Here is a 121,896-nt window from a genome sequence, read left to right as displayed (position 1 = left end):
GACAAAATAATACTCTATTTAGTTCCAAATTAACATGTCTCAGTGGTCAAGTTTGCACCATTGTTCAGGAAATATATGAAATTAGTGATTGGGGCGAGCAATCCTATGGCTGCTAGTCAGCAGCTAGACGGCCATAGGATATGTGGTTTTCTGGGAACCGACCTCGGAGCCCACGTTCTGAGAAGAACACCTTCCCCCCTCCTTCCGCGCTACCTTGCAGGCAGTCTAGAAAAGCCCTGTCCCCCCCGTGCTTCCAAGAGGAGTGGCCGAAATGGGACATTCTGGGGGGTGTTCCGGGGCAGGGAGGGTGGAAATGACACATCCTATGTGTCGTACAGCAGCCTTCTCCCCCACTCCGCCTTCCCGTAGCTACATAGCTGAAATTGGCTATCTAGCTGCAAATGCAGGGCAGAAGCGCAGAGAGAACGATTCCTTCCGTGCTTCTCCTGCCCTGCATTGGATAGGTGGCCGCCTCTGAGTTCTGAGGCAACCACCTATCCCCATAGGATTGCACCCTAAATCTACCTTTTTTTTTGGCTGATTTGAATCATGATTTAAACCATTTATTTAAATTACCTTGATTTAGATCAATCCACTCTTGCTTGTGGCCCAGCTCAAACTTAGATTGTTTTGTTGTTCTTGTTTTTTGTAGCATGATTTAAAGTTTAAGGCTGCGATTCTGAAATCAGATTATTCAGAGTCCTGTCGACCTGCACGATCATACTTTTTTCAGTGTTCATGTGGACAGACAACCACAAATGTGGGATTCAAATGGTAACATTGTTTCATAGCCTCATTTTAATTAGGAAGCACCTTTGGAGCAAATAGCTTCAGATTCAAACCAGTTTGAATGTTATTTGCATGCCATAGTATCTAAATAGGTTCAGCAAGTATCTAGCATAATGTTGTAACACATACCTTGCTACCTCCACTCCCCCCAAATCAAGCCTTGCCAGACCCCTGGTGGTGGTGTTACAGATAAGTTCACGTTGAAAGCAATTCAATGTGGAATTCCAGCATAAGTTACCTGCTCAAAGATTAACTCATGGTAAATGAAGGTTTGGGGAGTAGCAGACATGTTGCATGAGTTTGTATTGCATCTTATACATATAAGGCAGCACCATTAGCACCTTTGGAAAATCAGTGGTTGCATCATCAGATTAGTGTAACTGTCAGCATGACAGAGCACCAATGAAAGTTCAGTCTCTTTGTAAATTTGGGGGTTCACAAATAAATATCCAAAGGTAAAGTATGGAATTCAAGAAGATATGGAATACACATCTGGTATTGCCAGTTAACAGTCATTTGGTTACAATGTTAACTCACTGTTTCTAACAAGCAAGATTTGCAGTGCTGTATTATGGGAAATTTAATTTCAAAGGTATGGGAAAGACTTTGGGAAAAGTCACTCCCTAAAATGAGATGGAATGAAATGGTGAGAAAAGGACATGTTACAGATGCTGAACTACCAAGAGGTAACAAAAATGTTCTTTCAGTAAAAGCAAGTTTCTAGTATTTATGCCCATGAATACAGGCTTCAAAGTGTATAGGCAATGGCTACAGAAATGACCCAATGGGCTAGTTAACATGATCAAAACAAGTCGCCATGGCTTAAATAAGCCATGGTGGCTTGTTGTGAGCTGTGCACAATTTGCATATTCACCACCTGGCCACAGCTTTATTGTGTTGTCTGAACACAGGCAGTATGGCTTGTAGGACTGTTAAACAGTAGCCCATGGCTTATTTAAAGCCACAGTGGCTTGTTTTGATCGTGGAAAGTGGGTCAATGAGAGGGCTATCCCCATATTACAAATAGAGGACTCCCAGTAAGGGAATACATGCCTTGCCAAAAGGCCACCTAGTCAATTTGTGAGCGAAGCAAGATTGAAGCAGGGAAGTTCCCACTCTAGAACAAAAATGTTTCACCACTTTCTTGTGTCTTGAAACAACAACAACTGCTCTCCCTTCAAAGTGGCAGCAGGAGGGGAGAAGCCGTGAGCAGCAGAGTGCTTAACTTTTCCCTACTCTCAGGGAAACTTTTAACTACTTTTAACTTTTCCTCCCAGCTGGGGAGTGTATAATTCTGCCCATGACCACTTCACCAGTTCCTTCTGTCCACATCACAATGGACAGGAACTTATCTCAAACAACCTTTGCCTACTGATATGGTCCACCTGCCATTATATGAATAAAGACCATGTAAACCAACCCCGCCCCCAAACATAGGATACCTGAAAGCTTGGCATCGAAAATTCTGGCATTCTAAATCAATTTAACCCAAACTAAATGGCTTTTATGGAAGATTTCCCTCCACCCTTCCTACCACTATACTTGATAAATAGCAGTAAGATGAGCAAATGGAGGTAAAGAAAACAAACCTACATCTGCAGAACATTTAGAGATGCTACCAAAGCACACAGGATGGATAATTTAAATCTGTATGCAAAAGGTAATTGTGCCACTTTCTTCTTGACATAACCATCTTCATAAAACATAATCGATTTCTAATTATCCCTTGGAATAAAAAGGCAAGATTAGCTTAAGGGAAAAAAGAATGGTCCACACAAGGAAAAAATAATCTAATCACAAGAATCAATGTAAGGAGGGCAGTGGCATGATTCCAGAGATGCCTGTTTATAGCTTCTAATTGGGAGTGCAAACTATTTGCTGTCCACCAATAATTAGACCAAGATCATTTCTTAAAATTGTGTTTACTCAATAGGATCTAAACTAGTGGGACCAAATCATGCCAGCCATTACTATTGATCTAGCTTACAAGGCAGTTGAAAGAATTAAAATATGAAGCACTTTGAACACTTCAAATGCTAAGTAGAGTCCTTCCGTCACCTTTATCCACTGACCTGCCACAAATAAATGTCAGAAAAAGCTGTGCTCCAGCCAAAACCTAATGTGCCTCTGCACAAAATATTTTCTCTGGTGCAAATTATGACTAGTTTCAGGGATCAGATATGATGTCAGTTCGTCTGATATGCTGGTTGTTTGAATTCATAAGGGTCCCTGTTGGCCCAAATAGCTTGCAATTATATTGGTACACCCGGATCCTCTGAGAGGAGTGCAGTGGTTTCCAGAAGCTTAAAAAGAAACCTGCTGTTCTTCAGGACCTTTATGAGCACTCTCTGCAACTGTCAAATTGGAAGGAGGGGTGGTGGGCAGAAGATAGATCTCCCAAAGTTTTGTACTTCAAAAGTTTTGTACTCCTAGAAGTACCTGCCAGCAAGGCCAATGGTTAAGAATACTGGGAGTTGAAGATCAAAACACCCGGAGATCTACTTTCTGCCCATGCTTGCCTTGGAGGATATGTAAGAAGAAGAAGTGAAATTAGTTGCCCGTAGCTCACGGTACCTCTGAATTTCCTTGTAGCTATTGCATAGTGTCACCTGAATGAAACTCGGTTGTATTGGGTCCTACAGAAGCATGGGGTTGGGCTGCCCTGCTTTCAGCAAGTTAGGCTCCATGGGAAAAATGGTCACCATCCCTATCTATCCTTATTGTTTTGCTATTTACTATAAGATATAACAACCACGTGATGAATTATTACAGAAAATCATGATTACATACTGACCTGGTTTGCATTATCACAACAACCCACCATGGGTTGTTTAAGCCCTGGTGGGCTGCAGAGCATGCCGGGTGGGATTTGCATATTCAATGCCTGGCCACGGCTTGTCCTGTTGTTTAACCTCAGGTAACTCGTGGTCCCCAGGTTCATACAACAAGCTACAGATGGGTGTCAAAATAGCTGTCTACATGTGCTGGAACCATGGCTTATTTAAGCCATGGTGGGCTGTCTGATCAAGCAAACTGGCCCACTGTTTGAATTCACTGTGGGGATATTCAGATGATCAGTAGGGAAAACAACAAAGCATTGGCTGTTTCCCTTGTATGTGCTGGTCACATGACCAGGACGGCCTCAATTACCCACACCATGCCACAGGTTGCCATGTTGGCCAAACCTAGCACATGGTTGTGGTGACTTTTCACCCACCCTACAACCTCTACCACAAGCCATGTGAAGAGTGACCACAGCCGCACCACAAGCTGGATTCAGACGACATAGCAACCTATGATGCAGGTAATTAGGGTAGTCCCGATTGCACAACCGGCGTGTGTGGGGCTGGGGGAAACAACCAACACTGTGTTGTTTCCCCCACAGATTTGTCCAAACCCGGTGTAAGTTCTTTTATAGCTAACAATATTACTGCTCTAGCCTCAGAAGGCTTTTGACATTAATGTAAGCTTTTCGCAGACCCCTCCCCCAATAATAATTGTTAGTGCTAGTAATTAAGGTAATCACAGTAGATTAACTGTAAGTTAATTGAATAAATCTGCATATGAATAATTCTGAAGAAAAAAGCATTCTTTGGCTTTAGTTAATGCCTGCCTTAACACCTGTAAGTGCATTATCTTAGAAGATGCCCCTTTTAAGATGTTACCTACTACTCATGATTTTTTTTTAACTAGATTTTTTTTTAAAATTGCTGTCTGACTAATTGGGGCACCTTTTTAGTTGATTAAAAGGTATGTCAATTGATTTACTCTAACCAGTGAACTAATTCTTGCAGCCCTAATGTTCAAAAATTTTAAAAACTAAATTTAATAAATTAAAATAACCCTCTTTAAATCCAGTTTGGCAGCAATGCCAAAAAATAATTATCTGTAAAACAGATAATTATCTGTTATCTCTTAACAATAACTGAGCCTACAATTTAAATGGTTTCAAAGCATACGTATTTTAAAGGTTTGATGCAATTCTACATCAATTCAAAATATCCTTGATTCCTATGAGAAACCTATTTAATTTTATTAGACTGTGAACAGCCCCACCTCGTGGTGCAAAGGTGGTACTAAAAAGCAGCAATAATACTCCTTTTAAAAAAATAATGTAAAAGTTCAAAAATATCTCTGTGTGTGGATTAAAATCTAAAAAGGTATACTTTTGGACCGTTTAAGGAAGTCATTTTATTACATAAGATACAAAGACATACTATGGTTCTCCATTTTCACTGAGAACAGTACAAATTTACCCTTCCCTATCCCGAGGGGCAGGGTGCCACAACTTAAAAGATATGGCACCTGCATGCGATATAACATTATTCATTATTTAAAAAGAGGTTGCATATCCCGTTCCTATCTAGGAATAGGTTATTTTTTCCAAGGCCTTACTCAGTGTCCTTCTCTTTCATATAGAATGCTCAACAACTTCATAGCTTCTGCAAAACTAGCGTATAACTCACATAGCTTCCCCATTAGCCCTTGCCCATCTCTAGATCTGCTGGCTTGTTTCTTAACTCCTTCCATGTCCAATTGTCTCTCTGTTCTGTCTTGAATTTATTGGGGTAAGCTTTCCCTGGTCATTTGGTAGAAAAAACCTTAGGGACCAATCCTATGCGGATAGGCGGCCGCCTCCAAACTCGGAGGTGACTGCCTATCCAATGCGGGGTGGGCGGAACGGATCTTCTCCTCCACACTCCGGCTGCCCTGCATTTGTGGAAACCTTGGAAAGTGGCTTCTGCCATCCTCGCCCCAGGAATGCCCCCTTTTGCCCAGCTCCACAGTGCTCTTCAGAGTGTGGAGCCCAGGGACGATCCATGCCACCTACGAGGCAGCGGGTGAAAGGGCAAGGAGGAGGTTGTCTGGGAACTGACCTCAGAGTTCCCAGAAACCGACCAATCCTATAGCCGTCTAGTAGCCATAAGATTGCACCCTTAGCTCATGACTTTCCACTGATTAGTAGACCTAGTGCTTTTTGGTTGCTCCACAGGTTGAGAATTCAACACTTCTTAAAATAAAGAAAAATAGGGATGGAAGGAAAGGGGAAATACAGTTTTGTTGCAAATATATACACAAAATATAAAGAGCTGCAATTCAGTGTTTGATTTTCAGATTTAGCGCTTCTTCCAGGTGAATTTCCTGCGGGCTCCCTCTTGACCAGGTTTCTTTCGTTCTCTCACACGCGGATCTTGTGTCAGGAGACCAGCTGTAGGGGTAAGAGGAAAAGTTTAATATAATTCAGTTACAGTGATTCAATACTACACTAAAAGCAACACTCAAGCTTGGGGCAGAAAAGGGGCAATTGTGCAAGCCCATAGAAGCTAGGGGAGCTAAGCAAGAGAAACATCAGGAACACTGACATTTCTCCAATGTTTGAACTTTGGTATATAACATCTGAGAGGTCCCAGAGTTGGGCTCTATTTGAAGTAGTTCATTAGCATATTGACTAGCGGAGGCCATAGCTTCTCGAGGCAGGCAGCTGCCTCATAAGCAGATAATCTCAGTATCTTCCTCAACTCTATGAGTAATGCTCAGGAATTTAGCTAAGGGCTAGTTGGCTGACATACCTTAAACAAATATAAACAGGGACTTTTGTTTTTTCTCTCTCAAAGTCCATAAAGTAGCTTTTTATTTGGACAACACAAATCAGAGCTTACAATTTCCCAGTACTGAACTAGCAGAATATCTGTCTCACATTCCATATGTATTTTACACAACAAGTAGTTCTACATTTTCATAATATGGAACAAGTTCATTTTCCATGACATCCCCTTTAATGAAAAATATATTGAACTTTATTATTTAGGTAAAGCACATAACTACAATCAGGTCAACTGTCCTCTTTATGCTTGTACCTTGTCTCATGAACTCCACGTCGCTTTCAGTTATAAAGCTACATAATGCCCTGGCAGAAGCTAAGCGTATTGCTCCGGCCTGTGCTGCTCTTCCTCCTCCAGAAACAGAGCAGACCATGTCGTGCTTCTCCAGTCGATCAAGAAATTGGAACGGGAACATCAGCTGTTCTCTGAAAATACATGCATAAAAATACAAAAGACAGTTAAATGATCTAGTAAACCATTAAAACTGTGCTGTCCATGGATCAGATGAATCCAAGCTATTATGAAATTACCTGCTTGACATACAAATGTATTCCTTTATAAGCCACCCCACCTTCATGGAATAAAATCAATCCACATTTCTATTTGTTATAAAGCAAAAGAAACAGAGTAAAATGAGCTAGATCAGGCAATAATTCATGCAACACAAATGCTTTGCCCAGGTAGCCATTCACCCTCTCAATTATACAAAGTGTATTCGAGTGTGAGCAAAAAACTAAAAACATTCTACAAGTAAGATGTCAAGTAAGATTGGCTTAAAAACTGGTTTGCTTCATTTAGAATAGATAAGGGTTAGTGTCAGTGAGAAAAATTTGATAGAGATAAAGCACCAATTCAAATGCTACTTGGTCATTCCAACCTTTTCCCTTACTCAAATGTAACAACCTGGATACAAAAAATACATGGCATGCAATCTGCTTTTAATACCAGCAGTAGTGTGATAGCAAGGGAGATTATGTTAACAACAATCACTATTGATGTCAAAAGACTACTCCTAAAGCAATGCCTAAGCCAGACACGTTTGCAAGGAGAGATGACCAACATGACTGAAATGAAAAATAAGATTCTGAAGGCAGGCCTGTATAACTTGTTTTTCACCAAGCCAAATGCAACCTACTGGCCTTGTATTGTGGTCTGTGAGGTGCTTGATCATCACTAGTTTTTGCAGTCCCACAGGCAGAAAACACAGGAGATATATTTGACTTGGCATAACTTATGCAGGCCAGCTATAAGCAGTGGTAGGCAGCACATCTCTGAATATGAGATGCTGGGGACAAAACAACACGTAACCTGCTGCCTTCTGAGAGGCATCTGTCTAGCCACAGTTGGAAATGGGATGGCTGTGGTCCAATTCAGTAGGGCTCTTGCATAAATGGTACCTACCAGATCTCTCAATTCCTCCTGTAAATCTGTGCCCACGATTAATTAGACTAGGGTCTATTATATATCCACTTCTGAAACATTTGCTCCATGAATGGATTTGCACAGATTACTCTCTCCCATTTCATGGTTGTTTTTACAGACACTTTGTGGAACTATCCACTCTGTCAAAGGATGAACAGATGTTTTGCTTGCAAGTGGGTTCTGAAGAGGGCACAAGAGTCTGACCTGTTTCGCTCTTTGACATGTTATGAGATTCATGTGGACTTCTTATCCAGATTGAGTCCAAACAAAAAAGAGATGGAAGAAAAGTGGTTTACTCTCAAAGGTTATTTCAACAATAATCTAGTTCATCCTTCTCCAAACTGGTACCCTCCAGACACCAAGGTGGGGAAGGCTGGTCTAGTTTACAGACGTTTTGGTTCATACTTCAGTCCGTTTTTGGCTCTAGTAACACAACAGTAAGGCATGGGATCGTACACATTTTTCTGAACTGTGTATGAAAAATAAATTGTTTTGATAATGAGATACTAACAGTTCAGGGATGTAGACATGTTATACAACCCCAAGGTTTTTTAAGAAAAAGAACTGAAAAGACTAAGAAAATGGCTATAGTCCTGGTTTTGAAAAATAAAGTAAACTGTCACTTTGTGTACGCACCTGTCCTGTAATACTGGAAAATAAAGTACATAATCTTCTCCATTTACAGTAATTTTCCCACTTCCATTGTCATAAACAGTTGCAGTTGCAGTTGCTGTCTTTCTTTGGCCTTCAAAAGCAAATCACATTGTATATTAATTTATCTTTAGCATTTCAAAGATCATATGCAACAAGCTGATGACAGGAAAGTCCTAGCAAAATTGAAGTGGAGATTCTCTCAATATGAGAATAAATAATCTTGATATCATGCAGCATCCTTTCCTGGTCAACTGCAGTATTACCAAGGAACAAAGATCAAACGGCTTCTCTTTCCTAAGATGCCATTTTTTCCCATTTGTAAAGCGGCAAAAGCTACTATAACCATCACAGAGGTCATAGGCAAGATCACTTCAATCTTTCAGGTAAGAGAAACAAGAGACAGCAGATCACCACAGCTTAAAAAAGCCACTGGTGCTTGCTTAAGCCATGGCACAGCTTGTATAAGCTCAGGTACATGCTGGGCACAATTTGCCTGATTACCTGCCTGGGCGTGGCTTGCTGTGTCATCCAACCCCAGGCAGCATGGCTTGTTGGAAGGGGAAACAACCCTCAAATAACCCATGGGCTACTGTTGTGTTATTTGAGGGTTGTTTCCCCCTCCAACAAGCCATGCCATCTGGGTTCGGATTACACGACAAGCTGCACTTGGGTGGGTAATTAGGCTAATAGTGCCTCGCATGTGCTGAGGCTTAAACAAGCTACGATGGGTTGTTTAAGCCACAGCGATCGTGCAAACCATGCCACTTATCAGTTCCAGGTATTGGCCACTGAGCTGCTAAAATGTTGCCAAGGAAATCTCTAGCATCTCAAAAACCTAACTGGCATGGCTGAGCCCTGATATTAGCATTATTATCTTATAGCAAAACAGAGACAGTAACATATTCCTGTAACATTTAGACATAATCTCTCCCTGTCCCTTCAAGCAGTAGTTATAAAAATACTGAACAAAGGTGAATAAATTACCAAACAATAACAACAATGGCTTATTCAAGTTGAGAAACATGGTACATGATGGATAACACATTTTTCATATCGCTGCCATTGCTATGAACGTTTCCTTTTTTCCCCCCAGTAGAGGGTAGCATACTCTGAGAATTCAAAATGGCAGCCAGCATGTTAAACAGAGAAACATTAGACTTCTATATTATTAGGTTTTCTCTGCTTAGGTTCAGAGGTATATGACTACCATACACAGGGAATTCTTCACTAATAGCGATCCACATATCTGTTTAAGTAGGAATACTTCAATTTAAGCATCCTTTGTCTCATTAACATAAAATGAAGTAACATATGTTTAAATCCCAAGTACTTAAGGTAAAGTAGTTTGCATGGTGGATTCAATATACAAAGTGTAAGACTCTAGGGCAATATTTCTCTATTATTTTTTTTAATATGGATTTTTGTTGGATTGTATTCTTGTTTAAAATGTTGTAAGCTACTTTGAGTGTTGCAAATACACTGTAATGGTGGGATGCAAGTACTGCAAAATAAGTATATATGATGTACTGAATTCACATTTTGGTTGTGAATTGGGAGGAACAATTATTAAAGAAGAAAATGCACATTAGCACTAACATTGTAGCAACCAACACAGACGTACACAGCAGTATATGTATTTAAGGCTGCAATCCTATACACACTTTCCTGGGAGTAAACCCAACTCAGTGGGGCATCCATCTGAGTAAAAATGCATAGCACTGCACTGTAAGATGACTAATTTTTATCTGTGCTGCAGAATATGACAGTCAAGTCATTTGAAAAAACAAGCTTTGTGCCACATTGAATTGCACTATGTATATCACACTGTTTATTTCTCAAGGAAGAAAGACTAAAGTTCTAAGCATTCGATATAATAACCTATTGAGAAGCTTGTATTAAAAGATAATTTGATCACTAGACACAGAACAAATTTAGTGAAGTGAGAATATGAAATTATGCAATTTTATGTTTGTATTAACTACTACTCTTAATACAAAAGTGTCTTAAAATACAAAGAATGCCTTCAAAACCAAACTACTTCCTATTTGGTAGAAGCTTTTGATAATCTTTAAATAGCACTAAATAGAAGAATTGGGGGAAAATAGCCCAGAAGGAAGAAGTTTATATTCATCTGAGCCACTGTAGTATTGAAAACTGGGCAACTTGGTAGGTAAATTTGAACACTTTGGCTCATTATGAAAACCAAAGTTATTGAATTTTGGTTTTAATCGGATTTTCTTTTAAACTTTCCTGAACTTTCTACATTATGCTTTATTATGTTTTTATATTGCATAATTTTAAGCTTAATTTTGCGAACTGCTCAGAAACCTTCAGCTACTGAAGCTACAAAGATGTAGTAGTTAATAAACAAACAATAGCCTAACTTGGGGGGGGGGGCAACTTCAGAGGATCTGGGGGCCAATTCCACCCCTACCCCCCAGAACCCACCATAAGCTATACCCCCTGCCATTGCATTTGGTGATTCATTATATTTCTATACTGCCCCATAGCCAAAGCTCTCTGGGCAGTTCACAAAAACTAATTGCGATGGCAATAAAGTTACTTTTTCACTTTAAAACAAGGCACAAATGTGCATTAAAATAAGGTGTGTGCACTCCCTGAGCACCTTGTTTTAAAGTGAAAAAGTGCCTTTTTGCTGCTGTACCAGCACAATTCAGCAGCAACCACTTGGGGTGGGGGGACAGGAGCCACAAAAAAGATCAGGAGTACTACATTTAGCCCCTGACCTAAATGAAGTGTTGTGCCTGATTTAAAAAATATGGATGAGAAACACTGTGTAGTAGATGTAGTCATAGCATTTAAGTGCTTCCTTTTACGTGCTATTTTTTATACAGATGTATAATCATTTGAAAGAACTCTTTCGCCCACAATGGAGAAGCAGGTAAAGGATCCTTATGCCCCTGTCATCTATTTTTAATTTCATGAAACATGGAATAGAATGCTCTACCAGAGCAGGAATTGGAGCAGCATTTTTTCCAGTATTAATAGATAGCAGGCCAACATTGGAACATCTTTTGATTTCTCAGGTATCCAAATACTTCCATGCCTAAACTGAGGGGAAAACACCAAAAGTTACCTTCTGCAGTGCTGAAGGCCACTCCTTGCTCATCATACCTCAGGGGTTCAGTTGACTGCTTTTTGGATAGTACGGGTAATTGTTCACGAAATTTTAGCACAAACTCTTCTTCGATGCCACAGCATGGCAATGCTACTAATCTTTCTAGCAGTTGAATACACCGTGAATACTGTAGACAATAAAAATTCATTAAGGGGTGGGGGTGCAAGTGTAATTGCATTTGCCAACAACTTCTATTTTTACATGCTTGATCTTTTTGATTCTGCTCTTATTGATAACTTTGACAGGATGACACTTCTGCATTTGCATGCTGCTTTCAAAACAACATGCAGATGTATCATTTTCCATGCAAATAAAGATACCTAATCCTTTTTCCCCCTTAGCAACAAATGAATCCATAATTCAAAAATATAATCAAACTTTTTGTAAGACAGGATTACCACATTAGGATGAAGTTCATCTTAATTTTCAAAGAAATATTTAGTGGGCCTCGAAACATTATTCAATTCTTTGATGAAAAGTGGCAAGAGGTAAGCTTACCAACTCATTTCCAAAGAAGTTGATGCATTACATTTAAATGGGAATAATTTTATTTTCCTAAACTCCACTTGTTAGGTGATTATATTTCATAATACATACAGGAAATGTGTATCTATGCCATTGGCTGTTCATGTGAGAGTTACTTTAATGTTTATGATTTTCTTTAAAAACCAAACAATCAAGCTTTTTAAAAATTCAAGAGATACTTGACTTAAAGGGCAACCTCTTGAAATAAATTATCCTTTGCTACTGTATACTTCTCTTCCTACATCTTGAACATGTGATTAGAAAGTAAAATGCCTCACTGATAATACATGGTCTTATTACCAAGGCTTATTTGAAGGCCTTGTGGGCCCCCTGGCAACAAGGAATTAAAGTGGTTGTAGGTATAAAATATTTTCACACAACGGCAAACATTTCTGTGTCAATGGAAATTCACACTGCAAGTTGGGGAAATGGAGAGAGAACAGACCTTAAACATTTATTTAGCGCCCAAAACAACATAAGAGTTTGTATGCACGCACACACATGCAGGCATCAATAAAGAATAGAATAAATAGGATGGGAGAGAATCAGTTGGCAGGAGAGATGAGGCAATGACAATTCAGGGAAAGCTTTGGGAAAGCTACTTGCACTCTACTTGTTGTTGTAAATAATCGCAGATATATCATCACTATCTAGAGTGCTGCACGTTTCTTTAGTGCCTTATAGATGGGCAGCATTTGGGAGCATTTATTATTTTGTTTCTGCAGTGGATCCTGGCTATTCTGTTTTTCTTAACAGACAAACTTTTGTTTAAGAGAAAGGGTTTTGTTATGGAATTTATTTTGTTCTTCCAGAGACTAAACTACTAAATTACTAAATTGCTACTGGCTACTACAGACCCGGCTTCTCAGACTAAGTGGCCTATCAAGTCTCATCCTCAAGGTGGGTGTTTCCATGGAGTTGCCTCCCTTACCGCAAATCTCTTGGGAGTGCCTCATGACTGTGTGTTGCCCCTCCCTTTTCATCTGATGTCTAACTCTTGGGTCTCTTATTCCTACCACCTCCACCTCCTCCTCCTCCTCAGGAGCCTGCAATCCCACAGCTTCAGGGAAAGGCCTGGCCTGACTCTCATCCAACCGATTAGACTGTAGCTGGGCCCTCTCTATCACTGTTATTCTCACCAGGTCCTCACTCCTGCAACCTTGATGCCTCGACAACTCCTTCCACCTCCCCTCCTTATCTGACTCAAAATCAGTTTCCATGTCTTCTTGGGGCATGTCTGCAAAGCTGCTGGGCCCAATCCCTAAAGCCTGTATGCTAAAGCGGAAGAGGGAGGCACACTACAGGCAACGCATCCACACGTGCACAACAACCCATCGGGCCACTGTGTGAAGGGAGGTTTTCTGTGATGGGGGTGTTAGTGTTCATTCAAACATACAATTTTATACTCCATTGCCTCAAGTGATATAGCCCGAGAACAGCTTTACCACTGGATTCAGCTGAATGTACGAAGTATTCCACAATTTTGGTGAACAAGTTGTCCAACCGTTACTGAACTCATTTGTACAGGAATCAATAAAGTTATTCCATAATATGTGTGTGTGTGTGTGCGCATCTGATAAATTTGAGAACATGAATAATCCCTGTCTCCAAGGAGAACTTTTTTCAGAATCCTTAAAAAAAACAACCAGTAACTGTTCCGTTAGGATACAGGGTTCATTAAATAAAGGAGATTAATTACTCACATCTTGATCTGACAGTTTTTCCACTAACATTTCTTCCAATTCCTCTTTAATCAGCCATCTGCTGCCAATCAGGTTGCTGTTTAAAATATCACATATATTCTCTTTTTAACTAATCATGCAATTAGAGTTAGATTGCAAAGGACCACACATACAGTCATACTTCATTTGGAAATATACTTTTCTTTTTGCTTTGAAAAAGTGCAAGTTAGAGTTTCAAACTTAAGTATTCTAAAAAGTAAAGAGCAGTAGTTCCAACTGGATAGTTTACTACATTAACTAATAACTCTAAAACTGTTATAGTTAAAAGGCCAGGCATCAATTTATTTTAAAGGCTAATTTTCTGCAGGATTTTCACATATATGTAAAACATTTGTACCACAGTGAAATTTGATACACAAGGTTCAAAGACAACAGCACACAAAACAAATGGCTGCAAACACAGAAAGAAATATTCACACTTTATCTTCCCTTAAAACTTCCCCTCAATCTAGTGGTAAATTCAGTGTTTGAAGCACTAAAGTAGAAATGGCATATCAAATCCTACTGGGTTCTAACACCTTATCTAAATCTACTCTGACCCAAGACAGACCAGCCACCAGCCTAGGTGCATCAAATTTAGCAGTGGTAAGACACAGTAGGGTGTAGCATAGAATTGGATTCGACACATTTTTAAAACAAAGACAAAAATATTTTAATGACTTGTCACATACTACAGGAAAAAGTAACTAGTCATTCTCTGTGCCTGTTTCACAGGTCTTGTATATCACTGAACACAGCGCAGTGGAATGATGAGAGTCCCCTGGATTTGGCGCTGTTCCTTCATTCATCATCTTGTTTCTCTGTACTTTGTTTTGCCTCGCCACAATTTAGGCCAAGGGAGGTCAACTTCAAGCCCATGAGCTTAATCTGACCTACGCTGGGGCCCAATCCAGTCCACCAAGGGTTGAGCATCTGCTGCGGGCTCCACCTCCTGCTCTCCAAGCCCCGCCCCCTGAGGGCAAGCAGCACAAAGGGGAATCTCTTTGTTATTCCCAATCAGAGATAAGCTAAGGATTCCCCTGCACCACTTCCCCACACCCCAACCAGGGTACAAGCAGTACAGGAAGGAGCAGCCCAACTTCAGGACATTTACTTTCATTCTGTTCCTTCACATGCATCCTCTGCCTCAATGACTTTCTTTGCTTTCTACTCATCCTTTTGTCCTCAACCCACTTCCAAATCTTTTTTTAAAAAAATGTCCCTCCCTTCATGCTAGTCTCCTCTCTCTCTCCCCAATTCATACCTATCAGAAACTCTCATTCTGACTTGGTTTATACTTCATGCCAGGTCCTACAATATTCTGTTCAAAATCTTAACTTTATTCTCAGGGACAAGAACACTGGTCACTTACCGTGAAAAGTCTTCCTAGTTTGCTGTGATGGAGACATCCAGGAATGGCTTAAGTCTCCCCCACCACCCTAGAAAGCCAGGGGTCACATGACCAAGATCTTTCTCTTTGTACCAATGAACTCGACCTTCTCCAATTCCATCCATGACTGAGCTTGAGGGAAACAAAGAAGCCCGGCCCTAAAACTATGATAGGTTGAGACGGAAAGATGGTACCTTTGAACCTTGATAGGGCATGGTACAGCGGATAGTATCAATTGTTATGCAACAAGTACTTATGCACTGTCCTATGTTTTTATTTAGCCACAGGAGAAGGGGAGGATTCAGACAAAGATTCCCTTCTATTTCTCCTGTGAGTCTATCTTTATCCTCTTGCTATTGCATTATCTGGTCAGAGCTCCAAAATGACTGTATGGTTGAATCTGCTAAGAAGCCTGTCCACTAGATCAGACAAGGATAATGCCAGGGGCTGCAGTGACTGGTTGAAGCAGCTAGAAGCCACTGGATTAGGTTGGGCAGTCACAATAGAAGGTACTGGTGCAGTCACAATAGAGACCAGAACGCTGTGCAGGGCAGAAAATGCCTCTTTTTGGAAAAAAATCAGAGAAGGAATCAATATTGTCTTCCCTGCCAAGCATGCAATGTTTCCACTCCTCCTCCTCCTCTTTTGTTACCCCCAAATGCTCCTTATATGACCTGGTGTGAAGAGCTTTGTTGAGGCAGTCCATTAACTGTCCTGAGGGTCCCTTCAGGGTCCAAAGAATGAGTCTACAGGTGTGTCAAAGTTCCAATGGACCCAAGGGCCAGCATATGTAAACTTGCAAGATGACTCCTCCCTGGCTAATGTGTTGGGCATGGCGGCAGCAGAGCCAGAAGAGCTCTAGGTTTACATTGGCTGCTTAGTATTCTTTGTGATTGAGATATAAGAATATAAGAACCATGCTGCATCAGACCAAGGGTCCATCTAGTCCAGCATTCTGTTCACACAGTGGCCAACCAGCTGTCAACCAGGAACCCGCAAGCAGGGCATGAGCGCAAGACCACCTTCCCCTTTGATCCCTTTGTCTTTACTTTGCAGGGTTAGAGGCAATCTTTTTCCTGTTGGTGCCATGGATTGAGCAGCAGAGAGGAAGGGAAGACTGGAAAATGTGAGGAGAATGAAGCAGGAGAGGATCTGAAAAGTGTACGGTGTTTTTTGTGTGTTTGTTTTAACAGAAAGGAAAAATCGCACGTAGGAAGCACAAGAGGCTATAGGAAAAGTACAAACAGTAGCTTAGAATAAATGTAAAGAGAAAAGAGGTAACAAGGAACTAGCTGTGTCCTGGATGAAAGGTAGGGACAAACTGGGTGAGGAGCCCAAGTTCACTAGTATTGAGGCAGAGACTTGGTCATGTGATCCCTGCCTTTCCTGGGTGGTGGGGAGACTTCACTTGCTGGATGCCTCCTCAAACCAAACTGGTAATTTTCACATTGCTTCTCTAGTCCTCAGCTTCAAATCTTCCTCTGATTTCAATTTCTCCCTCCCTTCCCAGTCCATTGTGAATCTGACTTATCCATCTCTTAATGATGACTTTGCCTCAACCGGTCTTCCTTACACCTCCACTCTAAGTAATGGCCCATCCTTTGGTACCAATTCAGACTGCTAGTTCTCCTGAAGATGCCCCAGTTCCAATTCTGTTTATTTAGCTCTTCTTGGCTCTAACAAAGACATTGTTTGGAAGATTCTCAATCCAAGCCAAAGAGGCTGGCATACAGCAATGGTGTAATGGCTGTCCTCCATGAGGAAATATCTTCTAAATGTAATAGCAGAGGGGGATCCGTGGAGAATGTCCCATAGAGATGCCATTTTCATTTTCATATCCCTGTGGTGAATGTAACATGTGCTTCAGCTCTTGAAAGGAGGTTAAGGGCCAATCACACTTTCAACACTGCTCTAAATTCCATTCTTTTCCAAGCAAAGCAATTATACTCTTTCCTCTCTAACTGTTACTCACCATCTGTGCTGTCTCTGCTTTACCTTTGACTCACTCCTAAAATCCTTCACTCTGTCGCTCTCTTTCATATCATTGAAGGGCTATCTTCAAAGAGAAGATAAACACAGTCCACCATCTCCCCACTACTCAATATTTTCCTTTCCCCATCTTCCTCCCCAAACTGTTGCTCTTTCAATAACATTTTGCAGTGACCCCATCTCCTCCCATGTCTTTCAGTTCCTTTCTTCCTGTCTTGGCTCATCCCTCCAGCTCATTACTACCTACTCTTAAAACATACTGAAATCTATTTAAACTCTTTCCTGCCTTATCTCCCCCCCTGCCCCACAAGTCATATGATCTATACCCATTGCCTTTATTTTTTGACATCTTCCTCTTCTTCCTACTTCCAAATGTGGAGTCTACCGCCAAACGTCCATATATTTAACTGCTTAGTATAATGTTATCTAGTAACCTTCTCCTACCTCTTTCACTCTTGCTACTCCTTTATCAAATACTGTTATCTTACTTGTTTGCAAGACGATATCTGAATGTTCTTTTGATTGTTTATAAAGATCTTTTTAAAAAGTCAAGTCAGACAGTGCAGCTACTCTAATAATCTCTCATACGAACATCAGTTGCTTTTTTTACCCCAGTAACTGCCTGGCTGAAAATTTGCATACAGCCATTAAAAATGTTATGATTCAAAAACAACTACACTATAGGTTGGATCCAGATGAAACTAGTCACACTTGGTTCTCATTGAAACCAGTGGGATTTAAGTAGTCATGACTTCACTTTCACATTGATTTCAATGGACCTAACTGCAACTAAGTTTGGATCCAACCCACTGTTTTTAACACAAAATAAATGAAATCTTCTAATGAGCCTGCAGGGAAATGGCATCACAAAAGGACAATGTATCTTGAAAATCTTGGATGAAAAATGCATCTGCATCCCTCACCCTCAAACTTGCATTATAATCTCAGAGAGACCACTTACAATTGAGTTTTATTCTCAGGAACTAATCCTTGAGCATACATTTGATCTTGGTGTTCCTGAATGTGCAGCAGCTTACCATACATTTCCTAGAACACAGCGGAAGAGGACATCAGTGAGTTCCAGTTATGAGCTTCTACAGAAAGTTTAATTTGTATTAAAGTGTCTGTTGGAGGATCAAGTGCAGGAGTATGGTACACCAACTCCCAGATCTCTTTTTTCTGATCTGAGATGCAAAGGGGCATAACACATACATAAATCAATTTCAGTTATAGGAAGGAAAATCTTATCAGTTTATCTGTAGTAATAACCAAAACAGAAATGTCTTACTTCAGATAATCTAGGGTCTTTAGCAGTAGCTAAGTACCAACTTTACTCTGTGGTAAACACAACTATTTCATTAAACACAAGAAACCAACATTCATCTTGATATATACAGCCCTAAGCTTTGGCACCATCTTCAGTACATAACTATGATTACAACAGACTATGGCTTGGATCCAAAGTTGGATGAACAGAAGGCTACTCACACAAATGACATTTCCTGTTTCCTCCTCTTGCTATACCGCCTAAAATGGCTCATTGGAGGACTGGGGGACCATCCTGAACAATACAGACTATGATGCAGGGGGGCTGAAGTGGGAAAGGGGGTGTTGCAGTGGGAAAGGGGGGGTTGCAGTGGCACCTGGCCCAAGCAGAGCTCTGTTTGCACAAGGTGCTACTGCCCAATTTTTCCCCATTAGCCTTTTCCAGTGCAGCCCCTTGGAACACATCTTAGGCTTTTGCTGAATTTCCCTACCCTCCAGGAAAGGCATTCTGAGGGACACAGGGAGCTGAACTGAGGAGGAGATGGGGAAGTTGCATTATGTGAGTGGCTACAGTTCACAAAAACTCTGGATCCAAGCCATTTTAGCCAAAATATAAACAACAAGATTGTTTATCCCAGTGCAACCGGCTCCTAAAAGGCAGCTCCAAAGTGAATCTGAAATCTAAATTTGAGGGTGGGTACAATAGTTGCAATGCATAGCCACTTTGTGGGCATTGGCTGAAAGGTAATATGCAGATGTGCGGTAAATCATACTACATTTATTACTCTCAGTAGAAATACCAATATTTATTTTCCTTTGCTGTGGAGTAGAGCTAAAACTTCAAAACTCCTCGATGTGTCTCCTGCATAAGAAGTTATTACTATTAATACTTGATGCTTTATTTATTAAAGTTTTATTGTGAAGGTTTGAGGATCTGCAAGATTTCCTTCCCTTGTTAACATTTATGCTGTAGCTGCAGACTTCTGACATTGGTAGGGGTTTGGACTAGATGACCTTTGAGATCCCTTCCATCTCTGTTTCTATAGTCAGTAAATCTCTGATTCACTCTGCCCCTACCTCCATGTATTAGGAGGGCTGTCCACTTCTTTAATTTTTTTTTTAAGTATAGCATGTACATTCATTCAATACTCCCCCCCCCCAATTTAAACCCCCCATTATCAGTATAAAAAATGAAGAACTACTCCAAATAGGGAGTGGAAAGCAGCTCCATTATGTTACAGGAACCCAGCCAATCAGTGCCATGTGCAGCTGGCTTTGACTGCAAACAGGAAGCTGGGTCCCCCTTGAGCTCAAGCATTAAAACAAAAATGTACATCTGAACAAGAGGTGGCATACTTGCAAGGTATACTTTCACAGGGGGCTTATTGCTCAAATTATGTATATACCTTATATCTCCCAGGCACTAGAATCTCACCCCTCACCCAGCAACAACAACAACAACAATTATTTCAGCACTGGGCCAAAAGGTGGCCAATCAATGTTTTATAACAGGGCAAGAGACTGAACTGGTGAATAGCCAATCAGGAAGGTTTATGCTAATAAAAGACTTTCATTCATGATGATAACAGGGGCATATTTTTCTTGGCTAGTAAGAAATGTATTTACTACTTCAGAGATTCCAGAAAAGATTGAATTTCTCTTAGAATCTTTTCTGGGGACCAGAAATCTAGGCAGTTCAGGACTACGCAGGGGCTGGGCGGGCTGGGCTGGGGTGTGACAGAAGTGAGAGGTCTTGCTGTTTCCATAGCAAAGATATCCACATAGCATTGCTAACACAATGGAGCATTACCCTTTTTAAAATGAAAGCTAGTCAAACTGTAGCAATTATGGCAAATGTAGTCACATTCAACTCTATTTCTCTCTGTTCTCTTCTATTTAAAAAACTAATAACAAGCTATGAAAACTTCATTCAAGTTTCAGAGGAAAGATTACAGCTTGCTGTGTTCTATTATTCTTGCAAGATCCTTCTTTCTTGAGACTGGCCATGATGTAAGATAGCACTAGAAGAAAAGGAAGATGTTGCTTCACTTGTGCTAGCTGGATTTATAGTAGGTTCAAAAAGCTACAGAGGACAGGACTGCAAGGCCATTTACTCCTTGATGGTTCTAAATGGAGAATTATTTGTTCCCCACTTGCAACCGTGCAGCGAGCCAAATGTTATCTGCACTTGGGATCTATTTTGTAGTTTTCTTATAGCTTTTTGTTGTTGTTGAGGTCAAAGCCTTTCGATTCTGTGCAACTTTCAAATGTGTTTTGGAGGTTCTTTATTTTATTTATGAAATTTATATCCCAGTAAACTGGCAAATGCCCTTGGAGTGGTTTATAATTATAAAGATTCCTTTTCTTGCCAAAGATTCCTTTTCTTTTCAGACTTACCATGCCTGAACATTTTAAAGTTTCTCTCTGCACACAAGAGCAGGAAACTTAAAAAAAAAATTAAAAGCCCAATTCTGTACCAGGCGTTACATCCTATGAATTGTCTACATTGAACGCTATTGATCACATGCAAGTCAGTCTGAACAATGGTGGTAATCCATTCTCCTGGCCTTATTTTAATGCTGTGTGCATTTGACTATATAATAATAACCCACAAAACTATAGTATATAGTGCTTCATAGGAGGGAACTTTTCATTTCACTTTCATTTCACTTTTGCTAAACATCTATCTTACTGTTCTCAAATAAATTCTATGTAAACAAAATACAAACCACAGGTAATTTGAAGAGTTTTTAATCTACTGAGAGGGTACATTGTCATATGGGGAATTTTTACTTACTTCTTCCTTTCAGATCTTATTTCCTCCATTTCTCAAAAACATTTTGACTGTTCTTAAATTGTATTAATGTGTATAGCTATAAAGGAAGGCATGTGCAAAATTATTTGCAGGACAGCAGATCAACTGACAGGATAATGATACATGCTATCTTGCAAAGGTATAACAAAGGTATAAGAATCTGAAAAGCATGTCACCTGGCAAATGTTCACATCTGAAATATTTCAGAAAGAAATTCTTCCTTCTTGAAAATGAATAGATGAACATTTTACTAACTGATTCCAAAGGCAACAGCTAAAGTCATAAATATACATACCTATATCCCTTACAAACATAGCTATTATGCAGTAGATTTTATAAGATACTTGGAGCCATATATATATTGTCATAAAACAGGAGAACTGCATCCTTGATCTTGTCAATTAACAAGACAGACAGTTTTAAACAATGCTGTACTGTTGCTGAATAATAAGTGAAGAGCACAATCTTTAAAACACTCAAGAAAACCAGAGTAGGGTATCAACCTCAGTACATTTTTGATATAGTTTTCACGCCACTAGGCTCAAGTGCTGGGAAGGGGCGTGGGGGAAGGCAAAATAGGTGAAAGATTCTATACACAACCATTATCTAAGTTTGTCAGACATCAGATTCTATGCTTTACTTTTTTTTCTCTTTTTTTTACTTGGAAAGAACATGTTTGTATTTTGTTTAAGGGCGTAAGCTAAGTAAATTAGTGTATAATGTCTCTTTTCAAAAGTGTGAAAAGATCTAATATGGATCCACTAATATGATGTAAGCGATAAAAACTTCTAAGTTTGCAGTTGCATCACAAATTAAAGCCTTCTGGCTGAAACTGCTTATGTCCCAAACCAAACTGTTTTCAACAAACAGAGAACAAAGATGAAAACAGAAATTTAAAGAAAGCTGAAGTTGTAATAAGCCTCAGCATGAAAGCCACATATGAAATGAATTATGGATGGTGGAGGCCCTAAAAGAAGCCTGGAATTATAGATTAGAGTTACCTATAAAAATGGCACAGAATAACTGCCTCAATTGGAAAAAATAACTGAGATATGCTGGTAAAGAGAATGCTGATAAGACACATATATGCAACATTTCTTTTATCTACATTTCTGATATTTTGTTACAAGTTATAAAAGACTGCAAGATGCAGTCAATTAATGTGCAATTATTTTATGTTTACCTTTTTAAGTGACAGTTTTGTACTTAACAAGTATATATCTGATTTCTGTTAGCCTAAGAATTTTATCTTAAAACACTGTAGACATGGTCACATACCTTTAGTGAAAGATATGAGAAATCCTGTGTAATGAAAAGATTTCTCATTCTTTTTAAATGAAGGTATTTCTAAATGCCCTGACACTACTTAAGTAAACTTACAAATATTCTGTAACTACATTTCTGTTTGTCAAAAGGATTTTATGTCAAGGAAGGTTTAATCAAGTGGTGAGGGAAGACTACTCTTTGAAAAGGCTGTGTCTCAAGAAGATCTTACATACCTTTTTCCAAAGACAAGCAATACCTAAAAAACTAAAGTTGTGCTCCTTGTAATTTTTAATTTCTTCATTATGATGGAATGCAACAAAACATCTTGCCCTTGGGTTGCTCTGTTTCAGCCAAAACAAATGCAAATGGCCTGTCAGATGACAGCTGCTTGATAAGGCTCCTCTACAAGACCTGCATGCTTTACTTTTTGCCGTGAAACTTGGGATGAAAGGCAGAAGGCAGGAAGAGAATTAATGTAGCATACAGTCTAAAGGCAATGCTACAACCGTGATTAAGTAGAAAAGCTAAAAGGCACAGATTTTCCACAGCCTCTCTGCGTGCAACCCATCCGTGTAACAAGTTGACAGGCCTAGCGCGTCAGCTCCATCATCCTCTCCGACAGCTAAAACGCAGCACTGCATCCCTTTTCAGAGAAAATTTGCGTCTGCACCATGAAGCGTTGTACATTATTTCTTAGCACTGCAGGGGGCTCAAGTCCATATGGAACCTTCACAAATATTACCACAGATCAAACCAGCGGCGTTTCGAGGCAGATTTGACATACCTATTTAAATGAACAGTAGGGGTCCTCAGGCTGCCTCAGGCTGTGCAGGAGAGAAAACCTCTCTGCAAAGCCTACACTGCAGCTCCATTACTCAGCAAAGACACACTCTACATTTATCATTCATTTCATTTCTGCCAGGGCAAGAAGCTCATTTGCCCAAGGTCAAGAAAAAGAAAAAATAATTCCTCTCTTCTCCCTCTAAAGAAATAAATGTACCTGACAAGTGGGGATTTTGTCCTTTGGGTGTGTAAAGTACAAACACACACAAGATAATTCTAAAAAGCACAGTAAAGCCATACTTTTTTTTAATAGAGGAAGTCATCTAAATGCTACAACCTTTTCTCAGTAGTAGATAACAAGGGAAACAGAAATTGACAGCATCATCATACTGAAAAGTTATCTCTACCAAAAAAAAGGCATTTTGTTTTCCATAACTGAACATCAGTACATATTCAGTCTACCAAAAAGTAAATGAATCAAGGTCTACAAATGATGCATTTTGTTCAAATACTATGAATACATTGCTTCTGCAGTAAGTTCAATGATTCTTTAGTAGTTTTTAAGTATAGTTACCAGAAAGTACAGTATAGGCTCCCCTAAGAATTGCCTTGCTGGATTAACTGAAGTTTCAGCCAATCCAGAAATACATCACCAACAGTGGCCATCCAAAAAGTATACTGCTTCTGAATATGGACGTGTGATGCTTAGCTATTATAGGTAGCAGGCATGGAGAGATCTTTCCTTCAAAAATCCCTGCACCTCACTCCACAGTGTTGGACAGTACTTGCAGACTTTTTCTGACCACCTATTTCTTTAATTGCTACCATTTTTTGCACAAGCCATGAACATTAGACATTAGTGCATTACTTACATCTTCGCACTTAGCGTCATTTTCTTGCCCACTGGGGAAGGGTGGTGGTGCTTGCACTTGTCTGCTAACCTCACAAATGGCTATTCTTTTTTAAAACTCCCAGAAAAAATAGACAATTGCAGATCCTTCTCACCATACTGAAGCAGTAGAATTGCACAAAAGTAAAGCTACATTTTACAGCTTGGCAGAAGAAAGAAAAAAGATGGAACGTACGCTCACCTGTGATGTGATCACCAAATGTCTTACTTAAGTGAAAACAGCAAAGGCAGCAGAGGAAAAGCAAGGGAGGACAAGCTAGGGACTAACACAGTGACCAAGCATGGGGTTAATGGAGACTTCTACCACACAAATGTTTAAGTCATATTACAGTTGAGTGGACAGAGGCCTGGTAGTAGCTCTCATGCTCTTTCCTGATTGGTAATGCCACTGAGTCAGTGTCAGAGTGGATTCAGACAACTGAAAGCTACACAATTCCTCTGCAGCATGGAGAGGCTGTTATCTGTAGTCTCTGAGTAAAGCTAGTGTGACCATTCCTCTGCAGCCAATCCAAAATCTGGAGATGGAAATGTATGGCTCAACTCCATTATCACAGTGGCTACAAAAGCCACAAAGTAAGCTTCCAAAGCAAGCTGTTCATGGCTATCTGTCAAACTGGATCCTTTTTTCCCTCTAAGAAAAGGGTAAAAAGAAGCACACCACACTTTTCCTGCTCCTCACTCTGTTTAGAATTCTCATCCAGCAAAAGAATATCTGTGGTTGACTTTTAAAAAAGAAAGAATAGGGGACTCTTATCCTCAGCTCCACATTCTGCTTTAATTATCCTTTCTGTGTGTGCGCGTGCATCCGCACGTGCTTTAATCTCCCCCCTCCTCCAGTTTCTGCATGCTCTCTGAATTTTTCCTTTCGTTTTACAAATTCTTAGTGTTCTCCTTGTGGAGTCCATTGCATAAGTCCCATATTTTAAACAAAACGATCCAAACTCTGGAGAAACCTATGCCAATACTCAGACTGATAAAGGGTAGGTTAGCTGTCAGCCAGACATAGCACCAGGTGTGGCAAACAGGGCAGAACCCTTCAAACCCAACCCTTCCTCTGCCTTCCCTGATGAGCAGAAATGAATAAAAGGAAACACTGTATAATAAAAGAAATAGAACAAGTTGCTTTTGCTTCCTGACTGCACTCCAAATTTCAAGTCTTTGCTTTGCTTTTTTTTTTTTTTAATATAGGAGTACTGCGCATGTGCTTTGAGTGCATACGCACAGAAGATTCTCAACCGTTCTAGGAAGAAGAACATCAAGAGGAAACGCTCTGCCTGATGGCCATAAGTGGCAACAAAGCACCCCCCCCCCCCCGAGCACTGAAAGTACAAAAAATGAGGCATCAGGAAATGTACTCAGTAGTCCTGTGTAGGCCTGGCTGGCTTTGGAATGTGCCTGCACAGATCACAACAGCTGCTGGAAGCTTCCTTTTCCAGTAGTGTCTTTGAATTTCCACCACACTGGAGAGAGCACAGAGCAGCAGCAGAGGAGTGGATTTCAGATGCTCAGAACCTAGAGCCCATGCTTACTCCTGAGTAATCCAGTCCTTGTTACTTCTGAGAAGAAATTTGTAAGACAGATTTTTGTACTGTGCTGCTTCTTACGGTTACTTCTGAGGAGGTATGGACGGGGTGGCTGTGGGGATACACAAAACTTGCTGGCCATGCTTAATCCTAAATAATCAAGACCTTCTTACTTGTGGGTGAACATGTATCGGCTGGACTTTTTTGTATTGTGCTGTTTCTGTCTTCTCAGGAGGTATGGAGAGAGGTGGCTGTGGGAAAGAGGTGGATTTTGGATGCTGTTCTCTGCAGCTCTGAGAACGTTTTTATTATTATTATTATCATCATCTCAGTGTCCCCTTTTGGATCCCACTGGATCGAAAGACTGCTTTTTGTATTGTTGTTCTGAGATTATTAATATTATTATTAATAATATTAACAACACGCAAAGGGGTGAATTGTATGGATAGTTCCAGAAATTTCTATGGGCTCCAAAGACTGCTTTTCTCTGTGGCTCTGAGGATGATATCATCATCGGTTGTGTAGCCCCCCCTCCCCCACTTTGCATTCATGACCTTAAAAGCTCATGTGCCTCAGATCCCACTTTCTGTGGTATGGCTGGCTGCTGCTTTTGTTGACCCTGCCCTACACCCCACCAGCAACAGTGCACAGCACTGACCAGCAAACTTGCTGTATGCCTGAACTTCAAACTATTAAATTTATATGTTTTAAAGTTTTAAATCTGCTTCATACATTATAAATATAGGGTCTTCCATAACAAGTCTCAAGAAGCACCTTCTGCAACTTTTCTTTCCTTGAAGAATGCTGTACATTTTAAATGGAATTATGAAGGGGGTTCTGCTGAAATTTATCATAGCCTGAAATTCTTTAATAGCCAGTTCTGTTTAATAATTATGGAGACAAATCCAAACTTAAATGGAAAATAAGGTATTCATTTCTTAATTTGGTTAATAATTTTCTCTAAGGAATATTATGACTTAAGTATACATATTATACCATGAGTGATTTTATTTTGCTCCGTTAGAAAAAAAATTACTAGATCACTTACATGCATTAAAGAATAATATGACTGTTTGCCAGTGTAAAAAAGAAAGTGAAATGGGCGGCCATCTTCACTCCACTGGATTGCTAAAGGAAACAAACAAAAGGTAATTACAGAAGTCTAAAAAAACCCTATAGCTCACACCACCTGCCTTAAATAGGACTAATTACCCCAGGGTATTCTCTGAAGGCTTTTTAAAAAAAACTTTAACAAAACATTCAGAAACTGGAACCACAATCTCAACTGGTAATTTATCCCACTGTTTAACCATCCCACGGTTATGATCCTGTCTGATATATGACTTGAGTTTCTTGTTCCTCACTTTAAGCTTATTATCTCTCACCCTGGTTTTAGCGGGCACAGAAACTAAGTAGTAATCACTTACATAAATATTTAGCATATTAAAAAAACATCTACTACCTCAGTTTTATCATCTGCTTTCAGCTAAAGATGCTTATTTCTATAACACATCCCAATACTAACCATATTTAGTCAGAAGCCAGTCCCAGTGATTTAAATGGGGCTTGCTGCCAAGTATATATTACAACCTTAAACTGGCACAATGCATATATACACACAGAATTATAGTAGCGAACATAAAAGAAAAACCAAGAAGATTGTACTGGTATGAGAAATGGAGATCCAGAGAAGTTCTAGATCAGCAGTCCTCAACCTTTTTGACGCCAGGGACTGGTCCAATTTTTCCATGGACTGGGTTTCTTTCCCCCCTGCTGGTGGACTTCCGGCCGCTGGGTCAGTAATCAGCTACGTAAAGATTTACGTAGCCTATTACTTGTAGAACAGGGATGCAAATGGCGTCCGCATAGCAAACGCCATTTGCATCCCAACAGCTGGAAGTCCGCCAGCGGCCGGAGCTGGCCAGCAGCTCCGTGGACTTGCTGTGGAGTGGAGCCAGCTGGCGAGGATTCCGGGGGGACGGATCGCCTCCCCCCCGCCCCCCGTGGACCCAAGGTGAGGGGGTTTCGCACACCCCTGCGGCCCAGTTGCTGACAGTCCACGGACCGGGACCGGTCTGCGGCCTGGGGGTTGGGGACCCCTGTTCTAGATAAACCAGCAGTATAGGGCTCTATGCCAATGTTTTGTAGCTAACTTTTTAAAAAAACATATAGACTCAGTTTGCACAACATGCTGGGCTCTTAGGGAGTTGTTTAATCCACGATGAGCCATGGTGCATGCCAGGTGACATTTTGAATATGCAACCCCAATTGGGGTGATTGGGAGATTACTGTGTCATGTGAACCCAGCCACCATAGATTATTTGAGGGTTAAACAACCTTTGTGGAAACACTTGGTTTGTAATAAGGTTATACAAGGGTTAACCCTCAAATAACCCACACTGGCGGGGTTCACATGACAGCAACCCCCCCATCTGGGGTTGTATATTCAAAATGTTGCCTGGCACATGCCATGGCTCATCATAGGTTAAACAACCCCCGATGAGCCCAGTATGTTGTGAGAATTGGGCCACAGTGCTGGATCGGGATTAAGGGCAAAACCCACTGTTGCATGAGTGGCTTTCCACTTGCACAATGGGACTTTTCCTATCTTTCCTCCCTCCTGCAGCCCCCCCCCCCCGCACCTACTCAAAATTTGCTCTGGAGGGTTCCCCAACCCATGCTGATGGTATCCAATTAACCCAGTGGGACAAGTTAATTGGATACCATCCAATGTCATTTGAACTTACTTCTCATGAACTCAATGGGACAAGCTAGGCATGACTTAAAATCCATTGAGATTAACCTAACCCCTCAAACTAAGTTTGTAGAATTTTTTTTTAAATGAGATGGCAGTAGGTTTTAATAACCATTTGAAAAGTGGTAATGCCAATGTTTCAATATTATTTTTTTTATTTTGACCAGTAATCTTTATAGTATTTGGTCCATGCTAAGTAAAAAGCACAGGAAGATAAACGGAACAGCAAAATAAAAATAAAAGGAGTGACAAACATACTGGCTGGGATCCAAAGAACCACACAATTGTATCACATACCCATGGGAGCCTTTGGCTTATGTTTCTTGGAATGTATCCCCAATCCCAATGACACACAGCAAGCCACTTTTGAAACTGAGATTTTCCAAAGCAATCTGTGATATGGCATGGACAAGTGGAAAAAAAAAATCCCAGTGGGCATGTCCAAAACTTTGGGGGCACATATATAGCTGTTTGGATCCCAGCCTTTGTGTAGATAAACACAAACAAATCACTTTAATGTATTACATATCTGCACTTACCTCTTTGCTTTGGAAATATTTCATAAGGATGCTGTTTAAAAATAGAGCAAAAAAAGTTAGCTTTATAGATGCAAAGTCTATCTTTATATCTACAGCAGTGAATTACTTTCTTACCTTCATTATAGGTCTGGCCCTTTTGTCAAACAGACCAGAGGGAAAGAGATATGCAATAGCTTTCTGAAAAGAGAAAAAGCAGACTTTGTTAAAAGAAGTAATAATAATGATCACATCATATATTAAAACCCTAATCCCAGGAAATCTATGATCGGAAACTAGCCAAACTAGTGTTTCTAGAATGGGACAGATCAGCAAAGTTCCCTTCCACAAACTCCTCTGACTTGTTCTGTTCCAGATATGCTAGTTTGGGCTAATTCCAGTTGCTATAGCAAGTGCTAATTCTCCTGTTGCACTAGTGTTTATTCCCACTAGCACAATGACACCATTGGATACTGCCCATGAGATCTCACAAGCCTGAGGTCTACTAACAGAAGCTAGGTGCAAAGTAATGACCGGGGCGGGAGGGCTGACATACACTTAGGAGCAGGGCCTCTGAGCACATGCTCAGTCGAGGAATTTGTATTCACTTACAGAACGAAGCTCATAGTCCTTTAACAGAAAAAAATAACTCCTAATTCCACCACCCCAAAGCTCTCTTTGTTTCAAGAGCATAATTAAAGAGGGGCTAAATCCATTTTTGCTCTTGTTACTGTTCAACAAGTGGGAGTAAGAAATCCTGTCAATCTGCTGCAAACCATCCAGAGAGCTACCAGTAGATCACAATCTGTCTTCTGTTAGCTACATAATTCTGTTATAATTCTGGTAACATTGGAAGTCAAAGCTAGTTCACACATTACCCTCCTAATGAGAGAACATATTTACCTGAATCCCCTTTCTGATTTGGAATGCTGCAGAAGGGAACAGATTCCCTTTCACCAAGAGTAGGGAGTGAACAGAGAAGGAGGAGCCCAGAGGACTGGCTTATCTTGCCTTGATCTATATTTCCAGAGAAATCACCATATTTGACATGAACAATTTTCTCTAAAGCTTGATCATGTGATTTCTAACCAGTGAATATAACTGCCACTGAAATGCCCTTACTGGATGCTGTCATCTTCTAGTCCTGAGTTACCACCACCCTGGAAAGCATCAATTTAAGCTCCACTTTTATTCACTGCCAGAACAATGGCATTATCAATAAAGCCTGCTTCCAAGACCATATTAACCCAACAATGAAAGGTAAGCAGGAAGGTTGAACCAGAAAAGAAATACAAAGAATAATTTCAAACAGTGGGTATAAAGCATCTTTCATAGAAAATATAACCCTGATGTGTTTTGAGCTAAGTTACTTATTAAGGAAAAGAAAATTGGCAGTGTTCTCCCCACCAAGTGGAAGTGCATTCCAGGTGTCCATGGAGCTCTTCAGGTTTCAGCCAATGTTTTCTATTACAATTGAACAAAAACTCATCATTTACAAAAAAACCCACCATAGCTCTATTGTGTAGTATAATAGTTTGGACACCATCTGTGGAAACTGAGACAGTGTTCTGTATGGCAACAGGCAAGGATGCCTTCAAATGAGCAGCTTCTCTTAAATTGATGAAAAACATCACAAAAGGATCATTAGGCAGTTTTCCCCACAAATGTATGCAAGGTTTCAAGAAGTAACAGTGTTAGATTATTCTAGTTGTTTAGGGGAGCAAGGGACAGATTGAAGCTTATTGAGACACACAAACTGAGACACACAAGTCCAACTGATTTCTGTGGGATGGACACTCTAAATAAATAGCCCCAACTCAAGTATGCGGAACCTCTGATGTACAAATATTTTTCCACTCAGTTCAAGGCTGTGGATACTGTCACATATACATTTCAGCTACTCCAATGCTGTAGTGAAGACAGTCATGATAGCTCTAAGTTCCATGTGAGCAAGTACATGGAGAGCTCTGGTTGGTCTGAATGTCTTTAGGATTGCAGTATTAGGAAGGTACCCAGCATGACATGTTTAAATTATCATTTGCTACATCTCTTGTTAGTTATTTTAAAATGATCTAATACAGCATCTCTGTGATACAGCATAGTACAGATATTATGTAAAATTATGTAAAATTCATTAAGATCCTGAACCTTGAACTGTTGTCAAGAAATAACTAGCATAAGCAAAATTTTGTCCACAATGACAAAGTCTCAAGTCTGCAGTTAATATTTCTCTTTCTGAAGAATTGTGTTGCATTGCTGGTTTCATTAACACAAGACTATTACGCACTGATATTATTTTCTGTGGATACAGATTGGTTTGTCAATGCTGTCAACCCACTTAATATGCATGGAGTGTATAAAGATCTCACCTATTACTTTATTAATACCCTATTGGCATTCCAAACAGAAATTCTGAGAATTCAGCAGCAAACAAAAAGGATTAACATGATTTTATGGAATGGTATTTTGATTCTCTTAGTGACTTGATGAATTCCCATTTGTTAGTCAATGGGGATATTGTACATACACAGAGTAGGTGAACATCCATTTGTGAACAAATGGGGATTAATTATAATGACAATAGAAAAACCCACTGCGAGCCAACGGATATTAAACACTATATAAAATAACACATCAAAAGAATATATTATGGAATACTGGGACCAACTGTGTACACTTATTAAGTAGTCTTTCTATACTAGCTTCTGCTTGGTGATTCAAACAATAATCTCAGCTGTGAAAGCAAAAAGTCTGACTGCAACATATCCATAATTAAAGCAATAGACTATTGTCTGAGTACATGCTAAAGAGGTAGAATACAAGACTAAGGCAGCAATAGAAACAACTACAAGTATTCAGCCTAAATTAAGACTTTGCCAGACCTTGTTTCCTTTTTGGTGGATAGTTAAGGGATCCATTTGGTGACTCCCAGAAAATCTGAACTGTAATTAAACGGATAAAATGGACTCACTTAAGCATGCACTTTGAACAAGAAACTTCCAAAGGAATTTCTATAAAAAGACTGACAATAGCAAAGCTTTTTATTGCTAGATGGAGGCTTCAAATCATACTCTGAGATGTGGCATAATAAACAATGTGAACACAAAAGAATGTGTTCAGACCAGGTACCAGGTTCATGTAGACTGGTAACAAGGAAAGATCCATGGCTGTTGGTGCTGCTTATCCCCCCTCTCACAGGGGCTGTTTGCACACAAACATTTGGTTCTCCTGTGGACAACTAACTAGAGATGAGATTACCGTGCAATGCCAGCATAAGAAACGTTGCTGTAGCCCAGGAGCGCAGAACCTCTTTCAGCCCAAGGGCCAAATTCCATTTCGGATTAAGTTCACGGGGCCGTGGCCAAAAATACAAGCATATTTTAACTTGAAGCTCTTATTGTAAGGAACTAAGCTTTAGGAGAGGCATTTCAATCTTTTATAATGAGGAAAAAACTGTACTCCACATAATGGAGTTTCACTGACCTGCCCCGTTCCAGAAATTAGCGTTTCTGCTGGTTACAGGGCTTGCCCCCAGAAGTACTAGATATCCATTATGCAAGTGGTGTGTGTTGGTTGGTCAACAGAATCGGTGGGACTGGCCCTGCACAGAATGAAAGCAGCGGTGGGCCCTGTGCACAGATGGGCAACATTAGATACTGCCCCTGCAAGAACAGGATTGAAGCTAGCAGCCAGGCAGGTGCATGACAACAAAAACGCTAACCATAGAGAACAGTGGCTAGAGCAGGACAGCATCCTTCAGAAAGATGCTCTAGCTGCTACACCGTATGGTCAGCCTTCTGAGCTTGTGCATCTGCCTGCCTGCCACTCTGTCTTGTTGTTCTTGCAAAAGCAGCAGCAGCTGGATCACAGCGGGCCAGAGGTGCTCAAGGCAGAAGTGAAGTCAGGGGGAGGGGAGGGAAAAAAAGGAGAGAGAGAATATGGAATGGATGGGTAGATGTGAGTATATAGATAGGTGTCTGTGTGTGCGTGAGACACACACACACACACGACAGGAGGGAAAGAGACTGGAGAGAGAGAGAGAGAGAGAGAGTGTGTGTGTGTGTGTGTGTGTGATCACCACCCCACACTGTTTCTCTCCTGAGAGTGTTTGGGGTGGCTCTGGCCCCACCTAGTGCCAACATGTGGGCTCCAAGAAAATGCAGCCCTCAACAGAAAAAAGGTTGCCAACTCCGGACCTATATATACGGTTAGGGAGGCTCAATGTATATCCAAAGTTGATCATTCACGTTTGATTCATATGCTACCATCACAACATTGTGGCTCTGTTTTGATCAATCCAAGTATTCTTGATTTGCCTGTTTCTTCTTTGGATAAAGGTGCAAGCAAAAGCAGTTTCTCTCTGGTCTGAAGGGGAAGGTAGATTATAGAATTCAATGCAAATATATCACAGCTGTTAACATGACAATTATTCTTTAGTTAATATGTACTTGTCTAATTTGTAGATATGATTTGTTTTATTAAAAATCTGATCTTTCATAATTATTCTTTATATACCAACTTAACACTGGGGAGGACAGCTGCTTATGCTAAACTGAATACTCAATAGAAATTTATCCTCAAAAATAGACCCCTTGCATGACAAATCAAAAATAAGAGCTTAAAAGGCAGTCTCACAGATGGACTGAAGCTCCTGCAAGGGAGGGAGGAGGGAGTGCAAGATACGTTGTCATATATTTAGGACCCAAAGTACACTGGACTTTATACATCAACAGTGAAATATTCATTCTGATCCATCCATTAAGAATAACCTTAATGAGGACTTCGGCACACTTTTAAAAACCCATGTGGACTTATAATCACAGATTTAAATGGCCCATGAAGCAATCTAATATAAGCAAGAACTGCAAACTAACACTTCACATGAAAAGAAAATACTTTGGCTTCAAGGTGTTTCAAGATTAATACATATAACTCCTATTCAAACACAAACTAGTATGATGTTCTTCTTCTAGATGATATCACATAACTGAATCTCAGATTCTTGTGTATTCTTAATATATCGTTTCACTGACTTTTATAAACTGCCTCGGTAGTATAATTTGTCCTGAAAGATGGTTTAAAAATCCATTAAATAATAATAACAATAAATATATAAAAGTTTTGTTCTCTTCTAAAATTCAGGTTTAGAAGTTAGGCTTCATGACAACAACTCCAACTCCCTTCAAAATCAACCTATTTTATATTTTGGCAATAAAAACTGTAATAAACACTCAGCATTGCAACAAACAAAATGACATGCTCTTTATGAGTGGGAGTTATTTCCCTACTTTTTACTCTTTTTAATAAATATGCTTTAGGCCACAACATTCTATGTAGGAGAACCATGTTTCCACTACTTCTTGTCAATGGAGCTAGTTTCTAAAAACATTTGTTTTAAATTTAAGCATTAGACAAGTAGTCTGCATGTCAATATCAATCAAGACCTTTGGCCTATCCCCTCCCACAAAGATCTTTAGCATTCACATATTAATTCAATATAGTAACAGCTCTCACTTTCTTTTATCAAGCTTTGAATAATAAGGAAGCTGTCTTAAATTGGGTTCAGAGATAAGTAACAGGATGTTGTGACTTCATTTAATGGATAATAAAATATCATTTTGAGTAGGCTATGGTGCTGTTTGGGCTACCTTTTTGAATGCTTAGATGTTAAGTGATATAACTGTTCAAAACTAAGACATATTGTTAACTCCTTACGTTAAAAGTGAAATCACTTTTCACTTTTGAAATAAAAGGATTACATTCTCAACCCAGGGAAAAGCACTAGGTCAGGACTGCAATCTCTATTAATTAGGTATCCCAGCTGGGCAGTGGGTATGCAGCTGTTAACTTGATCAATGACTTACCTAAATGTCATCTCTACTGATTCGCTTATAAATTACCAGCAAGTGAGACTAATGTACAGGTGCTAATTTATTTAAACTGTTCTCTACAGTTCTACATAGCTTTATAAACTGCATCTGGCACCTAATGTTAGCTGTCAGTTGTACTTAGACATGCCTGTCCTAACGACTCTGTTCATTAGAAATGAGCACAAATTATGAAATATTGTGAAAAATGATACATCAAATGGAATGGGCAAAGCGAATCAATTAGAGAAACTTCATACTGCATATTCACACATAGGAGAATAAAACATCCTGATTTCAGAGCACGGTCTATAATACCAATTAAAAAGCAATTGGTAGACTTCTGCAGAGTTATATATCAATTTGCTGGGCTCCCCCCCCCCCCCCCCGACACACAGTTGTAATTTATAGCTTAACTTTTTTATTTCTAAAAAATAAAACCACTAGTAAAGCACTACAATGTGTAAATATATCCTGTGAAAGCTATGACAACACTGTTAACATATTTCTTTGTATGACTTGTTTCAAAACACACACATCCAAAATGCCAGTAAGAAAATAACCCTAGGATGTCTACTTTGGAAATGCACTGCACGCGCTGATTAACAGTAGACGACAGGAGATGCATAAGCACTCATCAGAAGGAATTATTACCATTCCAAGTGTAAAGCCTGATAATTCTGCTGCCAGTGCTAAGCGGCTTTTATATTTTTATAACAGAAATTTAATTATGCATAGCAGACACTGTTATACACCCCAAGTATTTACAACATCTGATGTTATGTGAACAAATTGAACAAGCATTATAAGTACTATGCCTTGCTAAGTAAAATGTTGCTCTTTGTTGTCTTCATCGTTTTTGTTTTTTAAAGATAAAGCATTGAACTGGTCTTATATTTTACATCTGCAGTAAGGAGACAATGAGATCGTCAGGATGTACCTAATTTTCTTGAGGACAGGGTGCCAATATACCAGGAAGAATGGGATAAAGTAGGCTTCGGCCTAACTGGTAGTCCATAAGATTATATACGTAACTTAATTGATTGTTTCTGTGGCCACTGGCATTGGACCTTGAATTACTCCATATAGCTTCTCAGGATACATTATGTTGGAGGCTCTGTTCTGGTTTTCAAAAGATTAAAGTTTGTTTGTCTTTTAAAAAGCATGTAATAGTACCAGGGGTTGCTGCTGAACTGCTCCGGAAGGATTAATGTAATGTACGAGTTTACCAGTTTAGCTTAACTGTTTGGCAGCAAATTGTGTTCTAAAACATGGGTTCTGCTAAACAGAAGTAGTGATGGGATGGGAAGGCCAATTCTTGCAGAGGAAAGGTGAGCAAGCAAGTAGCACTGAACCCTTCCCCTGCCTGTGCTTGCCCCAGCCAGGCTCCAATAACAGAACTTCGCATTTACAGGAAAAAAACAGCTGGAGGAAACACATGCAAGAGATAAGTTCAGCAGCTCTATCCTGCCCACTGCATCTTTGTTTTAAAATCCTCCCTGCACTACTTTAAAGTTGTTTGGTACAATCCGTGTTCTTATGCACACAGCTTACTACTATGCAATTCAAAACTGCACACTTTCTTTCAGCATGTCCAGTTATGTGTTAAGTAAAAGGCAAAGACTTTCAAAAGTTTTTAAGAAAAAAAGACCTGCATGACAGAAAACCAGAAGAGTGTATAGAAGAAAAGGGGAAGGATAAGTGGAGGAAGTAACAGAGTGGACACTTGGATTCCAATGAAAGTAGATTATAAGTAAACTATTCAGATAAAGAGTTTTTATTTTCAGTTGTTCAACATTTTGATTTTATACTAGATCAAATAACATTATTGAGTTATAATATGTCCTGCTTTGATTAGACTAGTGCCAGCATTCAAATAGGTTGCTAGCAATCACTGGATCTAGGCCAATGGAATCGCTACAGTGCTCTGCACATATACCACATGGGCTTGCATCTGCCTGTCTCTCTGACTCCTCACACTCTTATCATGAATCAGAGTAACTGTCCCTGCCTGTTAAAAGTCAAGACTTTCTCATTCCACCCATGAGTTATCACAGGTCAGTATTCCTTTCTGCAGAACTGTGGAGCTGGCTCACTATTAGACACCTCCTGCCTGCTGTGGCACATACCAACTAGGACCAGTCAGGAGAGGATGGAAGTGCACCTAGAACATATCTTGAAGTGGAAGTCAACAAGCATAAGCTTGGTCTGTTAGCCCTAATAAAGTTAATAAACTTGAATAACTTACATGGTATTCAAGCCTAAATAACTGACTGCTTATCATAATGGTTTGAATGCTGACTTCGACTCTGCAGTGTGTGCCTACAACAGAGTCGCCCTGAGAACAATGCAACTCCATATAAACATGGCTTCATGCTGAGGAACAGAGTACCAAGGTCAAAACTTGAACTAGATTAATACATAAATTGTAAAATGATTCCCACTACAAAATCTTTCCTTTTGTCCCAGTGCCATGACAGCTTTAGTTGCATGCTACAGAAACAAACACCTGCTAGCAAACAAGATGCATGCCCCTTTCTGGAAAGAATCAGAAGAGAGGAAGAAAGTACTAAGAGGAAAAATAAAGAGCAATATTAACACACAGGAAAAATAAGAATCACGTTGCTAAATAAGAATGCTAGTCCAGTATTCGTTTTCAGCTGTGGCCAGTTAGATGCTTCCAAGCATTCAGAACCGGGTTATAAAGGTAACGAATTTTTCCTCGTGTTTGTCCCACTACCTAGTATTCAGAGACATTCTGCTTCCGTATATGGAAGTTATATTAAACAGTCATAGCTAACAACCACTGACAACATACTGTGCCATATCATCAATGGTAACACAAAGGAGAAGGAGAGAAAAATAGATTGGAGAGCGGGGAGGAGGAAATGCTAGTCCCAATAGTTTTTATTTAAGAAATCCATAGAGCAAAGCATCTAACACAAATAAAATGTTTTTAGAAAGAAATGTATGAACGTACAGCTCAATACCAAAAATGTATTGAAGTCACAAACCAAAACTAGAACAAAAGCCCAATCCATGTTTACTCAGAAGTAAGTTCACTTGAGTCTTAAAATAAATGTGCACAAAGTTGCAGCCAAGTGTTGGTCCTAGAGTGCAGGAAAAGGTCACTAGCTGTTATAGTATCATACATGAAACCCCAGCATAAGTATACCCAGCAGGTCAAATTACGGGTAAATGCTTCCAAATGCTATATAAACCTTGATAGTGGTTCTTACGACCTCAGATCAGGGGGATTATCCATTAGTAGTTTTAAAAAGAACCTGCTGTGCTTTAGCAAGGTATAGTATAGAGTTCTACCCTGTGATGCCTGACCTCGCACAGTAGTAGGGGTAGAATCTCTATTCAGAGCCACAGTTGCAATGTTTTCTATGTATAGTAGTATTCTCTCGTATGCTGACAGTTCGATTAAAATTCACAGAGAGCTGAGGGGCTCATGCTGAAGCAAAGAGCTTTCAATTCTGAAGCCCTGCAGTAAATTACTTCTCCAACTGAGCAACCATACTTACATCAATATCCTCTTGGGTAAAAGTTTCTGGATCTTCTCCCATCATGTTGGCTAAATGTCTCTTTCCTATGCTGAACTCTTCAATCTGTTTCCTGATAAAAACTTCTGTGTACTTTTCAGGTCCTGAAGCAGCAACATTTTTCTTCTGCACTGCTGTAGTAGTGCAGATTAGTCTTAATGTCTAAGGAGGAAAAACATAGAGTAGCTTTTAAACAAAGTGTGATATAAAAATGAAATTATGCATACCATTTGAAGGCACATGATACAGCAACCTTGGTGCAGCTAAGCAGGTCCAGGCTTTTTCAACGCCTGGATGGGACATGACCTGGAAACTGTACGTATGCTATCTTGACTTCCACGGCGGAAGAAAGGCAGAATATAAATATAGTAAACACCACACATACAGACATACAGAGCAAGGCCTTCCAGTTAACAGTAACAGAAATGTACTTGGCACCATGGCTATCCTAATGGTTTAAGAGAGCCAGTGTGGCACAGTATCTCAAGTGTAGGGCTTAGACGAGGGGAACTCAGCTTCAAATGCCAAAATTCACAGTTGCACAATACTGTTATTAAGGTCAACAGAAATGTCACAAAATAGTGACCAAGTTTTCAAGTTCTCCAGAACTCTTTATCAGCCCAGATGTTACACAAAGCAGGGGGAAGCAGAAACAAAAGTAGAACACAACATTGGTTTAATGGTGTAGCCATACGGTCTGTATCTAGACTAATCCTCGAGGTGAAGATTGCAGACTGGATTAGATTAGTCTCCGCTCGGTGAACCTAGGATTCTAGGACAAAGAAAGAACAGCTGACCCACATTTTGGGAAACGAAGTCCAGCAGTTGCTCAGATCTGTCTCCAGCCTTAAATGAAACACACAGGTTCCTTGTTAGACAGACAGCAGTAGTAAATAGATACAAGGCAGTCTCTATATTACTGGTATTGGGGGATTCCTGTTCTACCCCATGGCCATTAAGCTGTGGGGTGCCCCAGAGATCTATTCTATCCCCCATGCTGTTCAACACCTATATGACACCACTGGGTGAGGTCATTAAGAGTTTTGGGGCGGGGTGTCACCAGTACATTGATTATGCTCAGGTCTACTTCTCCTTGTCGTCAGAGTCAGCTGAGACGGTGAAGGTGTCGGACCAGTGCCTGGAGGCTGTAATGGGCTGGATGAAGGACGATAAACTGAAACTAAATCCTGACAAGACGGATGCTCTGTGGATTGGTGGTTCCAGAGTCCAGGACTTGGGTAAGTCACCTGTCCTGGATGAGGTTGCACTCCCCATGAAGGAGCAGGTGCTTGGGAGTACTCCTAGATCCACCCCTGTCACTGCAGCCCCATGTAGACTCAGTGGCCCAGAGTACTTGGGACCAGATTCTGCTGATCCACTAACTATGGCCTTTCCTGGACAGGGATAACCTAGCCACAGTGGCGCATGCACTGGTAACTTCTTGATTAGACTTTGTTCAGTCGTTCAGTCGTGTCCGACTCTTCGTGACCCCATGGACCATAGCACGCCAGGCCTTCCTGTCCTCCGCTCTCTCCTGGAGTGTGCTCAAGTTCATATTCATTGCATCGGTGATGCTATCTAGACATCTCATCCTCTGCCGTCCCCTTCTCCTTTTGCCTTCAGTCTTTCCCAGCATCAGGGTCTTTTCCAGAGAGTTTTCTCTTCGCATTAGGTGGCCAAAATACTTGAGCTTCAGCTTCAGTATCTGTCCTTCCAATGAGCACTCAGGGTTGATTTCCTTTAGGATGAACTGATTTGACCTCCTTGCAGTCCAGGGGACTCGTAAGAGTCTTCTCCAGCACCACAGTTCGAAAGCATCAATTCTTCGGTGCTCAGCCTTTCCTTATAGTCCAGCTCTCACAGCCATACATTACTACTGGGAAAACCATAGCTTTGATTAAACGGACCTTTGTCGGCAAGCTGATGTCTCTGCATCTGACTATGCTGTCTAGGTTTGCCATAACTTTCCTCCCAAGGAGCAAGCGTCTTTTAATTTCATGGCTACAGTCACCGTCTGCGGTGATCTTGGAGCCCAAGAAAGTAAAATCTGTCACTGCTTCCATTTCTTCCCCTTCTATATGCCAGGAAGTGATGGGGCCGGATGCCATGATCTTAGTTTTTTTAATGTTGAGTTTCAAACCAGCTTTTGCACTCTCCTCTTTCACCCTCAACAAGAGGCTCTTTAGATCCTCTTCGCTTTCTGCCATTAGGGTGGTATCGTCTGCATATCGGAGGTTGTTGATAATTCTCCCAGCAATCTTAATTCCGACCTATGATTCATCCAACCTGGCATTTCTCATGATGTACTTTGCATATAAGTTAAATAAGCAGGGTGACAATATGCAGCCTTGTCGTACTCCTTTCCCAATTTTGAACCACTCAGTTGTTCCATGTCTGGTTCTTACTGTTGCTTCTTGACCCTCGTACAGGTTTCTCAGGAGACAGGTAAAGTGGTCTGGTACTCCCATCACTTTAAGAATTTGCCACAGTTTGTTGTGATCCACACAATCAAAGGCTTTAGCGTAGTCAATGAAGCAGAAATAGATGTTTTTCTGGAATTCTTTTGCTTTCTCCATGATCCAGCAAATGTTGGCGATTTGATCTCTAGTTCCTCTTTCTCTTCGAAACCCAGCTTGATTAGACTACTGCAGTGCAATTTATGTGGGTCTGCCCTTGAAGATGACTTGGAAGGTGCAGCTAGGGCAAAATGAAGCAAATAGACTGTTGACTAGAACATCTCATAAAGATCATATAACACCAGTTTTAAAGGAATTGCATTGGCTGCCAATACACTTCTGGTTGGAATTCAAGGCGCTGGTAACAACATTTAAAGCCCTAAGAGGCTTGGGACCCTGATATTTGAGGGAGCACCTCTCTCAAGTATGCCTGCCCGAGGACTGAGATCTGTTGGAGCAGCCCTCTTCTGCATCCCACCAGTGCAAGACACACTCTGGTGGCACGTGGGAGAGGGCCATCTCTGCTGTGGAACCCCAGTTGTGGAATGTCCACCCCTTGGAGGCCTGACTGGCACAGATGCTGATTCTGTTTTGGCACCAAGTTAAAATATGGCTTTTCACCAAAGCGTTTGAGGGCTAATTCAATTCGCTAAAGTTCCACGCTGTTTTTACTGTTTTAGATTTTTAATTGGTATTAACTTGCTTAATGGCTTAATATGCTTCTAGCTGCTTAAATTTATTGTTTTATACTGTTTAAATTGATTTTATCTGTATGCCGCCCTGAGGTCTTAATGATATAGGGCAGGATACAAATGTTTTAAACAAATAAAATATATTAGCAAACTAGGAAATTAATTTTAGCTGGTGTTCTAAGTAAAAAAAGTCAACTGCAGCCAAATTGGGTAGCATGACCTACTAGCTGGAGAGCACATAACCCTCAAAAAGAAAGTCCTCTTTTAGTTAGTAGAAAATAATCGTCTTTTGGTTGTAGTTCCTGCTCCCGAATGGCTAAATTTAATATTTCTGAAGACACAGAAAAAGCAAAGGGAGCCATGTTGCTCCATATCAAAAACTTGGTCCGTAAGAGACATTCCAAATGTTTCTTATTGAACAATGTGGCTTCCTTCCTATCAGCTTCAAATGGCCACTCATGGAGTTGTTGGGTGGCTCAGGCAAATTATAATCTCTCAACCTAATAACCCACTTCAAAGGGGTGCTGCAAAGCTAAAATACATCTTAAGCTCCAGGACAACGGTCAATAATTTTTTATGTAAGATAACCCACTCAGAACTCCTCTTATCCAAACACAGTCATCGATGTTAAATACTACTATACCAACATCTGGGCCTTCCGATTATATGAACTGAATGGAACTTTATTGCTTCTTTCCTAAGCAAAGCTCTAGAACCAAGTGCAAAACAAATAAATGCTGTAGCAAGATTAATGATTGTTCAGTAAATACCTGGCATATGCCCTGTAAATGAATTCTCATTAGGGGCTATTCTTTCCTAATAAACTTGGTGTTTGGAAACAGATGTCACAATGAAGTAAGTTATTATTTTCTTTTATAAGCATCCTGCCTTTAAACACTATGGCACAACTAATTTACAATGCAGCACCAAAAAACCCCAATTATCAGGCAAAATGTACCTATGAGACTGTGGCAAGGGCAGGGCAGAACAGAACGGTAGATACGTAGTAGCCCAGCTTGGATAGTGCTGACATAACAGCCAACTGAGGAGAGGGGTCGGGGGAAGAGGAAAGGAGATGTAACGACGGCCCACTGGAATTCTACTCAATTAAACCATTAAATTTTTTAACACTACTGTGTTGTTGTTTTTTTTTTCAGAAGAAAATAACGCCCAAGATATCCAGGACAAATTTAACAGCAACAGCCCAATATGTATCTAGTACATATTTACTTCTGCACAGTGTTTAATAGTTGTAAAAAAAATGGTACATAGATATTTCTTGCATGCATCCAGAGTATGGAATTAAGACTGCATTTCTTATGCATGTTCACTTGGAATAAGTCTTACTGAACTCATTTACAAAAATGAAACCTTAGTCACATATTCTGGATGCGAGAACTATCTACTACTGTTGACAAACATTAACCACTTCTTGAAGCTTCAGATGAGGATTCAAAACTTGTTAGCATCATGTTCTATTGCCTAACATATTGACTAAGACAGCCCATTTGAAAATCCTGGTTCAGAGGCCGACAGTTTTGGCTGAACAATTTATTCCCTCCCTCTTAAAACCCTAGCACGAGTGCCATCAATGCCTACTAGCAAACACAATTCCTGCTCAAAACAATGGTCCAAAAGACAGTCATCTTCTGGCTTTTGTGGAAGACTATAAGATATGGCTAGACAGATTTGTTTTTCTTTTACCAAGATAATCAGTGGGTAAGACAACTGTAATTTCAATCAAGCACTCTGCCAAAGGAATAGAAGAATCACTGGCAAAGCAGTAATGGCTCAAGCTTGGCAAAGAGCCATCTTTATGCACTACTTTATTTGTCCTGTGTTCATATTAACAAAGCTTCTCAGCAGTCTAATTATTCCATAAACAGATTACTGGAGTTGTCTCCCTGGAAAGAAAAAAGCCACAAAGAAAAGCCCCAGAAGTTGGAGGGAGCAATCTCGTAGGTATACTCAGCATGTTTTTTTAGACCAGAATTTAAGGACATAGCCATCTACCAGCCAGGTATTTCAGGCTGCATTTTGACACCCATCCTTATTCCAATTTAGTTCGGTGCCTCACAGTGCAATCTTATACATGTCTACTCAAGAAAGTAAGTCCCACTGATTTCAATGGTGTGCTCTCCCAGGTAAGTGAATATAGGGTTGCAATATTAGTTATTTTACAAATAAAATGTATTTAGGAACATGGACAAGACACAAACTTGGTTTCTGGCAAAAATTAGAGGGATGCCATTTTTACTGGCAAATATCTGAGGCGTTGAACTCAGGACATGAAAAATAATTCATTTCAATAATAACACAAGCCTTATACAAAAGAAATTAAGGGATCTTCCTATAATCCCCTATATAACTACTACAACATCCAGGAATGGGCTAAGGGAGCCCTTTACCAATGGTACTGTCAAAAGCTAAAGCCAGACCCAGTTCTGGAACCCAATGCTCTCTATTTTTCCTGATGCAACACAGGAGTGTGTCCATGATGTTATAGGCAGAAGGACTTTTATTAAGTCAATATAAGGCTTTAGGGCCGTGGTGGCTTAGTGGTTAAGATGCTGAACTGCAGACCGGAAGGTCGGCAGGACAGCAGTTCGAGACCCGAGTGCCGCATGACGGAGTGAGCTCCTGTCTTCATTCCCAGCTCCTGCCAACCTAGCAGTTCAAAAGCAAGAAATTGCAAGTAGATAAATAGGTACCGCCTCGGCGGGAAAGGTAACAGCGTTCCGTGCACCTCGGTGTTCAGTCATGCCGGCCACATGACCACGGAAGTGTCTTCGGACAGCGCTGGCTCTTCGGCTTAGAAACGGGGATGAGCACCGCACCCTAGAGTCGGACACGACTGGTTGGGGACACCTTTACCTTTTTAAGCTTTAAGTAGAAGCACAAGTCCATTGTCTGTTTGCTCTGTGTATGGAACCTTTAGCTATTTCTATTAGAGAGCAAGACTCTGTCCAAAGGGTAAAATATCTAAGGATTTGTTATATGATGATGATATGGCAATTTCTCATTTAAATCAGGGAAGGGTTTTGTCTCATTTAGTTCATCTTATAAATGCTTTTTCAGAGATTTCAGGCTAAAAATATTTTTTTCAAAATCAGTTTCGAAGAGTTTTAATTGATCAGAAGAAAATAAAGTAAATCTATCTAACCGTTTTAATATACAACAAAAATCCACAGGAATTAAATATCTGGAAATTTGGGTAGTAGAGGACATGGAGGAAATCCCAGAATGGAATCATAAGAAGTTATTTCAGCAAGTACAGGCAGATATGAAAAGATGGTCAGGCCTGAGGTTATCATAGATGGGGAAGGTTTCTTCAACCAAAATGAATGTTCTACCAAAACTTCTTTTTCTATTAGCTAACATTCCACTGAAGGTTAAAAGGTCTAGACTGAAGGAATGACAAGACATGTACAATAGGCTTATCTAGTCAAGCAATTGTCTTAAGATTGCACTACTCACTTTGAGCCATCCCAGGAGAGGGGAGGAATTTACCTTTATTTTTAAGTATTACAATGCATGTGGATTGGCAATTTTTTCAGACTGGATAAATAAAAGGCACTGAAATGTATGAACAAATCAGAATATATCCATGTTTAGGACAGGCAGTATATCGGAGAAAAATAGGTATGAATAGATCATTAAAGAATCCACATGTCAGGACTATGATGGAGAGAGAGATGTGATTCCTTCTATGATGGGGAAAGTATAGATCTTGGATAGCACCTGGAATATCACTGTCAATTAAACAAATATTTTGGATGTGTTCAATGGGAGGGGAAAAGGTTAAACAATGGTTAAAGGTGCAATCCGATGCATGTTTAGGCAGAAAAAGTCTTACAACTTCCAGCTATGCTGACTGGGGAATGCTGAGAGTTGTAGGACTTTTTCCTGTCTAAACATGCATTGGATCGCACTCTAAATATCTTTTTGAGGAAGGTACTGTTTATATGTTTCAATGACTTGCTCTTCTGAGGGTGCCACATGCTCCTGAGGTTCACCTCAGGAGCACTTGTAGTAGAGCATTTAATGTTGCAGCACCCACCCTCTGGAACACTTTACTAACTGACATTAGACAGGCCCCCAGAACTCTGATGTTCAGACATCTTTTTAAAACTGATCTTTTACAGAGGCTTTCCCTGAAGTGTGACTCAACCAGGTATGGTTTGTAGTACAATGCAGAGAGTGCAGTTTTATTGCTAATTGCATTGCGTTGTTTTTATTTTTTATTGCTGTTTTTCTGCAATCAATTTTTTTGTTCACCACTTTGATACCTTTGTGGAAAACGGTAAATAAATTTGAATAATAAAATAAAAATACATAAAATAATAAATGCCTTGAAGGAAAGTTTAAGGTGCAGATTTTGTAGCTTAATCATGTGATCAGCATCCTTGTGAGAAACTATGGCAGAGCAACCCTATGGCTTCTCAGGAGCCTATAGGATGGTGTGGATTCACAGCTAGATGCGGCTCAGACCTCAGAGGTAGGAATCTGCATATGAATTTTTCTGCCTCTCATCTGCCATTGCAACCCCTGCAGAAGCCTCTCTTACAAGGACACTACAGCATCTTTGGAAGAGGTTTGGGAGAGTGAAATGGGGGGCACTGCAGTGGGCAGGGAGGGAACTGGTGAGACCTGGATCTGCTTGATTCTAGGGTCTCTCTGTCACCATCCCCACTCACTACCTGGAAGGTCAGCTAGATGGGCTGAGGCCCGACAAGCTGAAATCTTTTTAAATGGAACAACGGGAGGCTATAAAAGCCTCCATCCTCCTCCTGCCCTGCCTGGCTCTTGCTGGCAGGGCTTTGGATAGGCAGAGAGTCCAGAGAATGGAGTCCTCTGTCTATTGAGCATCAATCCCTTAGGATTGTGGTCTGATGGATTTAACATGTACTGGAAATTGTTATTGCAGTTCCTCTAGCAAAGGATTGATAGGAAAAAATATTTGATCATAAAGGGGCTGCAGAAGGACCAATAATTAAGCTTTTAAAATATATGGAGAAAGGATTTAGGATTGGCATTACCATTCAATCTAACCTGCAAACAACCCCGGCTGCCTGGGTTCACAAGACATGACAAGCTGGGCACCCACAGACATCATAAAAAATGGTGCCCGCAGGCACCCAGCACAATGTGACCGTGGGTAAATTAAGCCATGGCAGGCTGCTATGTTGTGTGAACCAGGTCATAGTAAGAAGTTTAACTGCAATGCATCTGAAAAAATATGTATTTTAAAACATTACATCAATTATATCTAACACCATATAAAATTAAATGTAGTTCTCAAAGTACAGATTATATGCATATATTTTGGCATTCTGTAAAAATCAAATCTTATAGGAATCTGGTCTTGTTTTATATTGAACAGATAATGGGATATAAGCTCTCAAGACACTTCATAATGGGAAGAGTTTAGGTGGGAGGGAGATTTTCATAGACAAGAAGTCAGAGTTCAGTACACTGTTGCTATACATACTTGTCTATTCTGTGATCTGAGTATAACAACATAGAAAACACACACCAGTAGAGATGCAGAGAAAAAACGCGAGAAAAACCTCAGAAAAAAACCATTTTTCCCCCCGAGGACTGCCCCCTCCCCAACTGGGAAAATTGAACAGCTTTGGATTATGAAATATTTTCTTTTATAATTTAAGACAAGGTGTTTATATATTGTTTACCCAGCCTTTACTCACCTAAAATTATTTCTAAAAACTATATATTAAGACTTTTATAGAAAGACTATAGAGATGTAAAAGTCTGGAAATAATGAAGCCATGGAGGAAAATGTTTTTTTAATCCTCTCTGTAAGATTCTCAGCATAGTTATTTCTTCCATTCCTTATTAAAATAATTGATCTAATGTATCTTTTACTGATAGACACTAAGAAAACAATCCTATAGTCCCTGGGTGAGCATTCCAGGGACCACAGAATTGTTCAGATTCCTCCTTCCCTCGGAAGGGGGAGTCAGAGATCTGACCATCTTCCCCTGACCCCTCGCAGCCAGCATGGAAAGAACCACACTGGCTTCCCTCCAAGATCAGAAAAGCAACCTTGGAGGAGGAGGAAAGGAAGGAGGTTCCGGTGGGTGGGGGGGAGACCAGGGAGGCCAGGATACAAATTATTCTGAACCTCTTCCAGCCTACTTCCCTCCTGCTCCAATGTACGTTTGCTAGGCAGGCTAAAAATCCCATCTAGTGTCCTCTCGCCTTGCCGGGCAGGGGGACAGTGAGGGAAAGATAGCTTCCACTGCTCCTCCTGCCCTGGATGATCTGACACTTTCAAGTCCAGGGACTTCTGATCACCAAGAGCACAATCAATAGGACTGCATCCTTAGGGATGTTCCAAGTCATGCTCAGTTTCCCAACATGTGAGTAGAGTCACCATATCAGAAATTTCCATTCTTGACACTTCAGGTTTTGTTTCTGGGTTTGTTCTGGTTAGATGGTGTGGGAGTCAATTAATGTAGTTCTAACCTAAAACGCATATGTGAAGAAAACATTGTAGGTTATCCCACCACTGCCACCAGATGAAATGGAATAGCATGTGGGTTATGTTCCTTTTTAAAAAATTAACTTTGAAGCTTGGGTCTATAGAACGCACAGTCACAGTTTTTATTAAAGTTCTCAATTAGACTTTACCACTACAGAATGCTGCCTCAGTTATAAAAGCTTTTAAATGGTGTACTAGAATAAAGCCCCTCTACCTAAAGGAAATTCAACATCCCCGTTCCTATGGCGAAGGCATGGGATTGACACCACCACCAGAGACAACTTTCAAAATGAATAAAAAAGATGTTCATTAACGGAAATTTACAAAAGTGAATAAAATGTCCCTCTTCAAATAATAGGTTGAGATTGCTTACAGGTTCTTAAATTAAATATGGTTGCATACCATTCTGAAGCAGAGTCTTTCCCAACTAAATAAAATCTCAATAGCTTTTCCTTCCGATCAGATTTCCCTAAGCTTCACCCCACAACCAGGAACAGGTTTAGGAACTTTCCTAAACTTCCTTAGAAACAGTATCAGATGCTGTACACCAGTCTGCAGTTCCTCTGCCTCCAGGTCTTTCTACTTCTTCTGGCTTCTAGGATGATACAGATGTTTCACAGGCTACTTGCTGAAGTTCATTCTGGACAGACATAAAATTGCAACCTAAAATATGTTATGTATAACTTGGTTTGCTCATAAAATTTTTATGTTTGGTATATTAAATTTAAAAGTATAGTTCATTCAGACAATAATTACAAATTTACTGAGTTTCCTTTTAAAAGTTTTTAAATATTCTGATAATTTTATGAGCAACCTAAATTATACATAATATAAGTTTAGGAACATAAAGGATGCTTTATGTTCCTAAAGCAGCCTTCTAGATGTTTTGGACTACAATGCCCAGCATTCCTGATCATTAGCCATCCTGCCTGAAGTTGATGGGAGCTGAAGTCCAAAGTATCTGGAGGGCACAATATTGGGGAAGGCTGTCCTAAAGCAACAAAGTGACTTTAGATCTGTAAAGAGTGCTTAAAAAAAGGTTACTGCTTATTTTTCCATGTCCCCCAAAACTGCCATTACCTCCCAGAAAAATCCCCCCCCGCATGGGTTCAACATTTCTGGAAATGTTACATCTCTCCAAACCAATGGCAAAAGATGTTTTGTCTTCTTGCTACTTAAAAGCTTTGGGGCCGTAAAGCTGCAAGGGAAGAAGGGACTCACCCATCCTCAGTATCCATGACATATGGAGCGAGGGGTGCTGTTGGTTTCCTTGCTAGTATCAGAATGGTCTCTGAGTCTGGAAAAAGTTATGTTTCGTTCATAGCTTCACAGTGCAGCCCTAGAGGGCTCCACTACTCAGACTGTACCTCTGGCTTTCTCTGCATCCCTAACTTTAAACAGCAAGGAAGCATTTAAAGTAGAAAGAAGAATGAGAAGCCAAGCAGTTATTCTCACAGTACTCTTGCCTGAGAAAGTTTTCACTTGAAGCAAGTAGCTAACTCACACAGTCACACAAAAAAACCACTTGCCAACAGAGAATTAATCGTGGCCCTTTGATGAGAAAGATGCCTAGCAGAACATATCCTTTCCTAAGTTTCCACTTGTATTGACATTTAGAGAAGAAATAGCGGTCTCCACACCTACACCTCAGCAAAAGGTACAAAGAAGTCTGCCTCTCCTCCAAGCCCTCCTCAGATACTGCGGCCAGCTAATGATCAAAACTAGTATCCGCAGATCTCTGCTCATGCATATGTTTATAAGGTGGCACATAGGTTCCTGCATTTGTTTTTCCAAATTCCAAAGGGGTAGCCATGCTGGCCCCTTCATGGATCACTGCCTTGTTGTGGCGAAGGGGCTTGCGTAACTCAGTGAAGCCATAAGCTATGCCGTGCAGGGCCACCCAAGACGGACAGGTCATGGCAGAGAGTTCTGACAAAATGTGGTCCACTGGAGAAGGAAATGGCAACCCACTCCAGTATTCTTGCCAAGAAAACCCCATGGAACGTATCACAAGGCTAAAAGATATCACGCCGGAAGATGAGCCCCTCAGGTCAGAAGGTGTCCAATATGCTACTGGGGAAGAGCAGAGGGTATTTCCAAGTAGCGCCAGAAAGAGTGAAGCGGCTGGGCCAAAGCTGAAAGGACACTCAGCTGTGGATGTGTCTGGCGGTGAAAAGAAAATCCGATGCTGTAAAGAACAATATTGTTTAGGAACCTGGAATGTCAGATCAATGAATCAAGGTAAGCTGGAGGTGGTCAAACATGAGATGGCAAGATTGAACATCGACATCTTGGGAATCAGCGAACTAAAATGGACAGGCATGGGCGAATTTAATTCAGGTGACCATCATATCTACTATTGTGGGCAAGAATCCCTTAGAAGAAATGGAGTAGCACTCATAGTCAACAAAAGGGTGGGAAAAGCAGTACTGGGGTACAATTTTAAAAATGATAGAATGATCTCAGTACGAATCCAAGGCAAACCATTCAACATCACAGTAATTCAAGTCTATGCCCCAACCACTGATGCCGAAGAAGCTGAGGTTGATCGGTTCTATGAAGACCTACAACACCTTCTAGAACTAACACCCAAAAAAGACGTCCTCTTCATCATAGGGGATTGGAATGCTAAAGTAGGAAGTCAAGAAATCACCGGGATAACAGGCAGGCATGGCCTTGGTGTACAAAATGAAGCAGGACAAAAGCTAATAGAGTTTTGCCAAGAGAACATGCTGATCATAGCAAACACTCTTTTCCAACAGCACAAGAGGCGACTCTACACATGGACGTCGCCAGATGGTCAATATCGAAATCAGATTGATTATGTCCTTTGCAGCCAAAGATGGAGAAGCTCCATACAGTCAGTAAAAACAAGACCTGGAGCTGACTGTGGCTCAGATCATGAGCTGCTTCTTGCAAAATTTCGGCTTAAATTGAAGAACGTCGGGAAAACCACTAAACCGTTCAGGTATGACCTAAATCATATCCCTGATGAATATACAGTGGAGGTGAGGAATAGATTTCAGGGATTAGACCTGATAGACAGAGTGCCTGAGGAACTATGGACGGAGGTCCGTAACATTGTTCAGGAGGCAGCAACGAAATCCGTCCCAAAGAAAAAGAAATGCAAGAAAGCCAAGTGGCTGTCTGATGAGGCTTTACAAGTAGCTCACGAAAGAAGGGAAGCGAAAAGCAAAGGAGAAAGGGGAAGATATACCCAACTGCATGCAGAGTTCCAGAGAATAGCAAGGAGAGACAAGAAGGCCTTCTTAAATGAACAATGCAAAGAAATCGAGGAAAACAACAGAATGGGAAAGACTAGAGATCTCTTCAAGAAAATTGGAGATCTCAAGGGAACGTTTTGTGCAAAGACGGGCATGATAAAGGACAAAGAAGGCAGGGACCTAACAGAAGCAGATGAGATTAAGAAGAGGTGGAAAGAATACACAGAAGAACTATACAGGAAAGATCTTAATGTCCCTGATAGCCATGATAGTGCGGTCACTGAACTTGAGCCGGACATCCTCGAGAGTGAAGTCAAGTGGGCCTTAGGAAGCATTAGTAACAACAAAGCTAGCGGAGATGACAGTATTCCAGCCGAGCTATTTAAAATCCTAAAAGATGATGCTGTTAAAGTGCTGCATTCAATATGCCAACAAATTTGGAACACTCAACAGTGGCCACAAGACTGGAAAAGGTCAGTTTACATTCCAATTCCAAAGAAGGGCAACGCCAAAGAGTGTTCAAACTACCGCACCATTGCGCTCATTTCACATGCCAGCAAGGTGATGCTCAAAATCCTACAAGCTAGGCTTCAGCAGTATGCGAACCGAGAACTACCGGAAGTACAAGCTGGGTTTCGAAGAGGCAGAGGAACTAGAGATCAAATCGCCAACATTCGCTGGATCATGGAGAAAGCAAGAGAATTCCAGAAAAACGTCTATTTCTGCTTCATTGACTACGCTAAAGCCTTTGATTGTGTGGATCACAACAAACTGTGGCAAATTCTTAAAGTGATGGGAGTACCAGACCACCTTACCTGTCTCCTGAGAAACCTGTACGAGGGTCAAGAAGCAACAGTAAGAACCAGACATGGAACAACCGATTGGTTCAAAATTGGGAAAGGAGTACGACAAGGCTGCATATTGTCACCCTGCTTATTTAACTTATATGCAGAGTACATCATGAGAAATGCCGGGTTGGATGAATCAGAGGTCGGAATTAAGATTGCCGGGAGAATTATCAACAACCTCCGATATGCAGACGATACCACCCTAATGGCAGAAAGCGAAGAGGATCTCAAGAGCCTCTTGTTGAGGGTGAAAGAGGAGAGTGCAAAAGCTGGTTTGAAACTCAACATTAAAAAAACTAAGATCATGTCATCTGGCCCTATCACTTCCTGGCATATAGAAGGGGAAGAAATAGAAGCAGTGACAGATTTTACTTTCTTGGGCTCCAAGATCACCGCAGACGGTGACTGTAGCCATGAAATTAAAAGACGCTTGCTCCTTGGGAGGAAAGCTATGGCAAACCTAGACAGCATAGTCAGAAGCAGAGACATCACCTTGCCGACAAAGGTCCGTCTAATCAAAGCTATGGTTTTCCCAGTAGTAATGTATGGCTGTGAGAGCTGGACTATAAGGAAGGCTGAGCGCCGAAGAATTGATGCTTTCGAACTGTGGTGCTGGAGAAGACTCTTACGAGTCCCCTGGACTGCAAGGAGGTCAAATCAGTCCATCCTAAAGGAAATCAACCCTGAGTGCTCATTGGAAGGACAGATAATGAAGCTGAAGCTCCAATATTTTGGCCACCTAATGCGAAGAGAAAACTCCCTGGAAAAGACCCTGATGCTGGGAAAGACTGAAGGCAAAAGGAGAAGGGGACGGCAGAGGATGAGATGGCTAGATAGCATCACGGATGCAATGAATATGAACTTGAGCACGCTCCGGGAGAGAGCGCAGGACAGGAAGGCCTGGCGTGCTATGGTCCATGGGGTCACGAAGAGTTGGACACGACTGAACAACTGAACAAGCCATGCTGGTCTTGTAGCACCTTCGAGACTAACAAATTTGGTGCCACAGGATTGTTTTTCTCCCAGATACATTCATTATTTTCAACCATTATTCTTTGTTATCCATTTTTGAACGCTTCATTTCACTGAATTCAATGGAAGCAACATCAAACTGATACATTTAGGATAAGGATACTTTCCCATCACTAGAAAGGAGTTAATGGATGAATAACAGCCTGATCTATAAACAAGGTAGCCAGAATACGCTGTTTCAAAGTAGATTAGCTCCACTAAAATCTATCAGATTAACACCCCAGTCTTATGGGTGGATGCCATGTTAATATGGGTAGATGGCACTTACTTCCAAGGTATTCAAAGAAGAAGTGGGAGAGTGAAAGTAATTCTAATACAGTCCTATCTATGCAGGTCTCAGCCTGGCCAGGATTGGAAAGGAATATCCTCGCAAGCCTCATTATGCTAATGTGAACTTCAGAGAAGAAATACGGGCTACAAACAAACATGTCTATAGTTAGAAAAAAATTGCAATGACCTGAATGGGATTATTTTCACAAGTAGGATAGCCATATTTATTATGATTTCGCCTTTCTCTTCTTTCAAGGAGATCAGAGCTGAATACACCTCTCTCTCTCTCTCTCACTCACACACATACACACAGCTTTGTCTTTTATCTTAATAGGATGAGTTAAGGTGGCTCATACGAGATAGTGAGATAAGGAACTCAGGGCTGGGCAATGATTTCATCCTGGGTCTCTTGAAACAGAGTACAACATTCTGTGCACTATGTCACCTTGGTTCTCTTAATTTAGGATTGAGAAGATAGCTTTCCTAAGAGTTGCAAATGAAGTTATTTATTACTTAAGGCTCCAAATCCAGTTTCTTCAATTGTATTCCAAGGCAGTTGTTTGACAGCATTTCTGTACAGCATAAGAATGTATTTTATCAATAAATATACCCTTTTTACAATATACAAACACAAGCCTCATGTAAAGAGTACATAAGTTTGTTCAGAATGCTGTCTAAAGATACCTTCTTGGTATCTTCAGAACATTGTCTTTACCTAACAATGCTTAGTATGTCCTTCAGAGCTACAATACAGGAAAGTATTTAGCAGGTGAAGCACCAGAGGATAGAGCTGCTGTGAGAAAAAAAAAGAAAAGAAACTTGACCTGTGATGTTTCTGTCCATCATGCATCTTTTGGGGTCACAGAAGCCAGGTAAGAAAAGCTGACTTTAAATCCTAAGTGTGACTGTGCCCTTTTTTTTCTTTTTGGTGGCAACTGGTTAGTAGGCAGTCGCATTACCCTAGGCTTACCACACGAAGGTATCAAAGGCACAGGAGGGAGGGAGAGTCATTTTGAGTTGAGGCACCTTTCATCTTATTTAACTTATATGCAGAGTACATAATGAGAAACGCCGGGTTGGATGAATCACAGGTCAGAATTAAGATTGCTGGGAGAATTATCAGCACCCTCAGATACGCAGACGATACCACCCTAATGGCAGAAAGCAAAGAGAAGCTAAAGAGCCTCTTGCTGAGGGTGAAAGTGGAGAGTGCAAAAGCTGGTTTGAAACTCAACAGTAAAAAAACTAAGATCATGGCACCTGGCCCCATCACTTCCTGGCATATAGGAGGGGAAGAAATGGAAGCAGTGACAGATTTTACTTTCTTGGGCTCCAAGATCACCGCAGACGGTGACTGTAGCCATGAAATTAAAAGACGCTTGCTCCTTGTTGGGAGGAAAGCTATGGCAAACCTAGACAGCATAGTCAGAAGCAGAGACATCACCTTGCCGACAAAGGTCCGTCTAATCAAAGCTATGGTTTTCCCAGTTGCAAATTATGGCTGTGAGAGCTGGACTATACGGAAGGCTGAGCGCCGAAGAATTGATGCTTTCGAACTGTGCTGCTGGAGAAGACTCTTACGAGTCCCCTGGACTGCAAGGAGGTCAAATCAGTCCATCCTAAAGGAAATCATCCCTGAGTGCTCATTGGAACGACAGATACTGAAGCTGAAGCTCAAATATTTCGGCCACCGAATGCGAAGAGAAAACTCCCTGGAAAAGACCCTGATGCTGGGAAAGACTGAAGGCAAAAGGAGAAGGGGACGGCAGAGGATGAGGTGGCGAGATAGCATCACGGATGCAATGAATATGGACTGAGCACGCTCCGGGAGAGAGCGCAGGACAGGAAGGCCTGGCGTGCTATGGTCCATGGGGTCACGAAGAGTCGGACACGACTGAACGACTGAACAACAACCTTTCATCTTGGACTATGAATCCCCATCTTGAACACGAGCGGGGAGAAATTAAGTTGCCCCAAACCTCACACGGGAAGGAGCGCGGATACAGCGCGCAGGCGCCGCCGACTACTCCGAAAGCGGCACCGCAGCCGCCTCAGCTCGACGTAAGCCGTTCCTCAGCCCCGCCCTTCGCCGAGCCCTTCTCTTACCTTCGCTCCCACTCGCTGCTTTCCCGTCCCCGCCGCTGCGCTCCAGGCGCGGCTTCCCGCCACCAGCACGCGCCCAGCCGCCGCCGCCGCCGCCATGCTAAGGGAGCGGGCGGGGGCAAGGTGGAGGTGAAAAGCGGCCCCTTTTTGCCGTATTCCGCCACTGAGGGACGCACGCACGCGCGAGCGAGCACGACGAAGACGTCGCGCCTGATTTGCGGCAGGACGGCGGCGCGCGGGGCGGCGCGCGGGGCGGGGGACGCACCGCCCTTGGGGAAGACCACGTGATTAACGGCAAGGGCCCGCGCGCTCGCACGCCGTGCGTAGCTGTGTTTGGGCGCGCTTTGAAGCAATGGTGGGGAGGGTCTCTTCCATCTTACTTATTCTTTCTTTCTGTTAAACAGGATGTCCGCACACGCCCCTCGTTTCTGCCCTTCCGTCTTTCTGCCTAGGAGCGGTTAGCCGTAGGTTGTTTCAGGGACGTTGGGCTTCTTTCAGAGCTATCTACGTTCAGTTACCAGGTTCAGGATACTGTAATTTCTGGATCGAAGGATACTCGACGTTATTTCTTGGGGGAAATCTCTACGGAGGAAACACACAGGACTGACTAGCTCCTTCGTAGCTCTGCACTATCTGCCCTAGAAACGTTGATAAGGAAACTGGTGGTGCTTCGTGGAAATTACGTCTAAGGCTGCAAATCTTAGACACACCTGGGAGCGAATAGTTTGACGTCTGAGTAAACGTGCACTGGATTGCACTATAAAAGTGTTTGTAGTGGGCCATCTTTTTATACCCATTACAAATCCACAGTTTACTAGCCTTCCCATTTTCTAGTTTCAGTGCTGGAAAAAATGCTGTCTGTGGCTGTAATCCTATGCACACTTGCCTGGGAGCATTACCTGAAAATATGCAGGAACGAAGGAGTGCAGAGTTTATGGTTGGGGAATGTGATGTAGTCGAACCTTGGGAGTCTCTCAGGGCAAAGATTTCATACGAATACAAACTTTTTCAAACATACATCTTGTAGGAATTCTTTTTTGCACAATCCAAAAGTGGGGGTAGAATTGCCACAAGTATTCACTGAAGGTAGTACAATGTGCTCCCACAGCCTTTCCTGACCTGGCTGATTATAAATGGCCATCAGGAGAGATGATAAACTGAAAACCAAGGCCTCGTGTAGATCACAGATTGGTTTGGTGAAGTTCATTTTGGTTTTCCAATTTAAGGATGCACATTTGCTATTGATGCAGTTGCATTGACTGTCCCAACGTGTGGTGCCAGGTATCAAGTGGCTATGCTGCAAGTCCCAAAACACACAAATCATAGTTGGGGAAGATATGGCCAGGCACAGAAGGAATTGTACTAGAAGCCTTTTAAAAACAACAAAAAGGAAACCAAAAGGGGGAAATGGCCCTCTATTTGCTGCATGCATACATGCATTTCTTGCAAGACTTTAATTTTAAAAAATGCAGCAGGGGCAAACATGAAACATAACCTGAAATCAAGCACCAAAAATGGGTGCAAGACAAGATGTAAAATAAGCTAGACCCTAACATCATAACCACAACCACCAGCCATTACCTTTTTCAGGCATCCACAAGAACCTCCCAAAGGGGACACCTAAGCAAAAGTATACCTTACTGTTGCAGAGAGATTTGATCTGTCTTCCCATCCCCCCAGCAAATAACATCTGAATTTTCTGCTAGTGCTCTCAATAAGATCAGAGGTTATCAGTCACAAACCAACAGAGTACATGCACAAGGTACTGCCCTCCTGCCTCTTCTAAGTACTAGAGCACTGCTCAGAGGAAGAGACAAGAACCCAGTTCTGCCTCATCCTTGTAGGCGTGAGCTCTGTCTCAGCTGGGCCAGCTTCTCCTTATTCCCCAGGCCTTGAAAAGGTGAGACTGCCTTGCTGAAGGGAAGAGAAAAGAGAAGAAACATGGACCTGGTCCTGCTTGATGTACCATTGGCAGGTGTATGCTATGCTTTACCGGTGCCCACCCCACTCCCCATCCGCCAGGGGAACTTCAGGGAAAGGTACCCGTGATAGGAAGGAAAACAAGGGTAAGAAAAAATACCCACTTCAGCTTCAGTCCTCCAAAGCTGCTAACATATAAAATAAAGCACAGTTTTTCAAAAGTCTAAATGAAAACACAAAATGATCAAAACAAACAACTTACCATTTATGGTATGCCACACAGACCTCTGTTCATCTCTCTTTGTAAGGGAAATATCAACAACAAACTTGTTGGAATTAATGCTTTGAAATGCTCTTACTATTGCTCCTGGAACTCATTGTTGTGGAACTTAGACAACACCTTGTGGAGACTTTGGTTGACCAAAGACCTCATTTTTAAAGTCTTGTTTTAATTTTGATTACATTTTATTGTGCTTTAATATTTATTAGCCACTTCGAGAACTGGCACAGGAGAGCGTGTGCCTTCTTCTGACTTATAAAGAGGTGGGAAAGCAGTGGCATAAAATGTTACAAACTAACCAGCTGCTATCCAATGCACAGCCAACCACCGGGTCACTGTTTCGAAGGTTCTCGCTTCCTCTCTTCCAGTGGATCTTGGCATTTTAATTGAACAACTGCAGCTAAAAGATAGTGAACAATCCCTTTCTATCTGGGTATCCTTAGTGCAAACGCTGGAAATCCCTTTTCCGTTAGAAAGAGCAGCCAGTGCATACCATTTGGATGTGCCTCCAGAATTCCAATTACTGTATAACCTGCCCTTCAGATATACATGTGTGCATGCAAAACAAGTTGCAAAACAAGTTGGACATATGCAGTAATATACAGTTTATATTTATTTATTTTGCATATTCATATAGAGCTAATAAATCAGCTAAAATTGCAGGCCTCAAGAAAATCAAAGATCAAGGATCAAATATCTAGATCAGAGCAAGTTATGGCAAGTTCTTGCATGTATAACAGCTGGTAAATGTACAGATGAAAATACAATGATTTAAAAAGTTAATGGATTTTCTTTTTAAATTCCTGCTTTAAGCATACTTTACAGCACTTACAATAAAAAGCTAATCTCTCAGGAACTCTGTGCATGTCACAGAGAAATAAAAAAGAGTTTATTATTTTATATGGATTTAACACTATAGGCTTGTGACCCTAAAGAAGCCCCTGTACCTTGAAACAGGGATGAGTGACCTCAACTTTGTGTTGAAGGTCATCAAGTTTCATCTCGGGAACTAATCAGTAAGTGACCTCTTCTATAATGCTGAAGCTGTCACCACTGATTTCAGAGGTCAAGTGCCATATAGAAAAAAAAGGCACAGAGAGGCCCAAAACGATATAGGCCAGGTTTTACTCTTTGTCTTCCCCAATAGGTGTTAGACAGACTTCCCAGTGTGTTTAATTAAATCTGTTTGCCTCGCTTTCTGAAAACAATATGATCCTCATAACTATGTTACCGTCATGCATGTGTAGGCTGTAAATTTGGTTTTCTAAGTAAACCGCATTTGTAGGATTGAATCCCATTGCTTCCTTGGATGCTTTCAACATTTGAATTAAGAACAGTGGTACTGGCAGGAATATGCCTTCCACATCCCCATCTAACCTCGCTTCACCACTTTTCTTGATAGGCTTATTACTCTTGTCTTGAAACAGGCATTTCTCTTCCTATCTTGGCAAGGCCATTTCTTCATCTTTGCCCGATAATGATATCTCTCTTTTTGCTCACACTGATACCACATTTTCCTTGAACAAACACAGACATGTACTTTACTCCTAAGTAAGAAATTGGCTGATAGTAGTACTTTCTCCTGGTGTCGTTTCTTCACTGGACTAAATTAGTCTTCTCTGTAATAATACCGTGGAGGCATGTGGCGTTTCAATAGGATGAGCCATTGTGAAGGTGGATTTTGCTTCTGGCCACCTTTCCGTCTTGAATGTGCAAGTAGTGATTTTCAAATATAAGAGGGGAAGGTAACAGGGAAGGCACCCATCATTCTTGAGCAGGAGCCTCCTTAAGTTCTCTTAGGACAGAGATAGGCAATCTGTTGCCATCCAGATGTTTTAGACTACAACTCTCATAATCCCTGAGCTTTGGGTGAGGTGGCTGGGGCTGATGGAACTTGTCATCCAAAACATCTGCAAGGTGCTGAGTTGCCTGCCCCTGCTGTAGGAGCTTTATGCACACAAACCTGCCATTTAATTTGGTAAAGTTTAAAGCAGCATTCCAAAGGCGGAGCTAGGAACCAAGCCCCACATAATGTGGGAGGTCCTAGATCAGATCTTCCAACATTTTTTTCTTTGGCTGAAATATTGCTGTAGAGGACAAGCCACTTTGTTCAGGCAGTGATTGGGGAGAAGGGTGTGTTTAACCCTTTCTCCCCATGCCATTTTCCCAATCTAAATCACTCTCCTGCCCAGGCTGCCATTAACACCATGAGGAAAGAAGGCACAGGTCCAAGCCTCACAGGTGAGGGCCAATCCTAGGAAGGCGACAGCTGTGGGGCTTCTGAGCCCCCCAACACATTGGCCTCTAAAAGCTACTTTAGAAAGCTGACGAACTCACTGTGACAGTTTCTGGACCAGTGCAGTGAAAAGATCTCAAGTCAGACTGGAAGATTCAGAGTACTCCGTGCACATGCACAGAAGCACTTATCTACATGCATGGCATTCTATGGATCCAAGCCAAAGCGTTACTCAAAATTAGTATGGCTAATATAGCTTTATCCTGAAGCACATTTGTATTTTGTTTAGTTTCATTTGCCAATGTGGATATTGAAGGATTTGTAACCTAAAGACCTTGGAATTCACTCCCATGCTTTCTGCATTCTTGAGCAATGCAGTAGTGAGGTGAACAAGCACAGATGGCTGAGACTACAACAATAAAAATCAAAGAAAAGAAACATGCTCTAAGAAATTTGGAAGCTGGAATGAAACCTGATCAGAATAAGCTTGCATGGAAACTGGCATCCTTTTCTAAGAAATATTTGGACACATTGCCCAACCACAGTGGTACAGCTGAAAGATACATTTGTATAAAAATTCCCAGATAACTCCAGCAGAATCCATTCTAACTCATTAGATATATATACTGCACATGAACATTTATATTTTCTTCATTGTGTATTATATGGTCTACAGTTCTTCCCAAGAGGCCTCTACAACTGAACATTTTGTGATGTCTCTCTAACTCCTATTAGCCCTTACTATTAATCAAACTCTCTCTCTCTCTCTCTCTCTCTCTCTCTCACTCACACACACACACACACACACACACACTATGCAGCTTAACAAGATGCTTTCCACATAGTTTGTCCTGAAACATTGTACATATCTCATTGCTTAGACTGATGACATGTTTATTATTTGAGGTTACACTGGCAAAGAAATAGCTTTCTCAATGGAACTATAAAGCAGCTGATTACTTCCTGAAGCACATCTTTAAATAAGAGTCCTCCCAATAAAATGCCTTTAACACATTCCTTTAATCTTCAAATACAACATTTAATCACCTTCAGGAGCCAACGCTACTGCCTCTGAAAGGGCAAAAATGGCCATCTCTAGACTTATATATCTTCTGAGTTTTAAAATGAATGCTTTCTGTTGTCTTATTTTAATTAACCACCTGTAATTAAAATGCATTTATTTACATTCTTTCTTGATTTGAAGATGCGTGCTACAGCATCATGATGATGGGAATTGTAGTTCAACATATCTGGAGTGTGCTTTCAGTACAGAAACCTATAGACCTCTGCCAAAGTGCAAAACATGTTAGCAAACATGTTCCCATTTTTGTCTAATGAGAATTAAAAGCAACCCTTCCTAAGTTCTTTTCTGAAATAGGCTGTTTCACAGATCCTGTTGTTTCATTATAATGGAACAGCATTCTTTGAGGATATTGGGCAACGTGAGGAACAAGTTTGAACTACCAAAATCAATGATACAAATAACAATTCCCTCTAAACCCTGGGTTTTAACATTGCTTGTACAAGCCCCTTCTGTTGTTCCAGTACGGAATACAGTATATGAAGTGTAGGGCTCTGGTTAGCTCACGTGTGAAATGTGACTGAATGAATGATCAGCAAAATGATGTTCTTTTTCTTGGAATCACCAGGGTAGTTGTGATACGAATTACTTTCTGTTTTCAGCAGATGAATGTAGTACCAGATGTCTACCACAACTGTGACAACTAGCTGTACCTGGAGGCAAGTGTTATAACGTTGGAAGCCAATATTATCTTTAAACGGGGAGGGGGGCTTGATACCTTTAATCTCTTTCAATGTTATATACTGCTAGCCCAAAAGATGTTGGCACACATGTCCAAAGATGCCTTTGGCAAGTTTACCATAATTTGCTAAACCAAATAAAAAGACTAACCACTATTTATTCAGTATTGAAAGCATGGACTTGGACTTAATTCATGAAGTCAAGAAATATTTTTATTGTCTTCTGTAAACATAGAATAAGGACCCAAGGAAACTTATTCCCTGTTATCCTTATTTATTTGAGAGGAAATGAACAATATACCAGATAAAACATGTCTCACAATAAAACACTGCACTTGTCTGCTCAGAATTAAGTCTTGCTGTTTTTAGTGGAGCCTTAGGCTACAATCCTGTACCCACTTACCTGGAAGTAACCCCCATTGAACTTAGTGACTTACTTCTGAGTAGACATGTATAAGATTGCACTTTTAGGAGATGTAATCTGAGCTTCATTTGAGCCATGGTAACCCAGAACTTGATTCCCTGTGCCAGGTTTGGTCCATACATGCATATACAGACTTGACTTTTCTAAACTTGGTGATTGGCAGCTGAATGTGCCAAGTGATTGCACTGCAAAACTGTATTGTTTTTCAATGTTGGAGGTGATATTCTGTCTGCGGTGTTCTATCTGTAATGGCTCATTCACACAAGCAAGTCATCATTTCTTGTTGCAGTCATCAAGTGGTGAACATTATCCAACCACATCTGAAAGAAATTTTATGAAGTTCATCCAAGCTGATTTGCAAATAGAAAGTAAAAGGAATTTTAAAGCAGAACTTTTAAAAGTATGAAAATACATAATATGTAATTGTAATAAACGACTGACATAAAGCACAATCCAATGGTACCAAAATAAAACTGGTAAAGTAGAGCTATAATCCAAGCCTTTGTATCCTTTCCTAGCCTCAGATATGTAACGGTGCTAGAACATACACTGGAGGATAATCTAAATATCATCAGATAATAAGAATCAAATAAAGCATTTTCTCATCCCTGAAACATAGATGTTTCATATAATTAATTCATATATTAATAAAACATTTGCATTGCAATCTCCTAGTAATATAAAGAATATTATTCAGTCACCTGCTGGTACTTTTTTCAAAGTGCTATTCCTATTTTACAGGGATAAACAGGAATGTAATTAATATCCCACCTTTCTGCCAAAAATGGCACCCAAGGTGGCTAACAATAATAACGTACAGATTAAAAACAGAAACATATACAAATTAAAACACAACAATAAAAGAAACAACACCCTATTCTACCGATTTACACTCAGCCAGCAGATTATATATGTCCTGGGTTAGGGGCCAGGGATTTCAACAGGCACATCCCTTATATAAATTTGAGCACTGGGCACAATGAGCCTTTATGGGTAATGTGGTGCAAGAGCATCTGGAATGCTGACTATGGGATTATTCACACTACTTCCTTGACAGGGTTTTCTCTGACAGTGGTAGCCAGATGGTACATGATTTGGTTCTACCAGGGGAAATTTCCGCTGCCATTGTCATAAACATTGGAATAGAGAGGGAACCACAGCTGTCCTAGGAATCACAACTTGCAGCTTCTCTTGTCTTTTCACATGACCTTCCTCCTGGTGAATTTTGGGTAGATTTTATTGACATTGTTCTGTCATCACATCTTTCTGCTGGTGAACAGCATCCCTTTTTGAGAAGTAGAACTGATTAGCTATTAACACTATTCATGACACCTCTTTCCAGTGTTTTGTGAAATACCCCTTCCCACTACGGGAAGTCTTTTGCAATTGGAAGCACAGGCTTTCAACAAACTGAATCAAGCAGCAGGAGCCAGAATTAGTTCCTGCTCTTGTGCATGTGGTGTTATGGAAATATCTTTTCTGGCTGTTGAGCCGCAGTAGGTTGTCCTCTCCTGCCAGTGTATCCCCTTCCCTGATTTCTGCATGTTATGATTGAGCAATATCATGGAGGATGAGTTCCAATTAGATCTTCTGAGAGAGAATCAATCTCTGTATGTATGTATGTATGTATGTATGTATTTATTTATTTGATGTATACCCTGCCTTTCTACCAAAACATGGCACTCAAGGTGGCTGCAATCCTTTTACTTGTCCTACCTGTATTGAAGGCATCTCCTTGACTCCATTATTGTAGGTCATGCTGGAATAAATCATGATTTTGCAACTAGACATTCTCTTTTCCACCAAGTCAAAATTACCAGTGCCAGGCTGGTTATTGCTAAGTTGATGATGATTTCTAATCAATATGGTCAGTTATTGAAGAAAAAGCAAAAAACTAGGGGAGCCTATGTGTAACTTAGCGCTGAGCTGTAAACGATAAGCATATTGAGGCCTGGAGTGTTGAGTGCTGGCAAGATTGAGAGCAGAACGGGATGGGGGGTTGAGGCAGATCCATTATAGGAAAGTCAGTTTGAAGGCAGAACCAATTGCAGCAGGCCAGGATCTCAGCATGGAAGTTTATCAGACACAGGGCTGGAATGGGGATGCAAGTCTACAAAAGTGCGGACACGGAAACTAGCAGGGAGATAAAGGAACAGGCAGGCTAACTGGTAGCATGGTCCCTAGACTAGCTCTAGAGCAGGACTGTCTTTTGACGCCCTAGGTGAGGTGCAGTTTTGAGGTGCAACCCAACTCTATTACTATTAGTTCCTGAACAGCATGAAATGGGTTCATGGGGCCTCTAACCGCTCCAATGCCCACATTGTCTGTGCACCCCCCAAAGTTACCAGGCCAGTTGGTTCACAAGGGAAATATTGTGATTTAAAATGGCACACTACTGCAGCCTGGACTTGCCAATAGGGATGGCGCAGGCATCCGGCTGGGTCCAGGACTGGGCCTGTAATGTGTAGATGGGGCCTATATAGCCATCATGTGCACAATATTAAATTTATGGAAGTTCCCGAGTCACCATTTTCCCCCACAAAACAGTGACTGCGGGAATGATGGGTGCTCATGGACGGCTCAGGAAAGGTGTGGGTGGCTTGGTGAGCACAGGAGGGCTCACGAGCAGGTCCGGGGGCACGCAAGCGGGGGAAGCAGTTCGGCAGGTGCCGGACCACCTGGATGGGGGGTGTCCATCCATCCCTACTTGCCAATTCATCACTTTCCTTTGCTGCATGTCAAGCCTTGCCGGACCACTATTGCTGCTGCCTTCCTGGGGGGTCATTTGGCAGCCTGGATATTTTGGCACCCTAGGCGACCGTGCACTTTGCGTCTCCATACCAGCAACCCTGCTCTAGAGGCCCTACAGCTCTTCCTGGGAAAGAGGACTAGGCACGTTAATAAATGGACTAATTAACACCCCCCCCAAGAAATGCAAACATACAAGATGATAGATGAGCAGCTATTCATAGCTCATCACCAAGACGCGTTGTCCCTCTAGACTAAAAACAATTCCAATTTCTATCCAGACTATTAGCAAGATAAAAAGCAATGCTTTCTGTTTTACCTGAAGACATTGTCTGGCTCCCAGGTAAACATTTGTTTATATGAAGATAATTCCTTCAGTCTCCCAGATTTTTTGCTGTTTGCTCACAAATGTAAGGCAGAATCTCCTCAACTAAGACAGCAGAACACCCACCCACCCTTTGTAGGGAAGTTCTCAAAACACCTAAACTTACCACCATTACCAGCCACCGCCCCCGATAAGCTGCTTATCTTCACCCCAGAGCTAAGTAGTTTCCACATCTGTGGTTACTGCTGCTACTTTGCAAAGAATCTCTTCATGCCAAGAAGATCGTATAAAATTTCCAGTCCTCTTAGTGGCACAGTGACTCTTTGTGGAAAGGGTCCCACTCTTTCTGTTGCTGCTGCTTCTCCTAAACTGGTTTTCAGGCTAAACTAACATGGATTGGTCCAAAATGCTGAGCTAATAACACCTGCCAGAAGTCTTTAGGTCAGGGCTGGGGACCCTGCAGCCTCCAGATGTTGCTGGACTCCAACTCCCTTTGATGGGTTTGGCTGATGGGAGCTGAAGTCCAACAAAATCTAGAGAGCCACAGATTCCTCATACTCTGCTGGACTAGCAGAGGTGATCGTTCTGTTCTGTCTCTGTTGCAACAAGGGCTTAGCATCATTGGATGCTGGTGAGGCCTGGGTTGCAGGCTGTCCACTATGGATCAGGTATTCACCAACGTCCTGGGCAAGTCAGGTTTCCCATAGAGGCAGGAACAGGACAACACCACAATTACTGTTGGGGCTAGAAACCAGACAAGTTTGTATGTATGTATGTTGCTCCAGCAAGCAGCAGATCATGAGTGAGCCTTAAGTAGGGGAGCCCAGCCTCCTCACTGACCAAGGCATTTTGTCTTAAAAGGACCTGGTCTGTTTTAACAGCCTCAAGCTCCCCTGTCTACTTTATTCCTATGACTTGCACTGTTCAGGATTGCTTCTTGGTACACCAGCTGTGGGGGCTATATTCAACCACCAAAGCCATCACCATTTTGGTTCTTCCTGTATTGTTCTTTGATTTTCTGTGCAGTCCCCATCCCATTTTTATTTCTTCCTGATAGACTATATTAAAGATATATATAAAATAGTTTTAAAACAATGATACCTGAGAGAGCACCTTCTCTCTTACCAACCTACCTGATCACTGAGGTCATCAGGGGGTATGCTCCTGGTGGCTCCACATGGACCTATGGCCTGACTGGAGTGTGCCCGGAGAAGAGCCTTCGGTGTGGTGGCTCCTGTCCTATGGAGCTCCCTGCCTCTGGAGGTCAGGCAGGTGCCAACACTGGGTAGTTTTCGGCGCCTCCTGAAAACAGCTCTTTTCCAGGAAGCCTTCCTTGGTTAACCAGCCTCAGTTTTATTGGCAATCTGTTTTTTTTAAAGAATAATCTTAATATCATGTTTATTCTTTTTATCTTTTGTTCATTTTATCTCTTGTTGCTCACTCCTCCAGAATCTGTTTAGATGTGGAGTGGTATACAAACGTTGTAAAATAAATAAATAAATAAATAAATAAATAAAACAAGGGAAGGCCTAGGTTTATCTTTAAGAGTTTTCAGCTTCTAAGAACACATGACATAATACACACTTTACTTATATCTTTTCACACCCTATTTATTTTTTATTCATTTGCAGATACAGGGAAGTATTAGTAGCAGGAATCATCTGCCAAAAATGCAAAATGTATCTGTATTGGATTTTGACATGAGTTATTTAAATGAAAACTAAGGCTACAATCCTATATGCATTTACCTGGGAATAAGGCCCATTCAACTCAGTGGGGATTACTTCTGAGTAGACATGCATAGGATCACACTGCTCGGCTTTTATTTTCAGTCAGAAGTATTTCTGCAAAAATTAGATGTCAGGTTAGCCTCTAGATATACCTCATATATACAGTTCTTTGTATTACACTTCTATATTCCCACCCTGTTTTCTAACTTCTACCTTTGAATATATACGTGCATGTATTAGGTTGAACTGAGGAGAGCTTTTCCCATTCATAAAAATGAAATATTTAATATGTTTTTCGCACTTCTTTTGAGACTTCTATTTTAAGGACTAAATGTCTTGATTTTTCTCTCTTGTTTCTTTTTGCATTCATTTCATTTTATAGCTTACGTCTTCATTTTCTTAACAATGAAACAGGAATAAATGCTGCAAAACAAAAAAAATACAGCTGTCATTTCAGCCAGGTAATGTCATCTGGAGTATGCTATACATACTGTTAAAACAATCAGAAGTTTGCATCCAAATAAGTTCAGATTTTTATTTTGTGACGTTCTGTGTTCATTTTCCTTTTGTGTAATATTCCTATAGTGATTTTCTGTTTTATTATGCTTAGCTTTCTAATTTTTGTTGCTGTTTGTTTCAGTATGTGTTTGTCATATATATATATATATATATATATATATATATATGCATGACTATTACAAGGGAGCTGCAAAAACTGAAGCTTTGTTTCCAGATTTAAATCGGTCATGTGTACATTCCATTTTCATTTCTAGTATACATTACCTGACCCCCTTCACTCCCATTTTATTAAAAGTTTAAAGAGAATTTTGCAAAACGCAAACAATGTAAAAGCAAAGTAATCCGGGATAAGCCACCAAGTGTGTGTGTGTGTGCATAAAATACATTGTGCATGTCACGGATCTCATTGTGGTTATGTATCCTAGACATAAGACCCTTGGTCATTCAAGGCTATCATCTCCCTCAGGCTATTTTTCAGAAGCATCCACCAAACAACTGATCTCAGCGTAGTTGTAGAAATGCAAACCTGTTTGTATAAACAAGGGGTGGGCAACTATGGGAGGTCTAAGGGCCATTTTTGCCCCCTGGGATTCCCCCCCCCCAAGTGGGCTGCATTAGATGATGATGATGATAATTTAAAACAATAAAAGCTAAATCAGTTTGGCGCCATTTTTTTTTTTTAATCAGGGCAGCAGGGGCTGAATGCATGTGTTATTGCCCACTCCTTGTGTAAGCTCTGCCCCTTGTAGGAACATACCCAACCTGTAGAACCTTGATTCTCAGACTAGCCTATGGGGTGATCTATATTGCTTCTAGACTGACATGTAAGGCCTATTATCTCTGTTGCTTTGTAATTAGGGCTCCTACACACATTAATATCTTTTGAAAGCCAGGCATTGATATTTTTAATAACTTAGAACCTTGTCTCTAGTTAGAACTTTGTTTCTTCTTTCCTTTCACTTCAACCAAGAAGATCCCTGGGCAGATTTTATTGTATATATTTTAAAACAGAATGCCTCTCTAAAGTATACAATAATAGTCTAAAACTATAACAATGCAAAACAAAAAGCAATAAATGTATGCTCCAAAACAAACAAAAACAGAACCAGCAAATGCCAGCTGTAGTAGTAACATTCAGAGCTCAACTATGAAAGGAATTTTGGAGGTTTTAATTGTCTCTGAAAAATTGATAAGGCAAGGAGGAACAACTTCAGACTCTTTCCGGTCTCCTGACATCTGACCGTAGGTGAGCAGTACCATTCTGCAGCACCCAAAGCTTCTGAGTTGTCTTCAAGGCCAGCTTCGCACAGAGAGCATTACAGTGCTCAATCCTAGAAGTTACAAAAACATGTACCGGTGGGGCCCATCCTATGTAACAGATAGACCTGATTTAAGAAACATTTGGCTGGCGCCAACATGTGCTCATCAAAAAGAAAAGCAGGATGAAGTAGCATCCTTAGACTCATGATTACCACTCCATTCATCACAGCTAGGATTGACCCTTCTATAGCCGTGGCATTGCCTGCCTTCAATATCTATCTTGTCTGGATTCGATTTCAATTTTTAAAATCTCATCCACTTACCCACAGCCTTGGGACACGGACAGAATATTAGAACAGCTACTCCTGGATGATTGGTTAGCAAAATATATTGGGTGGAATTTTGGATTCTCCCATTGAAGGAAAGCCTCCATCATAATCTACCAGTGATGAATGTTATAGAGGCTTTTGTATTCAGTTTGGAAAATCTAGGCCCCTCATCAGTGGTCTCCATGACTGAATACCTGCAGAGGGTCTGTCGGGGATAGTGTGGACATTCTATCATTTCCCAGTGGGCTATTGCCCCAGAGTTCTCCGTGTCATCACTGGGACATCCGCGAGATCTCCCATTTCCTGGCGGACAGGGTACCAGAGTGAGTGGAGTGGAATTCTCTTTTATCTCTTTTTAGCTTTTCCTTGCCAGAGAGAAATGGGAAATATTCCAGCAGCCCCTGTGATGACGCAGAGGCCTCTGGGATGGTTTTCCCTTTCCAGGGGGAGAGACATGTACTAGAAGGACCAGAGGCTAGAAGGAGCAGAGGTCTTTTTGGCTTCCACTGGGACTGATTCTCCTTTTGGTGCTAGTGGATGAAGATGACGAGCAGTGAAATCAGCCACTAGAGCTAGGAGATAGGAAGGAGCCCATAATGGGGATGAGTTGGCCCACTGAAACTTTGGTACCTGGAAGCCACAAAGACCTGGGCCCCATCTACTAAGAGACGCTTTCTGAGCTGATTCTGGTAAAATCCAGATTATCACGGAATCCAATTAGCTCCTTCTGCGGCACATGCAGCCAGTTAAGCAGTGTATGCATCAAGAGAAAATTGCGGGACAAACGACACCTGAAACCCCATTAGTTCGGGGCTGAGTGGGCAGAGTCTCATGATGTCATCACCTTGCGTGACGTGAGTAGTCCCACTCTATTGTGGCACACATAATTTAATGTTGGTGTAAACAATACTTCCAAATGTTTTTTTTTTTTTTTAAATCCTTTTCCGCATGTGTGCAGATGCTCATTAATGTTTCATTGTGATGTTACGGAGCTCATCAATGAGGCTGCGTGTAGGATATGTTGGAACAGCGCTTCCAGGCTGAGAATTCTGAATGACCGCCCAGTGTACTCCACCACCAGAGCTCATTTTTGCACTGGCTTCAGTTGTGCCTGCGCTTTCAGCATTTCCCGAGAAATGATGATAGGACATGTCAACAATGTACCGCCGGTATAAATATTGTATTTCCATCGGATAATGACTGTCCTCCACACACGTGCAGATATGCTTGTTCATTTCCACGGCTGCTGTAAACAAATAACCAGGCACACCTATTCGGTATTCTCACGGACATTCGCACATGCACAGCAGTCTGCCCAGGAAGTTTATACGTGCATACTCATCGCTCCCAAGTGGATCCTGAGTCAGTTCAGGTGTACCTCACGGTCATCACTGTTGTACTAGGTAACATACAAAGTCTTTTAAAAATATTTCTTGACCTGGAATCAAGAGATGCAAGGAGACGGGGATGAAAGCAATGCTATCTAGGCGGTGGCATAGCCAGGGAGCCACTTTACTTCGGAGCAGATACAACCAGCACATGACATTTCTTCAAGATGCTTTAGGCAACTAGCAGCAACTGGTAATAAAGCGGTGGTGGTGGTGTATCCCTCCAAGTAGAGATTGGTAGGAGAAATTTATTTCATTTATAAAGATAAAAAATAAAATAAAAAGTATTTTCAAAAAAAGAAGAGAGAATTTTGTTCTCAGAATTTGGGACAATGAGCAACAGATCGAACATTTCCCATGCCGCACGCTTCAAAATTGCGGATGCGTTCTGGCCAGTACTGCAACAACAGACAATGAACATGCGTGAGCCCATTCCGGTTGTTAAACAAGTCGCCCTCTGTATATGGTGACTGACCAACGCGTTCGTATAAAGGATGGCAGCACCACAGTTCAGAGCTGAACGAGTGGCCGCAGTGGTGGTTGTGGTAGAAATCTGCCTTGCTTTGGAACATCTGCTCCCGCGTCACACAGTGAAGCTCGGCAATGTTGTGCAGATGCACAGTTCTGCAGATGCACATTTGCATAGCAGCAGGTTTACTGTAATGAATGTAATGGCTTTCTGCTGGCAATACAGCATCCCACGAGGGATACGAGGGGGGGAAGGAGCCTCCCTCTGCTGGTGGGTGGGGCAGAAATCCTAACACGTAAAAGTCTCTTGAAAAGCAGACTGCACTGCCCAACTCCCTCCTCCCCTCTCCCTGCACTGGCTGGTCATGGATGGCACTGTACTCAGTGGAAATCCCCCCCGCCACTTCCATTGCTTCACCATGTGTGCCTCCCCCCTTTCACAGTAATCCCCCCCACCACCACCACCCCGCCACCCCAGACTTCCCAGTAGAAGTGGTCAGGGCAATGTCTGTAGTTCTTCTGGTGCCAATCTTTCTTCCTCTCCTTTTGCCCTGCTGCAGAACAGCAACCTGTGTGGCCCGTCAAGAGAGGGGGAGCAGCAGACGGTGATCACCAATGACCTCATTTTCAGGTCTTTCTGTCACTACGGGACACAGTCAGCCACTCAGGTAAGTCAACTGCAGTGTGCTACAGAACGTGGGTTCTTTGTACATTGCGGCATATATGCACTGACTTACACTAAATGCTCGCACTGATTCTCTCCACTGCAGTGAGGAGATTGGAGGAATGGGTTGCCAGCCTGGAACAGCAGCAGTTTTGCTGCCGCCACGTATGGCCAAGATGACCAGAGCAGCAGGCCCCAGCACCCGGGGCGGGGGGGGGCAATTAAAAGTTGGCCATGTAAATATGTACAGTTCTTACAATTTGAAACTTAATTAATATAAAGCTTTTGAATGTACACAAGCGATGCTGTGTCAGTTTGTCTACAGAGTGGGTCAACGGAACTGCCCCCCCCCCCAGCTGGGTCCTGAGGGAGATAATTTATGTGGCTTTTTCACAGGCTGAGGGTGTCTAGTACGCACAGGGATGCTTTTAATAGGAGTGGAAGTCGGCAGTGGGGGCCCATTGGGAGAAGAAGCTGTCCCAGATGGGTGCAAATGGGGCCTAGCAAAGGAAGAGGGCAAGTTTGGGGTGCCCTCGAGAAAGAGTTCTGGCATTGGTGGCACACTGTCATCATGTGACACACCTTGTCCCTCCCCGCCCCCAACCAGTTTGCCAACAAGTGTCTGCAGCAAGAGGCACTGCTGATCTGCAGATTTCAGCAGTGCTTCCCTGTGTCTCCTGGCATGCAGGTCATCCTCCACCGGGTGGCTCATGCACTTGTTGAGTGACTCAGCATCGCAATCCATTCTGTGCAGCAATTGATTGTTTTCTGTAGTGGCATGGTGCCACTACGGAACCATGTGTTGGGATTGGTTGCCCTTCCAGTCCTCCAGTTCCGCGCCATCACTAAGCAGGTGGCTGGTGACAATGTAGATTTGTGGTTTGGGATGTCTGGGTTTGTGGGAGGAAGAACAGTTATTAGTGATGGCATTCTTCTTTGACAGACAGTGTAACAGTTAGCAGTTTACTGCTCTCATTTCTACAGTCTTGACAGCAGGCCCCTGCTGGTATGCTGGCACTTAGAATGAGTTGGACTTGTAAGTCTCATCAGCCCCAGCCACCATGGCCAGTCGTCATAACGGTGGTGAACTGGGATAGCCAGTCCCATCCGCAAGGGGAGGTAAGAGGTGTTCATGTTTAATAATAACTTGCAGAAGAAAGAGTACCCTCTAATAGTGGTGAGCAGAAAATAGATCTCCCAATGTTTTGGACTTCAGCTCCCATAAGCCCTTGCAAGCATGTCCAAAGGTCAGAAATCCTGGAAGCTGCAATCCAAAACAGGCCAAGGTTTACTTTCTGTACACCCGTGATCTAGGAAATCATCACCGACCAGGTGAACTCCAGGTGTGTTGTGGTAGAAGTCCCAGTATCCCCCAGCCAAGCAGTGGGGTTCAGCCTTCCTTCACTAAAACCCCTATTCACGCACTTCCTCCGAAAACACAAGGGTGGTTCCAATGAGGGGAAGGGCGGTGTAGTTCTACATATACCTACCTGGGATTAAACCACAGAAAACACAGGGGCACTCACTTCTGAGTGAACATGTGCAGGATTGCAGTGGCAGTATGGTATGGATGAAGCTGCAGGCATCCTGTGCTATTAAGAACTGCTACACATCAGAACTGTGGTGCTTGGGCATGTTCCATCGCAGAATCCTCATATAGAAAGCAGCAGTTTTGAAAAGCACAGGTAGTCTGCCTAAGGACCAACTCATCAAACCCCTTCATGGCTGCAGGCTGGGTTAGGCTGAACCCCATGATGGAAGAGAGCATTGGACCCTAAACCTCAGCATAACTTCACATAGATATCAATTCTGACATTATTAAGCCCACTTGGACTGCAGAGAAGCGACATCTCACAAGCCACTGTTCTAGCTGTTAAAAAAAGATGCTGCGGTTAACACCTATGACTTATGTCATACAGTTACATATCTGTGGCTATCAGGGCCAGCATTCCAAATGGGAATGCAGGATGGAAATATGCTTATTGGGAGCTTGACTGGACTATGAAGCCAGTTTCAGTGGCATGCCAAGACCGAACTGGGCTGAAAGTGGCAGGCATGCAACTGTCCCCTGTAAGGTCTGGCACTCATAATTGGGCCAGGGGGCAGGATGAAAGCATGCTTCAGGCACTCCTTACCTGGCTGTCATTCATTCTCCACTGCAGAGTCATGTGAAGGGTCTTGGACCCCAGGCACGCAGTAATCTGATGAAGTATTCAATGAAGTACTCCCTGCATGTAAAAACAGTGTGGTGTTGCCTGAAATCAGAACTTGCAGGGCAATTATGGAAACATGACGTATACAAGAAGCAAGGGAGTGATATGGACTCCCCCAAAGCAAGCAACCATACCCAAGCAGAGGAAACCTAAGCACAGCTGAGTCCAGGTCACCCCACACCTAAGGGAAAGGTTGGCCATCACTGTGTGGGTGAAAGTGCACATTGAAAGTTCCACAATCAATTCCTCTACAGGTCCTTGTAACACTTCCTCCATGTAAAGGGGTGTTGCAATGACTGCAACCTATGGCTAATGTAGTCAACCCAGGAAATGGAATGCTCCCCTTTACAGAACTGCCAGTGGGGAAACCATTCCTTTAGCATGTGCCCAAAAGAACCAGTGCAACAAAGAGGAAATGGCCAGCAATGGTAGATGCAGAAATGCTACCCACCACCCAACTATTAGTGCCACCTCTGCTAGTCACCCTCCTGCCTATGCCGTGGTCGATATCCTCACCTAGCTACGTAGGTGCACAGTTGTGAACAACAGGGGTGGGGGTAGCAATGGTGCCCACCACAAAAAGGCACCCTCCAGCCTAGGCTGGTGGAAACACTGGTGCACGAAAGTGAACAAAGGAGGGGGTGGTAAGCAGGAGGGAGGGAGATCAGCGGCCACCTCAAAATTGTGCCTGCCAGCATAGGACCTGAATGGCATCCTTACATAGATGTGTAGATGTGCAGTTGTAAACAAGGAAGGGGAACGCAGCTGTGAGGAGTCAGTCTCTCGCAATGGCAACTGTCCTGGAAGGCATAGGAGGGCCGTTAACTCACCATGTGGCTGGTCTGGACGGACATGGCCCTCCAGAGTCTCCATATTAATAGTTTCCACACCTAAAGGCAAAAGGTTAACAATTAGGGGAAGTAAAACGGAGGAAGAGCCAATGCATGTAGAGCATGAAGAAACTACTTACCTTCAGTAACTTCACTGAGAGCTATTGTATTCCTGCACATTGACAGTGGGCAGAGCAGGTCTGAAAAACTCCTCTGATCTCTCTGCTGCCAGGGGAACCAGAGGAACAACTGCAGTCCACTGAATTTTAATGCTATGCTCAACCTGCTTGGGTTGAATTGTAGCATCACCCCTAAGGATTCTATGAAGTTCCTCATAATAGGGGCAGGTTGCTGCATTATTTCCTGACCAGAAGTTGTGATTGACTACCCGGTGGTGTTCCAACTTACCTATTTTGTTTTTGTGCGGCATTCCATAGCGCTTCATTTATGCCCCCAGTTTCCCATTTGACAGGAAATAAGCTCATAGGAATCTATGTTCCTATGACTTGCCCAAAGCTGATCTTGGACCTTCTGTTTTCCCCATATGTCAAGGAGATCCAGGATTTCTATGTGTTTCCATAAAACCCCACAGCCCTTGCTGACTGGATCTACCACCGGCATCGAACAAAACTGTGAAGGAGTGAAGCTGCAAAGGTGTGGTTGAGAAGGGATAAGAGAGTGCACCCTCATATAGGCGGATCTGCACAGGTGTGAATGAGTGAGGTGGGGGGGAAAAACAAAAGAAGAGGGACAGCCCACCTACAGTGACACAACATCAAAACACACCCCAATGCACATCCACTAAGCCACATTCAATTCAGGGATATGGGGTACACTTCACCAGAACTGGGCAGAAGCTTTGTTAGAGAAAAAATGCAGCACAAAACGCCTTTGCGAAAATGCGGGTTTTCCAGTGGGAAACCCTGTGCTTACTGCAGAACAGGGGCAACATCATATACCATGACTGACTGTGAGGCCCAGTAGCGCCGGAGTAAATGGCCCATGTAGATGGGCCCCTGGACTGGCCCTGGGAAAATCTAGTACTCCGGTTATATCTTCTTTGCTGCCTTGAGAGGGTTCCACCCTTAAAGTTGGCCTAGAAATAATTTTAGGTTAGATTAGAAATACAGGAATATTCATACTTCTTCAATATGCAGCCACATAACCAGATATTTTTTGAGGAGTTATACACAGGATGAAGGAATGAGTCAGATATACAAAATGGTTCCAGTCTATCATAAGGTGCAAATATTTTTGCACATCATCTGAAGTTCAGTAATGCATTAGTGGAAGCAAGCTCTGAGATTTTCAATGGGTTCTATAATATCATTGGACTACTGCAAGTTCTGTAGTTTATTGTTCTGCAAAACAGAAAAATAGATTTGGAGTGAGATCTGGCTAAATTAACATTTGTGTAGGGATGTACAAAACTCTTACCTGGCTCCGCGCCGGGCAATCCGCGGTAGGGGGGAGGTGCTCCGTCCCTCCCCCCGGAATCCTCCCTGGCCGGCTGTGCTCTGCGGCAACTCCGCGGAGCTGCTGGCCGTGCCGCAGCTGGAATCTGGCTGCTGGGCTGCACAGGGATGCAAATGGCGGCTGCTATGCCATTTGCGCCCCTGTCTTTTGCTGTGATAGGCTACATAAATATATATGTAGCCTATCACGGCTAAAGACACGGATGCAAATGGCAGCGGCTACGCCATTTGTGTCCCTGCCCTGAGCCGTGATAGGCTACGTAGATACTTACGTAGCCTATCATGGCTTGCCAGGGACGCAAATGGCGGCCGGCATAGCGGCCACCATTTGTGGCCGCAGCCTGGCAGCTGCCAGAGCCACAGCCAGGTAGGCTCTGTTTCACGGGGCTTTCATGGGGTGGTGGGGCGGGTTGCTCCGTTCCACCATGGATTCCGGTGGGCCGAATTCACTGGAATTCGGCCTCCCTGGGATCCGTGGCGGAATTCTCTAACCTCCTCCCTACATTTGTGAGAGTTTGATTACTGATGCATATGAAGTGACCATATGAACCTTGACACGCCATTGGGATGAATTTGAAGTAGCTGATGTGAATCCTGCTGTTTACAAGTTGCTTCTAGTCGTACCATAGAATAGTTTAGACTGTGAAGTCTGTGATTTGGAAATTTGTTTAGTTATCTGCCTTGAGAGATTTACACACAGACTGGCTGAAATGGAATGAATAAATATTGATATGTGCTATATTGGTACCTATGATTATTCTAGGAGGATATTCCTTCACTTCCTTAATGATAGCTGACGACCTGATCGCTAAAATAATAGTCTATTACAAAGAAATCTAGTGAACCTACAACCACATATGATACTGATTTCTTGAAGAGAAAATGTACATATAATCCCAGGCATAATTTTAAATATTGCATAGGTTATAAGCTGGTTGTATGAGTTCTATATATCCAATGCACTTGAAAGGCCATCAATTACACAGTAACAGAGTGGTTTGGAATGGAATGTATTTGCAGCTGCATACTATCCATGTTTCAGCCAGGGAGCCATGCCTTCTTTCAGATACTCCATCCCCCCCCCCAGTTTTCCAGTCCCCCCCCCCCCCGCCGCCAATAACAGTCATTCAGCATTCTATGCCTGCTGTACATAGTCCTCATTGGGCTGTTTTGGGTCTCTCCCCATTTTAAGACCCCCCGCCCAGTCATTTTGTACTTCTATTCCCCCAAGCCATTGAGAGCTCCCTGTTGTATGCGGATGGTGCCATTTTGGCTACATAAGGATCCCACATACATAGAATGAGTTTGTTATTAATATATATCTGAGTCTCCAATGTGATGCCTGTGGGTCAAGTCTTGGCATCTACTAAGGTCCCTATCCCTCCTTAGTTTTATTTTATTTCTCCAAAAAAATTGTATGAAAAAATAATAATTGGGAAGCTGGCATGCTACAAAGCAAAGTGCTTCCCTCCAGTGCCATGTTTTGGGGGGTTCAAAAGAGTGGTTTTGTGTTTTGGAGCTCCGACCCCACTTCTGCCTTGTATTTAAGGTTCTTTGGCAAGTTACTTTTCTTTTAGTCCCACCAGTTTGCCTTCTGGGAAATAAGTATTTTCTGACCAGCCATGCCCACTCTGGCAGAATAAGCAAGCCCCCCATGGCAGCCATTTTATTAGAGTACCCATGACATTCCCTCAAAATTCCAAATGTGCCCAAGCATCCAAAAAAGTTGGGGACAACTGGTATATATGATGCACCAGGATTATAGTCAAAGGGAGGATGAAACCATGACCTGTTCTCATTTAGAGTATGATACTGCTATGAAGAAGAAGGAGGAAGTCCACAAAATGGCAGTCGTTAATACAGAGGCCTCTATGCCTCTGTTAGAAAAAAAAGGAGACTCCATAACCGTTGGCGTCTCAAGTTACGTAAGAGCCCGAGTGGCGGGAAAATATAGGCGGAGCAAAAAGGGAATCATACTGACGCGCTCATGACTAACAGCTTGGTAAGCTGATAGTGACTGTTTATTGGCTATTGACTTAGTGAGCCGATGTACTAACTGTTTCATTGGTTACTGGTAAGAACAATAGAAGCGATATGATATAAAGGGCTTTTGCACACGTGTCTCAGGGTCCAGACTGCTCTGCACCCGTTTTGCAAAACGTTCAATAAAATAGTGTTGGATCCACTGCTGCCTGCCTGGCATCCTTTTCTTCTAAACCGAAAGCAAGGACTTTTTATCTAACAATTTGGTGCCGTGACTCGGATCCTGCTTCGGGGCACGTCCCCTTCGCACTGAGCCGCGGGGCCGCGGGGAAGTGGCCACAGGTGGTTGTTTTACACTGCCTTCTCCTCACGACGGTGGCGGCGGAGGCTCCTGGGGACCAACGCCAGAGGAAGAGGGAGACGTGATCACTCCTTTTAGGCACCAGCAGTGGATCAATGAGCAGCTGGATGCAGCTGCGGGCAGGACAGAAGAGGCTTTTGGGGTAAGTGAAACAGCTTACTTTAGGGGATAAACGCGGGACGGTGGTGTGTTTGTGATTGTGTGAGACGCCTACGGGCGAAGCGAGTGGGGAGCCCCGATCTGCATTTCCTTACCCCGGAGACGGGCTAGGTCAGAGGAGGGCGAAGCGCAAGAATTGCTGATTGAAATTCCCACCGTCATGGGCGGGTCCCAATCTAAGTCTGCGAAGAAGTCCCATACGCCCTTGGAGTGTTGTTTGCGCAATTGGTCACGTTTTAAGCAGGATTATGGAACTAAGATGACAAAGGATCGTCTTGTCTTTTTTTGCACCCGGGAATGGCCAATATTAGAACCCAAATGGCCATCCAAGGGGTCTTTTGACCCAACCTTGGTATCTGATGTGCGAACAATAGTAGCACAGAGGGGAAGTTGGGACCAGTTCCCTTATATTGATTCGTGGGCAACTTGTGTGCCCCTTGGTGGCAGGCCCGCTCCGTGGGTTGTTAAATGCATGTCCCTTGCCCTTCCCATGGTAGTCAAAAGGAAACCACCAAAAGAAGGAGCACCCAGGGTCATGGCCACGGCACCGGAGGACCTACTGCTTCCTCCTCCCTACGGGACAGCCGTCGCAGGGCGACCACACCCATTGCAACCACCACCCTCTCCTGAGGGGCCCGCCCAGCGGTTAGATGCCCCCGAGAAGGACCCCCAACCACGGGTGAAGTTCACCTTCCCCATAAGAGAAGTCCCCAACCCTACCGCCCAACATCCTCAAGGGACGATGTTTGTTTATGTCCCATTCACAACATCTGATTTGTATAATTGGAAACAATTTAACCCCTCCTTTGAAGAGGATCCCGGGCCACTCCTGTCTCTGATGGAGAATGTGAGGCTTACTCACAACCCCACATGGGACGATACACAAATGCTATTGAACACCTGTTTTCTCAGCCAAAAGCCAACCATCCTTGCGGGGGCACAAGCCAAGTATAGGGAGGAAAATCCCCAGGCAACTGAGGAGGAGACGGCAGAGGTTCTGCCCACAGGGCGACCCAATTGGGGGGTGGCCACAGCAGCACATAGACGCTTACATGCTGACTATTTTCAACTCATTTTAGCAGGCATGAAGCAAGCCGCGAGAAGGGCCCCCAATTTGCAAAAAGTCCTGACTCTAAAGCAAGACAAAAACGAACCTCCTGCCGTGTTCCTCCAAAGGCTGAGGGAAGCCTTCGCTAAATATACTGACATTGACTTGAATGATCCAAATAATTTAAGGATCCTCACAACTCAGTTCGTGGGAAATAGCTGCCAGGACATCAGAAAGAAGTTGCAAAAAGTTGAAGGAGGGTTGGCAGCTGACCTAGGAGTTTTAGTTGAAGTAGCTCAGAAGGTTTATGAGGGGCGAGAAGAAGAAGAAGGAAAAGAAAAAGACAAGAGGCAGGCCAAGCTCCTTGCTGCGGTTCTTAATCCTGACAAAGAGTGAGCTGGAAAGGGGAGGAAAGGGGGAAGGAAAGGATCTCCCCTGGGGAAAGATCGATGTTCCTTTTGTAAGAAAATGGGGCACTGGAAGTGTGACTGTGAGGCTTTGAAGCAGAAAGAGAGAGGGGAAAATACGGGAGGAGCAGAGAGAGTTCTGTATGAACAGGAAAGAGATTAGGACAGACCGGGGCCCGGCCCCCTCTTAGCCGTCTCTGAGGCAAGACGGGACCCCATGGTCAAAATAAAGGTTGGGGGCCGCTCCTACAAAGCCCTTGTGGACACAGGGGCCACCCTGTCCGTCCTCCCCTTCATTGAGCCCCCAACGGGAGGTGGGGGGTTCACCACCATAATGGGGGTCGAGGGAAGGGCAACCCAAGTGCCCCTCTCTCGTCCCCTGTTCACCAAGGTTGGGAAAACACACCTAGAACATGCATTTGTCTGTACCCCCTCCTGTCCAGTGGCATTGCTAGGAAGGGACTTATTGACTAAACTCCAAATTGAGATTGCTTTTACTCCTGACGGAAGGATGGAGATACGGCTCCCTAAACAGCAGAGTAGTAACTACCAAATGGCCCTTTTGAAGGTTGCAGAAGAATCCACCCCAGAGGCCACCGAGGACTGGAGCCTAATAGAAAACAGAGTCAACCCTCTAGCTTGGGCCGGGATTGGAGGGGCCTCTCGTGCCAAGTCGGCAGCACCATACAAAATTCCCCTCAAGGAGGGAGCAAGGCCTGTTCATGTGAAACAGTATCCCCTTTCCCGCCAAGGAAAGGAGGGCCTACAACCAGTAATAACAAAGCTCCGAGAAGAAGGCCGGCTCATTGAGATAATGTCCCCCTATAACACGCCCATCATCGCTGTGCCAAAAAGGGGAGGGGGGGGCCAGGGCTACCGCTTAGTGCAAGACCTCCGGCTCATTAATCAGCAGATCGAGGCCCCCCATCCTGTGGTCCCCAACCCACACACCCTCCTTGTAGGAATTCCGGAAGAGGACGCCTGGTTCACTGTCATAGACCTAAAAGACGCCTTTTTCAGCATCCCCCTCCACCCTGATTCAAGGCCTTTGTTCGCCTTTGAATGGGAAAGCCCGGGGGGGGGGGGTCAAAAGTTCAATTAGCATGGACAGTCATCCCTCAGGGGCTCAATCTCTCACCAGTCGTCTTTGGCCAGCAGCTCCAAAAGGATCTTGAACCCTGGGTCCAGCAGCACTCAGAGGTGCATCTCCTCCAGTACTGTGACGACCTCCTGATTTCAGCCAAGGCCAAGAATGCGTGCCTGAGTGGGACTGTTTCCCTCCTCAACTATCTAGCGGGGGGGGGTATAAAGTGTCAAAAGAAAAAGTACAGTTGGCCCAACCAACTGTAAAATTCCTAGGCTACCACATAACTAAGGGGACTCGGAGCCTAGGGCAAGAAAGAGTTGAAGTCATCCGTGACACTCCTGTCCCTAAGTCCCCCCGCGAATTGAGGGCCTACCTGGGGCTGACCGGATTCTGCCGACTATGGATAGCAAACTATGGGGAGACAGCGCGGCCGCTGTATGAGGCGCTGCAGAAAGATAGACTGGATAAATGGAAATGGACTAAGGAAATGAATAAGTCTTTTCTCAGTCTTAAAGCTGCTCTTGTGTCACCACCTGCTCTAGCCATACCAAATCCCAGCCGGCCATTTAGACTTTATGTGCATGAAAATAAGGGCATAGCTTCGGGAGTGCTTTGCCAGCGAAAAGGGCCCTCTTGGAGACCAGTGGGATATTACTCCAAGGTCCTAGATGTCGTAGCGCGAGGATGGCCAAGTTGCCTGAGGGCAGTGGCGGCAACAGCTCTGATCTGTACCGAGGCCGAGAAAATGACGATGGGAGGACCCATTGAAGTTTGGGTGCCGCATGGTGTGCCACAAATTTTGGGATCAGGAGGAGGAAGCAAATTTCTCAACCCAGCCTGGCATTCCCGATATGAAATAGGTTTACTAACAAACGAAAACCTCACTTTTAAGGCTTGCTCTAGCTTTAATATCGCCACACTACTGCCAACATTTTGAGGATGAACCAGTAGAGGGAGCCAGAGATCTGTTTGTAGATGGATCTAGCTATATGCTGGATGGAAGACGCTACACAGGAGCGGCCGTCATTACTCTAGACGAGAGTGTGCGCGAGGAAAGGCTGCCTCCTCATTTCTCCGCCCAATCCGCTGAACTGGTAGCCCTGACAAGAGCCCTGCAAGCCAGCAAGGGAAAGCGAGTAAATATTTATACCGATAGCAAAAATGCCTTCGCCGTTGTACATGCTCATGGGCAACTGTGGAAAGAGAGGGGATTCCTTACAGCAAACGGATATCCAGTGGCTAATGGCGGCCTAATAGTGGATCTTCTGGATGCCCTCCAGCTACCCTCACAAGTAGCTGTTGTCCACGTCCGAGCCCATGGGAAAGAAAAAGAGGAAAAATGTAGACAGGGAAACCAGAAGGCAGATGAGGCCGCAAAAAGAGCAGCCAGAGAGGGAATCCAAGGAACATTCCTCATTCTACCCAAAAGAAAAGAGCGCCCCACATACTCCCCTGCTGAGTTACAGATGGCACAAGAACACGGAATAAGTCCCTGCGACGACGGATGGATCCAGATGACAGATGGAAGACTGCTTCTTCCACAGACCCTGCAGAGGGTTGTTCTAGAGCAAGTTCACCATTCTCTTGGACACCCTGGAGCATCAGCCATGATCGACTATTGCAAGAAGCTGTTTGTCTCCCCTGGCTTAACTGTATGCGCCCACTGACTAGCCGCAACCTGTGAAGTCTGCCAGAAAACCAACCCTCCCAGGGCACCCCCTCCTCCAAAAGGAGGGCGACCATGGGCCTACTATCCTTTCCAGAGGGTGCAGATTGATTTTGCTGAGATGCCACCATGTAGGGGTTACAGGTATTTGCTTGTAATAGTATGTCAAATGACAGGGTGGGTAGAGGCGTTTCCATGTAGGAACTGCCAAGCTAAAACTGTTGTTGCTAAATTGTTATAGGAGGTGGTGCCCCGGTTCTCCCTGCCCGAAGTTATAGAGTCCGATCAGGGCTCACACTTCACCTCAGTTATTACACGGGGGCTGGCACAAGCTCTGGGAGTAGAGTGGCATTTACATTGCCCCTGGAGGCCCCAGGCAAGTGGACAAGTTGAAAGAATCAATCGGAGCCTCAGGGAGACTTTAACCAAACTCCAACGAGGGGTGAAGCTCACTTGGGTTGAGGCTCTGCCGATAGCTTTAACGAAGCTTCGAAGGATGCCAAGAAAGGACATAAAATTGTCCCCCTTCGAACTGATGTTTGGGTTCCCGCCTCGGGTACACTGCGGAAGGAGGGAGGAAGTCAAGTGGGAGGTGGGTGATCAGATGCTAAGGGATCAGTTGACTTCTCTACAGTCTGTTCTTTCACAGCTACGAGCTTATTCCGTTCCGTTTCAGAGACTGCCGTTAGATGCACCTATCCATCTCTTCCAGACGGGAGACGAGGTGTTGCTGAAAAAGTGGAATAAAGAAGCTTTAAAGGAAGGGTGGGAGGGGCCTTATTTGGTGGGACCAACCAGCCACTCGTGTGTAAAGCTTGTGGGTTCTAGTAAATGGACACATTGCAGCCGGATAAAGCCATTTAAGCGACCCTTGCTTCCTTCTGTCACCTGGAAAGAACAGGAGGACACGGGCAACGGTCCTTTGCTCCCTGGCACCCCTCCAGAAGCTGCCAGGGACACAGGCGAAGCCATCCAGGAGCCACAATCGCCTGTAATATACAAGTCACAACATCTGGGAAAAGCTCGGGTTCGAATTACAAAAAACTTGTAATATGAAGCAAGTATTGTGGGTGGTGTTGGTAATGTTAGTTAAAGAAATATTAACGTGGATGGTGATACCTCAAGGACTTGGGCTTGACAGCTTTAAGATAAAACCCCGAAATGTCACACCAACACCCCTCAAGCCACTTCTGGTACAGATCCCCGAGAAAGAGAGGCATCCCTGGAGAACCAGGTTAGGAATCCCAATAACAGAGGAAACTGATAATGTGTGGTTAGAGTGGATAAAGTATACAGCCAAGTCTTTAAATAAGTCTGACTGTTTTGTTTGTGCCACAGGAAGATCAGTAGCAAAGGTACTGCCCTTTCCACTGGGGTGGGACACTCCTTCCCTCCTCACCTGCGTGATCCGTTTGTTCCAACACCCTGATGCATGGGGAGAGGAGGAATGCCAAACCCTCAATAAATTATACCCCCCACTCAAATTAAAGGATCACATCAGACCTTCCACAGTCTTCCTGCAAAGAAGAAACCATACCGGATGCATACATCGAAACCTTGCAGACACAGAGGGGCATATAGGGAACCTGACGAGTAAAGTAAGATGTGTTAATTCCACCCGCTTTAGGAATAATTCCCTTTCAATCGCACGAGCTGATCTCTGGTGGTATTGTGGTGGTCTAGAGTTGTATGAGGTATTGCCCTCCAATTGGTCCAGAGCTTGTGGGTTAGTTCAGTTGGCAGTCCTCTTTTCAATTGCATATCATCCAGCAGAGAAGACTGGCCAACCCTGGCAGAAACGATCATTAACCCCTTTTGATGATCAAATATATATTGACTCCATAGGAGTACCAAGGGGAGTGCCAGACGAGTTCAAAGGAAGAAATCAAGTTTCTGCAGGATTTGAATCTACCCTGTTTTGGTGGGTGACCATTAACAAAAATGTAGATTGGATCAATTACGTTTATTATAATCAACAGAGGTTTATAAACTATACTCGAGATGCTGTAAAAGGATTGGCTGAGCAGCTAGATGCCACCAGCCAAATGGCTTGGGAAAATCGGCGTGTTCTTGATATGATGTTAGCAGAAAAAGGAGGGGTTTGTGTCATGCTAGGTGGATGGTGTTGCACCTTCATCCCTAACAACACTGCCCCAGATGACACGGTAACAAGGGCTTTGCAGGGCCTCACTGCCTTGTCTGAAGAATTAGCCGAGAATTCAGGGATTAACAACCCCGTGACTGCCTGGTTAGAGAGATGGTTTGGAAAATGGAAACACCTAGCAGCCTCAATCCTTATTTCGCTTGTAGTGATGATAGGAGTTTTAGTGTTATTTGGTTGTTGCATTATCCCCTGCGCTAGAGGCTTATCCCAGCGGTTAATTGAAACCGCTCTGTCAAAACAGATGCTCTTGCTTTATTGTGCTGATAAAGAAACTCCGTTTTAAATGCTTTAAGACGTGAATAAAGACTTAAAGGAGGGAATTGTTAGAAAAAAAAGGAGACTCCATAACCGTTGGCGTCTCAAGTTACGTAAGAGCCCGAGTGGCGGGAAAATATAGGCGGAGCAAAAAGGGAATCATACTGACGCGCTCATGACTAACAGCTTGGTAAGCTGATAGTGACTGTTTATTGGCTATTGACTTAGTGAGCCGATGTACTAACTGTTTCATTGGTTACTGGTAAGAACAATAGAAGCGATATGATATAAAGGGCTTTTGCACACGTGTCTCGGGGTCCAGACTGCTCTGCACCCGTTTTGCAAAACATTCAATAAAATAGTGTTGGATCCACTGCTGCCTGCCTGGCATCCTTTTCTTCTAAACCGAAAGCAAGGACTTTTTATCTAACACCTCTGCTGATTTCTTTCTCATAGGGTTTGCAGTCTCATTGTTCCAGTATTTGCATACAAAGATTGTAACACAGACTGTCTGCTTTATGTGTTCCCTTGGAAATATTCCACATTCCAGAGAGAATTTTTTTTTTCTTGCTAGTGTTGGCAGACTGCTTGCCCTAGAACAGAAAAAATATTTCACCCCAGTATTTAGCCTGACGTGATACTGTCACTTTAAGAAGTTCAGTCTGGCACCTGACAGAAAGATGGGCCTAAAGGGTTTGTGTTTCCAGCTGAATGAAAACGCTTAGCAAGCAGTCTGGTCATGAGATCTTGGGCATCTGGTCACATACTTAGGAAGAGATTCCAACATATGAATTCATCAAACAGCACCAAATGAAATGCCTCAGGATTATTTTAGGCATAGCAATCAGGATATCTATTTGAATACACCCAAGGCCAAGAGTTGCATACCTCCAAGGTGTTACATGGGCTTGGTGTTAAGTAAGTTGCCAGACAGAGGCCTCACATTTTCAAGCACCACAATCACTGAGAAGTATTGCTGTGATTGGGCTTGGGTCCATCCCGTATCCATCCTATTGTTGAATATACTGCCTGCAGTACTCAAGGCCATTTCTCCCTCTTGTGTGTGTTTTGTCTAAGTTGGACCCAGAGCTTTTTCCTTTGAACCTTTTTGTCAAAACCCTGTAAAATCCCAGGGCTCCACCATTCAATGTTTCTGGCCTCCCAAGGGCAAGGGACCACTTTGCTGAAAGATACCACTTGCTGAAGGTATCACTCACTGAAGCCACTTTGATCTGTTGCCTTCCAAGGTCCAGAACCATGTGCTCACTCTTTGGTTGTGTGGCAAGCCCAGTTGTCCTGGTGGCATCTATTGGCTCTCACTCCTCCACTAAAATCACTGTAAGGGTTCAATCCTACGCATGTTTAGATATGTTTGCATGTGCTATGCTTTGCATGTTTGATATATCTAGGATTGGTCATCCCCTATGAACTGATAGAATCCAAATTAGAATTCATATATGTGTGTTATAATTGTGATTATTGCAAGAAGTTAATTCCCCTTCATTGATCATTTGTACATTTTAATTAATGTTCAGTTAGAAAAACCATGTCCGTTTGAATGTACTCTGTGTGTGTGTGTGTGTGTGTGTGTGTGTGTGAGAGAGAGAGAGAGAGATTGGCCAATCTGCCTAGATGTGATACAGTGTCTAGACTGTGACATTAAAAGGTTCCTTAGACGTGTGTATCTCTGAACATATGTATGCACCTGTGCTTGTTCAAAGAGGATACGCACTAACAGTAGCCAGTTTACCAATATTCTGGATTTTCCTCCAGATGAGAAAATGGCAATTGCCCCACTTGTCTTGTATTAAGAAAAAAGCCATTAGCTTTTAAGTTGTGGGAAATTTTAAAGGAGGCAGGCCTGGGAGCAAGAGAAGCATCTCCTTCATACTGGTAAATGTCCAGATATAGTATAGTTGACACAGGGAAGCATTCCGCAACCTGGTGTCCTCCAGATGTTTTTGACTACAACTTTCGGAATTCCTGACCATTTGCCGGGCTGGCTGAGGCTGATGGGAGTTGAAGTCCAAAACTTCTGGAGGGCACCAGATTGGGAGAGCTGGCATAATACAAATGTCCCTAAATACTAATCATGCTCTCTTGCTTTCCCTCAGAACAGACACAGACATATAAATTGCAAGTCCAGAGAGATGACCTTTTCATTATAACTGAGCTGGGGGCAGAAGATAACTAGTGTCATACCTTTCTGTCTTCTTAAGTGGAAAGAATTTGTGTGAAACAATGCAGGCATTCTTTAGTGGAGCAACAATCTGACTGTGGGTCTCCCACAGTGATCAAAGTGATTACAGAGTTTTCTGAAATCCCTGTAATGTTACTCTAGAATTCTGTTCATAGTGAAGGATATGAATAAAATGTTTTGGGGAATTCCATAATTTTCTCCAAGGGTGGGGACCCTGTGACCCTCTGGATGTTGTTGGAGTCCAATTTCCATCATCCCTAGTCAGCTTGGCCAACAGTCAGGAATGATGGATGTTGTGGTTCAACAACATATGGAGGGCCACAGTTTCCCATCTCTGCTGTACTCCATACATGTCCATTTTGTCCACTGTCACCACTGCGCTCCCACTAATAGCAATGTATCTTCACCAGGAAGCTATCTTTTTTGGAAACCTAAACATTCTGATCACACCTATGATGATTTTTATATTTGTGAAGTTCTGTTGTCTTCATTGGGGATGTTAACAACTGACCCCATCTCATGAGAAAACAGAAACTGGTAATGGAGATACAGCTTCCCCAAATGTCACTACAAATCACATTTTTACTAAAAGGAGTGCATTTCGATTATACGTTTTGGATATAATTTTTTAGAGTGCCTGAGCTGCCCAAACACCATTTGCAGTCAATATATGCTATAACTGTTGAATAATTCTGAAATCCGGGCTAAAGTAGGTAACTTGCAAATGTCATCTGGCTTAATAAGATGACCCTTTTCTTGTCTCTCATGTTAAGCTACTGGTAGCACTTCTCTCCAACTGAAATTAGAGCAAGCACAAAAGCAGAGCAGTAATCTTAATTTCCAAGCCTTTCTGAAACTATAAACACATATATATGACAGATACAGCAGAGATTAATGAGCCACGACCAGAAGTTTGATTTTTCTGTCAAGTGCTCCCATCCGTTTTTAATAAACAGAGGAACAACAGAAAACTCCAGAACTTGCTCTTTGCTATTTAAGCAAAGCAGGTTCCTTTACTGCTATGTGTCAAAGTGCAGTTATGACTCTGGTACCCAGTTCCTAAAAATATGCATAGCTGCCACAGTGCATCATATAGCTACATCATCATTCTGTTTAAAGGCAGTACAGCAGTTTTGTCTTGCTGTCAGTTTCACTCCTGTTATCCCAATAGCAGTAACCTGATCCAAGGGTCCTTATGATAACATGGGAACCCTGATGTATTCACAGAGCACCTGGGGGTGTCTTCACGATTGATTTGCTGCGAGCTGGCTCCATTTCGAGGTCATTTGGGGCACACGATGTCATGGCCATCTCGCAGCCACCCTGGAGCTTTTTGCAGAAAAACTGGATTTCCTGAAACATGCCCTACTCCCACGTCCGGCCTTAGTATTCCCAGTTGGAACCAAGCCCCAATATGGCTTTGTAGTCATTCCGTGGCAGGAGAGTACAGTGTGTTTTGTAACTTGCATTTTAGAAAGGTTCTGGGTTTCATTCCAAGGCTAGTGTCTGGTCCACTTTTCTCTGAAATCAGAGATTTATCTACAGTAGGTACATTTGTTAAATTATATTTAAGGATACAGCCTGCAGGTTGTTAAATCTGTATGTGGCCTTGTTGTTCTTACTCTGTTGGCACCTTCATAGTGATAGTGCCTACAGGATGCCTGGCGGGTGAGGCAGGTTGACCTATACAGGTGCTGTCATGATGCCACACTTCATGCCCTTCAGGGAGTGGAAGAGTCCGTATTTCACCGGCATAGCTTCTGTCCCGTGCTGGCCTTTGGTGGAGGCTGTGTCATACTGAAAATGGAGTTAGGCTCCCACACCATTGAGCCCCCCCCCACCCCCCGCACCAGAAGAGGATTTCGGTTGGGTTTTAATATTCCGAAGATTACCAGTGTTTTCTTTTCTGGAACATGAGTTCATCTGCAAGGTAAAGCTGCAGATGTACTATGATGCCCCTAGTGGGCTGGGTTTTAAGGTCAATTTATAGGATCATTGGGTTGGCCCTCTGATCTCTCAAGATCAAGCTTAGGCTGGTATACCAACTACGCCCTTATCTGGACAGAGGTAGCCTAGCTACAGTTATCCATGCTCTGATAACTTCTCATCTGGATTACTGCAATGCGTTATACATGGGGCTGCCTTTGAAAACAGTCCGGAAACTTCAGCTGGTCCAAAATAGGGCAGCAAGATTGTTAACAGGGACTGGCCTGTGAGCTCATATTACGCCAGTACTTTTCCAGCTGCACTGGCTGCCAGTCCATTTCCGGGCCCGATTCAAAGTGCTGGTGTTAACATTCAAAGCCCTTAACGGCTTGGGGCCAGGTTACCTGAAGGATTGCCTCCTCCCATATGTGCCTGCCTGGACCTTAAGATCATCAGCAGCAGCCCTTCTCCGTGAGCCCCTGCCAAAGGAAGTGAGGCGGGTGGCTACTAGGAGGAGGGCTTTTTCTGCTGCGGCACCCTGGCTCTGGAATGAGCTCCCTAGTGAGGTTCGCCTGGCGCCTACATTGTATTCCTTTCAGCGCCAGGTGAAGACCTTTTTATTTTCCCAGGCATTTTAGCATTTTAGCTTTCTAAATTTTTATCTTTGCTGTTTTAAATCTGTATTTTAAACTCCTGCACTGCTGCTATGTTTTATTGTGGTTGTATTGTTATATTGTGGTTTTAATGTTCTATATATTTTAAATAGTTTTATTGTGTGTTGTTTGGTTTTAATTTTTGTGAACTGCCTAGAGAGCTTCGGCTATTGGGTGGTATAGAAATTAAATAAATAAATAAATAAAGATCCTGTTATCTGAACTTCTCGTATATGTGGCATCGCCCATGCGGGCCGATTCGAGGCTTAATGTCCATTCTTAACTCCTTGCGTGAAGGGCAGGCCTCCGTTCATGTAATTAAAACACAGTCCTCCCCCAATCTGAATGTTATGGATTGGGTAGTATTGCATTTGCGCTGCCTACTGCGTAATATCTGTTTTCTCATGAAGCGTATACGTGACAGGTAGAATGCCAGTGCCGTTTTGTCTAATACTCAGATGTTGGCACTTCCAGAGACCATCCTAAGGGGTTCTCACTGAGTGTCATGCATTTAGTCTTGGGTAAGCCATCGTGCACTTCATGGCTCACAGGACAAGGGCCTCCTGTACTTGGGTTGTTAGGGAGCCCTGGGCTTTTGCTCTCACATTCAGCTGCAGCAGTTGTAGCCTTCTTGGTAATTTAGAGTCATGGTCTTGTCTCCATTCCTAGGGTGTGGGACTTCACTGATCAGCATCTCTTTCTTGTCCTCACTGTTACTTTTCCTTTAGGTCAATGGAATGGACATAAACCTGTGTGTTTGTGCGCTCATGTATGGACACAGCACGGTGTTGGGCTAGTCAGAGGGCGTATAGGTCAGGCTGCAGATCCCACAGCAGACTGTTCCAGTGTGCAGGTGTTAGTGGTTTGACAGATGCAGCATGCAGTGAGGGTGCCTCTTTCCCACTCCATTCCATCATGGTTTGGTGCGTGTTCCCCCTGCAGGTTCTGGCGCTGCATCTTGGAGGGAACGACCTGTTGGTGTGAAAGGCCAGGACCTTGTCCTGCCTGGCTTGGCCGATTCCCGGGTCATATGGCACAGTTGGCCAGGAACAACGATCATTGGTCCTGCTTGCTTCCTTGAATTAATTGGAGGATTGTTTGGAATTTGAGGGCCATGGAAAGGGCCTGTCAGAAAGTGAACCGGGTGATGGCATTGGGCTATATCAGAATAGCGCGGGATCATCTCTCATCTGGAAATTACTAGGCTGCGGGGAGAGCCTTATAGGCAGCGCCTGTCCGATTTGGCAATGACAAACTTTGTTGGATCAGCTAGGGGCCTGCAAGAAGTCCTTCAGTGCAGGAGGAGGGAATGTGACTAAGCGTTAGGCACTAGGATGCGGGCTTCTCTGCGCACCATGCCTTCCAGGGCAGGGCCAGGACATCACCTGCCGCTGAGGACTCCAGCCATCCCCTTTCCCCAGATATCCTTTATGACTCCGGAGATTGTGGCCATTAACTAGCACCTCTGCTTCCGAGGCGTCATTGTTGTATCTGACCGCCTTAACGGCTTTTTTTGGGCCCTCAGAATCTTTAAGCTGGTTGGGGCATCCAGATGTGATCCAACCGACTGGGCCCTGGGATACTTGACACCCAAGTATGATATTGTCTGGATTTGGTTCAGGAAACTTAAAACTGACTAATTAGCTAAGGGCGCAGAGGTGCTCCTTCTCCCTACGCTGATAGAGTAATTATGCCCCGTCAGGACAGTAGCTGCTTCCTGCTTCCATAGGGGACGGCAGATAGCCCAGTCTTTTTCCTTGGATGGATTTCCCCTCCATCTAATTATATCAATTTTGGACTGTTATTAAGCTGGCATTGAGTACTCTCAGTCTAGGATCCAATTTAGGACACATTCTTTCAGCATAGGGGCTGCTCCTACAGCCGCGTCTTTGGGTTTTGGCATGGGATCAAGTGAAGGCGGTGGGCTGGTGGCACTCCAAGGCCTTCAGGACTTGCGTGTGGGCTTTTCCTTGATGTCAAGGAATTGCCTCTCCTTTTCTGTTACTTACAGTTTTCCTTTATTTCCTTTAGATCGATGGAATAGATGTGTACCCATGCGTGTGCTCATGTAGTCACAGCACGGTGTTCAGGGATGGTCGGTGGTCTTAGGTCAAGCTGTGGATCCCAGCTCAGACTGTCCCAGTGTGCCCGTGTTCAGGGGCTTGGCAGACATGTTATGCAGTGAGACTGCCTTCCCTACTCTATTCCATCAATGTGACGTGCAGGTTCCCCCGCAGGTTTTGGTGCTGCATCTAGGGGGGAAGGACTTGGTTGTGTGAAGGCCTTGGCCGATTCCGAGTTATCCAGCATCATGAGCCGGGGATAACTACAATTTGTTTTGTGTGTTCACAAGAATGAAGTGTGGAATGTTCTGACCCAGAAGGCCATGGAAAGGGCCCATCAGAAAGTGTCATGGGAAAATAGCCTTTGGGCTATACGAACATGGTGATGGGATCATCACTCATCAGGAAATCAAATGGACAAGGAGGGAGCTCTGCAGACGGGACGGTGTGCACCTGTCTGATGCGGGAAATGACATATTTCTGTCTGATCTGCAAAGGGGCCTGCGGAAAGTTCTTCTTCGCAGGTGGGGGGGGGAGTTTGACAAGCAATAGGCTTGTCACTCCCAGTGGCAGTTAGGACAGGCAAAAAGAAGAATGAGATTAGGGATGATAAGCATTCAGAGGCACCTTATGGTGACAGGTGACACCTGAGGCCTCCCGAATGGGTTTTGCGGCTCGGCGTGGGGATAAAGGTTGCCTAGGAGACTGACTCACCTCACTCACCCAGGAGCTGTGCAGCCCCGGGAGGGGGTGACAGGGGAAGGTCTACCCCCCCATAAGGGACAGTCCGGAGGGGCGGTGATGCTGACACACCACCCTCAGGCTGGGTATGTTTTCTCCCATAAAGGTGCCAGCTAGCTGCTGGTACAGACAGCGCCCGTCCTAAGTTTTTCCCCTTTGCAGATATTTCAATAAATGTGACCCAATTTCAATTCAAGCTTTGTTGTCTGTCTCTTCATTACCCCGTCTCCGCTTGCAAATGCCCTATCCCCACGTCTGGCTTGCCTGGCGGTGGGGGAGGTCATTGCAGGCAGGTGGGGTGAAGAGGCATCACAGGCTGCCATTGGGCAGCCCTTTGCACCACTCAAGGGGAGGGGCCAGAGAGGTTTTGTTCTCGATCTGCGCCCCTCCCCAAGCAGTCTCTCGCTCGCGCGGTTCCCTCCCACCCTCCCTTAAGCAGTGTGGGTGACAACCGGTTGCCCTTTTGTGTGGGCCAACTAGGAATTTTTGGCTCACAGTCTGATTGGCTGGGACTGCGTGTCTTTTCACCTACTTCACACTGTTAATGGGGTTGGTAATTCTGGTCTAATTCTTCCTCAGTTTAGGTCTCATTTCAGTTGGTGGCTAGGACAGGCAAAAAGGAGAATGAGTTTAGGAATGGTGAGCATTCAGAGGCACCTTATGGTGACAGGTGATGCCTGAGGCCTCCCAAACGGGTTTTGTGGTTCGGCGGGGGGATAAGGGTTGCCTGGGAGACCAACTCACCTCACTCACCCAGGAGCTGTGTGGCCTTGGGAGGGGGTGACAGGGGAAGGTCTACTTCCCCCATAAGGGGCAGTCCGGAGGGGCGGCGATGCTGACATGACACCTCTCAGCCTGGGTATGTTTTTGCCCATAAAGGTGCCAGCTAGCCGCTGGTACAGACAGTGCCCATCTTAAGTTTTTCCCCTTTGCAGATATTTCAATAAATGTGGCCCAATTTTAATCCAAGCTTTGTTGTCTGTCTCTTCATTACTCTGTCTCTGCCCACAATACTTTAAGTCCGATTCTTTTCCTTAAGTCGGGTTCTCTGTGGTATAGTTGTTGTCTGCGATGTAAGCCTTACAAGAAAGTGTCTTACCAGTGACTGGAGATGAGGCAGGGAAGTTGGCATGTCAGATGAGCACCTTCCATGGGCCATAGGTTTCCCCCATCCCTGATGTAAGGGGTAAAAACATCCATACACAGAGCCAAATCTCCCCTGCCAAGTTTAACAAGCTTTGTGGATTCTGAGATTCATAGATGAATTGTCCCATCATAATCCATTTCTGCCCTTTTCAGTGCAAAACCAGTTTTGTATAAGCCACAGCAAAGCATGTGCTTAGATTTGTAAAGTAAGCTAGGCCCTGTATGGATCTATTCTCTCATATGTGCAGTGTTGCGTACACACAAAGGCGTTTTTCATGTCAGTGGAGCTCTTCCCCCACTAGTTACCTTCTCCATGCACAAAATTGTGTGTAATCCCAGAACTGTGTGCATGTGTGCAGAGCTGGGTGCATGCTTTGCTGCATACAGGGGAGAGACTGGATTGTTCCCTTAGCTTTCACTGTGGGCTGATACTAGAAACTGAAGTATATTTTCTACAGTGAGTGTGTACATTATACCATCATTGCTCCATTTTTGAGTCTTCTAGAAATGCCTAAAACTGAAAATATTAGCTATATTTTATTATTTCTTGGCCTTGAATATACTTAGTTATACATTACAAGAGAAGCATAATGTCTAAGCAGTTTATTGCAACATCATGAAATTCTTTATTTTTGCTTGCAGTTTCTTACATTACACTTATTCTTTAAAAATGCAGCTGAACACATTTGAGCTAATCTGAAATTAATGCTCAAGTGATCTCATACAACTAAAACAGGCAGCATTTGCTTCTCATTCTTTTTCCTTTGCTCCCCACCCCCACCCCAACTTTCTCAAAACACGAAAGGAACTGAAAACAAAATAGAAGATTATTGCAGGGGTTTTGGCACCCTGGGGATTTGCAAGAAAAACAAGATGCCATAAATCTAACTGACCACTGAATGTCACTGTTTCTCCATACTTGCAGAGGTAGAAGGGAATTTACCTGGTAGGGTAAAACAATGTTCTTAAGGTAGAAACTTTGAGGACACTTAGTGCAGAGAGAGAGACAGAGAGAGAGAATGTTTTTGCCCAGATCCTCAAGCATTTGAAGTTCAATACAATCAAGAAAGACATAGCTGTATTTGGATTTCATGAGTCTAGTCCTCAAAAATCCAGGAAAGACCTGAACACTGACACAATATTTCTTCATTGTTCCTTCCTCCTTCTGAATGTGCAAGAGAACATCTGAAGACCTCCTCTTTGCTTCCACATATTGGTGATGGTGGGGTTGCTACTGTTGCATCACGGTGCACTTGTGCAAAACACTCCCAGTGTGGTATGGAATGGCCATGGATGATGGATTAATGGCCGAGCAGTTCAGTGAACCACAACTACTGGGCTTCTATTCTTAGAAACATGTGTGTTTGCTCATGAGCTGCTACCATTGCTTCCTTCTAGTGAGGTTTTACATGTCTAGCACCTAAGTCTCTAGCTCAGGATAGCTGCATTTTCTCTGTTCTGTCCATTATATGTCACCTCTAGATTTTTAAGGATGGCTTATACTCTTTGGGAATCAGTCCATTGCGTTGGCTCATGCACTTCAGGGTTACTGATTATGAAGAACATCTGTGATTTCAGCCTGATTTTTAAGCTGCTGTTGATTACTCCTGCAGTCTTGTTCCTTGGTAGATTTGTCTGCAGGCCAGCTGTCCAGTTACTGCTGGACACCATGGGTAAATAGGATCCATCAAATTAAAATGGCATTTTGTCACCAAGTTCCTAAAATCTGCCAGTCCTTTTAAGGGCCAAACTATACTTTACATCTAGGGTGGGCAAAAGATTGATATCCAGATGTTTCATACATATGTATACTTGCATAACTGGATGTTATGTGTAAGCTCAAATATTTTGGCCACCTAATGCAAAGAGAAAAGTCACTGGAAAAGACCCTGATGCTGGGAAAGATTGAAGGCAAAAGGAGAAGGGGACGGCAGAGGATGAGATGGCGGGATAGCGTCACCGATGCAGTGAATATGAACTTGAGCACACTCTGGGAGAGAGCTGAGGACAGGAAGGCCTGGCATGCTATGGTCCATGGGGTCACGAAGAGTTGGACACGACTTAACGACTGAACAACAACAACAACAACAAATGTTATGTGTTACGAGGATGTTTCATATGAATCTCCCCTCTCTGCAGATGCTCATACTGTATGCATGGATGTTGGGGGAGGGGCGACATGATGTGTGCAGTGTCAGGGTGGAGCTACTTGTGCAGTCCCATTCCTGGCTCATGCATTCACTTAAGGCCCTCCAGATGTTTGGGCCTACAACTCCCACCAGCCCTAGCCAGCAAAGCAAATGGTGAAGGCTCACAGGAGTTGTAGGCCCAAATATCTGGAGGGTCACAGGTTGAAACAGTAAATATAATATCTGAATAGGGCTAATGAATCCTTTGAATTTGAGCCCTCACTATGATTATTGTAGAATCTGAGCCCTTGTTTATTGTGAAATATTTCAGGAACTACTCTTTGGGGGCTATTTGAATGCTGTGCAATGCTACCTCGTGTTTTTTCATCTTCTATGTACACTTACATATTTTAATTGTTGACTTGTTATTTTTAGTAATTTACTCATTTTTTTTGCTTCTTGGTTTTAGGGTGAGGCATCATGTGAGGTTTCTTTTTTTAACGCAGCCTGTGAATTTATGATGCTCCTTAGCATGTAAAAAGCACTTTCTATACATTACCTTATAACAGTATTATAAGGTAGATGAGTATTATTCCTGTCTTACAGATGTAGGATTGAAGTTGAAAGACAGTGGCTTACCTAGCTGAAGTGAAATTTCAGCCCACAGTTTCCAGTTATGTCTAGTGCAGTACTTACTTCAGGAATAAGTCTTGCTTTGTCCAGTGGGGCTTATTTCCTAATAAATGTGTTTAGGGTAAACTGTTTTTACTCTGCTTCCACAATTCTCGTTCTCTACTTTATCAGCCCCCTTTCTCTCCCTTCTTGAAAAATAAGGTGGGGGGGCAGTTTCTCTCCATTTCTAGAATTAATGGATTCTTTACAGAAAGCTATGCCTACAATACCTGTTTATAACAGTCTTTTGGAATGTAGGAAAGAAATTTCTAAAAATTTCCTCCAACCTCCACCTTCGTCTTCCAGGTATATCTTTTGAGTAAATATTTCAAGGGGTATTTTTCAGGATGGCAAAGCTTGCACCCACACACACAGGTCTGTACTGTTGTGCACACACTCATACATTATCTGATGGTTTCCTACAGACTCCGTTTTACAGTGTGATATATAGTGTCATCTGAATCAGTAAAGACAGCTTTCAGCTAAGAAGCGATGGAGTGGTAATACACATAGCTGCTTTAGCAGGATTATCCTCCCTGTATTGTGGAAGATTTGGTGGGCCCCTGAACCCTCTCTACCTGTTTTAAGATTTGTAACTGTCGGTTGAATGGATTGCCTTCTGTGTTTGATTTGCCTGCAGTTCCTCTTCGTTCTGTTGACATGATTTATGTAAATCATAAAGTGAACGCGATGACCTCAATTGAGTTCTCTCACTTGATTTCATGTCATGGGAAAGGAGGGGATGCTTGTGTGTACGTGTAGCTTATTGGGGGTGGGGGCACACTTCTCAGTGAATGTGCTTTTCTTCACAACCGGTGCACAAACAAGAGGCAGCCCTTGCCCCCAACATGTGTTTTGTTTTTCCTTCAATTCCACATCCCCCCTTTCGTCTTGCCTTTACTGTCAGTGAACTTGTCAGCAACTCTCCTCCTCTCAGCAGGAGGGGAAGAAAGAGAGGTAGGGAGGGAAGGACAGCTACATTTGCTGCCATTTCCAGCACAATGCTTTGGCTAATGAACAAAGGCCGCTAACAAACAGAAGCCGGCTTTCTCCTCTGGCAGGGGCTTGAAAGTATTATTCCTGGGCTGTGCTTCTGATCTCTGCTTGAACAAGGGTGACCAGTCAGTTTCCTGGATTTATGAATTCTGGCTGTCAGCATCGTTTACTCCACCACAATTAGTCTTTACAGATAACTGTTTTGTTTTGCTGCTTATTTGTTAGGTTAAGAGGCTTCCATCCTGTCCTTTGCCTTCCTGTACTGATTGTTATTATGGGTAGTTGTGTCAGCCCTCTTGAAGCATTTTGATTGCATCCTTTCCGTGCTGAGGTCCACATGTTTGTGGCCTTCAACTGCAATGAATGATTAAAAAGGAGAGTGGCTTCTGCTTCTTCAAATGTGTCAGGTTTCTTTCGAGGAGCAACTATATATTAGGGCTGTGCACCGCTTTGGCCCAAAGCCCGAGTCAAAGTGGCTGCTTCAGGCCACTTTGGGCCCCTTCTGAGGCGAAGCGGAGGGGGCATGAAGTGACCTGGAGTGGGTCAGGCACTCTCCGAAGCGCTTTGGTGCACTATGGAATTTCGGCACCCCTGGCCCTGCCGCACCAGCACCTCCAGGTCCTTACCTGAGCTGCCCATCACTGCTGCCATTATTGCCGCCACCACCTCCGTCCCTGGCACCTCCGGCACCCCTGCCTCCGTCACTGCCATTGCCATCTCCACCACCTCCACCGCTGCTGACTCCTGGACGTGCACTGGCTCTTATTGCAGGGAGTCGCCATTTTTAAAACTTCCTGGAAGTTGCCGTTTTAAAAATGGAGACTCCCTGCAATAAGATCCAGCGCGCATCCAGGGGTCAGGAGCTGACGGCAGCGGATGAGGCGGCGGTGGCAACAGTAGAGGTGGCAGCGGCCCAGGTAAGGAGACAGGGGTTTGCGTGGGGGTGTCGGGGGGGGGGAAGCAGGATTTGGCCATCTGAATCCCATTTCAGGTTCAAGACCAAGATGGGTTGGGGGGCCCTCGAATCAGCCCGAGCCACATCGGGCCCACCTTGGAAGCCATGAAGCGGCTTCCAGGTCAGATTGGGGGCTCCCTGCACAGCTCTACTATATATTCTCCTTGGTACATTGGTACATTGATATCTCTGGCGAAGGAAAAGGTGCCATACATACAAGAAGTCTGATATGTTTGTGGCCCTTTCTGAAGTGTACTTATGCTGAAATGTTTCAAATCATGGCAGATGACATAACTGCCCACTCCACATCAACCGCATTTTTTCTGCCTGAAATGCCACTTCTTTGCAAAGTCATTTTACACCAGATTTTCCCATCGTGGTGGTGGCCTCAGTGTGGTTTGGGAGTCTATGTGACTTCAGTTGGCTATGGTGAGGGGTGGGTAGAGTAGGGTTGCATCATGAAAGCGTGGACATGAGGAGAGGTTTTGGCTAAAGGTGTCTACTCGGAAGTAACTCATTCCCATCCATTGCACTTGACTGCAAGTGGGGAGAGGGGTGGGGAGCTGTTTTAAATCTCCGCTCTTACGGAAGAGTGAAGGTACGCTGGACTGTAACGATTTTAAAAGCTGATCATCCCAAATGACCCTTATTCCTGCCGTGAAAGGGTGGACATGAGGAGAGGTGTTGGCTAAACATGTCTACTCGGAAGTAACTCACTATCTTCCATTGCATTTCACTGAGCACGGGAGTAGGGGCAGGGAGCAAGCCTCTGCTCATTCGCTGCCCCGCACCTACGCAGTTGATGACGTTCAGTTCTACTCGGGGGTTGAGTGGACGGAGTCCCTCAATGAATGTGGTTTCAGGTGCTGTTTGCCCTGTGAAAATGGTGGTTGTTTTTTAATGTATGCACCCCTTTACTGACTATGTTTGCTGTGGGAGGAGCAACCCCAATTTCACGAAAATCTGGATTTAAATCGAATCGCCTCAGAAAGCTTCTCCGTTTCGATGGGGCCCTGAAATCCACTATTCTAAGCATGCAGGAGCAGGCACTGCAGGCTTGTCATGAGAATACAGCGCTATATCAGGGCCGGCCCTACCATTAGGCAGAGTGAGGTGGCTGCCTCATGATTCTGTGTGAAATGAAAGGGCCGGACATTGTTAGTTGTTTAGTTTGCTATTATCTCTTTTTTTTTCTGCCAGGGAAGGGGAGAGGTTCTTGTGAGATTTTCTGCCGCAGGTACCACAACAACTTGGCTAGCCTTGGGTGGGGGAGGTGCACCTTGACTGGGGAGGTGGGGGATGCACCGCTTGCTGTTCTGCCTCAGGCAGCAAAATGTAGGCTGGCCCTGTGCTAAACTGAGTGCTGTGTGGAGCCACACTTCTAATTCAACTTCAACTTCGAGCTAAGAGGAAGAGCGATTACTCAACAGTGCTAAAGCCCCCCACCCCGTGTGGAAAGGACCTTATATTGTTACTTAGTTTAGGGAGGGAAAGGCAGGGGCAAGCTTGTAAGGTGCACGTTTTTATAAATAGTCACAAATGATCATGACAACAAGTATCAACAGGCAGTTATTTTCGATAGCCTTTAAGGAAGCAGTCCCTTCGTGTAAAAAAAAGGGGGGGGGACTTCAGGGCTCTCCTCTCTACCATATTTTCTTGGCAATTTTGTGTGTGTTCTCACATGAGCCTTCCTTTGCCTTTATTTTCACATCGGTTTGGCTGCTTTTGTGAGGAAAGACTGCAAGATGTAGGCTCAGTGTACAGTCCTGTTTTGGCTGACCTTAACTCAAGTGCTTTCCAGCTACAGTCATGCATTGCATTTATGAAATATATCCGCTCAACCTCCACACACTTTTAGCCACTGTTGCTTTTTTGGGTGTGTGAGAAAGGTTGAATTCCTGCATTAGTCCAGCTTGTCTGCCATTAACATGGCTTCCCCCTTCCCCCACCCCTTTTATTTGCAGGTGTATGAATTACAGCCCAAGGCAAGAAAAATCTCCATGCCTTCCCTAAAGAACTCATGGAGCTTCTGGAGTCCAGATGGTTCCAATTTGAGGCCTACACTCAGTGATGTAGCTGTATTGAGTTTCTTCCCTGAAACCAACAAAACCTGCGTTAGCATTTTGCTTGGATTAAAATATTTGTCCCTTTTTTCGCAGGGCAAAGAGGGACTCCTGAAGCCACTGAAGGAAGGAAATCATTACAGAGATCTACAGAAGTAGGTCATGTGCTACAGCTGCTCATAGTTTGAGAGGAAGAAACATGGGACCTCAAACATGGAACATGACTCCTTCAGAATGCTTGAGAGCAACCCAAGAAAAACATCCTCAGAGGCTTATTCAATAAACATTATCTATAATAGCCTCAATGTGTGCTCATGTTTCCTCGGGAGTTTGCACCTACATCCCAGAGCTAACAAGATTCTGGAATGGAACACAAAATAATTTATTGAGAAGGATTTAATAGTTTGTGTTAAAGCTAATGCGATCCTTTAAGAGCTGTCATTTTTATAAACAATGGAAGCATGTTGTTCTCCTTTGCTGCAAAGTCTTTGAAGCAGAGTTTGTAAACAGCCAGCGATAATCTACCGAACCTGCATAAAAGACGATTATACATGTGGGGGGAAAAAACCCTGTTTTCTTCTCTATTTGGTAGTAGTAAATCGATTTACAAGGATCACATATGAGCACACCACACAAATGACAGAAGCATATATGTATGTTGACTTTATTAACAATCATGCAGCATTTGTTATCTTAAAAGCACTTTTGTTTTCACAGCTTGCAAAATGCCTGAAGTGAATTGTTAAATTAGCTGAACATTTTAATAAGATCCAAAGTGTCACTTGTTGATTATCTTTCCCTCCTGAAAATGAATTAATATTTTGGGAGATTTGTGAAATTGGAACCTATTGTCCTTTAAAAGTGTGAAAATGAAATTGGATAGATCCAAATTGTGTTAATTTCAGAGACCTGGAGTCACCTTTTTCAGAGACATAAGCCACTGTGGATGTATAAACAGGAATCCAGAGGATTCACTAAATCCATTTTTCACACACACACCCTTCCATGTAATCAGAAAGGGAAAGAAACTTTAGAAACATGGGATGAACCAACTTGTAAAATTTATTGATCCAAACGCTGACATGAATGCACAAAGGAATGCACGTGGATCAGTTCTCATTCTCCATCCATTCTCAATGGATGGAGAAACCCTTCTGAGCTGGCAGCGGCAGCAGTGGGGTAGGATCTTGTGTTTGGGGATGCATCGGATCTCCTGCGTCGGAACATATTGCTGGATCATGACAAATTAAGAATTGATTTGGAAAGTGCCATCTGCTCATTTTCTACACAAGGCATTTGTTATGCGCCCAACATTCCCTACTCATAGTTGTTTACAGTTTTCTTCTTCTTCAGATGATGTTGAGAATCTCCAGTTTCACTTCTGTTTGTAAACAGCACTTCCCACAAGGTTTTTTTTTAGAGCAAGGAAAATTGAGTATTATTTCTGATGGTGAATATGTGCGATTTCGTCTTGTGTATTTGTTCTATTCCACTATACCACAATGCCACTAGGGATGGATGGACTTACTCCAGTCTGTCCTTGCTGGCTACTCGCTGAACCACTGCTACCTACTGCCTGTCCCCACCATGTGAGCTGCTAGATGGCCTGGTGAGTGCCCAGTGGCTGCTGTGCAGCCACCCATTCCCTTAGTGAGCTACCATTTTGCATAAAAATGGCAGCTTGGATTTTTCCGTAAAAGCAATGTTGCATAAATGGCGGCTGTAAAGGGCCATTTTCATTTTACTCCTTTAATTTACAGACCATTTACTCCTGTAATGTTGTGTAAATGGCCCCTTTACAGCCACCATTTACACAACATTACTTTTACAGAAAAACCTGAGCTGCCATTTTTTCTCAAAATGGTGGTTTGGTGAGGGGACAGGCAGCCACCAGGCACTTGCAGATTGCGCAGGACTCAGAAAATGGGCCAGTGAGCGAGCGATGGGTCAGCGAGCAGGGTCTGGGAGGCTAAGCGGGGGGCAGGGGAGTCCACTGGACTCCACCCCCCGCAAACTCCCGCAACATCCCTAAGTACTACCTGGAGGTTATGAAGTGGAAAAGCAGGAAAGGAAATGCTCCTGCTGTAGTGCTCAGAACTCAATTCTGTGATGAAACTGAAAGTAGAAGCAGCGGATTAACAGCTTTATGTAGAAAAGCCCTGTTTGGTACTTTCATTATCACCGAGTCTGCTATTGGTGCTTTCAATATCACAGAGAGTCTGCTACTATCCAATAAAGCCTGGGTCATAATTAGGGAGCTAGCTATAAAGATAACCCCATCCCCACCTCAATTTCCTAATCTTTCCTTGGCCCAAATGGTATACCCCAATGGAGAGTAAGTCTTCCAGAATGGATTCTTGTCCTTAAAATCTAAGGCTGCAAAAGGCAAAATAAATAGCCAGAAGATAATATATTTCAGGCTTGCTAAAAAAATATCCACAAGGCAAATTCCTTCTATATAAAGGTCTTTCTAAAACAACCTCTATCTCTAATAGTACATTGACCAAAAAGAAAAAATGGCCAGCTAGAATAACAGAACTGTGTGATACCCCAGTTAGATCTTGCAGCAGTATTCCTAAGCCAGGGCTTGTAAATCAGGTTCAAAAAACAAAATAACACTGACTAAATAGGAATGCAACACACAAATACTATGCAGCCTAGTTTAAGTAAATGGGTAGATGGGGGAGCTACCATTCAGATTAGCAGATGGTCAGATAAACAGAAATGTTTACACTGATGGAGTGGGGGGGTGTGCGTGTGTGTGTGTGTGACTTGTGGGCATGAAAAATTCAGAGAATTGTGTTTGGCATGCTAATGGTGATGCTTTAGTGCAAAACCGGAAGAAAGGGGGTGGGGAGAGTGATGTGCTATGTTACAGGGAGTTTTACACAATAGTCCACTATGTGGAGTGCCACTGTGATTTCTTCAGGATCTATTCGGGAATCAGAAAAGTTACCACGTGACTTGTAAGTTCTGCTTAGTGATGCCACTGAAGTTCAGAAGTACTAGGTTTGGTGTACAAATGTGTCCACTGCCCAGCTTGTAATGGAGAAGTGGGGAACTTCTTTCAGCCCAAGGATCGAATTCAGTTTTGGAGAAGCTCTGGGGGGCCACGTTCTAGTGCTGGGTGAGGCCGACGGCAAAAGGGATGGTGCATTTCAGCTTTTTAGAATGGGGAAAAACTGCACCAAAGCTGGGAAACCACCAAATGATTGATGGTTGGGGGGAAGGGGAAGGGGCGTGCTCATCTGGGGAACCCTGGAGAGCCAGATTGGGACCCCAGGACTGAGGTTCTACACCCCTGTTGTAATGCCTTGCTGTATTACAGATTGAACACCTTTCCTCATAGTTCTCCTCCTGCACATAGCATTCAATGAGATTCTACACATCTGTGCATAATGCACAGATACCCAAACCTAGCTACCTTGTAGGCACTGGTGCAGAAGTCCTTTAATGTTACCCCCCTACTCTTAATGAAAACACTTGTTGACAGCTGTGAACTATGTGACCAGACACCTGCCCAAGTAGCCTTTTCTTTGATCAGTAGCTTTGCTGTCTGGTTCAATCAATTCTCTTGATTGTTTCTTGCAAATCTGTGGCATGCTTTTTGTCCTGCACCCATAACCAAGACAATTCTCAGGTGCCAGAAGGGGTGGGTATTGTAAACCTAGGTGGCTCTCCACCATGGCTGATGCTAGGGAGTGAGTGCAAGGCAGGAGAAACCAAACTATAATTCTCAAGGGGCACTACAATGCTGCCCATGTATGTGGCATCATCAACACATGTACTTACATTCTGAGCTAGGAGAGAACTCCTGCAAAGCAAACTATTCCACTCTTCTCCAAATTCCTGCTGAAAAGATTGTAAGTACCAAGCTTAGGGGAGTTCACTCATTATTATGGTGGGGGTGGAGGCACTATAAAAACCCATGTGAACATGCCCTAGGTTCATTTCTTTGTTTTATTAATTCAAAAATATTTCTGGACCACTTGTATTCCAAAACATATCCAGGTGGTATAGACCAATAAAATCATAATATAAATAGACAAATTTAAAAGTATGATATAGCTAAAGCATACTAAAACATAACCAATGGCCATAAAACACACACAACACAAAATGACGGACATCAGAAATCATCAAATGCCGAGGCAAATAAAAAAAAAGTCCTCACCTGAATTACGTCAGAGTTGGTGCATATTTCATAATAGTTTCATAACAGGAAGTTCTGTTTTAAGCAGAAATAACTGAAAGCCAGGTTAGTAGTTAACCCTTCACATTAGGGCATTTTTACACATGACACTGAGGATAAAACTACACACGACACACTGATGTCTATATGTTTCCCATGTCTTAAGAAAAGAAAAGAAACCAAAGTGGAAGGGGGAAGGACTGCTTAAGCTTTGCCACTCCTCCATTTTTCTACTTAAAATGGCCTCCTAGCTACTTTTCTCTGAGAGAAAATATGCGGTGTCTTTTCTGAGACTTGTGTGAGTTTTGTGCATCTGAAAATGTTGTTAACAGAGCCATTTTAAAATTCAGAGTGCAATCTGGCTGAGGTAGTAGTTAATATTTGCAGAACAGCCATGGGATATTTTTGTTTGTCATACAGCACTTTGGTAATTTATTTCTATAGCCAAATAGAAGAAAACCAGGAAGGTAAGGGATGCTTAACATTTTTCTTTCAAACCTCTTTTCTCAGTTGCTTTTCCCCCAGTTGGGGTTCCACACAGCGTCATGTGTTAAAGATACATTTAATCTGCTGTGTTACAAAGCTTCTTGAATTGTTAAAATGATGTCAGAGAGTGAAAATTATACTAGCTTTTGGTACAAGTCAAGGTCCTGCAACAGCTATGTAAACCATAATAAAACAAGGTTGGCACTTCCTGGTCCTCTCTTTGAAGTTAAATACATTCATAAGATAGAAAAACAGAGCAGAAAACACATAATTTAATTTGATATGTAACGATTTCTTTTTAGCATATGGTTCTAATCTTGAACAACAGACAAGTCAAGAGCTTTAGATGCAGATAGCTACTGCAAATGGAGAGTGCCCAAAGAGGTCAAGTATGTTATGTTTTTACAACATCTGATGGTCTGATCCATGCTATGCAGTCAGTTTCTTCCTATGTATTCGTGCTTTATTTACAGCAGCTAAGACCATGACACTCTTCCTTCCTGGTACTTATTTCATTGATTTTTATAGGAACTGGCTCAGTCTCTATTGTAGCACAAGAAACATGTCAGATTATTCATATTTGTCTGACAAAATGCTAGCGAGTGGTAAAAGATGCCATGCAGAGCTGTAAACATGAGTGACATTCCTACTGAGATACGATTCAAGACTTATGATGTACTGCAAGTTGGCTTACAGTATGAAGGTCATGGAGGAGGGCATACAATCCCTTGATAGAGGGAGTCTGTAACTATAAAGTATAAGCCTGAAGAACAAAACGGTGCTTTCCCAATGGACCTATACCATCTCTGCCATCAACCCATTAGGGTGGCCTTAGGCAAGCAACTATCGCTCAGACTCAGCACACAACACCAATCTACATTATGGTGATAATAATCTTTACAGAGTTGTTGTAAGAATTACAAGATAAGAATCACGACTTAGGGTGCTTCTAGGTAGACAGCTCCTAGCACTACCAATCAAAAGACATTGTGGAGCTATCCTGTCTTTCCCTCCTTAGCAGACTTTTGCGGGGGGTGGGGGGAGGCAGAAACAGCATTAGAAAAACTTGGGAGGGCTACAAGTGGAAGATGACGTCATCTTGAGCTCCCATAAAATTTTGAATGAGGCAATGTGAATTGCACAATAAAAGCCTCATCTGGAAGCAGGCTTAGTCATCCTTAGAATAGACCAATTGAAAACAATGAGAATTTAGTCATGACTAACTTAAGTCTTAGTGACTTTACTAGGTCTATTCTAAAAATGACTGTGTCATCTTCCAGCCCAGTGGTTTGGCTCTGGACGAATGCTGGCAGAAGGGCCTGAAAATGTTTTTCCTATCCTGTCCTTCCCCTGGCAACTCCCTGAGATCCCCCAAGCCTTTCATGATGGACAGGAGACCCTGCTGAATGAGGTGAGCTGTGGCATGGCTTGTTTGTGTGTTTGTGAGGGTGCATCACTGAAAATCAGGCAGAGATACCTTTCATGAGCAGTTCTCTGCCTGTTTTTTGGCATTCCCCCTCCCATGTCACAGCCCACTCCATTGGGTAGAATCGGGTTTGGGGAACTACCAGGGAAGGAGAGGCAGGAAAGTCACCTTCAACTCACCAGCATCCACCAACATTTGTCTGGATCCAACCCAATATATGGGGAGCACTTTGTACACTTGGAAGCCTTATTATTATTATTATTATTATTATTATTATTATTAGTATTACCACCACCACCACCACCACCACCACTATCATTTAAGTGTGTGAGAGGGAGAGGGAGAGGGTGAGAAATTGCAACTGTCACTTGATGCCAGTCTGCTGAAATGGCTATCACAGACGAGCTATTACAGGCAGAACTTTTCTAAAATGAGGTTTTAATTTTTCAGTGATGACTGTGTTTAGTTGTTTCACTATGATTTGATGGTTGTTTTATTTATTCACTGCCTTGGGTTGGAAATGCTATATACAGTCTATAAATAAATGTATTTATAGCTATTCCTGCAGCGGTTAGTATAAATTAAGTGACCTTTAGATTTTATGGTTTGAGAAATGAAGTTTCTAGCCTTCATAATTGCAGTGAATATTTTGAAAACATCACCATTGCCTTTTGGGGGGGGGGTCTATGATATTCTGTGTCTTTCTCTCCGCACTATATCCATATTTCTTGTATCTTTCTTTCCACATCTCCCCTCCTTCTCCCAACTCCACAGAGCACCTTCTGCTTGTCCTTCTGTGTCTCACCTCTACAGAATATACAGTCAGGGCCAGAAATATTGGAACAAGGATAACTGTTTTGGCAGTTGGCCTCTGTACACCACCACACTGAAGTTGAAAGGAAACACATGCAGATGGGAGCAAAGTCAGGACTTTCAGCTGTAATTCAAGGGATTTGGCAAAAGTGGGGCATGAACCATTCAGGAAGGACAGCCAGTGGCATACACACACACCCCATCATTGGTGGCTCATAAGTAATGGAACGAATGGCTGACAAGCAGCTGCATGGCCAGGTGTGGCCTGTTTCCTGGGTACCCCATGACCAATCAAGCAGATAAAAGGCCTGGAGGTGGTTCTGAGTGTTACATTTGCATTTGGTAGCTGTTCACTGGAACTAACAACATGAGGTCCAAAGAGGTGTCCATGCGAGTGAAGGAGGCCATCATTAGGCTGAGGAAACAAAATAAACCCATCAGAGACATAGCAAAAACAGTGGGAGTGGCCAATACAACAGTTTGGAACATCCTGAAAAAGAAGGAATTAACTGGCAATTAACTACAGCAAAAGGCCTGGAAGACCATGGAAGACAGCTAAAGTAGATGACTGCAGAATTCTGCTCATGGTGAAGAGGAACCCTTTCACAACATCTAGCCAGGTCAAGAACGCTCTTGAGGAGGTAGGCATGTCATTGTCAACATCTACAAGAGACAGCTTTATGAATACAGAGGCTTCACAATAAGGTGCAAAACACTGGGAACGTTCAAGAACAGACAGGCCAGATTAGCCTTTGCCAGCAAACACCTAAAAAAGCCTGCCCAGTTCTGGAATAAGATTCTTTGGACTGATGAAACCAAGATTAACTTGTACCAGAATGATGGGAAGAGAACAGTATGGAGAAGGAAAGGAACAGCTCATGATCCAAAGCATAGCACATCATCTGTCAAACATGGTGGAGGCAGTGTTATGGCATGGGTATGTATGGCTGCCAATGGAACTGGGTCACTGGTGTTTATTGATAACCTGACTGCTGATAAATGCAGCAGGATGAATTCTGAAGTGTATAGGGCTCTACTTTCTGCTCAGATTCAGCCGAATGCTGCCAAACCGATAAGACACTGCCTCATATTGCAGATGGATAATGACCCAAAGCATACAGCAAAAGCTACCCAAGAGTTTCTGAAGGCAAAGAAGTGGGCTGTTCTTCAATGGCCAAGTCAGTCACCTGATCTCCACTCAATAGAGCATGCTTTTCACTTACTGAAGACAAGACTGAAGGCAGAAAGACCCACAAACAAGCAGCAGCTGAAGGCAGCTGCAGGAAAGGCCTGGCAAAGCATCTCGAGGGAGGAAATTCAGCATTTGGTCATGTCCATGAGTTCCAGACTTCAGGCAGTCATTGACTGCAAAGGATTTTCATCCAGGTATTAAAGGCGATCCTTAAGTTTGAAATGATGTTGGTTTGTTCCATTACTTATGAGCCACCAATGATGGGTGTGTGTGTATGCCACTGGCTGTACTTCCTGAATGGTTCATGCCCCACTTTTGCCAAACCCCTTGAATTACAGCTGAAAGTCCTGACTTTGCTCCCATCTGCGTGTGTTTCCTTTCAACTTCAGTGTGGTGGTGTACAGAGGCCAACTGCCAAAACAGTTATCCTTGTTCTAATATTTCTGGCCCTGACTGTAGCTAAGACTCTGTCTTGTAAAGGACTAGAATTGCTGTACAGACTCCCCCGACCCCCCCTTCATGGATCACTGCCTTGTTGTGGCGAAGGGGCTTGCGTAACTCAGTGAAGCCATAAGCTATGCCGTGCAGGGCCACCCAAGACGGACAGGTCATGGCAGAGAGTTCTGACAAAATGTGGTCCACTGGAGAAGGAAATGGCAACCCACTCCAGTATTCTTGCCAAGAAAACCCCATGGAACGTATCACAAGGCTAAAAGAGATGATGCCGGAAGATGAGCCCCTCAGGTCGGAAGGTGTCCAATATGCTACTGGGGAAGAGCAGAGGGTATTTCCAAGTAGCGCCAGAAAGAGTGAAGCGGCTGGGCCAAACCCAAAAGGACACTCAGCTGTGGATGTGTCTGGCGGTGAAAAGAAAATCCGATGCTGTAAAGAACAATATTGTTTAGGAACCTGGAATGTCAGATCAATGAATCAAGGTAAGCTGGAGGTGGTCAAACATGAGATGGCAAGATTGAACATCAACATCTTGGGAATCAGCGAACTAAAATGGACAGGCATGGGCGAATTTAATTCAGGTGACCATCATATCTACTATTGTGGGCAAGAATCCCTTAGAAGAAATGGAGTAGCACTCATAGTCAACAAAAGGGTGGGAAAAGCAGTACTGGGGTACAATCTTAAAAATGATAGAATGATCTCAGTAAGAATCCAAGGCAAACCATTCAACATCACAGTAATTCAAGTCTATGCCCCAACCACTGAGGCCGAAGAAGCTGAGGTTGATCGGTTCTATGAAGACCTACAACACCTTCTAGAACTAACACCAAAAAAAGATGTCCTCTTCATTATAGGGGATTGGAATGCTAAAGTAGGAAGTCAAGAAATCACCGGGATAACAGGCAGGCATGGCCTTGGTGTACAAAATGAAGCAGGACAAAAGCTAATAGAGTTTTGCCAAGAGAACATGCTGATCATAGCAAACACTCTTTTCCAACAGCACAAGAGGCGACTCTACACATGGACGTCACCAGATGGTCAATATCGAAATCAGATTGATTATGTCCTTTGCAGCCAAAGATGGAGAAGCTCCATACAGTCAGTAAAAACAAGACCTGGAGCTGACTGTGGCTCAGATCATGAGCTGCTTTTTGCAAAATTTCGGCTTAAATTGAAGAACGTCGGGAAAACCACTAAACCGTTCAGGTATGACCTAAATCATATCCCTGATGAATATACAGTGGAGGTGAGGAATAGATTTCAGGGATTAGACCTGATAGACAGAGTGCCTGAGGAACTATGGACGGAGGTCCGTAACATTGTTCAGGAGGCAGCAACAAAATCCATCCCAAAGAAAAAGAAATGCAAGAAAGCCAAGTGGCTGTCTGATGAGGCTTTACAAGTAGCTCACGAAAGAAGGGAAGCGAAAAGCAAGGGAGAAAGGGGAAGATATAGCCAACTGAATGCAGAGTTCCAGAGAATAGCAAGGAGAGACAAGAAGGCCTTCTTAAATGAACAATGCAAAGAAATCGAGGAAAACAACAGAATGGGAAAGACTAGAGATCTCTTCAAGAAAATTGGAGATCTCAAGGGAACGTTTTGTGCAAGGACGGGCATGATCAAGGACAAAGAAGGCAGGGACCTAACAGAAGCAGATGAGATTAAGAAGAGGTGGCAAGAATACACAGAAGAACTATACAGGAAAGATCTGAATGTCCCTGATAGCCATAATAGTGCGGTCACTGAACTTGAGCCGGACATCCTAGAGAGTGAAGTCAAGTGGGCCTTAGGAAGCATTAGTAACAACAAAGCTAGCGGAGATGACAGTATTCCAGCCGAGCTATTTAAAATCCTAAAAGATGATGCTGTTAAAGTGCTGCATTCAATATGCCAACACATCTGGAACACTCAACAGTGGCCACAAGACTGGAAAAGGTCAGTTTACATTCCAATTCCAAAGAAGGGCAACGCCAAAGAGTGTTCAAACTACCGCACCATTGCGCTCATTTCACATGCCAGCAAGGTGATGCTCAAAATCCTACAAGCTAGGCTTCAGCAGTATGCGAACCAAGAACTACCGGAAGTACAAGCTGGGTTTCGAAGAGGCAGAGGAACTAGAGATCAAATCGCCAACATTCGCTGCATCATGGAGAAAGCAAGAGAATTCCAGAAAAACGTCTATTTCTGCTTCATTGACTACGCTAAAGCCTTTGATTGTGTGGATCACAACAAACTGTGGCAAATTCTTAAAGTGATGGGAGTACCAGACCACCTTACCTGTCTCCTGAGAAACCTGTACGAGGGTCAAGAAGCAACAGTCAGAACCAGACATGGAACAACCGATTGGTTCAAAATTGGGAAAGGAGTACGACAAGGCTGCATATTGTCACCCTGCTTATTTAACTTATATGCAGAGTACATCATGAGAAATGCCGGGTTGGATGAATCAGAGGTCGGAATTAAGATTGCTGGGAGAATTATCAACAACCTCCGATATGCAGACGATACCACCCTAATGGCAGAAAGCGAAGAGGATCTCAAGAGCCTCTTGTTGAGGGTGAAAGAGGAGAGTGCAAAAGCTGGTTTGAAACTCAACATTAAAAAAACGAAGATCATGGCATCTGGCCCCATCACTTCCTGGCATATAGAAGGGGAAGAAATGGAAGCAGTGACAGATTTTACTTTCTTGGGCTCCAAGATCACCGCAGACGGTGACTGTAGCCATGAAATTAAAAGACGCTTGCTCCTTGGGAGGAAAGCTATGGCCAACCTAGACAGCATAGTAAGAAGCAGAGACATCACCTTGCCGACAAAGGTCCGTCTAATCAAAGCTATGGTTTTCCCAGTAGTAATGTATGGCTGTGAGAGCTGGACTATAAGGAAGGCTGAGCGCCGAAGAATTGATGCTTTCGAACTGTGGTGCTGGAGAAGACTCTTACGAGTGCCCTGGACTGCAAGGAGGTCAAATCAGTCCATCCTAAAGGAAATCAACCCTGAGTGCTCATTGGAAGGACAGATAATGAAGCTGAAGCTCCAATATTTTGGCCACCTAATGCGAAGAGAAAACTCCCTGGAAAAGACCCTGATGCTGGGAAAGACTGAAGGCAAAAGGAGAAGGGGACGGCAGAGGATGAGATGGCTAGATAGCATCACCGATGCAATGAATATGAACTTGAGCACGCTCCGGGAGAGAGCGCAGGATAGGAAGGCCTGGCGTGCTATGGTCCATGGGGTCACGAAGAGTCGGACACGACTGAACGACTGAACAACAACAACAACAACAACTCCCCCGACCCATCTCCAAATCCCATTTTACACAAATACATTTGGTTGCAACAGTGCTGTTGCAGTTTTCCTTCAATGCAAGTTTACTGTTTATAGGGTGCTCCCAGCACTAACCATCAAAAGGCACTGCGCATTCCTTAGTGGATTTTTTTGCTGATAAGAAAAAAGATGGAAGTGGTGGGAAAATATGGGATGGCTACGAATTGAAGACAGCATCAACTGGACTCAAACGCACACACAATTCCATAAATGAGGTAGGGGGACTGCAAAATAAAGGACACCTCTGGAAGCACCCACACTTTGTAATGTTGTGCAGGTACATCAGGCATTTTGACATAACATTACCTGGATCCATAGAGGAACAGAACTTTTGGCAGAAGTTTGAAAGCTGTTGATTTCACCTACCAGAAGCTGCTCCAGTTGAAATTCTCCCTTCTGTGCAACCATTAAAGTCAGGTGTGCAGAACCTCTTTCAGCCTAAGGGCTGAATTCTAGTTTGGAGAAGCTGTTTGGGACCGCATTCCAGTGGTAGGTGGGACTGAAGGCAAAAGGGGAAGGGCCAAAATGCCAACATGTTTTAGTAACCTGTCATTAAACCTGTTACTGCCAGTAACTAAGAGCTTTTCTATGGGAGGCTTTTATTGCACATTTGTGATTGGTCACTTATGAAAGTTTGTGGGTCCTTTACACAATGTCGTCAACTCCAGGGCATCTCCTCCGCTTTCTGACCTTTATCCCACTTTTAAAAATTCAGAGATAACCCTACAAGAAACATTAATCTGCTATATCAGCAGTGTGTAATGACGGAGTTGCACTATAAGCACAGCACCATCTAGTGGCTGTAAAATGAAACATATAGAACTTGCTGAGAACTGGCCAAGACAGACAGCCCTGGAAAGAACAGCCCATGTCAGCTCGTGTAAGGAGCCAATCTGAATCCTGAAAAGAATCTGCAAGCAGATGCCCCGGTAAGTTGCAGGATAAAAAGCCTTGTGTGGTGAAGCCCTAAGCCTTAGGAGAGGCATTTCAACCTTTTAGAATGGAAAAAGGGGGGCCTGTGCAGGGACCCCCTGATCCAACTCGCAAGCCACTTTGTGGCTTCAGAGGTGGGCCCGATTCGGCTTGGGCTGATTTGGGGGGGGCCCGACTAGGGATGGACGAAAGTCCCTTACCTGGTCCCGCAGCTTGCTTTGCGGTGGGGAGTGGCGCTCCATTCCTCCCCGCCGAAATTCTGGCCGGGGGGGAGGCACCCCATCCCTCTGGCCGAAATTCTAGCGGGGGGGCGCCCCGTCCCTCCGGCCGAAATTCTGGCCGGGGAGGAGGCGCCCCGTCCCTCCGGCCGCGAATCTCTTCTCCTGCCAGGACGCAAATGGCGGCGGCTGTAGCCGCCGCCGTTTGTGTCCCTGCAGTCAGCCGTGATAGGCTACGTAAATCCTTACGTAGCCTATCACGGCTGACTTTGGGGGGGAAAAAAAAGCACGTACGCAAATGGCGGTGCCCATGGGCGCCGCCATTTGTGTTCCTTATTTGGGCACGTTTAGTCTACGTAAACATTTACGTAGACTACGGCGAAAATAAGGGCAACGCTATTTTTGCTTCCCCCCCTTCCCAAATCAGCTGTGATAGGCTACATAAGGATTTACATAGCCTATCATGGTGTTTTTTGAAAATCTAGCCGTGATAGGTTACGTAAATCTTTACGTAGCCTATCACGTTTGTTGTTGTTGTTGTTGTTTTTTACTGGGAAATGGCAGTGGCGGCAGCCGGTCAGAAGACCGGCCGCCGCCGAACCGCCGCCGGGAGCCGCCAGCGCCAGGGACATTTGCTAAAGGTAAGTCCCATTCCGGGGGGGGGGGGGGTGTAGGAGAATTTCTCCACCAATTTCGGGGGGCCGAATGCGTTGGCATTCGGCCTCCCGGAGATTCGTGGAGAAATTCTCCGACATCCCTAGCCCCGACCCAACTCCGAAGCGGGATTTGGATGTCGAACCCCGCTTCGGGTCCCCCCCGAGTCCATTGCACAAACCCCCTTACCTTGCTGCTCTCTCCTCCACCGCCGCTTTCTCCGTCGCCGCTGCCATCGCTGCTGCTGTCATCACCACCATCATCACCGCCTCTACTGCCATTCTCGCCGCCACCAGTTCCTGGAAGTTGCCATTTTAAAAATGGCGAGTCCCTGCAACAAGAGTTGGCATGCACGTCCAGGCCTCAGGAGTTGGTGGTGGCGAAAACGGTGGCAAAGAAGGCGGCGGCAGCGAGAACAGCGGCAAAGGCGGAGGTGGTGGCGGCGGTTCAGATAAGGACCTGGCGCGGCTGGGCCAGGGCTGCTGAGGCTCCAAAGCACACCGAGTGCTTTGGGGAGCCTCTGACCCACTCTGGGTTACTTGGTGCCCCCTCCACTTAACCTTGGACGGGGCTCAAAGTGACCCGAAGCAGCCCGCTTCGACTTGGGCCGAAGAGGTGCACAGCCCTAACCCTCCCCCTTGCAGAATAGCTGCAAAACCACCAAATAATCTGTGGTTGGGGGAAAGGGGTGGAGTCAGGGGGTGTGATCTTCTGGGAACCCTGGAGGACCAGACTGTGACACCTGGAAAGCTGGATTTGGCTCCTGGATCTGAAGTTCTGCACTCCTGTATTAATGGCACAGGAGCCTGAACCATCACATAGTATAAGTAACAAGTGTCTTTATTTCCTGCAAAAGCCTCAGATTCCAACCATTTGCCAAACCAGAAGTTTGCCATGGTGGGTATAGAACCAGAAGAAATGCTGATCATCTGTGGTGTCCATTCACATGGTGAGGTGAATTTTGCTGCTGCTTTCTACCCTTTTGATTTCAGACTGGTCTGGTGTGGATATGTGATCAAAATATTACCACTTGGGTAGATGTTACTACAGATGGCTGGCTCCCCATGTGGTTGAATACCAGCTGATGGAAAGATTACACCAGCCTTCTCTAACTTGGTGCCCTAACTTGGTAAATAGTTTCTATGTACATAGAAGGACCATTGAGAGTGCTGGCTAGGGATGATGGAAGTTGTAGTCAAACACATCTGGAGGGCATCAGGTTGGGGAAAGCTGGGTTAGACCTTGTTAAATAGTTATTTGTGGTTACCTAGTGGCAGACTATAAAAACTTGGTGGGAAAATATCGTGTTCACCAGCCATCTAAAGGACACTAAGGAAGAGGCTGGCCTAGCCTCCCTGGGGAGGGTGTTTCACAGCTGGGGTGCAGCTACGCAAAAAGCCCTGTTATGAGTGCTCACCAACCTCACCTCTCTAGGTCTCCCAAAATGGTGAGGACTTCAGGGTTGGGGCTATTAGATTGAGGCAGCACTTCAGAGTTGTGGGTCACTGCCGAAGTGGGTCATCTCTTTGGGGAGGGACAGGGGCCTCATCATTTTCTTGGAGAACCTCCACTGTGACAGGAGGGTGGGGAAATGGATGGAAGGCTGGTTGTAATAGTTAATGTAGATTTGCATTATACCTCCAGTGGAAGAGTGCTCCTCAAAGGAAGAGTGAGAGAACCAGGAACCACCCACTGCCAGCAATGCTCATTAGACCAGGTAGTCTACCATGATGGCATCACCTGTGGAGGACAACAACTCTGCCTCAGAGGCAGAGAAACCTCCACGCCCTTAGGAGAGAAAAGACACCCGAAAAGACAGTAACTCAAAAGGAGTTCTAAACTGAGCCAGAGGCCTCCTTGTGAGAAAAGGTCTACTTGCACATAAGGGGCTTGCTCACAAGGGCCTTTTCAGCTGCAGGCGCTCACAGCTGCAGCTGAGCTGTTAGACAACTAAAATGATCAAGGGGCTGGAGCAACTCCCCTATGAGGAAAGGTTACAACATCTGGAATTGTTTTGCTTAGAAAAAAGGCAAGTAAGGGGAGACATGATAGAGGTGTACTAAATTACGCATGGTGTGGAGAAAGTGGATAGGGAGACATTTTTCTTTCTCTGTCATAATACTAGAACTGAGGGTCATCCCATGAAGCTGATTGGTGGGAGATTCAGGACAGATAAAAGGAAGTACTTCTTAACACAGCACATAGTTTAACTATGGAATTTGCTACTACAAGATGAGGTGGTGGCCACCAACTTTGATGGCTCTGAAAGGGGGTTAGGCAAATTCCTGGAGGAGAAGGCCATCAGTGGCTACTAATCCTGTTGACTATATGCTATTTCCAATATTAGAGGCAGTATGCCAATGTACACCAGATGCTGGGGAACATGGGCAGGATAGTGCTGTTGCACTCATGTCCTGCTTGTGGGCTTCCTGTGGGCAGCTGGTTGGTCACTGTGTGAACAGAACAGAACGCTGGACTAGATGGACCCTTGGTCTGATGCAGCATGGCTCTTCTTATTCTTATGTTCTTATGAGGTGTGGCTCTGACAGCCTCTGCATGAACAGCAGTGTAAGGCTGAGGGAATTGCTGGAAACAATGGAAGGACCAGACCTTCCTGCATCCAGCTTCCTTTGCCTTAACTCCTGACTGCTTCCTTGACTGATTCCTGATGTGAGTACTTCTGGATTGAACTCTGACTCTTTCTGCCTGCTCCTTGTCTGCTGTGTTGCCTTGGAACCTTGTTGCCTGTGGCCTGGACCACTGAGATCTTGCCATTGAGATCTCGTTGCCTGTGACCTGGACCATGTAATTTGGGGTGCAATCCTATGCATGTTTAGGTGAAAAATAGTCCTACAATTTCCAGCTGGGAAGATTACACTGGGGCAAAGTGTCTCCTGGGCTCTTATGCCAGCACTCAGTGAACTGCAGTGCCTTCAAGTTTGTCAGTATGGCTAATGAATGCCAGGTCAGCCAACAGGAAGGGTGGCATCATCTTTGATTTGATCCTGGAAGAAAGTTCTGACCTGGCTTGTGTTACTGAGTGTGTCTGGATGATGGGGGGCTGGGAGTAAACCTCTACCAGAGGTGTCCACCAGGTTATCAGGAGCAGCACCATGCATGACTTGAGAGGTGGGAGAGCATATGTCTGTGTGTGTTGGGGGGAAACTTGTACTGTAATGATACAACCACTCTTGTCAGGCATCCTATTCAATGGTTGGCTGATCTTGAGTGTTGGCCTTAGTGTTTGGAATCCGAGACAGAATTGGGATTCCGTTGTTGTACCAGCCACCACACTGCCTAACAGTCTCCCAGGCTGAGCTGTCAGAGGAGGTCTTGAGTATGGTGTTGAAGACCTCAAGGCTAATCACGTTGGGAAACTTTAACAACCACCAGCACCAGCCCTACTATGAAACAAAGTGCAGCAACCGCTGCAGGTGGCAAATATTGGGGGCACCAGTGGCAGTTCCCTACCGTTTTTCCTGTGCCCCCAGCCATTCCCCTCTGTTGCATCCCTTAAACTAGCCTATTGCCCTCAAGTGCAGTGGAGGACTCTCTCCAATCATCAGTGTCGAAGTAAAATTCCATTGCCTGTCTAGGGGTCAATATACATGGCCGATTTAATGTGGTGGTAGAACACATTGGGATCGTTTGCAACAGATGACATTGTCGCCAATTCGCCACCATCCTGCAGCATGTGTCCCGAAAATGCACATTTTCAGAAAGCCCTTTTACTCCGTTGTTCTTCTTAAATTTGTCTCTGGAGCGGTTCCGCGGCAGTGTGCCTCATCCCTCTGCATTAAATCCTGGGCATGCCTCTGTGACCTGGTTTGACCTGCAAGTGATGTGGCCAAGGGGTGGGGCCCTTCCCCCCTTCCCATTCCCTCTTTTCTCCCCTTTACAGTAGGTCTGCTTTCACAATGTAGCCTTCTTTTCCCATTCAATACAATCAGTAGCCCTGTTTCATTCAGAATAGTGGAGTAGCCTGTTTATATCTGGGGCACAATGAAGAATACACAGAGCTAAAGGTGAAAGGGCAGCCAGTAGCAGGAGCCTGCAGCAATGGTATTTCGCAGTCATGTTACTGCAATACACCTACAACTAAGGAATACCCAGAAGGGAAGGAGAGAAGGCAGCCAGCCTCCGTATTTCACAGTCGCGGTACACCTGAAACTCTGCAGTAACAACAGACCTGCAACTTCGCTGTCACGTGATACATCTACAACTAAGAAGGGAAGAAGAAAGGGCTGCCAGTACAGCAAGGAACCATGGATGGGGCTGGGAGCAAGCCTCCCCAATCACAGAATCGCGTTGGGTCGCCCTTTCAGAGGAATGCAACAGTTTGCTTTTTCCATTCACAGATAGCAGCCGCTGATTCATTCATGTCTCCCCTTCAGAATAGTCCCGTGTGTGTGATTTTCCTGTGTGTTTGTGGCGAGGAGGAGGAGGCTTAGTTCAGGTCGAGGAAGTGGAGGTGGCAGCAGCAGCTGCTGCCAGCTCCAGAGCACTAGGAGAGGGAGGCAATTCCAGCCCTTTTCCTCCATGCAGGACCTAGGTGCCTCCTGTCTGCCTGCTTGTCAGTCTGTCCCTGGGTTTCAATATTGCTGGTTCACAGTCAGTGGATGCGAGGGGCAGAGGTGTAGGGTAAACTATCTGACGTTACTCATCTCTTCCATTAAACTCCCCTGAGCATGAAGAGGGGCAGGAGCAAGCCCCTCTCATTGGCTGAGCGGCAGAATTAGACACAGAAGAGGCAGGGCCAGCTTGGAAGAAGAGGGAAAAATGGGGTGGGCCACCCTCTTTGCCAGCACCATGGTTTTTCTTACAGTTTGAAGTGTTCTCCATCTAGGTATTTTCTAAAGTGAGGATGTAACACTGCAAAGCAAAGTTTGTGGGGTTAAACTACTTGGGCAGGGAGTGGGGAAACAAACATCAGTTGAACTAAATTGTACATACAATGCTTTTTAATTAATATTATAGACAGCCTGTTCCTAGGGAACATTGACCTGATGACCAGTTCAATGTGAGTAGAAATTCTGGCTCTCCATGGACAAGACAGAGGCACAGGTAGGAGGATTTCTAGGGTTGGACCAGATCCACCAGAGGCAAGGAGGGAAGGGAGCAGTTCTGCCTCTCAGCTCAGTCTTTGGGTACCAGATTATCAATTTGGAATCAGTTCTGAGACTCAGCGTTCTCTGGTTTTGTTCAGAACTCTCATACAGGAGGACCCCAGATTTATCCTCCCGCCCCAAACCCGCCTCATCTTTCCTTTACAGCAGCACTACAAGCTGCTTCCCTGTAGGAGACTGCTTGGAAAGAGCTTGGCTACCACATTCCTCAATGATCTTCCATTCTCACCTCAGTGAGCTGAGCCAATGCTGGTGCCACATTGGAGAGCCTTTGGGCAAGACACCCTCAATGTGCCCCCTCCTCAGTGAGTCTACCTTCCCACCACCATTGTCACCAGTTGTGTTGCTCCTCCTCTTTCTCATCATCGCTACCACTTGCTTGCTTGACAGGCAGAAAGCCAGTGAGCAAAGGGGCAGTGGCCATCTACTGCTCCTCCTTCTCACTGCTACTACCACTGTTTCTGGTCCAGAGTGAGAGGCAGATGAACCAGGTTGAAGAGGAGGAGCAAGTCCAAGCAGCTCTTGTCTGTGGGCCTCTGCTGGGGTGTGGGCCCTTGGCAGGTGCCAACTATGCTTATACCCTTGTTGTCAGCTTTGACCTGAGGAATATCTATTATCCCCCACACCATCCTAACTTAGTGTAAAGGAATGTAGGGTTCTCTCTCTTCCTCCCTGCTATTTACTTTCCTCACTTCCTGGACACCATCTGCTCTTGACAACAAGAACAGAACCCTCAACCTTTTCCACTGAGGTAGAAAACAAGACAAGGTAGCCTCTGCGTGGTTGTCAGGGCTGGCCTAAGATATTTTGCTGCCTGAGGCAAAGGACAAAGATTGTGGCCCCCCAATTCAATTTACAGAAGCAAACTGGGGGGAGTCTACATGGAAACGGAGACTGCCCAACCATGGAGAAAAGAGACAAGACAGATTACTCTAGGGAACAAAGCCATCCTACCATTAGGCACAGTGAGGCAGTTGCCTCAGGCGGCAGATGCTGGGAGGTGGCAGCAAGGTGTTGGAGGAGGGAGCTGTGGGTCATACGGCCTGCCCTGCACCCCCTAAGTTAGCCTGCTGCCTTCAGGTGTAGTGGAGGATGCTGCCCCATTGCCAGTGTCTAAGAAAGATTCAGCTACCAGTCCAGTTGGCTTTTGTACATGGAATGGGAGAGGTGCCATCTTGTCCTTTGCCTGAGGTAGCAAAATGTTGTGGGCTGGCCCTGCTAGGGGAAGATGTGGGGTGCCATTAAGAGTGGCAGAGCAGGAGACAGGCCAGTCTAACTACTGGGTTCAATCCACTGGGAAATTCTCCTCCTCAGCCACCGTTAAAATGAACTGTGCAGAAGATCTTCCTGATGAATTGTACCCCATGTTAGTTAGTGGGAGGGAGGGAATGCCATATGGATTTTCTGCCTCAGGCAGAATTTACAGCTACAAAGGAAAGGAAAAGGCCAGTCCCAGTACAAGCACTTTTCTTTGTTATATCCATTCCCCCTTCAAGTACATTATACAGTCACGGTTTCTATTGGTGTGTGTGTGGTTTTTTTTAGCATAATTTTAATGTGGTGTTTTAATCTTTTTATTCTTTTACTGTTTTATTTTTCGTGTTCACTGCTCCAAAATCTGTTTTAGATATGGAGCGGTAAACAAATATTGCAAATAAATAAAGAAAATATAGCTTTAGAGCACCTCCACATGAGGTGTTTATTGTAAGCTCATGATTCCTTATTCACAGTTGTTAATGGGTTCTTTAGAAGACATCATGATCCTCCAGTTTTGCTTGTTTTTGAAGAGCACTTGGGGGGGGGTAGAGCAAGAACAAGTGTATTATTTCTGAAAGTGAAAGAAAATGTATTTTCCTACTTATATAATTGCAATATTCTGGTATAGCATAGCACCACCTAGAGGTTTTGTAGTGGAAAAGCAGGAAGGGCAAAGCTCTTTGCATAGAGCTCGTAATTCTACGACGAAACCAAAAGTAGATATAGAGATTAACAGCGTCCTGTAGAAAGGCTGTTAGTTACATAGAAAACCTGCAAAAGCAGTCATGAAACCCACTCTAAGGAGAATGCCTGTGTGAACTATGCATGACGTTCCAAAACTCATTCTGCTTCCAAGACTGTAGAATGCATGTTATATCCAAAGGTCCACGTTGCTTCCCATACTCAAAAATGGGCATTATTTTTAAAAAAGAAATATAAATAAACTGATCCTAAAAATCAGGAAC

The 121,896-nt window shown here is 43.4% G+C and overlaps 2 protein-coding genes across 11 annotated transcripts; one reads left to right on the top strand and one right to left on the bottom strand.

The window, feature by feature from the left end:
• Positions 1 to 4,477: 4,477 nt before the first annotated feature.
• Positions 4,478 to 55,775, bottom strand: MRPS9 (mitochondrial ribosomal protein S9). Of its 4 annotated transcripts, none has more exons than XM_084844465.1 (12): positions 55,614 to 55,775; positions 38,463 to 38,642; positions 29,204 to 29,266; positions 29,090 to 29,120; positions 26,844 to 26,923; positions 25,969 to 26,046; positions 18,194 to 18,279; positions 13,836 to 13,911; positions 11,566 to 11,734; positions 8,451 to 8,559; positions 6,648 to 6,817; positions 4,493 to 5,998 (listed from the first exon to the last, which is right to left on the bottom strand). In XM_084844465.1, the coding sequence occupies exons 1-12, from the start codon at positions 55,707 to 55,709 to the stop codon at positions 5,907 to 5,909; spliced, it is 1,230 nt and encodes a 409-aa protein (XP_084700591.1). In that variant the 5' UTR covers positions 55,710 to 55,775; the 3' UTR covers positions 4,493 to 5,906. The 4 variants fall into 4 exon arrangements, with proteins under 4 accessions (XP_084700592.1, XP_084700591.1, XP_084700589.1 ...); XM_084844463.1 differs by lacking the exon at positions 55,614 to 55,775 and adding an exon at positions 39,282 to 39,543; XM_084844466.1 differs by lacking the exon at positions 25,969 to 26,046 and having other exon boundaries at positions 4,478 to 5,998.
• LOC146350207 (uncharacterized) lies at positions 55,354 to 101,741 on the top strand. Of its 7 annotated transcripts, none has more exons than XM_084844468.1 (6): positions 55,841 to 55,965; positions 61,733 to 61,786; positions 67,417 to 67,495; positions 70,101 to 70,311; positions 71,559 to 71,666; positions 100,951 to 101,634. In XM_084844468.1, the coding sequence occupies exons 3-6, from the start codon at positions 67,455 to 67,457 to the stop codon at positions 101,011 to 101,013; spliced, it is 423 nt and encodes a 140-aa protein (XP_084700594.1). In that variant the 5' UTR covers positions 55,841 to 55,965; positions 61,733 to 61,786; positions 67,417 to 67,454; the 3' UTR covers positions 101,014 to 101,634. The 7 variants fall into 7 exon arrangements, with proteins under 7 accessions (XP_084700595.1, XP_084700598.1, XP_084700597.1 ...); XM_084844467.1 differs by having other exon boundaries at positions 55,877 to 55,965; positions 61,730 to 61,786; XM_084844471.1 differs by lacking the exon at positions 70,101 to 70,311 and having other exon boundaries at positions 55,759 to 55,965; positions 61,730 to 61,786.
• Positions 101,742 to 121,896: the final 20,155 nt, after the last annotated feature.

This window comes from Heloderma suspectum, chromosome 3 (genome assembly GCF_057233095.1).
Source record: "Heloderma suspectum isolate Gila_16-S chromosome 3, 16-S_ref, whole genome shotgun sequence".
NCBI classification, from domain to species: domain Eukaryota; kingdom Metazoa; phylum Chordata; class Lepidosauria; order Squamata; family Helodermatidae; genus Heloderma; species Heloderma suspectum.
The sequence above is the reverse complement of the archived record's forward strand: the minus strand, read 5'-3'. Positions and strand labels throughout refer to the sequence as shown.

What these genes read in the sequence shown, in the direction of transcription:
- MRPS9 (XM_084844463.1), bottom strand. Translation starts at nt 39,476, where the DNA reads ATGGGGGATAGAATAGATCTCTGGGGCACCCCACAGCTTAATGGCCAT. An exon ending in GGGCCAGACCTATAATGAAG is followed by an intron (nt 29,121 to 29,203) that starts GTAAGAAAGTAA and finishes ATTTTTAAACAG; the next exon opens with CATCCTTATGAAATATTTCC. An exon ending in CGATACATGTTCACCCACAA is followed by an intron (nt 18,280 to 25,968) that starts GTAAGAAGGTCT and finishes GCTGTGTTCTAG; the next exon opens with GAAATGTATGGTAAGCTGCT.
- LOC146350207 (XM_084844468.1), top strand. Translation starts at nt 67,455, where the DNA reads ATGCTGCAAAACAAAAAAAATACAGCTGTCATTTCAGCCAG. An exon ending in ACAGCTGTCATTTCAGCCAG is followed by an intron (nt 67,496 to 70,100) that starts GTAATGTCATCT and finishes GCATGTGTGCAG; the next exon opens with ATGCTCATTAATGTTTCATT. An exon ending in ATGTCAACAATGTACCGCCG is followed by an intron (nt 70,312 to 71,558) that starts GTATAAATATTG and finishes GCCCTGCTGCAG; the next exon opens with AACAGCAACCTGTGTGGCCC.